The following is a 107,563-nucleotide window of genomic DNA, read 5'->3' as shown; positions in this document are numbered from 1 at the left end:
TAATATCACTTTTCAGGGTAATGAATAGAGATACTAAGTATAGAGTACCTAGCACAGAGCTTTCTAACAAATGGATATTCATTTAACAAGGACTATTACTGAGCTAGACTAGGGTTCCCCACTAAAAATTTCAAGGTCACTGATTTGTACCATGTTCACTTTTATTGCAACGTGGGTAAACAGAAAATTTAAGGCAAACCTTATCACTTTAATATCACAGAAAAAAAGCGTGAGGTGATAATTAACCCAATGTGTACTTGAAGTGATGACTCAAGAGTCACATTCTCCACTGACTGAGCTAGCCAGGCAGCCCCAAACGATTATTATTATTATTTTTAAAGATTTTATTTATTTGTTTGACAAACAGAGATCACAAGTGGGCAGAGGGGCGGGCAGAGAGGAGGAAGCAGGCTCCCCGTGGAGCAGAAAGCCCGACTCGGGGCTCGATCCGAGGACCCCGAGATCATGATCTGCGCCGAAGGCAGAGGCTTTAACCCACTGAGCCACCCAGGCGCCCCTCAGATGATTGTTCTTAACTCTAGTTGCACATCGGAATCAGCTGGGGACATTTTTAAAAGCAGGTTTAACTTAGTCACAATAAAATTTACCTAGAGCACCTACTATGCCCAGCCCCAGACCAATTAAATCAGGACTGAATTTAAGGTACAGGCTTGAGTAGCCTTTAGGGTTTCCCAGGTGTTTCTAATGTGCAGGCTAGAGGACCACAGAGAAGCCCCACTGAAGCATGTGTAGGCAATTCTCCACCTGCCCTCCAAGTTATACCCAGACAAAATTTGTTTTTAGAATAACATTGAGCTTGTTTATAAATATGCTTTTTAAAAAATTTAAGCTGCAATCCAAATATGTCTGTAGCAATTTTGTATTATTTCTCACATATATAATCATATATCAAGGCTGTGCACCTGCAATTTTTCCAACGCAAAGGATCTTAAAAAGTCCATATAGCTACATATACTTTTTTTGCGTCTCCTTCAGAACCTTAATCCCTGTAATTGAATCACCTGTCATCTCGACTAGTTTGGGTAGGATGCCTCCTTTGAAAATGCTGTATCCCTAGCACAGAACAGTGCCTACCACGCAGAAGGCATTCAGATATTTTGCTAGATGAAATTTCTATGGTTGTGGTGACTGAAGCCTGAGATTCTCATCAAGACTATTGCTTGAGAGCTGGAAATTTCTCATTCACGTATCGTATGGGGGATAATTGCTACCTTATAGTTTCAGTTTGCATGTAACAAATATTCAGCTGTTACCCCTTATGCAGTTCTAGTTCTACCAAGAACTTAAAAAGTTCTCCCCGTTCTCCAAAACACAAACTTCAGGGACTTGAAAATTCCTTTAGTATTGCTTACCTCTGCTTTCTCTGAGAGGTGGTCAAGCTATCCTCTTTTCTTTTTCCCTTGCTAATTTCCTGGGATTTCTTCATGTTTTTCTGGCGGGCAAGTTCTCGCTGATTTCCTCCTACAAAGCCAAACAGTCATGCTCTTTCCCCCATCTCAAAAATAATCATGAATTCCGCAAAAACGCTCTTATTTAAATGCATCTGAAGCTGGCTTTTTAACAGACACTCCAGCAGAGGAATTACACTGAACACTGTTCCCGTATCTGACGAGGAGGAAGCACAGAGGTAAACACACAAGGTCTTAATACTATCATACCAATGAACGTGTTCACTGGCTGTGAATACCAGGTCTCTTACAACAGGCATTCCACTCCTCTGTCTATACCGGTTAGTATTCCAGATTAAAGTCTAGCTTTTGAAAACCGTGTACGAAAAGAAGAATAGATACACAGGGAACACAGCTCCACAAGTTGGCCCATCACAACTCGACTGTTAGGCGAACAAATGCGGCTGTTCGAGAACAGTACCTGTAGGAGCCAAACAAAAGAACGACGGAGGAGACTCAGTCGGAGCTTCTAGTCCTCAACAGGCCTTAGGATCTTTTAAGTACCAGACAGAAACCCCTTTCAGACCAGGACCCCTCCCGGGGCCGCGATCCTCACACCTCACCTCTGGAAAGGTGTTTTTTACCGTGTAAACTCACACCTGAACAGCAGGTGCATGCCCGATTTCTCAAGCGGACCCGAAGCTAACCATCCCTCTCCCTCTGCGGACTAAGGACAGGGTCCCCGCGCCGCCGGACCGAAGGGGATACACCAGCCAGTCCCCGCCTCCCGTCCGGCCGAGCCTCGGAGCTAGGCTCTCTCAGCGGACGCTCCCCGCCGCGTTCCCGCACCCGTCCGCACACTCACGGGCCATGCCGACACCGGACCGAGCCTGGGAGAAAGCCGCCACAGAAAGCAACGGCCTCTTAGCACGCTGAGCTGCCGTCCCCACCGGTGGCCCTTGAAGGCTGAGCCCGCGCGGGCCCTCTGCGGGGCAACGCCTCCGCACCTCCCATGGCCCCGCCCACCGAGGCTGGACCGCGGCCGCCCGCAAGCCGGGCGAGCGACTGCGCGTGCGCTGCCGGGAGTAGGCGGGGAACCCCGGCCAAGGGTCCCGGACCGAGAGCGTCTTGAGATTAATCCATTCTCTGGGGGTTTTTCTGCCACGCGAGTATGGTCGAGTCTACAAACCAGGTCCTGAGTCTGTGGATTTTACGCACTGTGTACCCAACACTGGGCCCTGGCCAGCCTCCATTTTTTGGTAACGACAAAAACAATAAATGCTACTATATCTCATTTTCCAACAAAGAACATTAACTTTTATTCATCCCTTGCAGAAGTGGGAAGAGAAGGAAGGGGACAAAACAGATTGAGGGTTAACTCTGCAAAAGTCAGTATGGCTCTTTACATATTTTCTTCCTTTATTCCTGCACCAATGCTGTAAGGCAGGCTTCATTGTTCTCATTATACAGAAGAGGATATTGAGACTGAGACCAGGAGCGACTGACCTAACAGGTAGGGACTTGTAGAAGGGAGATGACAATTTAAGACAGACTCTTAAATCTCATCATTTCCCGTTTAATCCCAGTGCCTTTGTCATGGTCGACAGTACTTTAGGAGTTGTAGGTTAATGGCTTTGTGCTTGGGTTGTGTGATGGGAAGGGAATGGCAGGGAATGCAGTTTTATCACACATTCATAATAACCCAGGATAACCTTGGAACCTGGGTAAAAGCCGTGGTGCGTTTGCCATTGCTAAAAACAGACGTGGAAAGATGCCTGTTGGTCAATGCAATAGTTATATTCTTTATCTGTCCCATTAGTGATTACAAACTGATAAATGTGTGGAGTTCTGTACACCCTAAAATTGCCCTGTTTTTTAAAGAAAAGATTTATTTGAGAGAGAGACAGAGAAGAATAGACAGCACAAGAGGAGGGAGAAGGGGAAGGAGAGAGGCAGCTTCCCCTCTGAGCGGGAAGCCAGTTGCGGTGCTCCATCCCAGCACCCTGAGATCATGACCTGAGCCCAAACCAAGGGTTGGCTGCTTAACCTACTGAGCCACCTAAGTGCTCCCCTAAATCGCCCTGTTTCTAGAAGAATTTTATTTTGGAAAATTTCAAACATATACAAAAGTATAGAAAATACTACAATGCACTCTCAAGTATATATGACCAAGATTCAATAATATTTATTTTAACTCTGAAGAATCACCTATTTTAGAGAAGGTAGGAGAAAATGGTGAAGACTTAGAGCACTGGAATGTCTTGGTTGAAAGCCCAGCTTTACCATGGAGTAGATATGTGAACTTGGGCACGTTACTTCATCGCAGTAAAGCTTCCTTGCCAGTAAAATGGGAAGGCAGATGTTCCTGCTTAATTAACTGAATTAATGTACGTGAAGTACTAAGTGCCCAATACATGGTAGCCCTCAATAAATTAGCTATTATTGTCATTCTTTTAAACTCAGAGGGCCTTGTGTACTTGTCACACTTCTTAAGCCCCACCTCTCTTCAACAGTGCTTATGGGCCAAGAGTCTGAGTCCATTTAAGCAACTTCTTCTGGAGTAAGGAGTAGGGGGAAAAGACTGACTTTCTGGCCAGGCTCATAAAGAAGGAAACGAAGCAGTTTGGGATTGGAAGGTAAGTAGTAGAGTTGTTTCTGTATGTGGTCTTAATTTGCAGTCTAATTGAGCTTTTTCTTTGGGGCTGCAAATATACTTTGTGAGTTGTAGGGTTACGTAATGATGTACACAAGAAATGCTGGGTGTATCTGCCAGAGAAAACGGAATATTTTTGAAATTACTGTGCTACCCTTATGAATTTACTCCACAAACTTCGTTCTGTAACAAATATCTTAGGACTTAATATTTCCTTATTTATTTTTATTTTTTATTTTATTTTTTAAAAAAGATTTTATTTATCCATTCATGAGAGACAGAGAGGCAGAGACAGAGGGAGAAGCAGGCTCCAGGGAGCCAGATATGAGATTCGATTCCAGGATCCTGGAATCATCACCTGAGCTGAAAGCAGTCGCTTAACTGACTGACCCACCCAGGCACCCACTTATTTATTTTTAAATATTTTATTTATTTGAAAGAGAGAAGGGGTGGGTAGAGAGCGAGCTTGCCGAAGGAGGAACAGAGGGAGGGGGACAAGTAAGACTCCAAACTGAGTGCAGAGCCCCCACTGGGGCTCAATTTCAGGTCCTGGGAATCATGACCAGAGCTGAAATCAAGAGTCAGAAGCTTAAACAGCGGCGCCATCCAGGTGTGCTTGACTTTATATTTAATAATAAAATTAAATCTGACTTTGTTCCCTTCTTTATACTAGTGAGAAATTAAATCATTGTCATTATTGATTGCCTTACATACAGAATTGTGGGAATGCCTAGATTCTGAGGTGGAACAGAACATTTGGGGAAAGGCAATGTGCCCTTGTACCAGAATATATTGTGCAAAGCCCTGTGGTCCTGGTAGTGGCTCCAACATTCCTGAAACATCTTTAGTAGGGGTTTCTTTGTTAAGTTCTGGAGCTTCTCTAGGTGTATCTGAAGCCCTGTTCCCTCCCCCGGGGTCCCGGAGGGAGCCCACAGAATCTACAGACCTCCAGTTTCTTTCCAGTTTGAAAGGAATCTCTTCTCTCTTCTGTGCTTTCCATCCTTGTTATCTTACTCTCAAAAACACTTGCCTTTCTTTCTCCTTCTTGATGACATAGCAAGGATTAATTAATAAAGGATTTAATTCCTTTGACATTTTGTTATTAATGTAGCAGGATTTTTTGTTAAATCTTGTCCTTCCAGGGACGCCTGGGTGGCTCAGTTGGTTAAGCAGCTGCCTTTGGCTCAGGTCATGATCCCAGCGTCCTGGGATCGAGTCCCACATCGGGCTCCTTGCTCCGCAGGGAGCCTGCTTCTCCCTCCGACTCTGCCTTCCACTCTATCTGCCTGTGCTCGCTCTCGCTCGCTCTCTGACAAATAAATAAATAAAATCTTAACAAAAAAAATCTTGTCCTTCCATGAAGGATGTCCGACCTCTCTGTTGCAACGAGTCAGAGAATTTATACTGCAAGTTCGAAAACTGGCTCATAGTGTGTAAGGCCAATCTCATCTATGGCCATTTTTCCTGACATTCTAGAAGCCTAACCATCCTACCTAAAATAAGCCAGGCTTCCATTAATCTCTGTCATAGTACACTTTACTTATTTAAACATTTTATTTATTTATTTGTTGGACAGAGAGACAGCACAAGTAGGGGGATTGACAGGCTCCCTGCTGAGCAGGGAGCTGGATGCGGGGCTCTATCCCAGGATCCTGAGATCATGACCCACCAGGAAGGCAGGTGCTTAAGCGACTGAGCCACCCAGGTGTGCCTGTCATAGTACCCTTTAAATTTGTTTCATAGCATTTAATAAATTCTTAAATTATCTTGTTCTTTTGTTGTATTTTTTTCTCCCCAACTCAGAGTGTCTTGTGTATTGCTCTATTTCTATTTTCTGAAGCAGATTAGGAATACTTATGCTAATTTACTCTAACTATATAGTTTTAACTATAATAATTTTTGAACAGATATATTAAAAAGTACACAAAGGCATACAGTGAGTGGTCTTTCTCCCACAACATGGTCCAGAAATCTAGCTCCCCTTCTAGGAAGTAATTTACCAGTTTCTTCATACCTGAATTTGTAATTTCTGTTCTACTCAATTTAGAATTTCTAAGTTCTGGGGATGTGCTGGTGAACAGGCACTACCATACAACACCTTTTTTTTCAAGTTTTTTTTTTTAAAGATTTTATTTATTTATTTGACAGAGAGAGAGATCACAAGTAGGCAGAGAGGCAGGCGGAGAGAAAGGGGGAAAACAGGCTCCTCGCGGAGCAGACAGACCGATGGGGAGCTGGATCCCAGGACCCTGAGAGCATGACCTGAGCTGAAAGCAGAGGCTTTAACCCACTGAGCCACCCAGGTGCCCCTAAAAAAAGTTTTTTTTTAAATTGTTTTTAGTATAATCTCTACCCCCAATGTGGGGCTTGCACGAGAGTCCCCCACTTTTTCTGATTGAGCCAGTCAGGCGCCCCATGATTTTCATAGTCTCCGAAAGGTTTGGGCTGAGAGGCTTGACTACCTCCTTCCCCTCCTTTCAGTAACACCTAAGGATTCCTGATGAGGTGAGAGGGGTTCACCGTGCATCCCAATTTCCGGTTTACAAGAGACTCTATAGTTTGACAGTTACCATGGCTCCGGGAGCTGTGCGTCTTACGTTCTTCCGCGGCGCTGGCTGATGGCGTCATCAGTTCCGGCGCCCTACGAGGGCGGGGAAGCAAGGTACTGGGGGGAAACTTAGCTATTAGTGCAGCAGGGTCATGAAGAAGAGGCGGCGGCGGGAGGAAGGAGGAGGCGGCGGGGGTGAGAAACTGCGGTAGCTCCCGGCTGGACTGGTGGCGTGGCTGTGTGGAAAGGGCGTAGTTCTTAATCCCTTCTCCGGGCAGCGGCCGGGGCTCGGGGCTGAGAGCGGCCTTGGGGCCGCCTCCCCGGGCCCCCTGGCTCCGCCATGTTCCGCAGGGCACGCCTTAGCGTGAAGCCGAATGTCAGGCCTGGTGTAGGCGCCAGGGGTTCCACCGCCCCCAACCCCCAGCGTGGACAAGAGGCGCCCAGGCCCCAGGATCCTGCAGCGGCCTCCTCCCCGAAGCCAGCGGAGTCTACAGATGTGCCCCCGGTGGATTGCGGGGGATCTGAACCCCAAGAAAAGGCTCCCAAGAGCAGGTAAGTGCATGCGGTGGGGAGCATTTTCCTCTGCCCCGCCTCTATGGGGCTGTCACCTGGAAGCTGACCAGATGAATTTACCGTAGGAGTCTTCCGTCGCCTGCATTAAGCCTTAAGAGTTGAGGCCCTATGAACCTACTCCCAACTGCAGTTTGTCGTTCTGTCCACAAGGTGTGGCAAATGTGGATTTTGTTAAGGTTTGTAGATTCCCGGGGTGAGGACCATGTCTTCAAAAGGTGGTGGGAAGAATCCACATGTAACAGTTTTGAAGTGAAAAGTATCCACACGTGGTAATGTTCGTTAGCTCAGATTACTTTACCGTAGTTTTTATTCTTCCGAGTACACGGAGGAGGTTAAGTAGTTTTTAAAATTTTAAAAACATTATTTTTAAAAGACCAATGTTACTTTGGTTCTGCTAATTTGTGTCAGTGGAAAGGAGATGTGGTTATTTGCTTTTCTTTGAGGGCGTGCCCTTTTATAGTGGTCATGTTTTCTGAAGGGAAAAGCATGTGCCAGTGCCACATTTGGATTTAGGATTTTTTTCTTAATTTAACAGTTTGTCAGACTTGGCCAGGCAGAATTTACTTACTCTAAAATGGAGATAATACTACGTGCTTTGGAGAGTTATTGTGGAGTTTAGAAAAAACTGACATAAACAGTCTTGCATAGGACATGGCAGAATAGTTGCCTACAAAAAGTTGTTTGTTTAAAATAAATGCGATGAAAAAAAAATAAATGCGATGGTAGTAATTAAGAAAGTAATTAAAGTTAAGACATGTTGGGCTGCTAATAACCCCTGTTTCTGTAATGTGAATGTGAGGAAAGCAATAAAACCTGACCCTATTAAATGACAATGAGATGGTATAAATTCTCTGTATGCTCTGACAGGAAGGTGGAAATTTTACTCCCTTTCTTTTTGGCCAAACTTTTGGCCTGTACTGGTGCTGGTTATAAGGTGTTATTTTGCCAGCTTAGTGATGATTAGTAGCTTACAAGTTTTTTGTGTGAATACTTTTTCAAAATTTCTCTAAAAAAGGAAATACAAATATTAGTCACTGTTAATGAAGTTTGAAGAGATCCTGTTAATTACATATAAGTGTGTGAGGTTTGATAATTTAATAAATTACTCAGGTTCTGTAGTCTTGAGACATTTGAGGTTGAGGATATTTGGTTTCTTGGAGTTGGCATATGGGGAGTATATATATTTTTTTTTTTTACCTTTTTTTTGGTGGGTCTTTGCAGTTGTAAAAATACGCGATAAAAATATAGGATGCGGGACGCCTGGGTGGCTCAGTTGGTTGAGCAGCTGCCTTCGGCTCAGGTCATGATCCCAGCGTCCTGGGATCGAGTCCCACATTGGGCTCCTTGCTCAGCGGGGAGCCTGCTTCTCCCTCTGCCTCTGCCGGCCCGTTCTGTCTGCCTGTGCTCGCTCTCTCCCTCTCTCTCTCTGATAAATAAATAAAATCTTTAAAAAAAAAAATATAGGATGTATGTTTTGTCCTTGTGGTTTCAGCATAATTGGGTGAAATGTACATGGTGCATGTATCACGTTATAAAGGCTGAGATATGAATTTAAATTGGACAATTTTTGGGTACCTGGCTAACTTACTCAGAAGAGCATGCAACTCTTAATCTTGGGGCTGTAAGTTTGGGCCCTATGTTGAGTGTAGAGATTATTTAACAAAAAAAAAAAAAAAGAAAACTTCAAAAAAATGGAGATTTCTTGGGATGATTATTCTATAGGTTAAGGCGTTTTCCACTTGTATTTATTTATATTTAAGAGTTTATATATTTATTTGTCAGAGAGAGAGAGAGAGAGAGCGCTTGCACAGATAGGGGGAGCAGCAGGCAGAGGGAAAGGCAGGCTCCCCGCTGAGCAAAGAGCCAGATTTGGGGCTCTATCCCAGGACCCTGGAATCATGACCTGAGCCCAAGGCAGATGCTTAACCACTGAGCCATGCAGGCATCCCTGTTTTCCACTTTTATATAAAACTAATCATAACATGAAAGTGTGGACTACTTTTTTTTTCCCTTTTGAAGGTTTTATTTATTTATTTGAGAGAGAGAGTGTGCACAAGCGGGAGGAGAGGAGAAGGGAGGGGGGGAGAGGAGAAGCAGACTCCCCAATGAGCAGCTAGCCCGACATGGGACTTGATCCCAGACCTGGGGATCATGACCTGAGAGGAAGGCAGATTCTTTACCAACTGAGCCACACAGGTGCTGCAAGTGTGGACTACTTTTAATATTTTTTTTTTAAGATTTTATTTATTTATTTATTCCACAGAGAGAGAGACACAGCACATGGAGGGAGAGGGAGAAGCAGACTCCCTGCTGAGAAGGGAACTTCATTTGGGACTGGGATCATGACCTGAGCCCAAGGCAGGCACTTAACCTGCTGAACCACCCAGACGCCTCATCTGCTTTTAATTTTAAATCCTCTTATCTTTTTTTTTTTTTTTTTAAGATTTTATTTATTTATTTGACAGAGATCGCAAGTAGGCAGAGAGGCAGACAGAGAGAGGGTGGGGGGAAGCAGGCTTCCTGCTGAGCAGAGAGCCTAATGTGGGGCTCCATCCCAGGACCCCAAGATCATGATCTGAGCTGAAGGCAGAGGCTTTAACCCACTGAGCCACCCAGCTGTCCCTAACCCTTGTATCTTTTTGACTTAATTTCCTTTCAGGCCATTCCTGAAATACGTATATCCAGTCTGATCTATATACCTACTATGTAATTTGGAGTGACTGAGTACTTTCTTTGAGTAAGGGGTTTGATAGCTGTGTAACTAGTTACCCAACAAAAGATAAATGATTTCTGCTCCATATAATACTTGGCTTGATTAATGAAGCTAAATGAATATTCTCAAGTACTGCAGTAAAGGTATTTTAGAAGTTTGAAGTTTTGTATGTTTGGTTTGGCTGATCTTAGGTTGATAGAGTAAAATTTCAGTAATTTAGGTCAGTTCAGGAGGATGTTAGTATAGATTATAAAGAAAAACATTTGTCAGTTATCTAGTGGTTCAAAATAGGGTAATTAAACTTTAATTTTTAACTTGGCCTTTTGTTTTCCTTGAAAGAGTTAGCGTGAGCATGAAACAATATGTTCTATTGTCCTACGGGATTTGAAGTTTGAAAAAGATCAGTAGTCTTTTTAGAATTAATATATCTATTAAAAACATTTACTAAATAAAATTTTTATTGCTGTTGCTGTCATGATTACTGTATATCTCAAGTCATTGAGTTTTTTAATAATGAGGTTCTATTGTTTTAGATTTTCACCAGGCTAGTTTTTTAAAACTAGAATATAAAAGATCCATGGTACTCTTTTTTTTTTTCTTTTTTAAAAATTTCAACAGTGATGAAAAGACTGACAGTGAGAATTATGTTGAAGAATCCAGTAAATCTTCCTCTACTGTTTCACAGAGAAGAAAGAGAATATCAAGTACTCCTACTCTGGTTAAGCCTGGTGTCACTGTTCCTTCAGAATCTCATCCCTTATCTACAGTTAATCAAGAAGTTGCACAGCCGAACCCTGTTTCAACAAAAGAGAAACAGCCATGTTCAGACAGATATCGATTATATAAAGCCCAGAAACTAAGAGAAATGTTAAAAGAAGAATTGAGGAAAGAGAAGGTAAGGGAGACAAAAAATCACATTTGGACCAGTCCCTGCTAGAATTCTGTTTTTCTGTTAGGCATCATTTGGAGTAAAAATATCTACAGCATTTAATGGAGCATAATCAATTCATATCCCTTTTGTTTTTGTTTTTATTATTAACATATAATGTATTACTTGTTTCAGGGGTACAGGTCTGTAATTCATCAGTCAATATCCCTTTTGTTAACTGATTGATTAATAAGCACAGTGGACTTAATAAACTTTTTCCCTCACTATGTTAATTTTTATATATTCATCTATATCTTTCATTGTTTTTGGTGAAGGCCACAAATAGAAGTTCTGTACATATACATACATAAAAAGTATACCAAGTATATTTATAAAATAAATCTTCAGTCTGGTTTTTCATGATGTCCAAGTGACATGAGTTCTATTTGTTTTAATTAAGACAAATATACTTGAGCAAAATGAATTGGTAATATTTTCTAAGTTGACAATATGGAAATTATAAATGGGAAAAATTTGCACGTATGTGTAGAGTCCGTCTTCTTCCTTTTTTTTTTTTTTTTAAGACTATCTTTTAATCTTAAAGATAGGTCATTTTTTGAAAAGGGCACTGTACCAATAGAGAAGCATATAAATCTGCAGTTAGATACTTAAGATTTGAATCTTAGAGTCATTGCTTACTATGTAACCTTGCAAAATTTAATTAATTTTTCTGTGTCCTCATCTGTAAAATAAGACTGATGATAGTATGTATCTCATTGGAGGTTGTAAAGATTAGATGAGCTTATACGTGTAAAACACATTTAGACTACTTTTCTGCTGATAGTAAGAGCCCAAAACATGTTAGCTCTTATTCTTAAATACAGAATGCCCTTTTAATTTATTTATTTATTTAAAAAATTTTAAAATTTTTTATTAGCACATAATGTATTATTTGCTTCAAGGGTACAGGTTTGTGAATCATTAGGCTTATACGTTTCACAGCACTCATGATAGCACATACCCTCATCAGTGTCCACAACCCAATTACCTTATCCTTCCTCCCCAATCCCCCAGCAACCTTCAGTTTGTTTCCTGAGATTAAGAGTCTCTTATGGTTTGTGTCCTTCCTGGTCCCATCTTGTTTAATTTTTTCCTACCCTCCACGACTCCCCGCCCTGCCTCTCAAATTCCTTACATCAGAGATACCATATGATAGTTATCTTTCTCTGATTGACTTTTTTTTTTTTTAAAGATTTTATTTATTTTTTGACAGAGAGAGAAATCACAAGTAGGCAGAGAGGCAGGCAGAGAGAGAGGGGGAAGCAAGCTCTCTGCTGAGAAGAGAGCCTGATTTAGGGCTTGATCCCAGGACCCTGGGATCATGACCCAAGCCAAAGGCAGAGGCTTTAACCCACTGAGCCACCCAGGCACCCCTCTGATTGACTTTTTTCGCTTAGGATAATACCCTCTAGTTCGATCCACGTCATTACAAATGGCAGGATTTGGGTTCCTTTTTTGATGGCTGCATAGTATTCCATGGTGTGTGTGTGTGTGTGTGTGTGTGTGTGTGTGTGTGTGTGTGTGTTTATGTATGTATGTATGTATGTATGTATATACATACCACATCTTTACCTGTTCATCTGTTGATGGACATGTAGGCTCTTTCCATAGTTTGGCTATTGTGGACATTGCTGCTATAAACATTTGGGTGCACATGCCCCTTCGGATCACTACATTTGTATCTTCAGGTTAAATACCCAGTAGTGCGATTGCTGGGTTGTAGGGTAGCTCTATTTTCAACTTTTTTTTTTTTTTTAAAGATTTTATTTATTTATTTGACACAGAGAGAGAGATTACAAGCAGGCAGAGAGGCAGGCAGAGAGAGAGGGGGAAGCAGGCTCCCTGCTGAGCAGAGAGCCCAATGAGGGGCTTGATCCCAGGACCCCGAGACCATGACCTGAGCCGAAGGCAGAGGCTTAACCCACTGAGCCACCCAGGAGCCCCTATTTTCAATATTTTGAGGAGGCTTCATACTGTGTTCCAGAGTGGCTGCACCAGCTTGCATTCCCACTAACAGGGTAGGAGGATTCATTTTCCTTTCTCTGCATCCTCGCGAACATCTGTCATTTCCTGACTTATTAATTTTAGCCCAGAATGCCCTTTTTAATTAAGAGGAAGGCGCTTAACCTGGTGCTTTTTATTCTATTACATTTGTGAAGTACACATCACTGTTTTACACAGATGGAAATAGGCTCATAGATGTTACTTGCTTTGTGTCAAACACCAGTGGGATTTGAATCTGTTCCCCTAAAATTGAAGTCTTTCCAGATGTTCTATGTTTATTGAATCTGCTTAGGTAGATTTATTCTGGGGAACTAAAAAATTAAACATTTGCTTCAAGAATTTTATGAAATTCACAGAAATCCAATTCACTGTAATGTTAAAAAAAAGGCTGTATGTTTATAAATTCTTAGTAAACTCATATAGTTAGAAGACATTTGTATGATTTATACATTGAGCTTTTGTCCAGTCCTGGAGACTTTTGTTTTTAAGGTTCCTTGATGCACTACAACTTTTTAACATTCACTTGAAGAAATTTTTCCTTAAATTAGGAATAATTGTGGTAGGAATAATATTAAATCACTTGGAATGAATGCAGCAGTGAGCTATACCTTGTAGTATAGTACATGTGAAATTCTTCCGTATTTGTAAAATAAAAGTGGATCTTTGTATGTGTTTGCGTGTAATAGAAGCAATGGAAAAACAAGTATGCCATAAATGAAAGTCAGAAGCCACCAGATCGTTCAAAAATGACTATGAGAGATTTCATATATTACCTGCCAGATAATAATCCAATGACGTAAGTAAACTTTACTTGTTTTCCTTTCTTAGAGTGTATAGTGACTTAAGTATCACTTTTAGAGTAGAGTTTCAGTGTTTTCCAAAAGCATGTTGATAAGATTTATAGCACATACAATGTTCTTTTAGAGAGAATTTTTTAACAAAACTTAGTGGTATTTCAGGTAACTGCTTTCTTGGGATGGTATCCTTTACTTCTGAGATTAAAAAGTAAGTTTCTTTTCCTATATTACTAAGTTGTTGTAAAACCAACTAAACAGCTTTTCTCTAATCGATATTACGGATTCTATTTCTTGTACACTATAACCTGAATCTAAAGGAATGGTCTGATTTTTATGCCCTACCTCCTAATTAAATATAGTGGCATTTGATTAACAAGTTCTCCAAGAACAAAGCTTCTTTAATCAAGTTAGCCTGGAGAAGCAGATGGTTTATAATAAATTTCAGTGTATGTTCTTCATGGTTTAGCCGGTGGATGTAGGAATAGTGCCATGTTTTCAGTATAGCCTTTTTCAGGTTCAGCAGGTCTTTGGCCCAGTGAAGGAAGGGCCAAAGACCTAGGTTTTGCATTATTTGACATCTAAGGGTTGGGAGAAAAGCCACGGCTGAGTTGCTTTAGGCCTTAGAACTAAGAGAGCCTCCTTTTGCTAAGGAATTAGAGAGTAAAAACATTCTCTACTTAGAGTGTAGCAAATTATTTATCCTTTTTTTTTTTTTTTTTTTTTTTTTGGTTAACGTATAATGTATTACTTGCTTCAGGGGTACAGGTCTGTGAATCATCAGATTATTTATACCTGATGACAAAAGTTTTTGACTGAGAAATTGACTCTTGGACCACACACTGTCATTAATAATGATGTTATGGTGTATCATTAAAAAAACAAGTTAAAATAATTTCTTTCTTGGTGATGGATAGAATAGACATGATGTGTGAATTACTTAAAAGAATTTTTTATTTTAAATATTAAATCTTTTTACATATTTAAAAACAAGTGTTATTTATTTGTTAGTTCTTCCCTGGAGCAAGAAAAGAAAACTGAAAAATCTTTGACACCAGTCCAGACAAGAGAGTAAGCATTTATCGTACTGTTTTTTTTTTTTTTTTTTTTTTTTTAAAATAAATTCTTTGGGGGGTAGAGTTTTTAAAAAATGAAATCAAGTAATGCTTTTTGTTATAGTCAAGTCACTGGGATAGGAATGTTTAAGTAGAATAACAAAAATAAAAGTTAATGCTTGATTTAAATCAAAATGAAAGGCCCACACTGTTTGTGTATTATATATGGAAATGGTCAGTGGTATGATTTCAGTTAAAGCTTTCAGAATTAAAAAGGATTTTGTTTTGTTTTAGAATAATGATATAATACAGTTGTACAAAAACCACAGGGAACAAAAGTATACTGAGAAAAATCTTCCAAATCTGTTTTTCTGTCTTCTTGTTCTTCTGTGGAGGCAACAAATGTTACTGTATTTTTAATGTATCTTTCTAGTTCCATTCTGTGTCTCTCCAAATAAGCATGTATATATTTTTCTTTTTCCTTTTCTTTCCTTTCTTTCTTTCTTTCTTTCTTTTTTTTTTTTTTAAAGATTTTTTTTATTTATTTGACAGAGAGACAGAGGTCACAAGTAGGCAGAGAGGCAGGCAGAGAGAGAGGGGAAAGAAGGCTCCTTGTTGAGCAGAGAGCCTGATGGGGGGCTTGATTCCAGGACCCTGAGATCCTGACCTGAGCCGAAGGCAGAGGCTTAACCCAATGAGCCAACCAGGCACCCCTCTTTCTTTTTATAATTTTGATGCCAGTAGAGAGTCTGTTTTTTTGTACAAGCTTCTTGTTGCCTTCTACGCTGCACTGTAATGTTCCCTTACTACTAGGAAATGTCTCCAAGAGTCTTCCTGGGAAGTTAATGTAGTTTTGAAATTCAGGATGGGGGGATTGTGGAAAATTGCCAGAAACATTGGGATTTTCTGGTTGTTATTTCAAAGGTTATTAAGTAATGATTGATGTTTTGCTTAGAATTTATATCGTTTTAAAGCAAAAGTCTTAGACTTTATAATAGGCTATATTTTTATAGATTTATGGGTTATGTTTGCTTATGTAAAACCTTAAGGAGACCATGTAGTTGAATGTAAGGTATATGGTATTCAGAATTATTATTTGGGAAACTGTGTTTAGCTTCTTGGTCTGCCTTTATTGTTGTGAAATCTAAAGCAAAGATTATTTATCTACTACAAACCTCAAATGGGTTTGAAAATACTAATGCATGGGGGCCTGGGTGGCTCAGTTGGTTAAGTATCTGCGTTCAGCTCAGGTCATGATCCTGGTGTCCTGGTTTCAAGCCCCACATTGGGCTCCCTGCTCAGTGGAGAGCTTGCTTCTCCCTCTCCCTCCCTTCCTCTTATGCTCGTTTGCTCGCTTTCTCTCTCAAATAAATTTTAAAAAATCTTAAAAAAAAAAAAAAAGAAAATACTAATCCCCAAGGATTGTTATGAAGAGTTAATAGAATGATCTGCAAACTAATGCTTTATAACTGTAAGGGGGTGTGTGTGTGTTAGTGTATGTGTGTGAATTCCCCAGTTATCTATTTGGTTTATCTGATACTCTGTTGGAACAGAGAAGATGAGAGTTTTTTTCTTTATTTTCAAAAAGTGAGGCTTTTTAATAAATGCTACTGGATAGAATTAGAAAAATCTTATAGCCCTGTCCTTAACATGAATTTTTTCATTTAGGTTATAGGGAAAGTTGGAAATAGAAGGTAGAATTTGAAGTAATTTATTTCACAAGTTCATAGTATTCAGAAAATACTTCTCATGGATATATGAATTATCCTGTCTTTCCGTTTGGTAGGCAAGAAGGTAAGAGTACTCCTGATACTGCAGATAATGAAGAACTAGAAGAAGAGGTGGATGACGGGCCATTGCTGGTTCCTCGAGTAAAAGTGGCAGAAGATGGTTCCATTATTTTGGATGAAGAAAGGTAAGTTTAAAAATCAAAAAAGACTGTGGTTTCAAACCTGAGAACAAATGTGCTTTGTTTAATGAGAGAGAGTGTTTCCGCATCAGTCATTGTCACTTAGACACTGATTTTTTTAATTTTTGTAATGGATGTTGTAAATGGAAAAGTGAGTTAGATTCATTTATAATTTTTAGGAATTTTTATGCTATGTTTTACATGAGAAGATAGTACTCTTGATCTATCATCCATTAGCCTACCATCCATTGTTTACTATCTTTACTGGTAATTGGGATGAGCTACTGAACTAATCATATGCTGGCCTCTACTAATGATAGATTTCAAAAATTGTCTTGAAGTCAAAATTCAGGTTTTTGTATTAACTACTACCATGTTTTATTGTCTGATAAGTAATGAAAATGGAACAAATCATAGGTTTAATATTCTATGATTTCTGTTTTGACAATGTTTAATTCACCTTATAGTTTAATTTTTCAATTATAACATTAAATTTTTCAAATTTGACATTGTAGACTTTGTTGTTTGTCCAAAGTATGTTTTTTTAAAAAGAAAATAAATTCATAGGTAGTAAGTAAATAGGAAAAGGGTGATAGTCTTCCAACAGTTTAGTTAGTTAAAAAGTCTTTTTATAGCATATAAAATTCTATGATAATTAAACATTAATGCAATTCTATTAGTAATTGTTTTTGTGTGTTTTTATTGTGATAATGATTTTACTGGCCATTAAATAGTTAAAAGCATTTAACTGCTTTGTGTATAGGAACATAGAACATTATTATCAAATACTTATATTTCTTGATATTTTCTGATGGGTCTAGTATAAGAAAATGGATATTAAATATAGGAGACATTCAGAGGTTAATAAAACATAATTTTTTGGTGGCTCAAAGATAATGTGTAAATTTTATATTGCTGATAAGGATTTTGGAAAAATGTTAGCATTTATATTTATTCCTGGGCAATCACATTTCAAGTGAAAATTAATAGATTCTTAGAAAATATGCATATCTCATAATTATACTTTTTTGATATGATTCTGCCATGGCTTCAAAAAATAACTATTCAGATATCATTTCTTTTCTTTTTTTTTGCTTTTAGAGCAGATCTATTTAAAAATATGTCTTTTTCAGTTTAACTGTAGAAGTTTTAAGGACAAAAGGTCCCTGTGTGGTTGAGGAAAATGATCCCATATTTGAACGTGGTTCTACAACTACATATTCCAGCTTTAGGAAAAACTATTATTCTAAACCATGGTCAAATAAAGGTAACTAATTTTCATTTTATTTTATTTATTTATTTATTTATTTTTAAAAAAAGAATTTATTTATTTATTTGACAGAGAGATCACAAGTAGGCAGAGAGGCAGGCAGAGAGAGGGGGAAGTGGGGTCTCTACTGAGCAGAGAGCCCAAGGCGGGGCTCCATCCCAGGACCCTGAGATCATGATCTGGGCCGAAAGCAGAGGCTTAACCCACTGAGCCACCCAGGCGCCCCACTAATTTTCATTTTAAATTGTATAGGTTATTTATTTGAAATAAAGTGAATTATTTTCTGTAAGTAAATAAAACACAAACTGTATTATTTTCTCTATAGCTACTTTTATTGGCACCTTCCAGTGGGGCTCCCTCTCCCAATATTATAGAACTGTATTTCTGGCTTTATCTTAGTATTTTAGGAATTAGCATTGTGGTCATCTGGGCCGGAATTTTCCTGTCAAATCCCTGTATAAAAAATAACATTTTTATGGAAAATTATTAGTGTTTTTAATACTCATAATAATGTTATACCTTCGTTGTATAATGAAGTTTGTAAAAATTAGGCTGTTAAAAAAGCACGTAATACCTATTGAATGATATTGCTTATTCTTATAAAAATAATGCAGGTTGTTTTGGGAAAAAAGTAAAAAACAACAGACTGATACAGGGCAACAAGAAAGATTCTATACTTCCCTCCTCTGACTTCCCCAATCCTATTCTGTTGAAGTTACTTCTATTAGTAGTTTCTTCTGTGTTTTTTTTAAGCTACTTTCTTTCCTATACTAATTAGCGCATCTCATTTGCTTCCATTAAAGCGGTAATTTATTGGCTGTGACTGACAGTTTTGGTCACTTGGAGACCAGAATGTTGTCGTCTTTTTTTTTTTTTTTTTTTTTTTTATTCCAGCTGCTTTGGTATGAACATGCAAATTTCTTTTATCATGTTTCTGTATAAAAGTTTAGAGGTATTTGAGATTCATCAAGTTCTTTGCAATAAAATTGAAGATTTCTTAAATAATATTTAAGTACTCTCAAATTTATTTTTAACTCAAAATATATACTTAATCTAAGATTTTTTTCCTCTGACATACTGATATTAATTTTCATTCTTTCTAAATCTTTTATTTTTACAGAAACAGATATGTTTTTTTTAGCCATCAGCATGGTAGGAACTGACTTTTCTATGATCGGACAGCTTTTTCCTCACAGAGCAAGGATAGAAATTAAGGTAAAGTAAACTCATTACATTCACTGATTGGAAAGGTCCAAAAATTACTAATACTATTTTTTTTTAACTTTATTTAAATCTCAGTCCATCCTTGTTCACTACAGTGTTTTGGGTAGAACTTTCCCCTTTATAGCTCAGAAAGTAATGAAATGTTCCTCAATTCTAATATGAGTACATCCTCCTTAGTTTTAGCACATTATCTTATTTAGGTGTTGCCCACTTCGGAAATGGATTTGAGGGAGTACCAATAAAACCAAAGAAATTAAGATAAAAGAAGAACTAAGTAATGAGGAGGGAGAATAAATATACCAGAATATTTGGGTTAGCTTCTGAACACAGTGTGTTTCTGAATTCCTCGGAAGGCATGGAGAGAAACATTTTAAGTTAAATAATTCTCAATCTGAATTAACCATTGTTTTCCTAGGCTACCTTAACTTTCTGGACAGTTGGGGACACTATTAACAACAACAGTGGCGTAAATTAGTGCTTTAATATGCCTGAAAGAATAAGCATTCTCTGTTTTATTGTTCATTTTGTGAGAAACTGAATTACAGGTTTCCTGGGATAGAGTGCATTTGAGTGCACTATGTTGCTGTAATTTTCTCTGTTTTTTTTTTTTTTTTTTAAGATTTTATTTATTTATTTAACAGAGAGAGATCATAAGTAGACAGGCAGGCAGAGGGAGAGAGAGAGAGAGAGAGAGAGAAAGAAGCAGGCTCCCTGCTGAGCAAAGAGCCCAATGCAGGACTCGATCCCAGGACCCTGAGATCATGACCTAAGCCGAAGGCAGAGGCTTAACCCACTGAGCCACCCAGGTGCCCCTGTAATTTTCAATTTCCAATTGAATTTTCAGTTTCCAATTCATTTCCAATTTATAGTGAGATCTTTATTCAACCATGGTTTTTTTCCTTCATTAATTAAAAGAATATTAGGAAATTTTTTTTTTTTTTGAACTAGACTGGGCATGGATCCTTTGCATTTGGACTATGTACAGTGTAATGGTTATTCTGTTTCTGCAAAAGACGAAGAATTGTTCATATTATTTATGTTCCTTTTCTAATGATCTTTGTAAAGAACAAAATGTTAAAGCTAGAAATTGTCTAGGGGAACTTTCTAATCTGACTGATAAATTTGTCACTAGACTATTTCTCTCAAAAATTATTTAGATTTCTCCCCTAAGTTTAGTATAGTCCCTACAGGTCTTTGGGTAAAGTATAGAAAAGTGAAAATAGACTAGTCAGTCATATTGATTTTCAAGTGTTGAACCAGACTTGTATTATCTTTTTGTATGTTGAGTTTTACTTTATTTCCTTGAGGGTTTTTTAATTTTTTAATTTTTATTTTCATTTATTTATTTTTTTAAAAGATTTTATTCATTTATTTGACAGATAGAGATCACAAGTAGGCAGAGAGGCAGGCAGAGAGAGAGGGGAAGCAGGCTCCCCGCTGAGCAGAGAGCCCGATGCGGGGCTCGATCCCAGGACCCTGATATCATGACCTGAGCCAAAGGCAGAGGCTTAACCCACTGAGCCACCCAGGCGCCCCAGGGGTTTTTTAAATTTTTTTTTCATTTTTGTTCACAAGGGATATTCTGCAATTTTTTTTTTTTTTTTTAAAGATTTTATTTATTTATTTGACAGAGAGAAATTACAAGTACACTGAGAGGCAGGCAGAGAGAGAGAGAGAGAAGGAAGCAGGCTCCCTGCTGAGCAGAGAGCCCGATGCGGGACTCTATCCCAGGACCCTGAGATCATGACCTGAGCCGAAGGCAGCGGCTTAACCCACTGAGCCACCCAGGCGTCCCTATTCTGCAATTTTTAAAAATTCTTTGTCCAAAATGTTTTGGTACTAGGATTATGCTGGTCATAGAAAATGAATTGGAAAGTGTTCCCTCTTTGAATGGATTTAAGATTAGTGGTGTTTCCCCTTTAATGGTTGATAGAATTCAACAGTGAAACCATCTGGGCCTGTAATTTTCTTTGCAGGAAGAGTTTCGATTATAAATTCAATTTCTTTAATACCTATAGGTATACTCAGATTTTCAGTTTTGTCTTGTGTCAGTTTTTTTTTTTTTTTTTTTTGTGTCAGTTTTGATGCTAAGCTTTTTAATTTATAGGTGTGACGTTTTCATACTGTTTACTGAAATTTTTAATGTGTGGTGGATAGTGTTCTTTGATCAATAATTGATGTTTTTCTTTTCTCTCTCTTTTTTTTTACCTTTGTCTTGCTAACGGTATTTTGACTTCCAAAATCTTTTTAATGAACCAATTTGTAGCTGTAAGTTTTCAGTTTTTTGTGTATTCTCATTTTTTAACTCTTTAATATTTCCTTTCTTCTGTTTACTCTGCTTTTAATTTTCTCTTTTGCTAGCTTCTTAAGATGAAAATTTAGGGGCACCTGGGTGGCTCATTCATTAAGCGTCTGCCTTCGGCTCTGGTCATGATCCCAGAGTCTTGGGATCCGAGCCTGTGTTCGGCTCCCTGCTCAGTGAGAAGCCTGATTCTCCCTCTCCCTCTCCCCTTACTTGTGTTCCCTCTCTTGCTGTCTCTCTCTCTCTGTCAAATAAATAAAATCTTAAAAAAAAAAAAAAAAGTTAGATTGATTATAAGCTCTTTTTCTTTCCTAATTAGACATTTAAATCTATACATTTTTATCTGAGCACTGCTTTAGTTGCATTTCATAAGTTTTGATAGTTTGTTTCCATTGTTCAGTTAAAAATATGGTCTAGTTTTCTTTGTGATTTCTTACTTTACAGATCAGTTATTTAGAAGTGTGTTGTTTAATTTCCAAATATTTGGGACATTGCTAAATGTCTTACCGTTTTCTAACTTAATTCCATTGTGAATGTCAAATAACATAATCTGTAAAATTTCCATCTTTCTGGAATTTAATGAGGTTTATTTTAAAACCTTTCATACTTAGTATTCCTGGTGCACTCACTTGAAATGTGTGTGTACTCTGTAGTTGTTGCATGTGTTATTTAGTTCTGTCAGTTAACAGAGAATTGACATCTGCAACCATGATTATAGATAGATTGGCCTGTTTCTATGCTTACATCTATTACTTTTTGATATATATGAAGTTCTTTTATTTGGTGTGCTCATTTTTACTATGTTGTTGAACTGATGATACATCATTTGTCTTTCCCTTATTTTATTTAGCACAATGCTTTCAATGTACATTTGTGATGTTGCAAATAGCAGGATTTTTTTCTTGATGGCTGAATAATATTCCTATACACACACGTATGTGCCACATTTTCTTTATTCATTTGTCACTGGATTGTGTTGGCTGTTGTAAATAATGCTGCAGTGAACATGAGGATACTATTATCTTTTTACGATAGTGATTTTATCCTTTCAGGTCAAGATCCAGAAGTAGAATTGCTGTATCATATGATCATTTTATTTTTAGTTTTTTTGAGGAGTACCCACACTGTTTTCTGTAGTGGCTCCAGCGATTTATCCAGTCTGACACTCTGCCTTTTAATTTAATCTAATTATAGATTGCATTTCTGACAGAGATGAGGAAGTATTCATTGAATTCTTATTTGACCTTTGATAAAAATAAGACAAAATGTCTGTTGTACATTTCCAGGTAATAATTGATTTACTGTAATGTGATAATTGATATGATTGGACTTAAGTCTACCATCTCACTATTTCCCACTTAACCCATCTGTTTTTCAGTTCTTATTTGCTGCTTCCTTTTGGGTTATTCAGATAATTTAGTGTAATTTTCTCTCTTGTACCATTTTACTTTTTTTTTTTTTTTTTTTTTTAAGATTTTGTTTATTTATTTGACAGACAGAGATCACAAGTAGGCAGAGAGGCAGGCAGAGAGAGAGGAGGAAACAGGCTCCCCGCAGCGCAGAGAGCCCGATGCGGGGCTCGATCCCAGGACCCTGGGATCATGACCTGAGCTGAAGGCAGAGGCTTTAACCCACTGAGCCACCCAGGTGCCCCCCATTTTACTCTTTATACTTCATACTCCACAAGAATTAAGCTCTTAAGAGTACATTCTATTTATCCTTCATCTTTTGTGCTATTATGCGTTTCATTTTTACATTACCCAATTTTATGTCCAACTTATTTTGGCTTACAGTCTTTTATCTTTAAAGGGAGTTGAGCACAAAAGAGAAACTAGTTCTAATTTGTAGCCATGTTTAATATTTAGCCACCAATTTTGATGCTTTGCATTTCTTTTTGTAGGTCTGAATGTCAGGTCAGTTGTTGAAAATTTCTCTCAGTTTTTATCTGAAGTTCTCTGTTTCAGCTTCACTTCTGCAGGATATTTTTACTGGATATGTAGGTGGTTTGAAAGTTATTGCTTTCAGTGTTCTAAAATTGTCATTCCATTGTCCATTGGCTTCTAGTATTTCAATCAGTCATATTTATGTTATTCTTTCCTCGTATGTAATAAATTGTTTTCTGTGGCTATTTTTGAGATTTTTTTTCTTTAACTCTGGTGTTTAGCAGTATGGTTATGATTTGCCCAGGGATAGTGTCTTTTCAATATTTTTTCCACTTTGTTCTTGCTCTCTGGGACTCCATTTATATGTGTTAGGTTACTAAAGCTCTGTTCGTGTTTTTCTGATTTTTTTAATATTGGTTTCCATTACTGTGTTCACAAGTTGACTAACCTGTCTTCTCCTTTCTTCAGTCTGCATATAAGCCCATTCAGTGAATGCTTCATTTCTCATGTTATAGTTTTCATTTCTGTAATTAATACTTGGTTATTTTTCTTAGTTTCCTTTCTTCTGCTGGGATTTCCCTATCTATTCTTTATTTGCCTTTAAATTATTGAACATATTTATAACAGGTGCTTAAACTTTCTTGTCTACTAATTTCAATGTCTATGTCATGTTGATCTATTTCTGTTGAGTCTCTTTTTATTTCCTTGTGTATCACATTTTTCTATCTTTTGTCATGTCTTACGGAGTTTTTTTTAATTGAGTACTAGACATTGTGGATGGTGTGTTTGATAATGTCTAGATTATGTTTGTTTTTTTCCTTTGAAGAGTGTTGTTTTATTCTAAAGGGTAGCTAATGGTCTCCCAACTCTCCTTGTTCCTTTCAAGGCTTGGTTTTAGGCTTTAATATGGCAAATCTAGATTGGTCCCTATTCTAGGTTTCTCATCTGAATCATAGAAAATAATTTGAATTACTGTTTTCTATGTTCTCCAAGGACTACCATATTAGTACTGTTCTAGATGCACAGGAGAGAAGGTAATTCATTATGTATAGGGGATGTTTTAGGGCATTAGGATTTAATTCTGCTAGAACCCCAATTGAGAAAGGCTGCTGTAAGACTGTGGTCCTTATCTCTAAGGACTGTGGCTCTTCTGGTGTCTGAAGTAAACAGGTGTGAACTTCCCATTTGTGTGGGCTAAGATTCTCTCACCTCATTGTGTTGTCTGGCTGCTACTATCTTTCTTCTGTTCTCCTTCCTAGTAGAGAACAACCCCTTCATGGAGGGGTTGTTCTCTACTAGGCCTTATGATTTGGGCACGTGGAACCCAGATGTAGAATAAGGACCTGTGGGATACTTCTACTGGGCTTGGGAGGCTCCCTCCCCCCCCTTTTTTTTTTTAAAAGGTTTTATTTATTCATTTGACAGACAGAGATCACAAGCAGGCAGAGAGGCAGGCAGAGAGAAAGAGGAAAGCAGGCTCCCTGGGATCATGACCTAAGCTGAAGGCAGAGGCTTTAACCCACTGAGCCACCCAGGCACCCCTTGGAGGCTTCCCTTTTAAATAGCTGTCTTTTCTCTAGAACCCCTGAAGATTCTCTATCTCCTTAGCTCAGTGAAAGTTCTGCTCCCTTTGGCCTTTATTTCCTTTTCATTGCTTAGGAAATGTAGCCCAGTCAGAGAGCCAGGGTGAACACTGGTACATCTTACGTGTTTCCATTCTCTCTGGAAATGTGGGATTGTGGTTTTCTTTGCTCTTACCATTGTTCAGTGTTTGGAAATAGTTGATTCATTTAGTCTGGAATAGTTCTTGCCTATAAATTCAGTGGAATAACAATTTAAACATTTAAAACATTTAAAAAATGTTTTAAATTGTTCTCAATTATATTCCCATTTAGGTAAAATATGGTGTAGTGTTGTTTTAAAATTGAATAATGCCTAAAGCCTATTTGCATTTCTTTTAGGATGTTTAATTTAGTGATGATAGCCTGTTGAGGAGATGTTTAAAAGTATTTTTTTTTTTTAAGATTTTATTTATTTATTTGACAGAGAGAGATCACAAGTAGACAGAGAGGCAGACAGAGAGAGAGAGAGAGAGGGAAGCAGGCTCCCTGCTGAGCAGAGAGCCCGATGCGGGACTCGATCCCAGGACCCTGAGATCATGACCTGAGCCGAAGGAAGCGGCTTAACCCACTGAGCCACCCAGGCGCCCGAGGAGATGTTTAAAGAATAAAATAATCTTCATAGGAGAAAGATGATGGTCTTTGAAAAGTTCTGTGTTACTTGGTAATAAGTTTTCTGAAGAAGATAAAGATTGGAAAAGAAGGGTAACCTATAGATGAAAAGATGTTGAAGTCCTATGAAGTTTTTAAAAAGTGGGCCAGGTTAAACTGAAGAGTTTAAAGATGTGCCCTTGAGTGATAAACAGTAAGGAAAGGCAAGAAAGTGTGTTTTTTTAAAGTCAGGTTAGTGGTTAGGTTTTTTCAGAGGGAAGAAGGGGGCCACGAAGTGCTGCTTCTAATTGTTCTCTGTTTTTGTCCAGTAAAAACTTTGATTTTTATATTTTCAATAAAAACTTTTAGACTGCTGATCTGTAGAAGGGAGAGATTAGTGATTATTTACTCCTCCAGGGTATGTGTGCATTTTTTGACATTCTCAAACACAGACTTTAATGACTTTTGGATGGAATCTTTTTTTTTTTTTTTTAAGATTTTATTTATTTATTTGACAGAGAGAAATCACAAGCAGACAGAGAGGCAGGCAGAGAGAGAGAAAGGGAAGCAGGCTCCCTGCTGAGCAGAGAGCCCGATGTGGGGCTTGATCCCAGGACCATAGGATCATGGGATCATGACTGGAGCGGAAGGCAGAGGCTTTAACCCACTGAACCATGCAGGCGCCCTGGGCAAAGACATTATTTAGGATAGAATCATTTGTTATTATAAGAATTTTATTTTAATGTTTATTTTTAAATGTAATCTTTACTTTTTTTGATACTCTTTTCAGATACTCTTTTCTATTTAAGATTTTATTTATTTATTTGAGAGAGAGAGAGAGAGCACAGGCACAGGGAGCTGCAGAGGGAGTGGGAGAAGCAGGCTCCCCACTGAGCAGGGAGCCTGACATGGGGCTTGATCCCACAACCCTGGGATTGTGACCTGAGCCGAAGGCAGATGCTTAACTGACTGAGCCATCCAGGTGCCCCACTTTTTAATTTTTTTAGAGAGAGACACACACACACACATACACGCACACAAATGTACATGTGAGCAAGGGGGATGGGCAGAGGGAATGTGTGTTAGAGAGACTTTCAAGCAGACTTCATTTATGCCCGGTGCTGAGCCTGAGCAGGGCTTCATCTCATGACCCTGAGATCATGATCTGAGCTGAAATCTAGAGTTGGATTCCTAACTAATGAGCCACTCAGGCACCCCTGTAATCGTCACTTTTTTAATGGGAGAAAATTACTATAGGTTTTTTTTTTCTTTTATTAACAGAACAAATTTAAACGTGAGGAGAAAACAAATGGATGGAGAATAGACAAAGCCTTTCGTAAGTATTAATATCTCTTTTACAACATATCACTTGGAGATCGTAAAAAATGACCAGTCTTTTGTGTTTAGTTCCACTGTGTTTTAGATTTGTTTTGTCTCTTTATTGTCATAGGAAGAACAAGACTGGAGCTTTTTCTCTTGAGGAGTGCAGGTCTGGGAACTGATAACAGATCTGTAGGGAAGGGAGGGGATAAGCGAAAACATCAAGAAGCAAGAAAGCAGAGCTCTGAGTTCCAGAAGTTATAGAGGAACTGAGATAGAGAGATCTCATGCTGGGGAGGGGCAGAGAAGGAGGGAGAGAGAGAATCTAATGCTGATTCCCCCCTGAGCACCTGACGCAGGGCTCGATCCCAGAACCCAGAGATCAAGACCTGAGCCAAAATCAGGAGTTGTATACTCAACTAGCTGAGCCACCCAGGTGCCCCCTGAAGACACCATTTCTAAATGTTTTTTATTTTGAGGAAACTGTATTCAAGAAATTTCTAGAAGAGCTTACACTATAGATGATTCATTCTTGTGGTCATTCAGTAAACAATACTGAATATTTCCTGTGTGCTAGTTAGTATTCTAGGCATTGGGGATATGATGGTGAACAGGGCGGATGAGAAGCTTGTTGTTAGAGCCGTAAGTCTAATTGAGTGGGGGAAAGGATAAAGTCAGTAAGCATCGTTAATTGCAGAAAGTGAGTAATCTCTAAGAAGAAGAAAAGAGCGGGTGAAGAGTGGATGTGTAGATCAAGTTGTCAGGAAAGTTTTGTTCGAAAAGATGGCATGTGAATTTATACCTGATTTGAAACAATGATACATATTTTTTAGCTTTTAAGTAATAACCTCATTGAAATGAACATTTTTTATTTTTAAGTCTGGAGGAAAACATCAAGGGATCTGACCGAAAAACAAATTTGAATGCATTGTTAAAAATAGTGCCTGTAGTAACTCCTGGCTAGCTCAGTCAGTAAGAGCTTGCAACTCTTGATTTCGGGATCATGAATTAGAGCCCCATGTTGGGTGTAGAGATTACTTAAAAAAAAAAAAAAAAAAATTAAAGACAGATAAATAAAGGTTTGATACCAGGCGCTTGGGTGGGTGGGTCAGTCGTTAAGGGTCTGCCTTTTGCGCAGGTCATGATTCCAGGGTTAGGGGATTGAGCCCTGCCATTGGGCTCCCTGCTCGATGGGATGCCTGCTTCTGTCTCCCCTATTCTCCCTGCTTGTGTTCCCTCTCTTGCTGTGTTTCTCTCTGTCAAATAAATTAATCTTTTTTTAAAAAAAGGTTCAGTACTTATTTAAAAAAAATAAAGTAGTACCTGTATTCTTTGTCTGGAAGACAGTTATCAATGTTTCATGATAAATAAATGTATTCAGTATCCATTTGCTGGAGTGCTAATCTCAGAACAAAATCTCAAGTGAGAACTGATAATGTGTTTACTTTATGAGTAGGCACTAAGGCAGGTGACTGGACTCTACACCCAATGTTGTGTTGGGCCCTTATGACTTCCAGGAATGACTCCTGGAATATCTGGATTGTTTTGGTCCTCAGCCTCCTCCATTTTGGAGAGGTAGTCCTGAAACCGTATTACATTTAGTGCATTATAATAAGAAAAGAATCTATAGATCTGCAGTCTTTATGGGGGTGTAGAGGCATTGTTAAAATCATTATAATAGAAAACCGTTAAATTCACTGATTTGGGTGCTTTATAGTGGAAAATTAAAAAAAAAATTAAAACCTCAATTTTTTTCTTTTATAACATTTTCAATTCCTTTGAGAATTTTTTTTTTTTAATTTATTTATTTAGGGCGCCTGGGTGGCTCTGTGGGTTAAGCCACTGCCTTCGGCTCAGGTCATGATCTCAGGGTCCTGGGATCGAGTTCCGCATCGGGCTCTCTGCTCGGCGGGGAGCCTGCTTCCCTCTCTCTCTCTCTGCCTGCCTCTCCATCTACTTGTGATTTCTCTCTGTCAAATTAAAAAAAAAAAAAATCTTAAAAAAAAATTTATTAATTTAAGCATTTTCTAGGTCCAGCTTGGGGCTTTAACTCACAACTCCAAGATTAAGAGTTGCATGTTCTACCAGCTGAGCCAGCCATGGGCCCCATCCCATCATCAGAGAATGATTTTAATGGTGTATTTTTCAGAATCATTTCTGTGGGTGGTCAGAACAGAAAAAGACTGGGTCCACAATAGACAGGGCCTTCAGGAATTCCAGGTTTGGGTTTGGTTTTTTGAGGCTGATTTGTTTTTGTTATGGTATATGCCGCTATTTCTTTCTTGAAGATTTTCTTTATCTACTTGACAGAGAGAGCAAACGAGCACAAGTGGGTGAGCAGCCGAGGGCGAGAGAGAAGCAGGCTTCTTGCTGAGCAGGGAGCCCACTGCGGGGTTCAATCCCAGAACTCTGGGATCATGACCTGAGCTGAAGGCAGATAGTTAACTGACTGCCACCCAGGCACCCCTATATACCTCTTTTTCTGAGGCCATGTTGTAGTCATCTTGCAATTAAACCAATCTTGGGGCTTATGTATATAAAGCACAGTTTCTTCTACATTCACTGTATTGTTGGATGTAGATATTAGGCAAGGATTTGACTCCTGTAATGGATTCATTCCTGTTTGTTCATGGCTTGCTCTTTTTCTTTTTCTCTTTCTTTTTTAAAGTAGGTTTTAAAGTAGGTTTTAAAGATCAAGAGTCCTGTGACTCAGTCTGCTGACTGAGCCTGCAAAGCACCCTGTTCATGGCTTTTTCTGATGTAATGTTGTTGTTGGCTATTTAGTGAGCGTGGTCCTGATCAAAATTCATTTGCTTCCTTTTTTGCTGATACTTGGAAGAGTAAACAGTGAAAGGGTTGTGTTGAAGAGAGGACATATCGTGGTGGGGAGGCTTTTGAGGAATTAGTCATACTAATTCTGAGCAATTCTGCATTCTTTAGTCTTTTCTTAAAGTTGATTGATAATTTACTTACAGTGCAGTTTATAGTTTGAGTTGTGACAAAGAGTATACCTGTATAACCACCACTCAAAATAAGGTATGGAACATTTTCATCACTTTGGAAAGGCCCCTTGTGTCCCTTTCTAGTCCGTTTCCATGGCTGTCTTGATGCAGGACCACCGCGGTTTTCATTTGAATCATCATAGGTTAGTTTAGCTTTGTACTAGAACTTCTTATTCATGGCATCATACAGTATATATTCTTTTATGTCTGCCTTCTTTTAGGCAGCATTTTTGAGATTTTTCCTGTAGTATTATATCAGTACGTAGTTCCTTTTTACTTTTTTTTTTTTTTTAAACTAATGCAGCTTATTCCTTTTTATTGCTCGGTTTTCCTTTGAATACTACAGTGACTAGAGTTGGTTGTGCATTCTCCTGCTAATAGGTCCATTTGCTTTTGACATCATGATACTTGAAAATTCTTTCTCTTTTTAAAATAAAAATTTGAAGTTTCTTTTTCTTTTTTTTTTTTAAACAGAGGAAAAGCGCCCTTTTGACTTCGATTTTTTTGCTCATTTGCTTCAGAAAGTTCTTGCTGAAGAAGAGAAAAGAAAACAAAAATCTGTTAAAAATCAGAGTTTAAAAGAGAAGAAATCCTCTAAGCCAAGGAAAAATGTAAAAGGTAAAAGGAAGTGTGTTCTATTATTTAATAATAATAAACTTGGAATGTTGTCCCTTAAGTCTTTGAACATTCCTTTGTAGTTCAGGTAGTTGAGATCATCAGGGCATCAATTGGGGAGAACTGTTTTTCTCTAATCTTTTAGTTATCTTGCCCAAAGTAGTACTTCCTTGTAAATTTTATAATTGGCATGGCTGGTCTCTTTGACATCTTTATTGCATCTAGGGCATAGTTGTGGCTAATAAAAGAGCATTGGAATTTGGGGGTGTCGTGTTTGGTTACTTATCATGATTTTCCTTTGTATAACCTGGCAGTAAGTTATAATATTTAAAAAGTGGAACTCTTGATACTTTTCCTTGTGACTGGATTGTATTGTTTGAGCACAGTTTATTTCTTAGGGTTAATGTTGACTTGTACTGGGTAGAAACTTGTTTGTATGTAGGTATTTGTATTTTTAGGCAGATACTTTCTTAATCATATGAATTTTGGTTTAGGAGGACAATGTTTAAACATTCCAGTACTTTAAAGAATCATAGAACTATGGCGATCTTTGTATGTTAGGTAGTCCACATCCTAGACCCTTTCTGTTTGTTTTAGTCACTTGGAAACAGCCTTGGAGATCTTATTCCTTTTTCCTTAGGTCTCACAGTTTTAGTAGTGGAAGAGGCAGGACTTGAGCCTAGGGCCATAAGAGTCTGCTTTGGGGGTCTGCAAGACTACTGCTAGGTTTGATTATTGGCTTGGAGAGTCACAAGATCCAGCATATAGTTATATAAACAGTTGAGATTTGTTACAGTAAAAGGATATGGAATAAAATCAGCAGAGGGAAATACATGTGGCTCCAAGTTGAGGGGAATTTAGGTGCAAGCTTATGAGTCCTCTCACCTAGAGTTACCCAGGATATGCTGCTTCATTCCCATAGCAACAAGTCGTGAAGAGATATGTAACAAATTGTCTACCAGCGAAGCTTGTTAGAAACTCAGTATCTGAGGTTTTTATTGGAAGTTGGTCATATAGACACCCTCTGCCTGGCACATATTAGAATTCAGAACTCCCAAAACGAAAATAGTTTTTCAGCATAAACCACATTGTTTGTACAAACATTTTAGGCCACTTTTGTCAGGCTGGTGTGAATTCTCCCTAAGAGCAAGTTTCCAGACACAGCCCAAAGGCCAACCTTTATGCAGGCCTTTGAAGGGATAGCAGTGAGGCCTGCCACATTAACTCTCCTCTGCACAGAGCAATTTTGCATTTCTTTTTCTGGAGCATGTCTGTATCACTTTAAACATCGTATTGGTAACTACAAAATCATTTCATTCTTTCGTCATTTCTTTTAGTAACTATACATGGCCCTTGGAGATTAAAATAGGTATATTAACATGATTATTATGTTATAAGTGAAAGCATGAGTAAATCATTGTATCTTACTTAATGGGAGAACTTTTCAGATATATTATTACAAGTCTCAGAATTTAAAAATTACTGTTTATTATTCTGTTAGAGAATCCAGTTGTCTTCCCAGTTTTAAAATCTTGTTACGACTTTTTTTCTGAACCAACGTAAATGACACTGAATTTTATTATTTTTTAAAGATTAGATATTTTTAGAGAAGATGTCTTGATCGACCATGGTTGTGAAGTTAAGTTTGTTTTTGGTTGATGTCTCCATGGTGATCTCTTGTTTGGTTTTCTAAAAGTGATTTATTGTTTTCATCTTTTGATACAGTTAACTGTGAATATGCCTTCATAAAAAAGGCACTAGAAACTGTTTAAAAATATTTGTTAAAAAGATTGTTCATTGAAAAATAAATGGTGCAGAAAATAAGTTTGTTGAATTATCTTTTGTACCCTGCCCTGAAATCAAATTGTCCAGATTTTCTAGGGACAACTATTAGTAAACTTTTCTGTTCAAGTGTATGTGTGTCTTAGAGGATATGTAATTGTTTTTGCTTAATAAAAATGAGATCATATTGTATATATTTTCTGCAACTTGAGTTTTTTGGGCAACAATTTTTTTTAAATCTTTCATATTACTACTCACAAACCTACCTCATTATTATTTGTTGTGTGGATTTTTTTTAAAGACTTTATTTATTTATTTTACTGAGAGAGAGACAGTGAGAGAGGGAATACGAGCAGGGGGAGTGGGAGAGGGAGAAGCAGGCCTTCTGCTGAGCATGGAGCCCGACGCTGGCTGAATCCCAGGACCCTGGGATCATGACCTGAGCCAAAGGCAGACGCTCAATGACAGCCACCCAGGCAGCCCTTTTGTGTGGATTTTTATAGCATAAGTGTATTACAACTTCTTTAGTCATTCCCAGTTGGATGTGTTATGTTGGCTTCAAACTTTTGCCCAGATATCCTTCAGTATTTATCCTCTCCATCTTTTAAGAATTTTTCTTTAGGTTATTTATATGTTTATGACAATATCTTTTATTTTCAAAGTGAAAAAAGTTGCCAGTGAAGGAGGAAATGATGATCCAGATGTATCTCCAAGCACCAGAATTTCAGACACAGAACCATCTCAAAAGGATGCTCAGATAGTTGAAGAAGAACAGCACTCTCAGACTTTAACAGCACAGGTTTCAGAACAGATTGCATTAGAAACAGACCTAAATCAAAAGAAAAGAAGAAGAAAGAATCAGGATGAAGTTGGTCAACAAGAAGTAAAAAATCTTTCAGAAAATGCCACTGTTCAGTTAGGTCATTCTAAAGGAGAAACATGCGAAAGTAAGTTTCTTATATACATTAATAGTTCCTGTATTACTAGAGAAAACTTGTATTGTAGTATGATGTGTAATTTAAATAATTCTGAGTAGCACCAACTAGTAGCACTTAAGTTTTGTAGTCTGCATTCATGTTACTGTGTTAAATCCTTTTGTTTTCAATTTAAAGGAAAGAAGTTTATTGTTGAGGGGTAAAGAAACGAAAGTGACCTGTGGAGATTTTTCTCGGATGTTTCTGGGGCACTTGGGTAGCTCATTTGGTTAAGCATCTAACTCTTTTTTTTTTTTCTTTTTAATATTTTATTTATTTATTTGACAGAGAGAGATCACAAGTAGGCAGAGAAGCACGCAGAGAGAGAGGAGGAAGCAGGCTCCCTGCTGAGCAGAGAGCCCGATGCGGGGCTTGATTCCACGACCTGGGATCATGACCTGAGCCAAAGGCAGAGGCTTTAACCCACTGAGCCACTCAGGCGCCCCGGTTAACCATCCAACTCTTGATTTCAGCTCAGGTCTTGATCTTTTTTACTTAAAACCAAACAGTGATTAGGAGTCATTACAATGTATATAGTTAACTGTATATTGCTTGTGTCTCTCTTTTTTTTTTTTTTTTTTGAAGATTTTATTTATTTATTTGACAGGCATAGATCACAAGCAGACAGAGAGGCAGGCAGAGAGAGAGGAAGGGAAGCAGGCTCTCCACCGAGCAGAGAGTCCAATGCAGGGCCCTATCCCAGGACCCTGAGATCATGACCCGAGCCAAAGGCAGAGGGTTAACCCACTGAGCCAGCCAGGCCCCCCTATTGCTTGTGTCTCTTAATAAATCACAAGTGTTCATGATCTATGTCTACAGAGCACCTTTGAATCCACAATAAGTTGTTTAATTTTTATACAAGAGCTACTGAAATGTTTCCTTCCTTCCTTCCTACTACTTCCTTCCTTTCTTCCTCCCTCCCTTTTTTCATTTTTTCTTCTTTCTCATTCTTTCTTTCTTTCTTACTTTTTTTTTAGCTCTGTTAGAATGCAGGCATTTTGACACTCAGGATTTGCTAAGGTATGAGGGCTAAGAGATTTGGGCATATTTAGTCTCTTAAGAATTCATATGTGGATTACTTAAAGTAAATAATCAAGTAAATAGAGAAGAAGAAGATAGTAGCAAATCAGAAAAATGTTTCTATAGAATTTAAATTTTATGTAATTCAGTTTTAGCAATATGATTTTAATAAATGAGTCTTGGTTGTAGTGTAGTGTAATTTTAGGCATCACAGTATTATACTCATTTGTGGTTTTCTAGTAAAGATACTACATAAAAAGCAGAATAGCTCAGTAATTAAGAAGTTGGACTTTGGAAATCAAACAGACCTTGGTTTAGATTCCAGCTTTTTTGTTTGCTAATTATGACCTTCGATAGGTCACCTAACATCTTGAACCCAGGTTCTTTTTCTCTTTGATGGGTTTACCACCTTCTAATAGGATTGTTTTCAGTATTAAAGGAGATAATGCATTTGATGGGCTTAAAGTTTCTGTCACTTAGTAAATACTAAGTAAATGATAGCTGTTACTATGTTATTAATTATGATTTTTCTGAAGGAGCAGAATAGATGAGTCTACCTGTAACAAGTTATTTTAACCATTTAAAATTTAAGCAAGATAGGGGCGCCTGGGTGGCTCAGTGGGTTAAAGCCTCTGCCATCGGCTCAGATCATGATCCCGGGGTCCTGGGATTGAGCCCCGCTTCGGGCTCTCTGCTCAGCAGGAAGCCTGCTTCCTTTCCTCTCTTTCTGCCTACTTGTGATCTCTGTCAAATTAAAAAAAAAAAAAATAAGCAAGATAAAAGAATGCTACAAACTACCCAGAAACTTTGGGGTGATCCTCAAAACACAGTTACAACTTAAACAGTTGTAAGTTGATTATCTTTTTAAAAAATTTTTTTAAAAACTTTTTTCTAAAAAAACAAAAAACCCCACTTTTTCCTAATTTTTAAAATTTTTTAGATTTTAAACGTTTTTATTTGTTTTTTTAAATTACCTTTTCATTAATGTTCTAAAATTAAGATCTCTGCCTTACATAGAGGAACTTGAATGTGGAATGCTTTTTTTTTTTTTTTTTTTAAAGATTTTATTTATTTATTTGACAGAGAGAGTTCACAGTAGACAGATAGGCAGGCAGAGAGAGAGAGAGGGAAGCAGGCTCCTTGCTGAGCAGAGATCCCGATGCGGGACTCGATCCCAGGATCCTGAGATCATGACCTGAGCTGAAGGCAGCGGCTTAACCCACTGAGCCACCCAGGTGCCCGAATGTGGAATGCTTTTATGATTGGTAGGAAAAATGCTGTTTTATGTAAATTCCTTTGTGCTTTAAAAAGTTGATGTTTTTAGAATAACGTGCATTTTGTATTCATAGATAAAGGTCAGTCTTTAAGGGAGATAAATGAAGATGAAGTCAATAAGGAACAGAAGCTTTCTCGCATACAGAATATGGATGACATTGTGGATTTATCCTCCAGTGAAAAAGCTGAGAAAAGAACTGACCCTATCCTTTCATCAAGGTATTTTTCTATACCTTTACTGACTTTGTTTACATCTTCTATCAGTTACTGAGAGGGCAGTGAAGTCTCCAGCTGTAATTGTGAACTTGCCTGTTATTCTTTTTAGTCGTATTTGTTTTTCTTCAATTCTTTTGAAGCTCTTGTTAGGTGCATGCGTAACTAGAGTTGTATTTTGGTGAAATCACCCTTTTATCATTTGTGTGTATCATTCTGATATTACTCTTTTTTTTTTTTTTTTTTAAGATTTTATTTATTTATTTGACAGACAAGAGATCACAACTAGGCAGAGAGGCAGGCAGAGAGGTTGGAGAAGCAGGCTCCCCAAGGAGCAGAGAGCCCAATGTGGGGGCTCAATCCAGGATACTGAGATCATAACCTGAGCCGAAGGCAGAGGCCTGACCCACTGAGTCATCCAGGCGCCCCACTGATACTGCTTTTTGTTCTGATGTTTACTTTGCTACAGCTGTCTTGTGGTTGGTGTTTGCATGGGTTTCTTTTTTCCTTTTCTTTCTTTTTTTGTTGGGAGAGAGCAAGCACGAGGGTGGGTTGGGCAGGGTAGGGGCAGAGAAAGAGAGAGAGAGAGAAGCCACAGCAGGCTCTACTCTTAGTGTGGAGCCCATGTAAGGCTCGATCTCATGATCTGACACTTAACCAACTGAGCCACCCAGGCGCCCCTGAGTGGCTTATTTCACTTAGCATAATGTTTTCAGGTTTCATCTGTATTACAGCATTTGACAATATTTCCTTTTTAAAATATATTTCTTTATTCATGCATCTCTCAGTGAACATTTAGGCTATTTTCATCTCTTGGCTATTTTAAATATTGCTGTAACAAACATTGGAATGCAGATATCTCTTTGAGGTTTTGTTTCCATTTCTTAATTTCTTTTAGATAAATACCCAGAACAGGGATTACTGAATGCTATGATTGTTCTGTTAATTTTTTTTACATTTTATTTTATTTTATTTTTTTACCTAAAAAGTAGTTTAACCCCAATGTGGGGCTCAAACTTACAACCAAGATCAAAAGTCACATGCTGTACTGAATGAGCCAGCCAGGCACTTTTTTAACTTTTTGAGGAGCCTCCCCACTGTTCTTCACAGTGGTTGTGCTATTTTACCTTCCCATCAGCAGTGCACAAAGTTACCAGTTTTCCATATTCTCACCAACACTTACTATTTTCTGTTTTCTTTGTGTTTTGAAGGTGGTTATTCAGACATAGGGGAGATGATACTTCATTATGGTTTTGATTTGCATTTCCCCAATTAGTGATTGAGGAGCTTAACATATGTTTATTGGCCATTTGTATGTCTTCTTTGGAGAAATATCTATTCATTCCCCTTTCATATTTTTTTTTTAATTTGGGATCTTTTTTATTTTTATACACATGACAAGATTTTACACCAAGAGTAGTCAGTTAAATAGTACAAATTTACATTCATGAGGAATGTTAAAAAAAATTCAACTAAAAAAACCCACTTCTGTCTGTGACCCACAAACCCAACATTTTACAGTGCAGGGGTGTCCCCTTTCATATTTTTTTTTTTTTTAAAGATTTTATTCATTTACTTGACAGAGAGATCACAAGTAGGCAGAGAGGCAGGCAGAGAGAGAGAGGAGGAAGCAGGCCCCCTGCCGAGCAGAGAGCCCGATGCGGGACTCGATCCCAGGACCCTGAGATCATGACCTGAGCTGAAGGCAGAGGCTTTAACGCACTGAGCCACCCAGGCGCCCGGTGACAGACATTTGTATTGTGACTTCGGAGATATAACTAATCTAATAAACTACACCTAAAAGATACTGTGGCACTTTTTAGGGGAGAAACAACCCTGTAATGACTGCTAAGATTCTAGCTGGTTTTGTAAAAACAGCTGATTCTTAAATTATCAATTACACAAGAGCAAAGTGTCATGAGTGGTAAAGACAATTTGAAATGCATTTCTGGGGTGAAAATGTATTAATAAATCTAAAGCTGGAGTAATTAAAGTAGTGTGTTATTGGCACAAGGACAAATTGTCTCAGCAGAAGTGAATATAAAGCCTAGGGGGAAAAATTTAGGAATCTGATAAATGGGGCAGAGGTAACATTAGAAATTTGTGGGTGAAGATTGAATGAAATATTCACTAGATGTTTAGATATATCTAATATTAGATAGTATTGGATCCTTATTTCACCCTGTATGCTAAATTTCTGATAGATTCAGGGCTACAAGGATGCTGAGTGGGTCAGTTAGTTAGTGTCTGCCAACTGAGCCACTTAGTCAGTGGGTCAGTTGGCAGACACTGGTTAGTGTTAGGCCTGATTATGATCCCAGGGTCCTAGGATCGAGTCTTGAGTCTCGTGTTGGGTTCCTTGCTCAGCATGGAGCCTGCCTTTCCGTTTGCCTGCCACTCCCCCTGCTTGTGTGTGCTCCTGCCCCCCCCCCAATAAATAAATAAATAAATAAATAAAATCATGTGTAAAGCAAATCTTGAAAACTTTTAGAAGAAGGTATTTGGAAATACCTTTGTGATGTCAAGGATTTCTTAAGGTATGAAAAACAAAACTTTAAAAGATAAAATTGACGAATTTGACCACAGTAAACTATTTCTTTTGACAAAAGGTTTCACAAGGAAAGTGAAAGGCAAGCATAGTATTGGGGAGGTTTTATGTAACCAGCAAATAACATATAAAGAGTTCTTATTGATTAGTTGGGAAAAGAAAAACACCCAGTAGGAAGAATGAGGTGAATGTTGTATGTGTTGCTTCTGGGTGCCAGTTAGTACATGGCCATCATTTATATCATTATTAGTTGGAGTATTTCATAATACGGCAGTCTTGCTTTGGCATACAGTGCTAAGTGCAGCTTATGCATATTAGCACTGTGTCCTCGGATTTATAAAACTTTTGGTTAACAGACTACCATGCAAAGCAGGGCCTGCCTGTATAAGATTGAAATGAGAGATTATTCCTTAATATTGCTCTGATTTTGCACATAGATTTGATTTGTCAACCCCATATAATTAAGAATTTTTCATTTTGACTTGAGTGTTTTCCTATGCCTTTTAATTTGTGGCTGTTACTTTCTCTGTAGGTACAGGTTTTTTTTGGTTGGTTGGTTGGTTGTTTCTGAGAGAGAGGGAGTGTGTGCGAGTAGGGAGAGAGGGGCAGAGGAAGGGGAGAAAGATTGATTCTTTTTTTGGTAGAAAACTTTCTTTCTTAAGATTTTATTTAAATTCATGTTAGTTAACATATAGTATATTATTAATTTCAGGGATAGATTTTAGTGATTTGTCACTTGCATATAACACCCAGTGCTCATTATATCAAGCGCCCTCCTTAATGACTATCACCTAGTTATCCCATCCCCCAACCTCCTCCCCTTCAGCAGCCCTCAGGTTGTTCCCTAGAGTTAAGAATCTTAAGCAGCCTCCACTTTCATTGTGGAGCCTGACTTGGGACTTGATCTCACCATCCTGAGGTCATGACCTGAGTCAAAAATCAAGAGTTGAATGCTCAACCGACCGAGCAACCCAGGCACCCCTGAAGATACAGTTTTTAGCAATATGGTACAAGAAGGATCATAGAAAAGCCAAAATATTTATATTGATAATACCAAAATACAAAGTATCATTTTCCCAGTTGTTTTATATATTAAGAAATATTTTAAGTAGTTATTATAATTATTATAAGTAGTTATTATAAAACACATATTACTAAGAATTCTTTTCCTCCTGTATTTTCATTTGCTTAGTGGTCAACAAGATGCCACATCACTAGGAACTGAAGCTTCAGAATCAAGCCCTTCAGGTTTGCCTTTATCAGAAGCTGGAATTAGTGCACTGTGTGAGGTGAATAATGTTGAAAGGAATTATACAGAAGAAAGCAGTGTTGACCTAAAAAATAAATCATTGTAAGTATTTTATATGTTAGGATTTTAAAATTTATTTTCAAAACTGTGATGATTTCTTATTTAAGAAAGGATAATGTTTCTTTCTTTAGGGATTAGAAAGGGGTGGTACACCATTTAATATATAATTGTACTGTGGTCTGATTGTGACATAAGGGCTTATCACTTTATATTTCATTATAGAAAGATGCTCTTTTATAACCATGATAGGAATTTTATGCACAGTGGTGACTTACGCTGAAATTCTAAAATAATTTGGAAGCCTAAACATTTGCTGTGAGATACTTTTACTTGGTTTGAATCATTTTTCAAAGTAGTAGATTTTTGATATTTTTTTTTTTTTTAAAGATTTTTATTTATTTATTTGATAGACAGAGATCACAAGTAGGCAGAGAGGCAGGCAGAGAGAGAGAGAGAGGAGGAAGCAGGCTCCCCGCAGAGCAGAGATCCCGATGCGGGGCCCGATCCCAGGACCCTGGGATCATGACCTGAGCCGAAGGCAGAGGCTTTAACCCACTGAGCCACCCAGGCGCCCCTAGATTTTTGATATTGATGACTTTAAAGAAATTATGTTTCCTAGTGTGTAAATATTGATTAATATTTGCACTAAAAACAGAATAAAAACACTATAAGAATCTGCCTTTGAAAAGAGATAGCTCAGAAATTCAGACTTCCTTGAGTCCCTCCTAAACTCCTCATATAGGCTTACACGCTATTTAGTTTATGAATTCTTATTTATTTTCAGTAAAGCACAGTCACACTGAAAATGAAACTTTTTTTTTTTTTTTTTAAACAAAAGTTTACTCTTTGGAATAGGCAAAATGGTCTTATGGCACAAACACCTAAAAGTATAAAAAGAGTAAAATATCCCTTCTCCTATGTCTGCATTCACTCTAAGTAACTTGTGTAATTTCTTTCTTTCTTTTTTTTTAAAAAAGATTTTATTTATTTATTTGACAGAGAGAGAGATCACAAGTAGGCAGAGAGGCAGGCAGAGAGAGAGGGCTTCCTTCCTTCTGAGCAGAGAGCCCGATGCGGGGCTTGATCCCTGGACTCTGAGACCATGATCTGAGCCAAAGGCAGAGGCTTTAACCCACTGAGCCACCCAGGAGCCCCGTGTGTAATTTATTTCTGATTTTCTTTCTGAGATTTAACAAAAAGTACTTTAAAGCTAATGCAAATACATGTTCTTTATATTTTTTTGCTCTTCTTAAAGCCCTAATGATGATAATGTATGTGTGTACAGACACACACACACACACACACACACACACACACACACACCCTAGACTTACACAGACACCATTTGCAATTTATTCATTTTATATCTTGATACCTTTGCATGAAGATATTCCTTATTATTTTTGAATAGCTGCCTAGTGCATAGTGTTCTGGTGTTTGTGTGCTACTGAAGAGAGCACTTCATAGTGTTCTAGTATATATAGATGGATTAGAGTTTATATAATCAAAGCTCAACTGATGGTTATGTAGGTTATTTTTTCAAACAGTGCTTAAAATCTTAAACCTCTGTCCTTTAACCTGCAAGTAAGTACAGTGGACCCTTAGGAACAACACAGTGGTTAGGGATACTGACCCCTTGGCAGTTGCAAATCCACAAATAACTTTGACTCTTCCAAACTTAACTACTAATGGTCTCCTGTTGACCAGAAGCCTGATGACATAATTGGATGATTAACACATATTTTGTATGTTATATATATTATTTGCTGTAATCTTACAATTAAAGTAAGGTAGAAAAACAAAATCCTAAAAATGACAAAATAACATTTGTAGTAGTGTACTGAGCAGGGAGCCCAATGTGGGGCTTGATCCCAAGGACCCTGGGATCATGCCCTGAGCCAGAGGCCAGCACTCAACTGATTGAGCAACTCAGGAGCCTCTCTGTTCAGTTTTAAAATGAGTTTTTGATGCTATTATTTGTAGGAGCTCTTTTTATTTTAGGGAGATTAGCCTTGTTCTGTGATTTGCAAAACATCCTTTCTTGGTTGGTAGTTTGACTTTTGACTTGGTCATGTAGAAGTTTTTGATTTTTATGTAGTTAAATTTCTGAATTTTCTTTTTTTTTTTTTCTTTTATGGCTCTTGAATTTTTAGGTAAACTTTATAAAGGCTTACCCCAACTTAGTTATAAAAGAATTCATCCTTGTTGACTGTATGGCTTTATTTAACTCTGATATGTTGGAACATACTACAAGTACAGTGCGAGAAATGGAGCTAATCTTATTTTAGTCCCCAGTGTTAGTTTTCCCATCACCATTGCTTTTGATATTGTTTGTAACAATACATTATTTTGTATCTCATTCTTGCTATTTTAAATGCTGCCTTTTTAAATGTACTTCTTTCATGTGTGTTTTTTTTTAAAGATTTTATTTATTTTTTTGACAGACAGAGATCACAAGTAGGCAGAGAGGCAGGCAGAGAGAGAGGGGAGAAAAGCAGGCTCCCTGTGGAGCAGAGAACCTGATGCGGGGCTTGATCCCAGGACCCTGAGATCATGACTTGAGCCGAAGGCAAAGGCTTTAACCCACTGAGCCACCCAGGCGCTGCTCTTTCATGTGTTTTGAAGTCATCTTCTAAGTTTTCTTTTGTGTTTCATTTATCTGTTTATTCATGTTATCAGTACCAGTGTTTTAGTTATTAATGCTGCATAGTTGCTTTTTAGCATCTGGTAAAATAAGTTACCTCCTCACAACTCTTGTTTTTCAGTTTTCTTTGCTACTCTTTGAGTAAACCTACAGGACTTCTTTTCTGCCTCTGAGTGGATTTTTAAAGAATTTTTCCAAATTTCATTTGACTGTGCCTCTGTGTTGGTGCGATTTAAATAATGTTCATTTAAAAAAATAAAAAATAATTTTCATTTCTTAGGGAAACAGATCAGTCAGGAAATGTTAAACTAATGGGAAGAAGACAACTGCAGAGACCTAAACCCAATTTATCAAGGGCAGTTGGGAAGAAATCTGTTCTTTCACAAGGTAAAACAGATGCAGAGAGCAAGAGTCTACATGCAGAAACTTCATTTGAAAAGGTATGGAATAAGACTCTTTTTCTTTTTTTTTTTTTTAAAAGACTTTATTTATTTATTTGCCAGAGACAGAGGGAGAGAGAGCGAGCACAGGCAGACAAAGAAGCAGGCAGAGGCAGAGGGAGAAGCAGGCTCCCTGCTGAGCAAGGAGCCCGATGTGGGACTCTATCCCAGGATCCTGGGATCATGACCCGAGCCGAAGGCAGCTGCTTAACCAACTGAGCCACCCAGGCATCCCTGGAATAAGACTCTTTATAGAAAATAAGATTACAAAAATTTTCCCTAAGTAGTTGGGAATAAATTGTTTAGTTGATAATTACATGATAATGTAACTGATACTAAAACAAAGGTGCGAGAACCTGCACATGAATATGAAATGTATCTTATCTCCTGTTTATGCATTTAGAACCTAGGACATACTTTTTCAAACATACTCATTAGCAGCATATCTCTTTTGTTTAACATATATAAATTTTCAAAATTTAAAAAATATTTTTTAAGATTTTTATTTATCCATTTGAATGAGAGTGAGAGAGGATAAGCAGGGGGAGCGGCAGAGGTAGAGGGAGAAGCATTCTCCCTGCTAGGCAGGGAGTCTGACTCAGGGCTCTATCCTAGGACCCTGGGATCATCTGAGCTAGAAGGCAGACTCTTAACCGACTGAGCCACCCAGTTGCCCCAGGTTATTATAATTTTGTAAAATTCAGGAAAATTGGGAAAGTACAGATTATTTTAAAAATCAAGACAAAAAGTACTTGTGATCTCATTATCCAGCTGCAACCAACATTTTAGCATATATCCTTCCAATTTTTCTATTACAGAATTTAGTAGTATTCAGTTTTATCTCTTTCTTCAGTTCTTAACATTTCATAAATATTTTTCCATATTATTAAATATCCTTTGAAAACATGGTTTTTAGTGACTTCATAATATTCTGTCAATGGGTAAAACTGAATTTAACCATTTACTCATTATAGAATATTTAGTCTGTTCATGGTGTTTGACATTTTATATAATATTCTAGTGAACATTCTTGTAGTTTGTCTAAATATTTACTTAGAATCTTAGAAATGTTATTATAGTATGAACTTTTTTTAGTAGATTTTATTTATTTGAGAGAGAGAGAGAGAGCGAGTGTGCACCAGTAATAGGAGCAAGGGGCAGAGGGAGAGGGTGAAGGAGACTCTTTTCTGAGCAGGGAGCCCAACATGGGCCTTGATCCCAGGACCCTGAGGTCATGACAGCAGTCGAAGGCAGATACTAGCCAACTGAGCCACCCAAGTGCCCTGAGTATGAACATTTTTTAGGCTTTTGATTTCATATGGGCAAAAGGCTTTCCAGAAAGGATATACCAATTTTTGTTCCTGTCAGTAGTAGGTAGAATTATATGTTTTATAGTGTTCACAGCTGCATCGATGATTTATAGAACTATTATTATTAGAAGAACAAAAAATGAAAAGTCATTGTTTTAATTTCCATTTATTACCAAGTTTGGACTTTTTTATGTTAAGTCAATAAAATGTAAAAAATTGAATTTATAGAATGATATGGAAAAGGATAAAGTGAATACATTGGACATTTCTGGAATGGAGAATACAGAGAGAGAGAACTCAGAAGCTGAGACTGTATCTATGTAAGTATTTAGGAAGTAGAATTCAAGAGTGACTGTAATAAGTTCTGTACTGGATAATGTCTGAATTTTACTTCCATTTAGTGTGCTTAAGTCTTCTTTTAACTGTAGGTGTATTGAAACATTTCAGTAGTGCTCTTTATGCTGCTGGAGAAATAAATTATGATATGGATCCATTGGGTATGCAGTTACATTTCTTCCTCAACTTACTAACAGGATTTTACCAAAGTCTTACTAGATTAATTAATGGTTAAGGTACATGTTTCTGGATAGCAGGTGGTTTCAAAGGGAATATTTAACTAGGAATGCAAATTCAGAGTAGGTCTTATTCTAATATGAATTTGAACCATTGGATTCTGGACTGTATATTTATGCTATAATCTTTGTCTAGGGCCCTGGAGGTATACATTACAAACTAGTATTCTTAGTGGAGAATGGTATTAAGTGTATGTCAAATATAGATGTTTTTCAGTTTTGTGATGAAATTATTTTTATAGTTCAGGTTCCAGGATAATGTCTGTCCCAAAACGTTAAGGTTTAGAAACAGGGTGGGTATCTTTGAGGATTTTTTTTTTTTAAGATTTTATTTATTTATTTGACAGAGATCACAAGTAGGCAGAGAGGCAGGCAGAAAGAGAGGGGGAAGCAGGCTCCCTGCTGAGCAGAGAGCCCCGATGTGGGGCTCGATCCTAGGACCCTGGGATTATGACCTGAGTCTAAGGCAGAGGCTTAACCCACCGAGCCACCCAGGTGCCCCTTTGAGGATGTTTTTGAGGACATTTGTAATTATTTTTATATTCCAAATGGTTTACTTATTTGTATCGTGGAGAAGCAATACTGAAAACAAACATGTAACTTCAGAATAACCATAGTTCTATTCTTTTGTAGTTCTGCTTTGAGTGAAAAAATTGGTCTGCAGGAAGATGATCAAACAAAGACTGTCAGACCAGCACGACTAATGAGGAGCCGATTGCAAAGGCCAAAGCCAAATGTAGGTAAAGCTGCTGAAAGAAAAATTCTAGCATCACAGGAAAAAATTGAGGCCAATGTAAAAAAGAATGAAAGTGAATCCTGTGTTGCTAGAGATGTAAGTACTCTGATTCTTTCCAATTTTTTTGTTAAACAAGTACTTCAGCCTTCTTTTACCCCTCTCTTTAAACAGCAAGACTGTACCGTTGTATACATTGTATATTAAATTTAAAGCCAAAATCTTAAGAGCCAGCAACTTTGCTACTTGTAAAGCTGTTTAACTCTGAGCAATCTAGATTTTGAGCATTTGCATAATGGAGCATCTGCTTTGATCTTACTACTTCATGTTTACTTGCCTCCCCCTTCCACGTTATTTAGGTGTTTAAATTATGCCTCCTTTTTGAAAATATAGCTAGATATGTGAATTTTAGCTCTGGCTTAAACACAGTAAAATGTTAAAAGCTTCCTATTAAAATAGAATTCCAAGAGCAAAGATGATGAATTTTAGGTTATTTACATAATAACTAGTCTTTGTGATAAGGGTAAGAGTTCAGATCATAGTTACATATGAATTTCTTTTGTTAAAATTCTCAAGGTCTATACAGTAATGGTACTAAGCAGAAGACAGACTCCTGGGAATAATTCTAAGAGACAAGACTGAAGTGCTATAACTTGCTTTCTGATTAAGAGGAAAAGAATGGGGGATTTGAGATTAGGTAGAAGGTGTAGCTTATGAGATTTTTAAAAGATATTTAAATAACATTTTGAAAAGTGTCCTTTGAGTATCATTTTATAATTGTGAAATGTTTACCATTTTCTTTATACTCAAATTGGACAAACTTTTCAATGCAATTTTTTATAAATGAGTGTTTCATTGTGAAACCTTAAAAATGTCTTTTGTTGTTAAGAGTCCTGAGCAAGTAGAAGATCAGTCATGTAAAAACGACTTTGAAGACATCCCATTACAATCTGAGAAAGAAGATAATTTTTTCCAAATGAATGTTAATGAATGTGTAAGGTAAGCATCATCTTAATGATTATGTAATCTTTGAATTTTATATGAGGTTTTAGAAATGTTTAATCAATTTTTTTTTAAAGCTTTTATTTATTAATTTGACAGAGAGAAATCACAAGTAGATGGAGAGGCAGCCAGAGAGAGAGAGAGAGATAGGGAAGCAGGCTCCCTGCTGAGCAGAGAGCCTGATGCGGGGCTCGATCCCAGGACCCCGAGATCATGACCTGAGCCGAAGGCAGCGGCTTAACCCACTGAGCCACCCAGGCGCCCCTGTTTAATCAATTTTTTAAAACAAAAGCAAATCAGATAGATTTTTTATGATTAAGATTACATGATATTCACTATATAACTAGACTTTTCAGGGCAATTTATGTCATAGCTTTTTTTTTTTTTAAGATTTTGTTATTTATTTGTCAGAGAGAGAGAGAGAACACGAGCAAGCAGAGTGACAGGCAGGGGCAGAGGGAGAAGTAGGCTCCCTACTGAGCAAGGAGCCTGATGTGGAACTTGATTCCAGGACCTTGAGATCATACTGAGTTGAAAGCAGCCGTTTAAGCAACTGAGCCACCCAGGCATCCCATAGCTTTCTTCTTAATTTCTTAGTTACTAGTGATTTGATGAGTTGATTTACTCCTCACAAATTAGACCTGATTAATATGCATATTAGATTAAATGTCTATGTTCAAACATGAAATGCAACTTACTTTCTTCTCATTGTTTCTTTGGGATTAGATTGATCCACATATGACCTTTATTCACATAAATTTTATGAAAAACCCATACATGGAAACCCATACTTCTTTTAGCCACATGCGTTTTTTTTTATTTGTTATGTCCCCTCTGGAGGGTACCAAACAAAATCTATGGAATTACTAGTATACTTTGGAAAATGTTTTTCCTTTGGAAATATTCATTGTGCACAGAAGTAGTGAGAACAGAACAGTGGACTCCTTGGCACTACTATATGTAGTTTGTGTGTGTGTGTGTGTGTTTAAGATTTTATTCATTTATTTCGTCAGAGAGAGATACAGCTACAGAGGGAACACAAGCTGGGGGAGAGGGAGAAACAGGCTTCTCACTGAGCAGAGAGCCTGATGCAGGGCTCGATCCCAGCACCCCGGGATCATGACCTGAGCCAAAGGCAGCCGCTCCACGACTGAGTCACCCAGGGCACCCCACTGTTTATTATTTGTTTTCTTTTGTTTTCCTTTTAAATATTTAATTTATTTATTTGACAGACAGAGATCACAAATAGGCATGGGGGGGGGGGAGCAGGCTTCCTGCTGAGCAGAGAGCCCAATGTGGGGGCTTGATCCCAGGACTTTGGGATCATGACCCAAGGTGAAGGCAGATGCCTAACAACTGAGCCACCCAGGTGCCCTTTTAGTTTCAACAATTACTAGTGTTTTTTCAATCTTCACATTTAAAGTCTAGCCTTTCTTATACTTTTTTGTTCAGGTCATACTTCAATATGGCTATTTGAGAAGCTGTTCAAATCTGGCCATATAAATGCATTGCTTAACTCTTAAGACAATGCATATGCTGGATAAAAGATAGGAGGGGCCAAGAGGTAGTAATAGTAGACATAATTTGGTCTAGCTCCATTGCAGAGGACTGGAGACTCTTAGCCAGTACTTGAGAAGGATTGTGTGGTTGACAATTAGGTACGGTTCAGAGCCAGTTGACTACTACTCTAATTGACCTTATTGATAGATTTCTCTTTATACATGTCTCTATGTGAGTAGACATTTTAAAAATTCATTATTTCAAAACATGGTTTTTTCCCTCTCCTTTAATTTTTAGGTTTTACCCTGAGATGCCTGAGGCTTTCTTAATTTATTTTTTAGTTGATAATTCCTCGTCTTTTAGTAGTATTTTCTCAACCATCCTTTCTTTAGCTGGCAGTGTGGTTTAAAATTTGATTGTATTTTTTTTTTTTTATATACATATATAGTATTCAAGAGGATAAGAAGGTCCCAGTTCTAAAGACTCGATTTCAGAAACCAAAGCCAAATATAGGAAGAGGAGCTAGAAGAAGAGAAATTTTCTCAAAGAAAGAGGTGTCAGAGGAGATTGAATCTGGGCAATTTGCAGCACCTTTGAGAGAAATTACAAGAATGGAAGAAACCTTACCAAGGGAGAGCATATTAGTGGAGGCTAATTCTACTAAGGAAATGGAGTCAGTTTTAGGGAAAACTGAAAGAGACAAGTCTCCCAGAGAGAAGATACCAGAAATGATGACCAGCACTTTGGAAATGGAGACAGATTTGAATGAAACAGGAGGAGAGGTTTCCCCAAGGGACACTGTATCAGAGGTGTCTGATATCACTGAGGAAAGAGTGAAGAATTTGGAAGAAACTGGAAGAGAGGTTTCCCCAAGGGATACTGTATCAGACATGTCTGATGTCACTGAGCAAAGTGTGATAAATTTGGAGGAAACTGCAAGAGAGGTTTCCCCAAGGGATACTGTATCAGACGTGTCTGATGTCACTGAGGAAAGTGTGATAAATTTGGAGGAAACTGGAAGAGAGGTTTCCCCACGGGACACTGTATCAGACGTGTCTGATGTCACTGAGGAAAGTGTGATAAATTTGGAGGAAACTGCAAGAGAGGTTTCCCCAAGGGACACTGTATCAGACGTGTCTGATGTCACTGAGGAAAGTGTGATAAATTTGGAGGAAACTGCAAGAGAGGTTTCCCCAAAGGATACTGTATCAGAGGTGTTTGATGTCACTGAGGAAAGAGTGATAAATTTGGAGGAAACAGGAAGAGAGGTTTCCCCAAGTGATACTGTATCAGAAGTATCTGATGTCACTGAGAAAAGAGTGATAAATTTGGAGGAAACTGGAAGAGAGGTTTCCCCAAGGGATATTGTATCAGAGGTGTCTGATGTCACTGAGGAAACTGGAAGAGAGGTTTCCCCAAGGGATATTGTATCAGAGGTGTCTGATGTCTCTGAGGAAAGAGTGATAAATTTGGAGGAAACTGGAAGAGAGGTTTCCCCAAGGGATACTGTATCAGAGGTGTCTGATATCACTGAAGAAATAGTGACAGATTTGGAAGAAACTGGAAGAAGAAAAATACCCCTACAGGAAAATGCCCCAGAGGTCAGCACTATAGATGAAGTAGAAACACATTTAGAAGAAACTGGAAGTGAGGTTTCTGTAGGGGAAAATGTACCAGAGATTGTTGATGCCATTAAGGAGAGAGAAACACATTTGGAAGAAACTGAAAGAAGAGAAATAGACATAGAAGAAAAGGCCCCAGAGGCTAAGACTCAAGGTGAAATGGAGACAGATTGGAAAGAAATTGAAAAGGGAACTTCCCTGGGGGAAAAGGTACTACTGGGGATCAGTGCCACGGGGGAAAGGGAGATTGATTTGAAAGAAACTGGAGAAGGAGATCTTTCCCTGATGGAAAAGGTATCAGGAAAGACGACTGCTATTGAAGAAACAGAGGCAGAATCAAAAGAAACTGGAGACGTTTCCTCAAAGAAAAGCAGATCAGAAGAAATTAGTGCTCCTGAAGAAATGGCTGCAGATTTGGAAAAAACTGGAAAAATAGACATTTCTTTAAGGAAATACGGAGCAGAGGAGACCAGGACCTCAAGACAAAATGACACAGATTTAATGCAGAGCAGTAGTAGTTGCTGCAACACTGTGTCTTCACTAACTATCAAAGTATGTATTTTTCTGTTCTTTAGCAAACCTATTTTTGAACACTTTTTCAGGGAAAAATTATCAAAATAAAAACGGTGATTATTGCTCTTAAATCCCACAAAATTTAAAATCTCTAAAAGCTTTGAAGTCTTTCCCAGCCCTAAATTCTGTGTTTTAGGACCTTAAAGAAACTATGTATCTTTTAAAAAAGTAACTTAAAAATATATTTAAATGTGGTTAAGTTACTGTTCTTAATGTCAGTTTGAAGTTACTCTTAGCTAAAAGGAGTGTAGGGAATTAGACTGGATTAGTGCTAACTGTAATATGAACATAGAGTAGAATTATTTCTTGTGACCAAATGTCTTTCTTTTTTTATTTCCTGTCCCATTCCACTTTTATTTTTTTATTTTTTAAATTATTTAAGGAGAGCAAGTAGGAGGGGTGGACTAAGCAGACTGCTCTGAGCATGGAGCCCAACATAGGGCTCGATCTTAGAACCCTGAGACCATGACCTGAGCTGAAACCAACAGTCAGATGCTTGAGTGACTGAGCCATCCAGGTGCCCCCCACCTTCCCTCCACTTTTAAATTTTCTTTTTTCTTCCTTTTTTAAAAATATTTTTAAAATTTTACTTTATTTTAGAAAGGGAGAGAGAGCACTTATGGGGTGGGCCTTGGAGAGAGTCAGAGAATCTAAGACAGGCTCCGTCCTCAGCATGAAGCGCTTTGTGGGGCTTGATCCCACACCCCTGAGATCATGACTTGAGTTGAAAATGAGAGTTGGACGCCCAACTGACTGAGCCATCCAGCTGCTTGTTTCCAGTGGGGCTGCTTGGCTGGCTCAGTCGGTGGATCATGTGACCTTTTTTTAAAGCAGGTGACTCTTGATCATGGGGTTATAGGTTTGAGCTGCATGTGAGGTGTAAAGATTACTTAAAAATAAAATCTTCAAAAAACCTCAAAAGTTTACTTGAAGTTCACATGATTGTGACATTTTCCATTTGTGCTGATTTCCTGTGACTATTCCTCTAGAATGTTAGCAGTGAAGTACTATCCGTGGTGCAGACACCTAAAGAAGAAAAAAATTCTGAAAAGGAACTATCAGGTCACTTGAGTTGTTTGGAGACTTCTTTACAGACTTCTGAACCTGATAAAACAAATGACAAGGGGATGCTATCTCCAGATGTTCCAGAGCAGTTTTCAAATACTAATTTAAGGTATAAACATATTGGTCTGTGTGCTTTTAAAGACAAATCATCTTTGTTTTTTATTTAAAAAAAGTATTTATTGGAGGGAGAGAGCAAGAGCAGGGAGAGGGTAAGGAGAGGGAGAAGCAGGCCCTCCACTGAGCAGGGAGCTTGATCCCAGGACCCTGGGATCATGACCCAAGCCAGAGGCAGATGCTTAATTGACTGAGCCACCCATGTGCCCAAGACAAAGCATCTAAGGAGACATTTTCAGATTATCAGTAAGATTTCAAGACGTATCTAGAGCATAGTGTTAAACTGCTTCTAAGCTCTGGAATGCTAGGGAGAGAATTTTGAGGTCATTATGACACTAGATTGAGAGAATTACTAACATTAGAATTGTATGTAACATACACTCCTAAGTCAGTATGGGTGTGAGAGCCGCTATTTTCTCTTTGCAAAGATGATAGGCTTATATTTCAGTTGTACTCCTTGTATTTTTCAGGATCTGCCAAATAGCCCAATTTGTTTACCTGTTAAGAATTAGATTTAAAGGGACATTGGGGAGGGTGTGTGTTAATGGTGAGTGCTGTGAAATGTGTAAGACTGATGATTCACAGACCTGTTCCCCTGGGGCAAAAAAATACATTATGTTAATAAAAATATTTTAAAAAAATTAAAAATAAGAATTAGATTTAATATTTATTGCCAGTTTCTCAAGTTGTCCTAAGACTCTGTTCTCATTGCCCCTTCAGCTCATTCTAAAGTTTGATAATCCTTTTTCCAAAAGCAAATCTCTTCCTCAAGAGCAGAAGCCACTAGAAGTTAAACCAGCACCTTTTATGAGAAGTCGATTCAAGAGACCAAAACCGAACTTAGCAAGAGCAACTTTAAAGAGAGAGACTGCAGAAGCAGAAAAATATGTACATGGGAAGAAATTGGAAACTGATAAAACTGAGACTGTTGTGGTGCAGCAGACCAGTGAACAGGTGAGCACTCTCCCTTCTCAACATGTGAGTGCTATTCAAGGTGGATGTTTTTTGTCTTAGCTATTGCTACTAAAGTAAAACAGCTGGGGTTAACATTTAACAGATATTTTCTCATATAATTTCTATTGCATGTGAAATAGGAAAGGGGGATTAAGAGGTCCAGACTTCCCAGGGCCGCTGGCTGGCTTAGTTGGTAGATATGCAAACTCTTGATCTTGGGGTTGTGAGGTTGAACCTCATGTTGGGTATAAAGATTACTTAAAAATATAAATCTTTTAAGAAGCACAAATTTTCAGTCATGAAATAAGTAACAGATAAGCACGGTATAGGGAATATACTTAATAATATAGTAACATATGTAGTCTTGCCATAATTAATGTGCCTCATTATTCCATGTGGTTTTGTAAGAATCTTGTATCTCTCATGATGGGCAAGTATTTCATGGAAAGGAATTTAAGAATCCTGGGATCTAATAAGTTCATTGCAGGACCATAGCCAAACAATGCAGCTAGTTTCTTCACAGGAAGAATGAGTTTGATAGTCATACTTTATTTTACATTGTTGTTAAGGTGAATTAAAAAGTTAAAAGCTTGAGAAGAGTTAAAGGACGTGTTTTATTTACTTTGTTAACTTGCTTCACAACAAATTAAGATTGTGTATATAATATTAAAAACCTTGAATGGAAATTTTAACACTTATAAGTTGAGTGTTCTAAATATAAAAGTACTTTTTTGGCCATGATGGCAGATGGCAACAGGTACATGAGGAGATGTTCAACATCACTAATCTTCAGGAAAACACAAATCAAAACCACAATGAGTTATCACCTCCTACCAGACAGATTAACTAGTATCAAAAAGACAAGGACTAGCAAGTGTTGGCAACGATATGGAGAAAGAAGAAGCCTCATGCACTGTTGATGGGAATGTAAATTGGTGCAGCCACTGTGGAAAACATTATGGAGGGTCCTCAAAGAATAAAAAGAATTATCATATCCAGTAATTATAGTACTTAGTATTTGCCCGATATGAAAAGACTAATTCCAAAAGATAGATGCACCCTTCTGTTTATCATAGCATTATTTACAATAGAGAAGATAGGAAACCAACCAAAGTACTCACCAAGAGGTGAATGAAGAAGAGTTTTATATACACACGCGCACACACACACACACACACACACACACACACACTGTAATATTACCCAGCCATACAAAAGAATGAGATGTTGCCAAGTACGGTAACACGAATGGGCCTAGAAGTCCCTTTTGCCAAGAGAGATTCTGTGCTAAGAGAAGTAAGTCAGAAAAAGACAAATACCATATATTTCCCTTACATGTGGAATCTGAAAATAAATGAACAGAAACAGACTCAAATACAGAGAACAAACTGGTGGTTGCCAGAGGAGAAGGAGGTGGGAAGGTGGGGGAAATAGGAAAGGGGGATTAAGAGGTCCAGACTTCCCAGGGCCGCTGGCTGGCTTAGTTGGTAGATAGGCAAACTCTTGATCTTGGCGTTGTGAGGTTGAACCTCATGTTGGGTATAAAGATTACTTAAAAATATAAATCTTTTAAGAAGCACAAATTTTCAGTCATGAAATAAGAACAGATAAGCACGGTATAAGGAATATACTTAATAATATAGTAACATATGTAGTAATATAGTAACATATGGTTATATATAGTGACTGTAATTACTGTGGTGAATATTGAGTACTGTATAGAATTGTTGAATCACTGTGTTGTGCATCTAAAACTAATAAAACATTGTCAACTGTACTTTAATAATAATAAAAAATCCCAGTTCATAAAAAAGATAATAAAATGATGTATTTTTTAAAAAGTGCAATTTTGGATTAAAATTCTTTTTGTTTTATTTTTATTTATTTTTAACTATTTATTCGAGAGAGAGAGAGAAAGCATGACAGGGGGAAGGTCAGAGGGAGAAGCAGACTCCCTGCTGAGCGGGGATTTCCCCATGTAGGGCTCCATTCCAGGACTCTGGGATCATGACCTGAGCCGAAGGCAGATGCTTAACCAACTGAGCCACCCAGGTGCCCCAAGTGTTTTAAAATGGCTTAGTTCTGGGGTGCCTGGGTGGCTCAGTTGGTTAAGTGTCCAACTCTTGATTTTGGCTTAGATTTTGATATCAGGGGTGTGAGTTCAAGCCCAGTGTGGAGCCCATTTAAAAAATAAATAAAGAGGGCGCCTGGATGGCTCAGTTGGTTAAACAACTGCCTTCGGCTCACGTCACGATCCTGGAGTCCTGTGATTGAGTGCCCATCGGGTTGCCCGCTCAGCAGGGAGTCTCCTCCTCCTCTGATCCTCTCCCCTCCCATGCTCTCTCTCTCACCCTCATGCTCTCTCAAATAAATAAATTTTAAAAAATCGTTAAAAAAGTAAAACAGTTCTTAAAATGCTTGAAAATTTGTATTTTTTCTTCCTGTTCTTAAATTTTAAAAAGGTGTATCTTTTTTATTGATTATTTTATCTGATTATAGAAATTGCAGATTGAAAAAATACATAATCTAAAAGTGAGAGTCCATTGTGATGTCCCATTTCTTCCTCCCAGGTTAATCAGTCATGTAACTATTTTGAGTATGTCCACCCATTCTTTTCTGTATATATACTTATTTACATAAAAAATAAAATGTGTGGATATTTTCTTTGTTTTCCAAAAATGGTGTTATAACTTGCCTTCTCATATTTTTCACTTAATATTATGAACATATTTTTGGATCAGTATATACAGATTTATCTTCTAAATTGTTCTGGATTGTTCTACTATAAGCAAATTATAATTTATTCAATACCTTACTGATAGGTTTGTCTTGTTCCCAGTGTTTTGATTTTGTTCATTGCTTTTTTGGGGGGCTATTAAATGGGTATAGTAAACATCTTTTATGTACTTTTCCATATACTTACTTGAATATGTTTGTAAGATACATTTCTAGAAGTAAATTTGCTGAGAATTAAAATTTTAGTAGGTACCTTTCTATTGTCCTCTGCAGAGACTCTACTAATTTATTTTGCTCGTAGTGTATGAAAGTTCCTGTTTCAGCCCTCAATGAAATTTTCCTTATCTGCCTTCTAGGGTGTGGCTTCCCTAATGACATCAAGAGAAAAAGACAAATCAGGTCATAGGGAGGAGGAGACTGTAATATTACCGTGTATACACACTGAAAAGGACCTTTCACCTTCAAGTTCTTGTGATCCTGAAGCCATGTCTCAGCCTGTACAGACCCAGGAAAAGGAATTAGTTGTTTCTCTGGGGTAAACAGTGATACTTCTTTGAAAATCTAAAATATATGTATATTTAAAAAAAAAAAGCAAAGGAAAATCTAAAATATGAGAGAATTCTTCAAGTATTTCTTCATTGTTACTAAGATGTGTTAATGTATTTTAAAAGTGAATATCAAGAATACTTGGTTTATTTTTATTTATTTATTATTTTTAAAAAGATTATTTGAGAGACAGAGAGTACTCAGGGAGGAGGGGCAGAAGGAGAGGGAAAGAGAGTCTTAACCAGATGCCATACTGAGCACACAGCCCTCTGTGGGGTTTGATCTTATGACCCTGACATAATGACCTGAGCCAAAACCAATAGTTGGATGCTTAACTGACTGCACCACCCAGGCTCTCCAAGAATACTTGGTTTATTTTTATTCATGTGTCAGACTGTCTAAAATAGAAAATCACACTGAGTTAACATCTTTTGATGCTTACCTGCCTGTATTCACTATTAGCTACTTAGGGTTTTATGCAAACCACTGCATTTAAAAATACATGCATATAAGGATTATATTCATTATCTTCTTAAAAACTGTAGTAGAAAGATGCCTGGATGGCTCAGTTGGTTAAGCATTTGCATTAAGTTAGGGCATGATCCTGGGGTCCTGGGATCAAGTTCCACTTTGAGTTCCTTGCTTAGTGAGTGCCTGCTTTTCCCTCTCCCTCTGCCTGCTACTCTCCCTGCTTCTCCCTGCTTATGCTCTCTCTCTCTCTCTTTGTCAAATAAATAAATAAAATCTTGACCAAAAAAATTGTAGTAGAAGACTTATTTACAGTTTTAACCATTTTTTATATAGATGGTCTAGTGTTATTAATGCACATTCACAAAAATGCACATTCATGTTGTTTTGCAACAGTTATCACATATATCTCCAGAACTTTTTCATTTTTCCAACCTGAAACTTAACCCGTTAACAAGAATACCCCATTCCCCTTCTTCCATTCCCTGGCAACTACCTTTATACTTTCTGGCTCCATGAATTTGAATTTTCTACATTACATAAATTCATTACCTTTTCAGGATTAAAATAATTATTTTTTTTAAATAAAAGAATATATATCATTGAAGTGATTTGATTTTATAGTTAGAGAAGATTCAGATTTTATGTTTTTACAGTAGTTTTCATCTTCTTACAGTCCAGCTCTCTCTCTTTCTCCCTGTACTCTCTTCTAGGGCTCATAGAACAAACACTTTTCAGCAAGAAGTGAAGGAAAGCATTATTCCAACTGCTCGAATAGTAAGGAGCCGACTTCAGAGACCCAGACCAAACATAAAAAAGGCTGGACTGAGGCAAATAGAAAAAGGTGAAGCTGAAGGCATAATTAAGGAAGAAAGAACAGTAGTACAAAAAGATGAAACTAAAAAGTTCTTGACTGTGGTAAGTTATTGTTATGTAATTGAGCCTTCTAATGCATGTTAAAATACGAAATGGCATCTCAGACTAGGTTTAGAATATAGGCATGTGACACTCTCATCAATGAATATATAATATATCTAGTTCTGTTCTAGATTTACCATTCTAGATTTTTTTTAAATGAAAACAAATTTTTCCCCTAATTAATGAACCTATTCATTATGAAAATATTCAATTAATACAAAATATTATAATAATATTGAGGTAACCACTGAAAACCTTCTGACTTATCTTACTGGGTGTATCTCCATGCATGCATGTGTGTATACTTACGTAAATTTAAATAATACAATCTCTGGGGCACCTGGCTGGTTCAGGTGGTAGAAAATGCAGCTCTTGATCTTTGGGTTGTAAATTTAAGCCCCACATCAGGTATAGAGATTACTGAAACATAAGATAATTTTTTAAAATAGTAAAGTCACTGTGTACATTTTTTTTTTAAAAATATTTTATTTATTTATTTGATAGAGATCACAAGCAGGTAGAGAGGCAGGCAGAGAGAGAGGAGGAAGCAGGCTCCCCGCTGAGGAGAGAGCCCAATGTGGGGCTTGATCCCAGGACCTGAGATCATGACCGAGCTGAAGGCAGAAGCTTTAACCCACTGAGCCACCCAGGCACCCTGTACATGTTATTTTTGTGACTTATATTTTATTTAATATATTAAGTGACTTTTCATGTCAAGAAGTATAGAGGTATATCGTTTTTCATTGCTGCATAACATTCTGCTGTTTGACAGTTTAACCAATCTTTTTTTGATATATCTTTTGGTATAATCTGAGTAGTGTAATGTACTTTTCAACAGATCTTATTTCTTTGTCCTTCTTTTTCTCTGTCTACCAAGGGGAAATCTAGATTTAAAGCCATTGTAATCTTGTTTGAAACCTCTCTATCCCCAGAAGAAATCATTGAACTTTTTTGGAAAAATTTTGGGGGTGAGGTGGGGGGGTGGTAGGTGTTTACAACAGATAATTATTTAGTTTTTAAAGTGTCCTGTAAACATAATAATTGCAGTAATTGAAGCTTCTCTCTGAATTAGATAGTTTTATTTTGGACAAAAAGTGAACATTGCATACCTAGTTTGACTCTTCATTTTGAAAAACTCAATACCTAATGATTGAAATATTTTGGGAGGTATTAGAAAAAAAAAAATGCTACCATTCTTTTGTCATTTTAGCCAAGCTCTCCAGTTGGAACTGAAATTGAAGTTGTATCCTCCAAAGTTTCAGAAGGTATAACGTGTGAAAACCAGAGTCACATGGTCCTTGCGGAACCTCTTCATCTTAACAAAATAAATGTTTTAGATGAAAAGATGAGGTGAGTTTGCTTTTAATCAGAAAAACATAAAACTTCTGAAGATAAAGGTTGGAGAACTTGACATCAAGAAAATTTTGTGAAAGGTTAAAGCAATACTTAATTATGAAATGAAAATTTTTAAAATTTTTATTTTTTAAAAACTTTATTTATTTGACAGAGACATAGAGAGAGAAGGAAAACAAGCGGGGGGAGTGGGACAGGGAGAGTCAGGCTTCCCGATGTGTAGGGAGCCTGATGTGAGCCTTGATCCCAGAACCCTGGGATCACGACCTGAGCTGAAGGCAGATGCTTAATGACTGGGCCACCCATGTGTCTGAAATAGAATATTTTATTTTATTTTATTTATTTTTATTTTTTAAAAGATTTTATTTATTTATTTGACAGAGAGATCACAAGTAGGCAGAGAGAGAGAGTGGAGGAAGCAGGCTCTCCGCTGAGCAGAGAGCCCGATGCGGGACTCGATCCCAGGACCCTGAGATCATGACCTGAGCCGAAGGCAGCGGCTTAACCCACTGAGCCACCCAGGCGCCCTGAAATAGAATATTTTAAATATGCTTCTTCAAATACTATGAGAATTGCATGATTGATATTCTCTTCATTTATGATTTTTCCACAAAGTTTGGCGAGCCTCCTCATATTTTATTTTAAAACTAAATTTAATAGTAGATAAGTTCTTAAGTTCCTGGTATATTGGAAATTTATATTCTACTGACTAAATTCATACATAGGAAATGCTATATCCTAGAATATCCCAAACCAAATGTTAAGAATGGTATCTTTTAAATGAGTTAGACCAGAAAGGTGAAGATATTTCAGTACTACCATTTTTATTTATTACTTAAAATCTGCTTTATTATTACTGATACTACTTTTTTTTTTTTTTAAGATTTCATTTATTTATTTGACAGACAGAGATCACAAGTAGGCAGAGAGCAGGCAGAGAGAGAGAGAGGAGGAAGCAGGCTCCCCTCTGAGCAGAGAGCCTGATGCAGGGCTTGATTCCAGGACCCTGAGATTGTGACCAGAGCTGTAGGCAGAGGCTTTAACCCACTGAGCCACCCAGGCGCCCCTCTGATACTACTTTTTAAAAAAAAAAGATTATTTATTTTAGGGTGCAGGTGAGCATATATGTGCATGCGTGTGAGTGAGCAGGGAGCGGGCAGAGGGAGAGAGAGAGAAAATCTCAAGCATTCTCCCCACTGAGCGCCGAACCCCATGCAGGCCTCAGTCTCATGGCCCTGAAATGACCTGAGCCAAAATCAGGAGTTGGACTTTTAACAAACTGAGCCACCCAGGCACCTTAATACTATATTATGATTAGCAATGATCAAAGGATGCTTCATTGCAAGGGTACCACTAGAAGGAAGACCCAAAAGAAGTGAAGGAACAGCAGGTCCAGGGGTTGTCGAAGGGGAGAGGGAACAGCAGCTTCGCAGTACTTAAGGCGAGAGCATGCCTGGCTTGTTTGAGGAACGGTGAAGGGAGCTATGTGAAATGGGGAAAAAGAAGGAGAGTAGTAGATGTAGGAAAGGGTAAAGGCAGACTAGGGAGAATGGCAGATTATATTGTAAGGAATACAAACCATTGTAAGTATTTGATTTTGACTTACTGAGCCTTTAAAGGTTAGTGACCTTCAAGTTCAGCCTTTCCTAATGCTCTCATTTGTCATTAACTAGCTAGACCAAGAGGATTTGAATGGCTTTTTCAAAATAAACACTGGCAAATTAGTTTTTAAGCTTAAGTTTTCAGGATTTGTGACTTTCAGACTAGCAGATTCTTGTAGTTACATAAGCAGACTTTCCTGAAAGAAACTTTACATGTTTCAAGAGATTTTATGCTCAACTTTTGTGTTTTTTAATGAGAGAAATCAAACTTTTAATTTTTTTATGGAAACCCATGCTCCAGCTCACCCCACCCCCTTTTTTTTCCTCTTGAAACCCTTTTTCTATTCATAAAATTTATTCCAGCTATTCACTTTATCATGACTGATGCTTTCTTTAGAGTAAAAATCTTTATAGTTTTAAAATTAGGTTGTTCCTAAGTCCAGTATTGTCTTATTGTCCCTTTTGACTTAAGTAGTGTGTTAGGTTTATATATTTATTTTACTTTTACTTACCTTTGTAGAATCACAGGTGACTGTAAATAACTTACTTTAAATATAATCTGTTTTCCTAAATTCATTGGCCTACATTGGAATGTATTTAGCCAGCATCATAACCTTGTTAGAATTTCCAGTGAACTTCCTTGGTGTTTTGCTGCCAGAAGAGCTTGGCAGAGTTGGAACATTGGGTAATGTAACTGAGTACTTCTTTGCTAGGTAATTTGTTAGAAGTATTACTTAAGATTAGTCTTTAAGGGGCACCTGGGTGGCTCAGTGGGTTAAAGCCTCTGCCTTCAGCTCAGGTCATGGTCTCAGGGTCCTGGGATCGAGCCCCACATTGGGCTCTCTGCTCAGCGGGGAGCCTGCTTCCCTTCCTCTCTCTGCCTGCCTCTCTGCCTACTTGTGATCTCTGTCAAATAAATAAATAAAATCTTAAAAAAAATAATTAGTTCTTTAATATAGATTTTTTCAGAGAACTCCTGATAGATACTTATATGCCTAATTTTCTTTATAATATCCAGGTTTATATTAGTTTAAAGCTTCTCTAATTCAGAATTCAGATCCTTGCCAGTTATTAAAATATTTTCCAGGAGAACTTAAGATAGCTCTTCAGGGGTTGTTTTGGGAACTATACCTACTCTGTTGAATATTAAACCTTGTCTTTTTCTGATTTGGCAGACACAAAATGATTATTTTGAGATCCTGTGACAGTGGCTATTAGTAAACCTTTTTCCATAAACTGATAGGTCTGTGATGGGAGAATGGACTCTGGCTTTCAAGCCTGGTCACAAACCAGAAGGTCCAAGGATGTTGTGACATTATATATTTGTTCATGCGTCGGAGCCCAGTTGATATTTGTTTAAAGTACCATTGTGGGGGCACCAGGGTGGCTCAGTTGGTTAAGCTGATGCCTGTGGCTCAGGTCATGATCCTGGAGTCCCAGGATCAAATCCCACATTGAGCTCCCTGCTAAGTGGAGAGCCTGCTTCTCCCTTTCCCCTGTGCCTTCCGCTCTGCCTATTTGTGCTCTCTCTCTCTCTCTTTTTTTCTGTCAGATAAATAAAATCTTTAAAAAAAAAATACCATTGTGAAATTCATGTTCAACTACTGGCAGGTTTTTTTTTTTTTTTTTTTGTATCTAGTTATCTCTCTGAAAATTACTTAATGTACCTTGACACTACACACCAGAATCTGAGTGAAGTAAAAAAAGATTAATATTACTGAAAACTATTTTCCAGACTATACAGAAAATGGAAATTATAAAAGCTTTGAACACAGTATTGGTTTGTGTTCCAAATTGTTTGATATAACAGCTCTTTGAACACAGTATTGGTTTGTGTTCCAAATTGTTTGATATAACAGCTCTCTTGTCGATATGGGATTCTGATTTTGTTTTTTCATCATAATTTGTACTTCATTCTAGACATGAACCTAAAAGGTCTGTTCCTAGTCCAGCACATTTGGTAAGAAGGCAGTTTCGAAAGGTTAAGCCAAATTTGGGACGAGCACATGGTAAGAAAGATGAGCCAGGCATAGAAAAAGACAGAGCAGATGAGAGTGAGGCAAGGAAGCCAGAAGATAATTTGCTGCAGCCCCGAGATTCTGACACCCACCTCCTTCAAAAAGTAAGTTTGAAAAAAATACTTTTTGTCGGTGGGCTCTGTTTTGTCAAAATCATGAAGGAGATAATTTTTAAAAATATAGTTTTGTCTTTTGTATTATAACTAATTTTATAAAAATTGAGTGACCTTCTAATATTATAAAAAGTTAGAAACCAGTCACTTGTATGTGTGTAAACTTAGAGCTTTAGGCCTAGCCACTGAACCAAATGATCGTAAATATTGTTTCCTTGGTAATATGAGCTATTTCTTCTTAAACTTAAGGAAAAGGCTGAGTTTCTGACATCTTTGGAGGTTTCAGCAAGAAAAGATTGTGTAGATTCCACGGAGGCTACTTTGGCCAAAAGCAGTGCTCATTTAGAAGTTGGACCATCAGGAAGTGCTGGAGGAAAAACCGTAGGGGATAATTCTGTGTCTTCAGTTGCTGAAGAGCCATGTCTCAGTAAACTATCAAGGTAAAGTTTTATTTAACAAATACTTTCAGAATAAGAAATAAAAGTAACTTTTTATGGATGTCTTGCCATAACTTATTGGTAGAGTAAAAACATGGTTTGTTAAGAAAAGTGTAGATTGGTTGATAATTACAGGTCTTCTCCTTTCCCGCTTAGGATTTTTATTTATTAAAGTTTACCTTTTTCTGGTGTTCTTAGGAAGATTTTTCTTTCCTACAGTTAAAATTTCTGACCAAAGTAGCAGTATCTGTTACTTAAATAATTAAAGTGCTAGTTCAGGTGGGGTCACAAATACACCTGAAGGGTGCTCATGTTCTATAGGTTTTAAGAATAGTGGAAAAGGGATGCCTGGGTGGCTCAGTTGGTTGGACGACTGCCTTCGGCTCAGGTCATGATCCTGGAGTCCCGGGATCGAGTCCCGCATCGGACACCCAGATCCATGGGGAGTCTGCTTCTCTCTCTGACCTTCTCCTCATTCATGCTTTCTCTCACTGTCTCTCTCTCAAGTAAATAAATAAAATCTTTAAAAAAAAAAAAAAAGAATAGTGGAAAAGAACTTAAGTTCTAAAAAACAACTGTTCTGGTGAATTTTTTGCCTTTCCTTCTTTATTTTAACCTAGTCTGTTTACCCAGTAGGATACACCAGTATCACTTTTTTAAAAATTTTTAAATTTTTTATTAATATATAATGTATTAATAGCCCCAGGGGTACATGTCTATGGATCATCAGGCTTACACACTTCCCAGCATTCACCATAGCACATACCCTCCCCAAAGTTTATAACCCAGCCACCCTCTCCCCACCCCTTTTCCCCCCAGCAACCCTCAGAGTATCACTTCTTTTTGAGCTCATTTTGTTTTATTGGACCATTTTCCTTTTCTCATTTTCTTCTAATAATTTCCAGTCTTATATCCCCTCTTCACTTAAATAGCAAGGAAAAAATGGCCCAGAGTTAAAAACTTAATATGAAAAATTTGCGGGTAGGTAACTAAGAATGAAAAAGGAACTGGTAGTAATAGTACATTTCCTTCTTCATTTCACAGAGTAAGTTTTTGACTTAATGGATTGTGGTCATTTTCTTTTTTTTTTTTTTTTTTTTTTAAAGATTTTATTTATTTATTTGACAGAGAGAGATCACAAGTAGGCAGAGAGGCAGGCAGAGAGAGAGGAGGAAGCAGGCTCCCTGCTGAGCAGAGAGCCCGATGTGGGACTCGATCCCAGGACCCTGAGATCATGACCTGAGCCAAAGGCAGCGGCTTAACCCACTGAGCCACCCAGGCGCCCCATGATTGTGGTCATTTTCAATTTAAATGCTTGAAGTGGGATATCATTCTGAAATTTTGGTTTCATTAAAATGTCCTCCATGTGCATATAATGACTGTTGTTATTTTGATTAAACATCCAGCTCTCCACAGCTGTTAAAAGAATCAAATTACTCTAAAATTGGTCTGGATCGAAGAACAATTGCCTCTTCTACTTCTGAGTGTGAGGTAGATCATGGTGGAAGGAGAATGCATCGCAGGATGAAACCAAGTGTCACCAGAGGGCGTGGATCAAAACGAGTTCGAAGTAAGACCTCTAGGAAGGAACCTCGTGCTTCCAAGGCCACGCTGGTGACTCTTCGGGCTTCACAGGAAGAAGATGAAGATGATGATGAAGATTTTGAGCCAGATTATGAAGATGAAAGTTACCATCTTGCTCCAGAAGAAGTAAACAAAGCTCCAGTGTTTGTTCCCATTGGTCTTAGGTCTCCCGAACCTGTTCCTGCTCAGATCGAGGAAACAATGGAAGAGGTAGTTTGTTTTTTTAATTCTTAGAACTTTGCCTTGTTTTTTTTCCTTTAGCGTATCATTGTTTCTTCTTAGTGATTATTAAGATTTGAAAAGTTCATTCTCTAAATAGCCGCTACCAAATGTAATTTGTTTGAGGCCTGGGGAATATCTGAAGGAATCAGTTGGAGCCTCCTGTGATTACGTAACCTCTGTGACCCAGGTCCACCATGAGGTAGTTTATTATAATAATAAGTATCGAAATCTAATTTCATTTGTATGTGGAGACTGCTTAATCTATTTTCTGATTAGTTTTTCTTTTTCATTTTGGCAGGTGTTTTCTGGGGCTGGTTGGTAGAGAGTGTAGAAGGGACGTACTTCTTTTTATTTTTTTCTTTTCTTGTTAAAAATTTTGGCAAAATATACATAAAATGTATCCTCTTAGCCATTTTAAGTGTGTAGTTCAGTGGCATTAAGTGCATTCATATTCTGCTACACCATCACCACTATCCATCCACAGAACTTTTTCATCTTGCAGAACTGAAACTATACCCATTAAACAATAATTTCCCATTACCTCCTCCCCTCTTGCTTGTGGCAAACACCATTCTGCTTTCATCTTTATGACATTACTCTAGGTACTTCAGGTAACTGAAATCATACAGTGTGTCCTCATTGTGACTGGCTTATTTCATTGAGTATAAAGTTTTTAGAGTTCATCTATATTGAAGCATGTGTTCTTTTTGTGTTCATCCATCTTGAATTAGAGTGTTCTTTTTTTAAGGTTGATAGTACTTCATCATGTATCTGTACCACATTTGTTTATCTTTTTATCTGTCAGTGGATGGTTGGTTGCCTCCACCTTTTGGCTGTTACTGTAGAGAGTGCTGCTATGAACATGGGTATACAAATATCTCTTCTAAGTCCTGTTCTCAATTCTTTTGGGGATATACCTAGAAGCGGAGTCATAATTATATGGTAAATTGTACACCAGTTTTTACTCTTTTGAAAAACTTTCATACATAGCATAACAGTTGTATCATTTCTCCTTCCTGTCGGTAGTATACAATGCTTCTGATTTCTCTATATTCTCACCAGCCCTTTTATTTATTTATGGCTATTTTTATATTATGGCTATTTTTCAGAATAGCCATCCTAATGAGTAGATGATAGAGGAACATAATATTTCGACTTACTTTGTTATAAGCGCTCCTGTTTTGCCTCTTGGTCTAGTATTCCATCTTTGTTTTTCCTTCAATTTTTAGTAATTTACTTGGCTTAAAGAGCAGCACAACCACATCTCTTTTGTATTAAGCATTTGTGATTGTTTCTGAGTCATTTGCAACAGAATTTAGGAATTAACTGAGGTAGTAGTGATGATGATAACAAAAGAAGTAGGAAACTCAAACCAATTCAAGTAATGTTAAATCCAGAATTAATGGATTATTGAATCTGTAGCTTCACATTTTATGATGAATGGAAGTCCACAACTACCTTTATTTATTCACTGTTAATAATCACATACTAGATATTATAAAGTTCATGAATTAGAATGGTTGAAACTAAATAAAAATGATGCAAAATGAAATTTCTTATAACTGAAAGTTCTAAGATGAAGATAATGAATTTATGTTTTATTTGAAACCAAGAAAATACAAAAGGAAAGTTAGTTTTTTTTTTTTTTTTAAGATTTATTTATTTGACAGAGATCACAAGTAGGCGGAGAGGCAGGCAGAGAGAGAGGGGGAAGCAGGCTCCCAGCTGAGCAGAGAGCCCGATGTGGGGCTCGATCCCAGGACCCTGGGATCATGACCTGAGCCAAAAGCAGAGGCTTTAACCCACTGAGCCACCCAGGCGCCCCCCCGGAAAGTTAATTTTTGTGCAAGGACAGCTGGTTAATATAGCATGAGAATTCATTTAGTTTTATGTTTTGTATTTCACTATTTTCATTGGTTGAAAGGCACATTGTTTTGTTTTTTGTTTTAAAGATTTATCTATCTATCTATTTATTTATTTGGTGAGAGAGGGAGAGAGCTAGAGAGGGAGAGAGAGAAGCAGACTTCCCACTGAGCAGGGAGCCCCAAGGAGGGGTCCTGATCCCAGCGTCCTGGGATTACAACATGAGCTGACGGCAGATGCCACCCAGGTGCCTCTGAAAGGCACGTTTTAAGTGAAAGAAGTCAGTTGCAGAATAATCATATAATCACATAATTATCTATTCGTATGAAATGTCTCAAACAAAAAAATCTGTAGAGACGGAAAATAGATTAGTGGTTTGCCTTAGGGTTTTGGAGATGAGGGGTTAAGAGAGTGATAACTAATGGATATTGGATTCTTTTTTGAAGTGATAAAAATGTTCTAAGAGTGACTGTGGTGATGGTTGTTCATAACTGCATATTACAGAAACATCAAATTATATACTTTTTACGTGGGTGAATTCTTAGTATGTACATCGTATCTCGGTAAAGCTGTTTAAAAAAATAAAGCTTTAAAACTAGACAGTGCCTTCAAGAACCAACTTTCAGATATCTATAGTATTTCCATTTGTCATCCATTCCCAACTCTTGAGAAAATATTTTGTTTATTCAAGTCACATTAGCTTTCTCATTCATCCTGGATAGTAGCAAAGATTTTTCTCTAATATTTGCTTCTGAGAAAACAGATACAGAACGCATAAGTGTTACTATTTTAATTATATCATGAAGGCAGATTTTCATACTTGACTCTTTATTTACTTTCTGTTGAAACATAGTTTTTTATACTTACCTTTCTATAAATAAGGGACTAGAAGCCAGATTGTGTTGTATACAGTCTAGGAGAGAAATCTTAGTCCTTTAGTCCCCAGATTATAGGGATCGATGACCAAAAAGACTATTACGTGAGCAAATGTGAATGAATTCAATTTTTTCACATGGCCATGGCTATCATGGGGTTGTTGGAGAGCATAGTTGCTTTGGTGCAGAGGCGGATGCATGGTAAATCTTTCCAAGTGCTTTCAACTCATCTTTATTACAGCACTGAAGATGGTATATAGTTAAATAATTGCATGTCCTTTTTTCTCAGATTGTGAATTCCTTGAAGGTAGGGACTACACTTGAGTTACTCAGCTTTATACCCTTGTATCTGTACTGTAGCCTTCTAGCTTTTAGGAAGCGCTACATAAATGTTCACAGATTGGTGAGAGAAATTATGGGAACATAGAGACAAAGTGGGGATCATAGACAGGGAAATGCTAGGTACTAAGGAGATTACCTTGGAAATTTTGTTTACTGTTTGTAAGGATCACAGACCCCTCCAAAACCTTAAATGTTTTACTTTGCCAAGTTGCTGTCGAGTTACTATACTTCAGTTTTTAATTGTGTATGAATGTGAGTTGTTCATTCAGTTTAATACTTTATTTTACTTAGTCATTTTGTTATACTGACTAGTATCCCAAAATGAAATAATGAAACTTCTCATTTTGACAGCTTGAAATAACTGTGAATGTACCAGATATAGGCATAGCTGTTGTTGAAAATCCACTGTCAAACACAGATGTGACTACTCAGGAGATGAGACAAGAAGAAAATTTGAAGGCATTATCTGTCGTAAGCACCCATTTTATTATGTTTTGTTTTTAATTTTTTGTTTACTTTCAAAAGAATGGAGGTTTATTTTGAAAGCTTTAAGTTTACGAGCCATTCTTGCTAATTTCTATCATGTAGGGAGCTCTGAGTATGAATAGGAGAAACTGGTGAATAATCCATAGATTTTGTGTTTCAGTTGGAAAGCATTGATTTTGTGTATGTGCCTGAAGAACTCTTAAGAGCCTCATAAATTTACGTTAAGGGTCTGTTGCATAAAATCTATATTATGGGGGCACCTGGGTGGCTCAGAAGGTTAAGCTTCTGCCTTCGGCTCAGGTCATGGTCTCAGAGTCCTGGATCAAGCCCCATGTCGGGTTCTCTGCTTGCTGGGGAGTCTGTTTCTCCCTCTCTCTCTACCTGCCTCTCTGCCTACTTGTGATCTCTCTCTATGTGTCAAATAAATAAAATCTTAAAAAATCTATATTAAATCTATATTTAAATTACTTAAAATATATTTAGTTGCATTTTGTTTGGTACTCTTCCCTATTTGGTTAGTACTTCTCTTGTTTTTGGAGAAGACAGAAAATTCTACTTTTTTAACAACTTTATTTTTAAAATTTTTTTAGTTTTTAAAGATTTTATTTATTTATTTATTTGAGAAAGAGAGGGAGGTAGAGAAAGCACAGAAGGAGAGAGAGACTCCCCCTGAGCAGAGAGCCCAATGCAGGCCTTGATCCCAGGACTCTGGGATTATGACCTCAGTCGAAGGCAGACGCTCAACCGACTGAGCCACCCAGGTGCGGCACCCTTTTTAGCAACTTCATTAAGTTGTTAATGTCATACGCCAAATAAGTCACCCACTGAAGTATAATTCATTGGTTTCTGGTATATTTATAGGTAGGTGTAAATATTGTAATAGTCAATTTTAGAGCATTTTCATCACCTCAGAAAGATACCTTAGGTCTCAAAGCAGTTGTTCCCCATTTACTCTCGACCCTCCCCAGGCTTAGGTAACTAATAATCTACTTTTTGTCTCTATAGATTTTCTTTTTTTTTTTTAATTTTATTTACTTATCGGAGAGAGAGGGAGAGCGAGCGAGCACAGGCAGACAGAATGGCAGGCAGAGGCCCAGGGAGAAGCAGGCTCCCCGCCGAGCAAGGAGCCCGATGCGGGACTTGATCCCAGGACGCTGGGATCATGACCCGAGCCGAAGGCAGCTGCTCAACCAACTGAGCCACCTAGGCGTCCCATCTCTATAGATTTTCTTTTTTTTTTTTTAAGATTTTATTTATTTATTTGACAGAGAGAGCTCACAAGTAGACGGAGAAGCAGGCAGAGAGAGAGAGAGAGAATGAGAGAGAGAGAGGGAAGCAGGCCCCCTGCTGAGCAGAGAGCCCGATGCGGGACTCGATCCCAGGACCCTGAGATCATGACCTGAGCTGAAGGCAGCGGCTTAACCCACTGAGCCACCCAGGCGCCCTCTATAGATTTTCTATTCTGGATGTTTCATACCGATTGACTCCTACAATATGATCTTTTATGCCTGACGTTTTTCACGTAGCATTCAGGTTCATCCATGTTCTAGCATGTATCAGTACTTCATTCCTTTTTGTGGTCATATAACTCTCCCTGTAGACAGTACTGCATTTTGTCTATCTGTTCATGTGTTCATGGACATTTAGGTTGTTTCCATTTTTTGGCTTTTATAAATAATGCTGCTGTAAACATTCACGTGCAAGTTTTTATACTGACATTACGTTTTCTTTCTTTCTTTTTTTTTTTTAAAGATTTTATTTATTTGACAGAGAGAGAGAGATCACAAGTAGGCAGAGAGGCAGGCAGAGAGAGAGGGAGAAGCAGGATCCCCGCCGAGCAGAGAGCCTGATGCGGGGCTCGATCCAGGACCCTGACCTGGAGCCGGAAGCAGAGGCTTAACCCACTGAGCCACCCAGGGGCCTCTGACATTACGTTTTCTTTTCTGTTAGATATCTTCTTAGGAGAACAATTGCTGGCTTATATGGTAACTGTATGTTTAATCATTTGAGGAATTAGCAAAATGTTTTCCAAAGCTGCTGTACCATTTTAACATTCCCACCAGCAGCGTATGAGGGTTCTAATTTTATATCCTTACAAACATTTGTTACTTGATTTTTTGGATCTAGCTATACTTAGTGGATTCGAAATGGCACCTCGTTATGATTTTGATTTGGGTTCCCTAATGACTCATGTCATCAAGCATGTTTTCATGTGGTTATTGGCCATTTTTATATCATCTTTGCAGAAATGTCTATTCAGAACCTTTTCCCATTTTTTTTTTTAAAGATTTTTTTTTATTTATTTGACAGAGATCACAAGTAGGCACAGAGACAGGCAGAGAGAGAGAGGAGGAAGCAGGCTCCCCGATGAGCAGAGAGCCCAATGTGGGGCTCGATCCCAGGACCCTGGGATAACGACCCGAGCCGAAGGCAGAGGTTTTAACCCACTGAGCCACCCAGGCGCCCCCCTTTTCCCATTTTTTAACATTACTGGTTTATTTGTCTTTTTATTATTAAGTTATAAGAATTTTTTATATTGTCTGGATACAAATCTCTTATCACATATATGATTTGCAAATATTTTCTTCTGTAAGTTGTATTTTAATTTTCTTGATGGTTCACTTTAAAGTACAAAAGTTTTTAATTGTGATGAAGTCCAATTTATCTTTTTTCTTTTGTTATTCATGCTTTTTTGTAATATCTAAGATTTCTTTGTGAAAGCCAAGGTCCTCAAGATTTACTCCAATTTTTCTTCTAATAGTTTTATTTATTTCTTATTTTTTGAGAGAGAGAGTGTGCACACAAGCAGGGGTTGGGGGTAGAGGCACAGGGAGAGGGAGAGAATATTTAGCCGGACGTGAAGCCTGACACGGGGGCTCAATCTCATGACCGTGGGATCATGACCTGAGCTGCAATCAAGAGTCAGACACTCAACTGACTGAGCCACTCAGGCGTCCCACTATTTTTTTTTTTTTTAAGATTTTATTTATTTGACAGAGATCACAAGTACGCAGAGACGCAGGCAGAGAAAAGAGGAAGCAGGCTCCCCGCTGAGCAGAAAACCTGATGCAGGGCTCCATCCCAGGACCCTGGGATCATGACCTGAGCTGAAGGCAGAGGCTTTAACCCACTGAGCCACCCAGGCACCCACCCAGGCATCCCACTTCTAATAGTTTTATAGATTTCACTAAAGTTATACATTTAGGTCTTAATTAATCAACTTTGAGTTGATTTTTGTATGTGGGGTGATGTTACAGTCCTTCATTCTTTACATATGACTGTACAGTTGTTGCAGTATTTCTTTGAAAAGACTATTTTTCCCTCATTGAATTACCTTGCATTTTTGTAAAAAATAAATCAGCTATGCATGAGTGAATTTATTTCTGAATTCTTGTCTCTATTCCATTGATTTATATGTCTGTCCTTATACCAGTGATGCTCCATTGACTGCAGTTTCTTTGTGTAAGTTTTGGAATTGGGAAAGTGTGAGTCATACTACTTGATTCTTTGTTTAGAATTGCTTTGGCTTTTGAGGGACTCTTGCATTCCATATGAATTTTAAAAAATTGTCAGTTTCTGGACATTATCTAAGATTCTGATTGGGATTGCATTGAATCTGTATATCACTTGGGGGGAGCTAGTCCCATCTTACTACTGAGTCTCCCAATCCAAGAACATGCGTATTTGCCCATTTACGTAGGTTGTCTTTGATTTTTTTCAGCAGTGTTTCATACTTTGCAGTGCACTTCCTTTGTTAAATTTATTATCAAGTATGTTGTTATTTTTGATGCTGTTGTGAATAGAATTGTTTTCTCAGTCTCACTTTCAGGTTCTTTTTTAAAATTTTTTTTTCTTTTAATATTTTATTTATTTATTTGACAGAGAGAGAGAGAGAGAGATCACAAGTAGGCAGAGAGGCAGGCAGAGAGAGAGAGAGGAGGAAGCAGGCTCCCCGCCGAGCAGAGAGCCTGATGCGGGGCTCTATCCCAGGACCCTGAGATAATGACCTGAGCCGAAGGCAGAGGCTTAACCCACTGAGCCACCCAGGTGCCCCTCACTTTCAGGTTCTTTATTGCAAGTGTCTAGAAATATAATTGGTTTTTGTATATTGGTCTTGCGTACTGCAACTTTGCTGAACTCTTCAGTTTTTTCTTTTTTAATGACTCACTCTTATTCAGAATTAAATAAGCCAAAGTTTAAGAAATGTTCACAAAGTACTTACATAAAAGAAAGTTAATAGGGACAGTCACAAGTTTGCAACAAATAATTATAAAAGTACCCAGGGCAGCATGAATATAAACCATGTCACAGCATAGTGATCTAATTGTGAAATGAATAAGGCATAACTAACATTTGTACCAAGACCAGAATTAAAAAATAAACATACTTTAAAAGCTTAGTTCTACATTAAGCTGCTTCTCTTCCCCAGATCCTTAGTGAATTTATACTCTGTAACCTTAATGAGTTTATACTATGTAATTCTTTAAACAAACATATGTCAAACTATAAATTATATAGATGGATAGTTAGTGTGAAAAGCCTCCTAAAATGTACAAACTAACTGGTACTGAATTATGAGCTCTTTAGTTCTAATAGTTTTTACTTTCCTTTTTTTTTTTTTTAGTGGATTCCGTAGGATTTTCTACATGTGAGATCATGACATGTGACTAGAGATGGTTTTTAGTTCTGCCTTTCTGTATTGATTTCTCAGTGCTGCTATAACAAAATGCCATGAACAAGGTAGCTCAAAATTGCAGGAGGTTATTTTTTTATCGTTCTGGTGGCTGGTCCAAAAATCAAGGTGCCACCTTCTGGAGGCTCTGAGGGAAAACCATTTTGGCCTTTCTCCTACTTTCTAACAGTTGCCACCAGACCTTGTCATTCCTTGGCTCGTGGCAGCACATTTCTAATTTTTGCCTCCAGTGCCACATGGTAATCTCCCTGTATGTGCATCTCTATGACTTTTTTCTTCTAACGACACCTCTCATATTGGATAGGGCCAACCCTAATCCAGTATGACCTCCTCTAACTTTATTACATCTAGAAAGGTCTTATTTCCAAATAAGGTTACATTCATGTTACTGGGGTTAGGACTTCAACATATCTTTCTGGGTGAAAGAATTCAGTTCATAACACTTTTTTTCTTTTTTCTCTGTTTTAAAGATTTTATTCATATACTGACAGAGAGCACAAGCGTGGGGGGAAGGTAGCAGGCAGAGGGAGAGGGAGAAGTAGGCTGCCCGCTGAGCAGGGAGCCCAATGTGGGGCTCGATCCCAGGACCCTGGGATCATGACCTGAGCAGAAGGCAGATGTTTGACCACCTTAGCCACCTACATGCCCCATCTTATAATGCTTTTCACTCAGCATGTCTTTTATTTCTTTTCTTTTCTTTTCTTTTTTTTTTTTTTTTAAAGATTTTATTTATTTATTTGACAGAACACAAGTAGGCAGGAGGCAGACAGAGGGAGAGGGAGAAACAGGTTCTCCCTGAGCAGGGAGCCTGATGAGGGACTTGATCCCAGGACCCTGGAATCATGACCTGAGCCAAAGGGAACTGCTTAACTGACTGAGCCACCCAGGTGCCCCAGCATGTCTTTTATTTCTGCGTACCTAATTGCCCTTGCTAGAACCTCCAGTGGTGAACAAAAATGGCGAGAGTGAGCATTTTTGTCTCATTACTGGTCTGAGAGGAGAGTATTGAGCCTTTCACCATTAAGTTTGATATTAGCTGTGGACTTTTCATGTTTTATTTTTTTTATCAAACTGAAGATGTTCTAGTCTTTTCCTAGTTTGCATAACAGTATTACCATGAAAGGGTGTTGGATGTTGTCATGTGCTTTTTCTACATCTATTGAGATGATCGTGTGATTTTACCTTTTTATTGTATTGACGTCATGTATTACATTGAATTTTGATATTAAATAATAAATTTTTGGGGCACCTGGGTGGCTCAGTGGGTTAAGCCTCTGCCTTCAGCTCAGGTCATGATCTCAGGGTCCTGGGATCGAGGCCCACTTGGGCTCTCTACTCAGCGGGGAGCCTCCTTCCCCTCCCCACCCCGTCTGCCACTCTGCCTACTTGTGATATCTGTCAAATAAATTGTCTTTTAAAAAATTGCATCCAAGTTTTATATGTTGCTGTGTTTGGTTTTCTGGTATTTTATCGATTTTTTGTGTGCAAGTTCATACTAAATAATTCTGTTTTCTATTACGAATCGGACACCAGATTCTTGTGATGTCAGGAGCTGAAGTCCTGTCCTTTCTAGAAAGAAAGCCTTCCAGCTGGGACCTGCAAGGAGAAAAGACCCTGTTTTCTTGGTTGCAGGTTCTGACGTGGGGTCTCTGCTTCACTGAGCTGGGAAGAACGACGGGGAGAGAGCAGTCTTAGTTCAAAAGCACGGGCTCTCTACTTTGTTATTGTATTTTCATCAGTTTTCTCAGAAAGATGTGTCTTTTGCCCTAGGAACATTTTCAGAGGCTTTAAATGTTTGTTTTTAATAAATTTCATCAGTTTCACTGGAGAGAGGGTTAGCAGAGCTCCTTATAATATCATATTGGACATAAATCATGTAACTTTTTAATATGTTAAAATTCATTTAAGTTTTAAGCCACCTAGTGTGAAAAATTGTCAGGTTCTTTAGTTTTTGGTTTCCACTGGTTTAAAACTAGTGACAGATACGACTGAAGCTCAAGGATTATGAAAGTGAAGGAGTAAATTAAGAATGGTAGGTGCACATGGTAAATGCAATATGATTAGAGTTAAAAATTTGCATGTAGGGGCTCCTGGGTGGCTCGGTGGGTTAAGCTTCTGCCTTCAGCTCAGGTCATGATCTCAGGGTCCTGATATCGAGTCCTGCGTTGGGCTCTTTACTCAGTGGGGAGCCTGCTTCCCTCTCTCTTTCTCTGCCTGCGTCTCTGTCTACTTGTGATCTTTCTGTCAAATAAATAAATAAAATCTTTTTAAAAATTTGCATGTAGGGGCACCTGGGTGGCTCAGTGGGTTGAGCCTCTGCCTTCGGCTCAGGTCATGATCTCAGGGTCCTGGGATCGAGTTCCACATCGGGCTCTCTGCTCTGCAGGAAGCCTGCTTCCTCCTCTCTCTCTGCCTGCCTCTCTGCCCACTTGTGATCTCTCTCTGTCAAATAAATAAAATCTTAAAAAAAAAAATTTGCATGTAATACAAGGAAAAGGTAAAATAAGGAGCAAGAGACAAAATAACTTGGCTTTTAAATTACTTCTGTATGAAATGTTAATAAATAATTGTGTAGGGAGAAAACAGTTTGCACTCCTTTGTAATCAGAAACATTGAAGTTCTGTAAAACATCATGGATTTTGAGACATAGAACATATATTTGGGAAAATATGTAAGACATTGTTTATCTTTTCCTCTTTTAGGAAATGAACACAGATGAACATACCCAAGATGAAACAGGTAACTGTTAATAAGGAAACTGATAAAACTACTTGGTTAACACTAACAAAGTGATTTAGTATTGGTGTTAGTTAGCAAGTGAGTAATTTCACTGGAGAGTTGAACAAAATTTTAACTTTTGTATATGTTACCCTTAGGAGAAACTTGGATTCTTGGAATAATTACTTTATGAAGTGAGTTAAGAGTTAAATGTTTAATAAAGAAATATTACTTGCTTCCTCAATTCTGCCCAAATGTATTTTCTTTGAAGGTATTAAGTTATTTAGTAGGAGGGAGGAATTTTCAGTGAGTAAAAGCTAACAGTTAATTATTTCTTGTTTTGTAGTAACCAGTACTGCTGTAAGGAATTAATGGTATGCAGGATATTGAAACTTCTTACTAGAGAGTAAATGCTTGAATTAAAAATATTTTCTAAGTAAACAAACTTCAATTTTCAGCTTCATTTTTCTGTTTTAATGTTGGTGTATTTCACAAGGTACCAGTGATGGAAGCACTGAAGCTGCTATAACGTTACTTGCAATGGGAGATCTAGTGTTGCAGTCAGAAATCGGGGCAGAACAGAATGATGGTAAGAATGAAAGTTAAGTCTTAACTGAGAAAAGCCTTTTAACGTACAGCTTTTAAGAAATTATACCCACAACTGAGTAGTCAGTCAGTACCTGCCTTTTACATTTGAAGTTGGTCTTTTTTTTTTTCCCCAGAAAAAGGTAATACTGTGTACATTGATCCAAACTTAGTTCCTTTAGATGTAGTGGCCACCATTTCAAAATAGTGCACTTGCTTTATTAAGAAAACTTTGTATTCCTGGAATAATCTAGTGAGTCCTTTACTTTTCTCATCATAAACGTTGATTAACTGAACCCATTGATCACTGATCATTTAACACATATTTCCTTAGCAAAGGGACTTCTGCTTTGGATTGTCTTCACAGTTAACTGTGAATCTATAATCACATATAGTATGAAGGGACAATAGCAGTCACTGAAATAATTTAATTGCAACTATTCTGTTCGTTTGGACTGAGCCAAAAGATATGTCAACTCAGATTTTCACAGTATTTTAGGCTGAGCTTATGGAGTACCTTCTATTTTAAGTCTACTAAATGGATAGTTAACTATAGTCCTGTTAATTATTTTGTCTGGAGATTAGTGGCCTGCCATTTGTTTTAGGTGTTAGACTTCTAGCCCCCAAACTATACATTTATCAGGAAATTTTCTGGTCTGTGTTCCTTACACAGTCTCATTTCTCTCTCTCTCTCTCTCTTTTTTTTTTTTTTTGAGTAAACTGTATACCCAGTGTGGGGCTTGAACTCATGACCCCAGGATCAAGAGTCACATATTCTACTGACTTAGCCAGGCAGGTCAGCTCCTTTCTCAACGGCAGAGTATTGCTTTTGTGACAGGACCTGTCACAAATCTCTAGAACATAAAAACAGGTTTTAAAAATTTGTGAATGAAGGTGATCCTATCTTGAAACTCATTCGAGGCTGTGTAGTTAGTCAAGATAACAGATTAATTTTTACTTCCTTTTTTTCCCCTTAAGATTTTATTATTTATTTGTCAGAGAGAGAGAGAGCACAGCAGGGGGAGCACAGATAAAGGGAGAAGCAGGCTCCCTGCTGAGCAAGGAGCCTGAAGTGAGACATGATCCTGGGACTCTGGGATCATGACTTGAGCTGAAGGCAGACCTCCAACTGAGCCACCCAGGCGTCCCTCATTTTTACTTCTAATAGCACAAGAATTCTAGTCTGTAAGAATGATTTGGCCTAGAACAAGTCAAATCTCTGGCATAAAATATGTAATCACTTTTATTATTTTTTTAAGATTGTATTTATTTTTGAGAGAGAGAGAGAGAGAGCATATGTATAGAGGGGAAGGGCAGAGGGAGAAGCAAGGGAGAAGGGAAGAGGGAGAAGATCCCAGGACCCTGAGATCATGACCTGAGCCAGAGGCAGACTTTTAACTGACTAAGCTACCCAAGCGCCCTGATCATGTATTTAAATTCAGAACGAAAAAGAGTAAACTTTAAAAGTAATACAGAATTTTACAGTTGCTTAATGTTGAGGGATTTATTTTCTTTGGATGTCTACTTGTATTGGGTCAATTTTAATTTTCTGTTCTTTTCTGTAATAGGAGTATGTGTACTTCTTGATGTTCATTCAAAGGATAAAAGCTGTGTTCCTTTTAGCCCAGATAATGTAAATCACAAAATTGTTCGTGAATGTCAGGAGCTTTCTTCACCTGTCAATAGTACATCTCCTTCTTCATTAGAAGAAAACAAGATTGTATTGGAAGAGCAAAGTACTAAAGAAGAAATTGGTTTAGTGGAGAAAGTAAAGGAAAACGCTGTATCAACCAGGTTTATTTTGCTTTATTAAACTCTTGAGTTTTACAGTATTCAATTAATAAATATATTTAAACTATCATTTTAGTTAATAGCTTTTGAGTAATACTTGTGTAAGTGTAAAGTAGGCATTGCTGATTTCTCAGCCTTTATTCTTTTAAGTATTTTATTTATTTATTTGAGAGAGAGGGAGTGTGAACGAGAGAGACAGAAGGAGCAAGGGGAGAGGCAGGAGAGAGGGAGAAACAGACTCCTCACTGGGCAGGGAGCCTGATTTGGGGATCGAGCCTGGGACTCCGGGATTGTGACCTCAGCATAGGGCAGACACTTAACCAACTAAGCCACCCAGGTGCCCCAGTTTCTTAGCCTTTAAAGTGAGAGGATAGGTTGGTTTGGTTTTAGTTTCATGGTTTGCTTTTTTTTTCCCTTAAGATTTTATTTGTGAGAGAGAAAGAGAGAGAGAGAGAACATGAGCAGGGGAAAGAGGCAGAGGAAGAGTTATAAGCAGACTCCTTACTGAAAAGGGAGCCTGACACGGGGCTCCATCCTAGGACCCTGGGATTATGACCTGGGCCAAAAGCAGATACTTAACTGGATGAACCACCCAGGCACCTCTGGCTTGCATTTTTTTTTCCCCTAATAAATTTTTTTAAGTAGACCCCACACGCAACATGGGGCTTGAACTCAGGAGATCAAGAGCCACATGCTCTACTCACTGAGCCAGCTGGGCTCCCTTAATGGTGTGCATATTAAAGTAAATGTAATATGTGCATCTTTGAAGCTTTAATGAAATAGTTTTCTGTAAATATGGTCTCTGTTTTTTAAACATGGTCCAGATTCTCTTCCCTTCTCCAGACTTGCAGTAAAATTGCCACTGTATATTTTCGGTATTAAAAAATGAACACTTACAGATATTGTGGCACCTGAGAAGGTAGCACATAACTATCAGAATGTATGAAGGTGAGAGAGATAGTTATTACATGGTTGATGGATTTCTCTCTTCCCATCTTTCTTCTAGGAATACAACTTCTGAAGTGACCAGTAATTTGAGAATAAGAAGTAGATTTCCCAAGCCTAAACCAAATCTTAAGACTTCAGGGACCAGCAGGTTTGGTGTTCATCAGGAAGTTCTCAATTTGTTTGTAAACAAAGGAGAAGTGGTAGAAAGTCAAAGAGGTAAATTTTTTTCCCTTAAAAAGCTACAAAATTATATTTACAAGAGAAATTGCATTAGCATTTCAAATGGAATATTCATTTAAAATTATTTTAATTTAGTATTAAAAAGTTTCAAAAAGTAGAATGAACTGTAAAAAAAAAAACCCAATAAATCCATTAACTAGCTTCAGTCATTATTATAGTTTTTCTGTTTAGTTGACCCAAAACCCAAAATAACATGGGTTTGAACCCCATGGGTCCACAATACATGGATTTAAAAAAAAAAGATTTTATTTATTTATATATAGCAGGGAGGAGAGGGAAGAAGGAGAGAGAGAATCCCAAACAGAGTCCGTGCTGAGCATGGAGCCTGATGTGGGGCTTGATCTTGACCCCGAGAGCATGACCTGAGCTGAAATCAAGAGTTAGACGCTTAGCTGCTTGAGCCACCCAGGTGCCCCTATACATGGATTTTTTTTTTTTTAACTTTTATTTTAAAAGTTTTATTGGGGCACCTGGGTGGCTCAGCGGGTTAAAATCTCTGCCTTCAGCTCAGGTCATGATCTCAGGGTCCTGGGATCGAGCCCCACATCAGGCTTTCTGCTCAGCAGGGAGCCTGCTTCCTCCTCTCTCTCTGCCTGCCTTTCTGCCTACTTGTGATTTCTGTCAAATAAATAAATAAAAATCTTTAAAATATGTTTTATTTGGAAATAATTTCAAACTTAGAGAAAACTTACAAGAATAAGGAATAGTACAAAGAGGGCACTTGGGTCGCTCAGTGGGTTAAAACCTCTGCCTTCTGCTCAGGTCATGATCCCAGGGTCCTGGGATCGAGGCCCGCATCGGGCTCTCTGCTCAGCGGGGAGCCTGCTTCCTCCTCTCTCTCTGCCTGCCTCTCTGCCTACTTGTGATCTCTGTCTGTCAAATAAATAAATAAAAATCTTAAAAAAAAAAAAAAAAGGAACAAAGAACATCCAGATACCTCTTGTATGTAAGCTTATACTTAATTATACATGGAGTTTTTTTGACAGTACAGTACTATCAGTGTATTTTCTTTTTCTTATGATTTTCTTTTTTTAAATTAAATTTTATTTATTTATTTGAGAGAGAGGAGAGCACAGAGGGAGAGTGAGAGGGAGAAACAGACTCCCTGCCGAGCAGGTAGCCCTGTGTGGGGCTTGATCCTAGGACCCTGAGATCATAACCTGAGCCAAAGGCAGATGCTTAACCAACTGAGCCACCCAGGCATCTCTTCCTTAGGATTTTCTTAATAACATTTTATTTGTTTGAGCTTACTTTATTGTAAGAATATAATATCTAATACATAAAACTTAGAAAATATATGTTAATCGACTTAAATCATCGGTAAGGCATCTGGTCAACAGCAGACTATTAGTTGTCAGGTTTTTTGAGATTCAGATATGCAGAATTTCTACCGCATGGGAGCTTTGTGCCCTTAACCCCCATGTTGTACAAGAGTTAACTATATTTACTTAACGTTTTTGTCATATTTTGTGTGTGTGTGTGTGTGTCTGTGTGTGTGTTGTGTGTGTGTATACGTGAATATTCAAGCAAACAGTTTTTAGAAAGCTATACATGCATGTGGCAAAAAATAAGACATTGTCCCCAAGTTATAAAATTTAATAAACTTCTTTGGTTCCCAGTCCCCAATCTCATCTCTAGTGGTAAATTGCCATTAAGTTTTTTTCATGGACTTCCATTATTTTATAGACATAAGCATCTAAATGTGGGACTGTGTGTGTACATAGATAGATACATCAGTATATACATAAACACATGTATTTAAATATTAATATATAAATATTAATATATTTATCAATATATTTAAACAATAGCACACATATTATTTAATATGTAATATATTAAATATAACATATTTAAATATATGTCATTCCTTTCAGAAAGAACAAAATTATGAGAATACTATATTGTATATACTGTTTAGCACATTTATTTATTTACTTATTTTTTAAGATTATTTATTTGAGAGAGAGTGCCTGGTGGAGAGGCAGAGGGAGAGGAATGGGGAGTCCCAAGCAGACCCTGGCTGAGCCTGGAGCCCTACTCAGGGATCAGTTCCATGACCCTGAGATCATGACCTGAGCTGAAACCAAGAGTTGGATGCTTAACCCACTGCATTAAGCGGGTGCCCTTTGTTCAGTACTTTTTTTTTTTTTTTAAGATTTTTAAAATTTATTTGACACAGAGAGAGAGACACACACACACACAGCGAGAGAGGGAACACAAGCAGGGGGAGTGGGAGAGGGAGAAGCAAGCTTTCTGCATGACCCTGGGATCATGACCTGAGCTGAAGGCAGACGCTTAAGGACTGAGCCACCCAGATGCCGCTGTTCAGTACTTTTGAAAATAACAGTTTCACTGAGATAATTCTATATCATACAGTTAAACCATATGAAATGTTTACTGCAGTGGCATTTAGTATATTGCCCAAGTTGTGTAATCTTCTTCATTAATAGCCACTCCGTATATCCTTCAACCCTTCCCAGCCCTAGGCAACCACTAATCTACTTTGTCTCTGTAGCTTTTCCTGTTTTGGATGTTTCATATTGAAGGAATCATATAATATGTGGTCTTTTGTGTCTGGTTTCTTTTACTTAGCATGTTTTCAAGGCTCATTTGTGTTGTAGCATGTATCAGATATTTCTTTTGCTTACCAAATATTCCATCATACTACCTTTTGTTTATTCATTCAGGGCGTTTAGGTGGTTTTCTGTTTGTTAGCTATTGTAAGGAATGCTGCTAAGAACATTCATGTGTAAGTTTTTGTGTGGACATAAGTTTTCATTTGTCTTGGATTTATACTTACAAGTGGCATTGCTGGAACATACGGTAATTCCATGTTTAACCTTTGAGAAACTGCCAAAATGTTTCAAAAGTGGTAGCAACGTTTTGTATTTTCTTTTGTTTTTTTCCTTTTTTTTTTAAAGAAAATTTTTTTTCTTTACACTCATTTTTATTAAACAAATAAGTCTGGTAGTGGAACTTTTGTATTTAATGCATAAACATATATAAGTCCCTTTATTAGAGAAATTATACATATTGGTGAATGTGGTCAGTGGTGACATCTATGGGTTAATTGTTTATTTATTTATTTATTTATTTCAAAAGATTTATTTATTTATTTTTTGTCAGAGTGAGCGCAGGCAGACAGAGTGGCAGGCAGAGGCAGACAGAGAAGCAGGCTCCCGCCAAGCAAGGAGCCCAATGTTGGACTCAATCCCAGGATGTGGGGATCATGACCCGAGCTGAAGGCAGCGGCTCAACCAACTGAGCCACCCAGGCGTCCTTGGGTTAATTGTTTAAATAGAAACAATAATTAGGATAGATTCTGTGCTCTCTTTGTTACATTGTGAAGTATCTTGTGTAGTCATACTCTATTGTTGGAATGACAGCTTTACAAACTTGAAGAAAATTAGGAGATATGGCTAGGAATCTGATTTTTTTTTTAAGGTTTTATTTATTTATTTGACAGACAGAGATCACAAGTAGGCAGAGAGGCAGGCAGAGAGAGAGGAAGGGAAGCAGGCTCCCCGCTGAGCGGAGAGCCCGATGTGGGGCTCAATCCCAGGACCCTGAGACCATGACCTGAGCTGAAGGCAGAGGCTTTAACCCACTGAGCCACCCAGGCGCCCCTCTTCACATATCTTGACTGATGTCTTCATACATGTGTTCAACTGTTAAAGGCTGCCTTTGCTCATCATAGCTGAACAACCATAATTGTGGTGTCTGGTAGTATTTATCATAGGTGATATAAAGGTCATAAGTTCTTGTTTGCAAAATAGCATCTTCACTTCCAGCATCAGTTTTAGTTTTACAAGCTTCTCCTGTTTCTCTTGTGTTTAGGGTAGCCTCATCTGTTTCCAGCAATCCACTTTCTTCATGTTCTTCCAGATCTGCAGGTTCTCCTTCATCATCTTCTTCCTCCTCCTCACATATTGCTGCGCAGTCTTGAAGTTTTATACTGTCCTTGCTTTCCAATGTAATCTCCTTAACTGCTTGTTATTCCTGCAATACCTGTGTTATGATAAGTATCTACCCATCCCCCATCACCATATTCATCTTCAGTGATAGCTTCCAATTCATCTGAATATTCCATCTGTTTGCACTGGTTGTAGCATCGCACATTTTTGGTAACCAACAATTGTTTGCCTGTTGGTAGGTATGCCTTCACTTTCAATTCTTCCCCTGTAGCCCATTGCCATGTTGGATAGTGGTGGACTAAGTGATCTCCATCCGCTACAAACTCTTCTGAGGTGATAACACCTGTTTCCTTAAACTTTGATTCCTTGAAGACTGGGGTCAGGTACTCAGCTACTTCCAGTGCCTTTCCCTTCACTGTGTTAATCACATTCTGCATCCTGGGGCCAGAGAAGTGGCCAGCCCTGCGACAGGTCAGGAAGGGCAGCCAGGGAAGGGACCAGGAGTCAGAAAAAAGCCCTGCTGCCACCAGTGCGCATCGGCACTGGCACCCAAGGGGACGGGACAAGACAGGATGTGATGGGACGGACCGGATGAGGGGCTATTTTTAAGTAATCTCTGTACCCAATGTGGGGCTTGAATTTATAACCGTGAGATCAAGAGTCACATGTTCTACTCAATGAGCCAGCCAGGCGGCCCAATATTGTGTCTTTCATCAACATTTTGTGAGGATTTTGCTTTCTCTTTATCCTCTCAGACACTTGTTATTATATAGTCTACTCAGTTTGAAGTATCTCCTGGTTTTGATTTGAATTTCTTTCATGACCATTGATACTGAATATCTTTTTATGTGCTTATTTTTATATTTTCTTTAGAGACATGTGTTCACATCTGTGCTCATTTTTTTTTTTTTTTAATTTAACACGGGGCTTATGACCCTGAGATCAAGACGTGAGCTGAGATCAAGAGTTGGATGCTTAACCAACTGAGCCACCCAGGTGCTCTAAATTTGTGCTCATTTTTGTATTGGGAAACTTGTTTTATTACTGAGTTCTTTATATTGTAGCACTCTGTTTTTATTTATGTATTCTTATTTTTTAGAAGATTTTATTTATTTATTTGACAGAGATCACAAGTAGGTGGAGAGGCAGGCAGAGAGAGAGGGGAAGGCTCCCTGCTGAGCAGAGAGCCTGATGCGGGGCTCGAGTACAGGATCCTGGGATCATGACTTGAGCCAAAGGCAGAGGCTTTAACCACATTGAGCCATCCAGATGCCCCGAGTTTTTAAAGATTTTATTTATTTATTTGAGAGAGAGAGAATGAACAGGGGGAATGAGCAGAGGCAGAGGGAGAAGCAGACTCCCTGCCAAGCAGGGAGCCTGATATAGGGCTTGATCCCAGGACTCTGAGATCATGACTTGAGCCAAAGGCAGACACATAATGGACTAAACCACCCAGGTCCCCCAGTAGCACTCTGTTTTTTAAAGATTAGTATATTGAAAAAAATCTTTCTATATGATTACCTAGCGTTCTCTTCTTTTTTTTTTTTAATGGCCTCACTAGATTGTGGTGTACATGTTGAATCCTACTCCTACTTCTTTTCTACCTTCCCTCCCTGCCAAGGGCCCATCTGCTTCACATGCTAGTAAGAGCAGGAAAACAGTGTATATAGTAGGCTGTCTAGATTGTCTTAAGCCCTGTAGGTAGAAGATCTGGATAGTTAGCATCATCTTTGCCCTGTTTTGGGGTTCCTGATTTCTGGGATTTCCTTTCAGCCAGCAATGCTTAATGATTCAGTTAGTTAATTCTTTTACTTACTCTGAGTTCAGAAGTACCCAAAAGATACTTCAGTGTGTAGGCTGAAGTTACCTTTTTTATTTTTATTAAAAATTTGTTTTGATTTGAGTGTGGTTGACACACAGTATTTTTTATATATATATATATATATATTTTTTAAAGATTTTATTTATTTATTTATTTATTTATTTATTTATTTATTTATTTATTTTAAAGATTTTATTTATTTATTTGTCAGAGAGAGAGCGAGCAAGAGCGAGCACAGGCAGACAGAGTGGAAGGCAGAGTCAGAGGGAGAAGCAGGCTCCCTGCGGAGCAAGGAGCCCCATGCGGGATCATGACCTGAGCCGAAGGCAGCTGATTAACCAACTGAGCCACCCAGGCGTCCCAAGATTTTATTTATTTATCAGAGAGAGAGAGGGGGAGAGAGCGAGCACAGGCAGACAGAATGGCAGGCAGAGGCAGAGGGAGAAGCAGGCTCCCTGCTGAGCAAGGAGCCCGATGTGGGACTCGATCCCAGGATGCTGGGATCATGACCTGAGCTGAAGGCAGCTGCTTAACCAACTGAGCCACCCAGGCGTCCCCACACAGTATTATATTAGTTTCAGGTGTACAACATAGTGATTCAAGAAGTTTGTTCATTGTGCCGTGCTCACCACAAGTAGAGCTACCATTTCTCACTATATGATGCTATTCTAGTACCATTGACTATTCCTTATGTTGTGCCTTTTATTTCTGTGATTTATTTATTCCATAACTGGAACCTTGTATCTCCCATTTTGTCTGTCTTCCTATTTTGTCTGTCCTCCTATTTTGTCTGTCTTCCTACTCCCTCCGCTATGGAAACCATTAGTTTGTTCTCTGTATTTATAGGTCGATTATTCTCTTCATTTGTATATTTGCTTTCTTATGATTCCATATATGAGGGAAATCATATGGTATTTGTCTCTCTCAGTTTGACTTACCTCACTTACCATAATACCTTCTTGGTCCATCCAGTTCACAAACAGCCCAATTACAACTTTTTTAATGGCTTTTTAATATCCCATTGTGTATACATACCACATTTTCCTTATCCATTCATGTACTGATGGGCACTTAGGTTTCTTCCATATCTTGGCTCTTGTAAATAATGCTGCAGTAAATTTTGGGGTGGTACATATGTCTTTGGAATCTTGGTCTTTTCATTTTCTTTGTGTAAATACTTAGTACTAGAATTTATCATACGTATTTTTTTTTTTTTAAGATTTTATTTATTTATTTGACAGCGAGAGATCACAAGTAGGCAGAGAGGCAGGCAGAGAGAGAGGAAGGCAAGCAGGCTCCCTGCTGAGCAGAGAGCCCGACGTGGGGCTCGATCCCAGGACCCTGAGATCATGACCTGAGCCGAAGGCAGCGACTTAACCCACTGAGCCACCCAGGCGCCCTATCATACGTATTTTTATTTGTGATTTTTGGAAAAACATCCTTACTGTTTTCCACAGTGGCTACACCAATTTACATTCCCACCATTAGTGCACAAGTGTTCCTTTTTCTCTATATCCTCATTAACACTTGTTATTTCTTGGGTTTTTGTTTTTGTTTTTGTATTTAGCCATTCTGGTTGTGATATCTTGTAGCTTGGATTTGCATTTCCCTGTGTTAGTTAGTTAGTTATTAGTTATGTTGAGCATCTTTTCATGTCTGTTACCCATCCGTGTATCTTCTTTGGAAGACCCCTTTTTTTGTTTTTGTTGTTGTTGTTTGTTTGTTTGTTTTTTTAAAGATTTTTTATTTTATTTATTTGTCATAGAGAAGCGAGAGCAAGCACAGGCAGACAGAGTGGCAGGCAGAGGCAGAGGGAGAAGCAGGCTCCCTGCCAAGCAAGGAGCCCGATGTGGGACTCAATCCCAGGACGCTGGGATCATGACCTGAGCCGAAGGCAGCCGCCCAACCAACTGAGCCACCCAGGCGTAGGTTCCATGTCCAGCATGGAGCCCAGTACAGGGCTTGAACTCATGACTCTGAGATCAAGACCTGAGATCAGGATTCATACATTTAACTAACTGAGCCACCCAGGAGCCCCATCTGTGGCAATTTTTTAATTAGATTGTTTTGTTTTTTGATGTTGAGTTGTATAAGTTCTGTATATATTTTGGATATAAACCCCTTATCAGATGTATCATTTGCAAATATTTTCTCTGAATTGGTAGGTTGCCTTTTCATTTTGTGGATGGTTTCCTTCGCTGTCAGTCCCAATAGTTTATTTTTGCTTCTGTTTCCCTTGCTTCTGGAGACATATCTAGAAAAATGTTGCTACAGCTGATGTCAGAGAAATTATTGCCCGTGTTTTTTTTCTAGGATTTTTATGGTTTGGTCTCATGTTTAGCTCTCTAATCCATTTTGAGTTTATATTTTGTTTATGGAGTTAGAAAGTGGTCCAATTTCAGTCTTTGGTAGCTGTCTAGTTTTCCAAGCACCATTTATTGAAGAGACACGTCTTTTACACATTGTATATTCTTCAGAGTTTTTTTGTGGTCCCATACAAATTTTAGTATTATTTGGTGTAGTTTTGTGATAAATGCTGTTGGTATTTTGATAGCGATTTGAAGGTAACTCTTTTATGTAGAAGTCATTTTCTTCTTCTTTGTGACATTGTTTTTAGAATAGCTCCCTCCCTAACAACTTTGCCCAAGGTGGAGCTAGCCAGACCTCATGTGTACCCACTTCTAAAATTCTTTTATATGTGGGTTTGTAATTACACTGCTGTCACCATGGAGTGGACATAAAATTGCTATGGCAGCCACGAGTGAAATATGTATAGTGTAGGATTCGTTAATCATCTGCCTCAAAAATCGCATTGGCCAAGACCACTCTTACTGCTGCATGTAAGTTTGATTTTTGGATTAAGAGAAATTTGGAAGAGCCACTATATAGTGATCAGTCTTTAAAGAGAGAACATATTTCTAACTAATATGGAGGTTTTAGCTGTACTGTTTTGGACTATATCTTAAGTGTATTTTTTGTTTAAGAAACTGAGAAAAATATTTCTGAAGCAACGGAATTACAAGATGAAAACCTTGGATCATTTAGAACAACAGAGAGTAAGGAGCAGAGCAAATTGGCTTGTGAACATGGTATTGAAGAGACTGCTATTTCTCAAGAAGCAAATCTAACTGAAAGGTAAAAAGAAATTCTGGGATTTAGTTTAAATTCTGTTTCAACTATAGTCATTAGCTATAGCTATAACTGTTTGATTGGAAAAGGAGGGTTCTGTTGCATTAAATATATTTTAGAACTTGAACACCATTAAATCTTTGACTCACAGCTCTAAACATTACTCTGTAGTTGTCCACTTGGTTTCAGTACAGAACTTTAATACATACTCTGAAATTCAAATATGTACTAATCTCTTTTTCAGAAATGATGATCAGGAAGAGGAATCTCAAAAGGTTCAGATATCATCAGTTGCTCCAGTTTCCTTTGAGACAAGGCCCCATATACTTGGTTCAGATGTGGTTCTCCCTGAGAGTTCTGTTGAAGAGCCCCAAGGGAAGGACTCTAATGGAGACAATGTGCTTGCTCTTCATATGTCAGAGGTAAAAGAAGATAAAATATAACATGGGGTGGCAGGGTGTTTATTCCCCATTAAAAAAAAATAAGGTATAATTTACATACAATAGACTTCACCTTCTTAAGTGTGTACTTGTACAAGTTGTGACAAACATATATAGTCATGTAAACAACATATGAGCATTTCCGTCATCCCCCAGATTCCCCAGGGCCCTTTTTTACACCCCCCCACCCCTTAGCACCCTGGCTACTTGGTGATCCCTTATCTGTTTTCTTTCCTTAGTTTTGCCTTTGCAAGAATGTATTGTGATAGAATTTTTTATTGAGTGTGTTTTTAGTCTTTTGAGCACAGATAAAACAGCCAATACGTAGCTTTGCTGTGAAAGTTTTGAAAAAGGGTTTTGTACAGAGTATTTACCTCTTGCTTGTGGGCCACTGAATCTGAGAACTACTTTCACGTTGCAGGTATTTTTTTGAGGTGTTATTACTACATGTTTGGTATCGTGTAAGATACTGGAGGGACAGAGTTGTGAGAAATCATTGAGGATAAGAATGGTTAAACTCTGGTAGGTGCTGTGAAAGCAAGTTGCACAAGACACTAAAGGGGTGGTCCTCAACCCAGTCTTCGGAAATAGGGTTTAGACATTTGCTTTCTGTTGCTGTTGTTAAAATTCCTCAGGTTATTCTGATGTGTAGCCAGGACTGAAAAAGCCCTTGATCTAGAAGAACAGATATGAATTAGCCAGTTGAAGGGAGAAGAACGTGTGTTAAGAATAAATATGAAACAGCATTTCATGTTCAGGGATAAGTAGTTATGAGTAGGATATAAATTAAGAAGTAGTTAAAGATGAGTGAGGTAGGCAACCTGGGAGCGGATCATAAAAGGGGTTTTTATGACTTGCAAGGATTTGGAGTATATCCAAATGTATGGGACTTTCCCTAGCCCCCAACTTGTTTTACTTTTTATTTTGAAATAATTTCAAACTCATTGAAGAGTTGTAAAGATCTTAAATAGAATTCTCATATAACTTTTACTTAGATTAATTAATTAATAACATTTTGCTTATTTGCTTTTTCTGTCATGCTCTCCATCTCTGTAGATAGATACTTTCAAGAAACTGAACCATTTGAGAGCAGACAGGAGCCTTCATTCATACATATTTCAGCTTTTATTCGATACCATCAAGGATGTTTTTAATAGAGAAATGATGATACTGTTGTCACAGTCAGTATTACCATATTATCTAATACTGATACTAAAATTATATGTAATACATAGTTTCAACCAGGGCTCTCATACTGCATTTAGTTGTCATTCTCTTTACTCTCTTTTCATCTGGAGTAGGTCCCCTGCACTCTTCCCTCTTTCGTGAGCTTGACATTGCAAGCTAATTCATAATCTGGATTTTTGTGCTTTGTTCCTCATTTTAGATACAGATTGAACAGTGTTTGGCACAATTACTACTTAGGTGTTGTTGTGTTCTTCCTTCTGTATCCCCTCAGCAGGCATGTGCTGTCAGCTTGTTTCATTGTTGGTGATGTGGACTAATTACTTGGGTAGCATGGTGTCTGCTAGATTTCTACATTAAACAGCATCTTCTGTACATTGTGTTAGTATTTTCAGACTCAGCCACCTTCTCCCCAGTAGTTTTAGTATCCATTGGTGATGCTTGCCTGAATCGATGACTGACGTTGGTTACAAAATGAGAGTTTGAAAATTTTAAGCAGTAAAGAATTACAATAAGAATTGCATTTTAGAGAATACAGTGTTGGCAGTTTTCTGGAGAACAGATTGGAAGGAGCTGTGCTGGTGGCGAGGAGACAGGCAGTTTGCTTCCATTCAGATAGGACAAGAGCTGCTGTAATGGGGATAGAGGGAAGGTTGAGGGGTTTGAGTCTCCCTTTCCTGTTACTTTAAAAATAATTTTATAAAATTCATGTATTTAACAATTTAGTCTGAATTCCTTTGTGCATATATATTTATTTAAATAATCAAAAGTTATTTGTATAACTGAAAGTTTCAGAACATTTGAAAAATTGTTTATGGTTAAAAAGTTGAGTTTTGAAGCAGTAACTCTTATATCCAATTGTCTGGAAAACTTTTTAAAACTAGAATTAGGGGTGCCTTGGTGGCTCAGTTGTATGCCTTGGGCTTAGGTCATGATCTCAGGGAACAAGCCCTGGTCATGATCCCTGGGAACAAGCCCTGCATTGGGCTCCCTGCTCAGCGAGAAACCTGTTTCTCTCTCCCACTACCCCTGCTTTTGTTCCCTTTCTCATTGTCTGTCTCTCTCTGTCAAATGAATAAAATCTTAATAAATAAATGAAAATTTGGTTAACTTCATTCTTGTATTTTAACTTTTTAAATATTTTTAGGGTACACTAACTAGTATGCCAGAAGTCCAACAAGAGAATGTAATCAGTTCTCAAGACTTAACAGGTATGATAATCTTCTTCAATAAAGTATCACCAAACCTAATAGTATAGCTTTTATCCCCCTACCCCATTTGACTATGGAAAAACAAAATAGTTTTTTAGTCTATGACAGTCTTAAATTAAAAACAAATGAAAAACTTGAAGTATTTTGTGTGTAAGTTTTGTTATTCCGAATTAAAAATCTTCTCTGTAGTGAACTGTCTTTTTATCCTTTATGAAATTACTTTTTATTTTTGTGGGTATAATTTGCTTTTTATTCATGGGATAAGTTATAATGAGACTTTTTAAGACATGTAATAAATTAATAAATTAATGATTTTCATAGTTCAGCTTTTCATGATTAATTTTCAAACTTTGATAGTGAATCTAGTTGCTAATGTACATCAAGATGGTGAGGATGAACAAGCATTCATTTTAACTCTGGTGGAAATCCCAACCAATGCTGTAGAAGAATTTAGTGATACCAGTGCACAGTTAATGCCAAACCCTTTACTGCCAGCACCCATATTGATCAAATCCGTGAATACAGAAGAAAGGAGTGACATGAGGTAATGAATAAGCTAAACTATTTATTTTTTACTTTTTATTTAAATTCCAGTTAGTTATCATACAGTGCAGTGTTAGTTTCTGGTGTACAATATGGTGATTCAACACTTCCATACATCACCTGGGAACTGAACTCTTTTTGCCAGGAGGAAAGGTGCTTTATGAGTTGAATAGTATTAACTGAGTAAATTGTTCACCAGCATTATTTATAATTGTCTCAAAGCTCTTATTTTATAATTATGTGTTAAGTTAGAGAAGAAATTGTTGATTTTATGCCTGATAAAGCTGCCATTTAAATGTATAATACTTTTGTGTGAAACTTATTTGGTATCCTAAGCATTTTGAAAGCTAAAAAAATTTAGCTGTTCAGATTGTAAAATGTTGTCTATCAAAGGCGTGTGGTTACTTTGTAAGCTTATATATTTTAAATTCTGAAATAAATACACATTCACAGAAATTGCAAGAAGGATAACGTTTCTGTGTGTGTGTGTGTGTATTTTTTTTTCAAGTAGGCTTCCATGCCCAGTGTGGAGCCCATCATGGGGTTGGAACTCACAACTTTGAGATCAAGACCTGAGCTGAGATCCAGAGTCAGACACTTAACCAACTGAGCCACCTAGGCGCCCCATTTCTATATATTTTAATACTGCTTTTTAAATTCCTTACTAGAGAATTGTTGTATTTTAACAGTCACTGGTTAAGATGCTTAGTTCTCTGTAAAGTAGCATTAGATGTTAGCCTTTTATATAAGTAAAAGGCATTTTAGATTAAAATTTTAACTTTATAGATAAGGAAAACACTATTTTTATACCTTGGATTTAATTTAGTATTATGGATTTAAGTTGTGAGTTTTTGAGTATGAATGGATCTCAGAACTAACATTTTTGTGACTATGGCCATTTATATATATATTAGTTACTTGGAAGTTTTTTGGCAGTTTTCACTGGAATATTTCAGCCTTTTACCTCATTAAGTAGCTTCTAATTTTCTAATTTCATATGTATGCATTTTCTATACAGTGTGAGTTTTCCAGTAACTTCAGTTGGTCAGAATACCATCTGTTTATCTGATCCTGGAAAAGATGATTCTGAAAAGCTTCCTCCTGCTAATTTGGATCTTATATCTAGGAAGAGATTTCACTGTATGCTTGATGAAAGTGACCAGGTTCCTCCTCCCAAAAAAAGTTTGCTCACTTCAGGAGATGATTGTCACAATTATACTTCCGAGGTAAGATAGAATCATCAAGCAAGTAAGATGGCCATATTACAACAGATCCATTTCTGTTTCTTTCTTTAGACTCTTTATATAAAGATAGTTCTAATACTTTTCACCATTAATAATCCAGCTAAAACTGGTTTTGAATTCTCATTTTCAGCTCTTCTAGATGAAAATTGATGGACATTAGTCAGGAAGCCCATTCATAGTTCTTTGTAAATGGCTTAAAAAAAATAAGCCAAAATTTGTCCTACAGATCTGGATCCCGGCTGTACCCTTTAACAGTTTTGGGACCCGAGTTAGGATTTTTTATTTCTGTGAATGAGTTTCCCGTTGTGTAAATTAGTAATAGTAGTATCATCATCAGTATTACCATAACGCATAAAGCTATCCATTGTTTTTAGGAAGAGAACCAGAACCTTAAAGGCCCTCTATTTGTCTGGCCCATTTCTGTCTCTGATCTCACTGTGTGCCTCACTCTGTTACCATATTGGCCATCTTTCAGTTTCTAGAAAGCACCATCTTTCTTCACATCCCAGGGCATTTCTTTTCTTTTTTTTTTTTTTTAAAGATTTTATTTATTTATTTGACAGAGAGAGAGATCACAAATAGGCAGAGAGACAGACAGAGAGAGAGATGAGGAGAAGCAGGCTCCCTGCTGAGCAGAGAGCCCTATGCGGGACTCGATCCCAGGTCCCTGGGATCATGACCTGAGCCGAAGGTAGAGGCTTAACCCACTGAGCCACCCAGGCGCCCCAGGGCATTTCTTTTATTACCTTTTTATGAAACATTTTCTTGCCAAACATAGAAACTTCTTTAGCTCAGTCATCACTGTCTTTGGGAAGCCTGAAGATACTATGCGGATTTGATCACCAGCCACTATGTTAAAGGTTTCTTAGCACCCACTTGTTTATGTTTCCAATACTCATGATAATTTATCTCAACTGTGTAGCTACACTGTGGAAGAGTTAATTTATTTATTTTTAGGAAAGTTGATTTAGAATCTCTTTTCTCAAAGGGATAGTTGAAGACCAGTAGTCCTTAGGTGAGGGCAGACAACAGAGGCAGTGGATTCTATTTCTTCTTCTTTTTTTTTTTTTTTTGGCAGTGGATTCTTGTATATCTGATGGGTGGAAGATGGTATCACAGAATTTTTTTTTTATTAACATATAATGTATTATTTGCCCCAGGGGTACAGGTATATGAATCATCAGGCTTACACATTTCACAGCATTCACCATAGCACATACCCTCCCCAGTGTCCATAACCCAACCACCCTGAATGGTTTTAATTTCTCTTATGACAAGTAAGGTTGAATATCTTTCATATACTTAGAAGCCTTTTGTATTCCTTTCTCTGTGAAATGACTTTGTATTCTTTAGCCATTTTTGTGGTTGTGTTGTTGATCTTTTTCCTAGAGATTTGGAGGAACTCTGTGTTGTTTATGTCTTTGAAGGAGTTGCATATATTTTCCCCTACTTTTTGTCTTTTGACTCTACCTTTTGTGTGTGTTCTTTTTTTCTTGCAGACCTCTTTTTGGTTGATTTTTTGGGTATGGGGTAAGATTTTATTTTTAAATAATCTCTACGCCCAATGCAGGGCTTAAATTTACAGCTCCAAGATCAGGAGTCACATGCTCTATACACTGAGCCAGCCAGGTGCCCCAGTTTTTTTTAATATGAAAATTTTTAAGAATTTAAAAACGTAAGGAAGTATAATGTATCCCTGTGTATCAGTCACCCAGTTTCATCAGTTCATTAGCATTCCTTTCAAGCATTGTGGTTTTTAAAAAAAATTTTTACTTATTTATTATAAGATTTTACTTATTTGACAGAGAAAGGAAGAGCATCACGCAAGCAGGGGGAGTTGCAGTTGAGGCATAGTGAGAAACAGGCTCCCCACTGAGCAGGGAGCCCGGTGTGGGGCTCAGTCCTAGGACACTGGGATCATGACCTGAGCCAAAGGCACATATTTAACCGACTGAGCCAGCCAGACCCCTCTTTGATCTTATTTGTGATTTTTATTTTTTAAACTTAAAACATTCTGACAATAAAAAAATGCTTATAAAATGTTGAAGTTATAATTGTAAATTTTAGAATGCACACATACTGCAGTCATAGAGACATGTAGACATTTTTTTATGTAATCCATTTATCAGTCTTTTTATGTATGGCTTCTGGGGATTGTGTTACACATTGAAAGTCTACCTTGAGATTTAGTATAAATTCTTAGAGTTAACATTAATGATTTGTTTAGAATTTATTTTGGTGTTAGAAGAGTGGAACCAATTTCATGTTTTCCAGGTGCCTACTTAGTTGTACCAGCACCATTTGTTGAATAATTCATTTTTTCTCCACTGACTTAAAATTCCACTTACTGGGTATGAAGTCCCATATGTATTTGAGTGTACTCCCTGAATTTTCTTCTACTTTGAGATTCACCTGTTTGTTCTAGAGCAACAGTGTCCCACTGTTTTAAATTACTGTAGTTTTAAATGCTTTGCTATCTTAAATGGAAAGTTTCTCTCTCCCCTGCACATTATTTTATTTTTTTCAAGTTTTTCCTAGCTGGGTATATGTCCTAAAGTTGATGTTAATTTTAGAATTTACTTGTTTAGAGCTTAAAAAAAAAAAAAAAAAGAAACTATTGATACTTAAATTAGGATCATATTAACTTGACCAGTTAACATAGAGAAAGTTGGTGTCAGAATTTTTGTTACGTTGGATTTTTTTTTTTTAATTCAAAAACATAGTATGTCTTTCCACTTGTTTAATTACTCTTTTATGTCTCAGTGGTATTTTTAGTTCTTCATTTAAATTCTGGTCCGTTTCTTATTAGGTCATCCCCTAAGAATTTTATCTTTTTTGTTGTCATTATCATTGACAACAAAACATTAGAGAACTTACTGAATTTCCTTTACCACCTACAGTAATTTTTCACTTGATTCTGTTGGGTTTTCTCATTCTTCTCATACACTTCGTATACACTTAATTTCTTTCTCTTTTCTATATAGGCTAACAAAACTCAAAAAATATCAGAAAACAGTCCTGATAGTAGACATCTTTTTCTTATTCCTGATTTAAATGAGAATATTTCCAGTGTTTATGAATGGGATGCTGGTTTTGAATTGCAGTAATTACAGTTTATGGTGTTAAGAAAATGTCTTTTTTTAAAGTATGAATAATATTGGATACTTTCCCTGTAAACATACAGATGGGGGTATTATTTTTCTTCTCAGTTCAGTTGATTTATACTAAATTTCACATACTCAAACATCTTTGCATTCCTGAGACAAACTCTGCTTGATTATGTTGTGTTAGTCTTTTGATATGTTGCTGAATTATGTTTGTACTATTATATTTGATATTTTTGTACTGGTTATAATCAGAATTTGAATTAATATTAACACTGGTTTATTAAAAGCATTGGAAAACTTCTCTTTTACTGTGCTCTGGAATAGATTTAGTAACAGTAGCAATGTCTTTTTCATAAATGTTGGTAGCATTTCCATAAGACATCTTTTACCCCAGAGGTTTCTGGGAGATACATGCTTACTTCATTTAAAAAAAAAAAAAAAAAAAAAAAGAACGACGTTTTACTTGATAAATTTTTTTTTTCTTAATTTTCTTAAAACAGGTGTGTTCAAAGGAAATGATAAATGCTTCTGAGGAAACAGGTGAGTGAAATAAATTTTAATATGATTACAATTGGCTATTTTTAATGCATCTGTTAAAATTTGGAATTGAAGAAGAGATCTTGCTCACTTTCTCTAAGAATCTTGCTTTGATTCTTATGTTTTTCTCCCCAGCTGAGATCTTGGATTTGGCACTTTCATAGCCATACAAAGCTGCTTTAATCTTGTAATTAATAGAAAACTATGTGGCTACAGGATGTCCTATAAAAGCTGAACAATTATATTTTAGGAATTAGAAAGCTGAGCATAAAAGAGTTTTTATAGTTCCTTTGGTTTACTACCCAGGGATTAGCAGGTAATAACTCTTATTTTGTTAGTTGAAGATAGATTTATGGAGAAAGATTTTCTAGGTCAAAATATGTTGGTAGGACTATTTTGTATCTGAATGAAAAAATTCTAACCATACTTTTTTTTTTTTAAACCAGCTACAAAGTTCTTAATAGTCCAGATGACTTACATATTAATTTATAATTTAGTTTATTCTTATTAGAGTAAGTTAATGGTATGTTGTATATACAGATTTCAATATGTGTTCTCTGTGTTTATCATTTGTCTTCATTTTTTGAAGGGGAGTCTTACAAGGAACAAGGTATCTTCCCTACCTCAGGAGGCACACATACAACTCCAGAACCTCAGAAAGAGCAACTTGAACCAGCTTTTCAGAGTATAGAATCTGGGTCTCTTGATAAAATAACAGATACACATATAGAAAAAAGTACATCTCAGTTACCTCAGGATGAGAGGATTGTGTCTGCTAAGGAGGAGGGAATTTGTGCTGCTTCGAAGTCTGAACAAATGAATAACATTGCATCATCTTCAAAAACCCCATTATCCAGGTACTATGAGATGCTCTTTAACAGAAATTCTCTCCATTTCTCTTTCTCAAAGGGTAAATGTAACCTGTATGCAACAGATATGATATATATGTAAAGACTAAGTTCACTACTATGGATGCTGTTTTATAAACATATCTCTCTGTCAGTAATGTAAAGGGAAGGAGTTTTATCAAAGGAAGTTCGGTAGTCAACATTTTGTAGGACTCTTCAGATATGGAATTTTAGGAATTTGTTACATTCCATATAACAGGAGCTTAACTTTAAATGCTGAAACTAACTTTTTAGGTAGAAAATCTGCATTGGCACCCGATGGTATGATGGTATACCAGCTACTGGTATATAATGATCAAAATAATAAAGATATTTAGTAGATATGCTGATACCACTAATGTGGTATCGCATGTGCCATTTTCGTATTCATGGAAAGAAGTTGGTATTAGGAATCTCTCTTCTTGCATATTCTTGAATATCTTTACATTTGCGTCTCTAGACCTGGCAGAAGACCCCTGGGATTTTTGTCTTTAATATGTTCAAAGAATAGTTTGGAGTCTGATGAACCTACTCAGGTTTATAATAAGAAACGTCTAAAACCTCTTATACCTGTATCAAGAAAGAATCTGAAAAGATCAAATCCACTCAGTGAAAGCCAGAAAAAAATCCAAGAGTCCTCTGATCAGCCTCCATCTCCAAGTGTTGTTGATACTCAATCTGAGAATACTGGCAGTTCAGCAACTCAGGTATGTGATAACTGTTATATTTTATTGTTTGTATAGAATGGGTTAGAGAGGTGCCTGGGTGGCTCAGTGGGTTAAAATCTCTGCTTGGATCATGATTCCAGGGTCCTAGGATTGAGTCCCGCATCAGGCTCTCTGCTCAGCGGGGAGCCTGCTTCCTCCTCTCTCTCTCTCTGCCTGCCTCTCTGCCTACTTGTAATCTCTGTCTGTCAAATAAACAAATAAAATCTTAAAAAAAAAAAAAGAATGGGTTAGAAATCAGACTCAACTAGGAAAAACATGGCAATTGCTATTTTCATTTGGATATTAGAAATTGTTTCAGAGCATCTCTTGTCTGTCTTCTCCCCATCATACCTCACTATAAGAAAGGAAGATAAGGTATTAAACTAAGAAGTTACAACTCCTTTAGTACAGAGGCATTTAAGCCAGCTGTACATGGACCCTTTAATTGTCATTCCTTTAATGCAGAGAACTTTTTGATCTGTGGAAGCAAAACAAAATGTTGCTGGTGTTTTATTTGTTTTGGGGGTAATGTCCTGAAATCCATAAGAATTCAAGGAATAGTAAAATTAGAATTTATTTGCATGTTTCATTTCTCTTCATGCTATTGATGTTCATATGGGAAGTCCTGGGATGGAAACATATATGAATTTACATCGGAAACTTTGGAAGAGTATTGGGATTGGTTACTTAGGATTTCAACACAGAAAAGGCTGGTGACCTATTAGATAGCACGAGTCTCAAAAGGAGTACTTTGGCAAAGACTGTCTTTAAAATTTTTAAAAATACTTCATATTTCCTAGAATTATTTTCTGGAACCAGTATGTTATGAATCTTTATTGTAGCCAAATGACTGTGGAGAATAGTTGTTAAAATTATCAGCAGTGTAACTGTGCCAGTTAAGGTCCTAGTCTTGCCAGCTTTAGATATTAACTCTTGAAAATAAATTTTTTTCTCATTTAATATGACAGTAGAGGGTAGAAATGTAATTTCATCTGTTTAATTAGCATTTCTTTTGTTATTAGTGAAGCATGCTCCCTGCTGAGCAGAGAGAGAAGCAGGCAGAGAGAGAGGAGGAAGCAGGCTCCCCGCTTAGCAGAGAGCCCAGTGTGGGGCTCCATCACAGGACCCTAGGATCATGACCTGAGCCAAAGGCAGAGGCCTCAACCACAGAGCCACCCAGGTGCCCCATGCCCCCATTATTTTTAATGACTAGATCATGTCCCACTGTTTTGATGTACCATAGAGTAATAGTGGTCTCACACTGGTAGTCATTTAGGTTATTCCTAATGGATTTGCTGCTTCAAATAATATGGTAATAGCTAACTTATAAATGAGTGATTTTACACATTTATCTATAGGTTGAATTCCTAGAAATAGAATTGTTGGATCAAAAGGGGGTTATTCTTTTGATAGAGATTGCTTGAGTGTCTTCCATACGGAACGTATTAGTTTCTGTTTATAGCAGCAGTGTAGACTAGACACTAGATGTCATCATTTTTTTTCACTTTTGGAATTCTTTGTAGATTTAATGAGCATATGAGTGAGGTTGAGCACTTCTTCATGTATTTGAATCATTTATGCTTTCTCCGTGAACCCTCTAATCATGTTTGATTTTTTAAAAAAGATTTTATTTATTTATTTATTTAATTGACACAGAGAGAGAGTGAGCACAAGCAGGGGGAGCAGCAGAGGGAGAGGGAGAAGCAGGCTCCCCACTGAGCAGGGAGCCCGATTGAGGGACTCAATCCCAGGACTCAGGGATCATGATGCACTGAAGGCAGACGCTTAACCGACTAAGCCATCCAAGCACTCCATGTTTGGTTTTTAAAAAAAATTGCATCATTAGTATTTTTCATGTTGATTTGTAGAAGCTCTTCCATTAACGAAAACCCTTTGGGATAAAGGTTATATGTGTATATTTGTTAATTTTTAAAAACCTATATGTCATTTGCTTTTTGATTTTGTGTACAGTAGTTTTTGCCATGTGGACATTTAAAAAATTTTTACATAGGTGAATTTATCAATCTTTTCTTTTATGACTTCTGCATTTCGAGTCATTTAAAAAGATAACTCCCTCTCCCCCAGTCCAGGATTATTAAAAAGTGTTTTCCCATGATATTTTAGAGTAGATTGTTTTTTAAGATTTTATTTATTTATTTGAGGGAGCATGAGCAGGAGGTGGCGGGAGTGGGGGGGGAGGCTGCGCAGCAGGGGGCTGACTTGGGGCTCAGTCTCAGGATCCTGAGATCATGGCCTGAGCTAAAGGCAGATGTTTAACAGACTGACCCACCCAAGCGTCCCTAGAATAGATGTTTAAAAAATATTTTCACATTTAAATCATTTGATTTATCTTGAATTTATTTTGGTTTGACTTCTTTTTTTCCTAATATGGTTATATAGTTGTCCAACATCATTTATTAAATAATCCAACTTTTCTCATACTAAATTTGCAGTATGTGTTGGGGATATTTGTAGTCTTTTTTGTTGATATAAAAGTCTGTTCCAATGACAATACGATGTTGTCTTAATTTTTTGTAAGTTCGTAAGTATGCTAACTTTTGATAGAATTGCTTTAATTTGTAGTTGCCTTGGAATACTATTCTATTTTGTGGATCTGTATTCTTATGCAGGTTATCAAAATGTTTCATTATAGATTTGATGTTATGCTTTTCTGTATTAACATTTTTTTCAAGGAAATTACGGTAAAATAATGGATCGTATGTACACTGTAATTAATCTAATCATACCCACTGTTGTGTTTGTTGAGTCCAATTTTATTATTTTAACTAATACTTCAAAGGTTATCTTACTCATAAAATTCTTACTATGTTTAGTATTATTTCCCTAATAAAACAGCACAGAAACGAAACTTTTGGGTCAAAGAGTATGAACATATTTAAAGCATATTTAATATTTATTACTATATTGCTTTTCAAAGAGATGGCAATTTGGATGACCACTACCAATATATAAATGTTATATTGCATACTTATTTTTATTATCTTTTTAGGCTTCTTGTGATCGTCCCTTACCAAAAGAAGAATGTAAAAGTAGCCAAAACCGGGTACCTGAGGAGGAGCCAACCACAGTCTCAGAATATTTCTTCGGTGATATCTTTATCGAAGTAGATGAAACAGAATAAAAGTCTTTTTTTTTTTTTTTTTAATTTTTTTAAGTCTAGGATTTCCAGAGTCAAATATCAACTAAGCAGTATTTAGAAAAAAGCATCACTGGCTTTTTTTCTTTAGATTGATTTTGAATATTTAAGAGCTTGATTTGAAGCTTTTATAATCAGTGGAAAACATAGCTGAGGTTCCTTTCATTCTGATTGATTCAGCATTTTGGAAATACAAAGCAGTTAAGACTGCTTCTGAGACAGAAATAGCTTCTCTTGTTCACGTTTTGACTCTTACTGTGCTGAACACACGTGGACATTTTGGAGTGCTGTGGGTAAACTCTCTGTATAAATCACAGTGCCGACTTATTTGGAGGTAGATTGTATTTAGCATTTAGTGAACTTATTTTGTAAAGGCTTTTTTCTGTTTTTTTTTTTATTTGTTTGTTTGTTTTTGTGTTTTATTTGTTTTGCTGAAGGCCTTTACAGTTGCCTCTGAGAATATGAAAGCATATTGTGAAATCTCCACTTTAGTATGGTAAATCTTAAAAACTTTTCTATTATCAGCTATTTGACTGGAAAATATGTATTTTTCTAATTCATGTTGATGTAACATTAGTCCTAATTGAACAAGTAGTATTTAAACTTATTTATAAAAATGAAACATCAAAAAGTTTATTTATTTTTAAATTTTTTATTTAAAGGAATATTGAGTTTTAATTATTTTCACCACTCAGATTATGGGTAAAGACAACATTGACAAATTTGTGTTTGTCCCTTTTCCCTTTAATTTTTAAAGATATTTATAGTTATATCACTAAAAGTATTTGGATAGTATATATGTTTTGAATACATTTTTTTCTCATAGTTTAGTATATTGAATTTGTACTGTGAAGTTTTTGTTTTTCTTATTTTTTTGGATAATCTCAGGATTTGTATGGGGAAAAAACCCTTAATTTATGAGGGAGATTTGCCTACAAAATTCAGTCCCTTTTACACACACACACACACACACACACACACACACTCACATACATTCCTTTTTTTAAAAACTAATTTCTTGATAGCTTTTTCCCCCCATTAAATTTTGCTTAAGGGGCTCTTAGGCCTTTAAGCACAGAACATAATTGTGATATTAAAACAGAAAATAAGATAATAAGACTTTATTTAGTCAGTGATTATCATCAGTATTAATTTAAGGGTTGTTTTTGATTTTGAAATTTTGCTTTTTATACATGTAATTCCATTATCTACCCAAGCAAATCTTCAGTGGTTCAAATCAAACTTCTCAAAAACAAATTTGTTCTTTTACTTGAAAAGCCTCAGAGCAGGAGTTAGAAACATTTTCTGCAAAATATTCTTGAATTTGCAGGCTGGATGGCCTCGGTGGCAGCTGTTTCAGTGTGAAAACAGCCACAGACAATACTGAAGGGATTGACATGGCTGTAATGGGCTTTTCATTTGACCCCTATATTAGATAGTAATTTTCTTACCTTAAGGTGCTGACATTTTATCTTTGACATATCTCTCATTGAAGTTATTAGTTGTGCATCACAATTAAAACTGTGATGATTGCATTACAAAATGAGCAGTATTTCAACTGGGAATATATTTTAATGTCTAGATAATTGTGTTTGTATATTGAAAAAAATAGTGGCGAATTTTCAACTTCATTAGTAAAATAGGATGTGGTTCAGCAAATATAACAGTAATCCTAAAATTGCTATTAGAGCATTTCTTATTCATTGCTTTATAGTGAAATTTATAATTTAACTTTTGTGTCATCAAGGGGGAATCTATAAATCTGAGTGGAAATTCTCAGTAGGTATGCATTAATTTATTTCATGTGATTAATATGTCACAAAAATCATGGTTGTCAATCACATAGCTATTTTAATGCCCTGTTTTTATAAAATTTTTAAAGTCTCATATTTTGAAACAGTTTCTTTCATTTAATCTTAGTTTGGATGTTAGGTTGTCACAGTTAAACTATTATTCTATCCCTTGTGTAATATTTATTTTTTAACTTTGTTAACATCTGTCTCTTGTTCATCTATAATGAATTCATTTTATGGAAGGTGTAACTTCTTACTATATAAAAAAATAATTTTATCTTTGGGTATTCATTGTGTAAGAGAATCAAGTCAGCCAAGATAAATTGTCCTACTATTATATCCTTCAAACTAATCTGGGAAAATAAGAAACTTAATCATTGTATTTACCTTACAAGGTGGAAAGAATTAGTCACACCCTTTGTTTATATTCTTGTAAAGATGATGTTGTGAAGAATTATTTTGTAAATCTGAAAGGAGGTATGAATAATGGTCTTTATTTTCTTGACTTTTCCTCCTGAATACTTATATTTTAGCAAGTGGTCAACATGATGATTTTAAAAGCCTAACTGTTGGTAAATGATTGAGGCACAGTTAAAAATATGAGTATCTGCTGCTTACCACCATGTTATTCAAATTAGAAGTGACCATATATACTCTCTTGCTTGAAGGAGTTTTTGACAAAAAAGCAATACCTGTCATTTGTAAATTTTCTTGTTCTAAAGAAAGCAGTTATGTTCTATAGATATAAATTATGTAAATAAAAGTTATTTTATACTACTTCTATTGTTTTTTCTTTTCACATGACTTTTTTTTTTAAAGGATGTCTTTTTTTTTTTTTTTTTTAAGATTTTATTTATTTGACAGAGAGAGATCACAAGTAGGCAGAGAGACAGGCAGAGAGAGAGGGGGAAGTAAGCTCCCCGCTGAGCAGAGAGCCCAATATGGGGCTCGATCCCAGGACCCTGAGATCATGACCTGAGCTGAAAGCAGAGGCTCAACCCACTGAGCCACCCAGGCACCCCTCTTTTCACATGACTTAAAGATATTGTTTAACCAAAACTTGTCGGTTTTTCACCTACAGCATATACTTTCTTCCATCCATAAAAATGTAAGTGGAAGAATTAATCTTTTGTCTTATAAGTATGCTGTGAAGGATATTTTTTTGATCTTGTAAGATTAAAGTATAGACTTCTCCCTTCCTCCCATTTAGGACATGTGAAGAGTTGCTTTCTTGTTTATTTATTCCTTATATAATGAATTTTAAGGTATCAGAACTCAGTTTCTTTTACTGTTTTTTCTTCCCACTTTGTTTTCTTTGTAGAGAAACTTTTGTCCTGGCCATAATATAATCCTGGACATATAATCTAAAGCCCAGGATGGAATTTTTATCTTGAATTTACTCATATTATCAAAGAGCTTTATATATGAGCTGCCTATATTTTTTGGTCTGGTTGTGTTTAGAGACATTATGTGAAATCGAATAAAAGCCTAAAGAAATTGATATTTTTACTGTAATGGTGTTAGAGAGTTTTAAATAGTTATATCATCCAATATCCTACCTATGAGAATCCTATTTAGGATAATTTCTCTTTGGCTTTAGTACCAGGAATAATTGGGCTTCTGTTCGACTGGTTTGATTTTGTTGTTGTTGTTTTGTTTTTGTATATGTGCTGTGTGAACCCTTGTATTATTTTCTTTTTCAATGCAAAGCTAAATTTGGGGTCAGTACTTCACAAAAGTTTTGTACTAAACTCATTCTGACCCTTTTTATCCTCATCCCCCCCCACCACCACAGATTTTTTAAACTTTCACTTTTTTAAAACAACAGGCTACCATTTATTATGCTAGACATGGTACTAACCTTTTAGTATGCATTATATCATATTTTAAAAAATTATTACACATGGCTGAAAAAGTCAAGTAGTGCTACATTTCAAACAAGCTGTGTCTTCTGCTATTGTTATTGTTATTTATAGAATTTACAATGTTAGACATTGATAACTGACATTCCGTCATGGTACTTAAGAATTTTAGCTTTCTTTGGGCACCTGGGTGATTCACTCAGTTAAGCATCTGCCTTCAGCTCAGGTCATGATCCCAGAGTCCTGGGACTGAGTCCTCCATTGGGCTTCCTGTTCAGCAAGGAACCTGGTTCTCCCTCTCCCTCTGCCTGCTCCTCCTCTCTGTCAAGTAAATTAAATAAAATCTTTTTTTTTTTAAAGATTTTATTTATTTATTTGACAGACAGAGATTACAAGTAGACAGAGAAGCAGGCAGAGAGAGAGGAAGGGAAGCAGGCCCCCTGCTGAGCAGAGAGCCTGATGTGGGACTCAATCCCAGGACCTTGAGATCATGACCTGAGCCGAAGGCAGCGGCTTAACCCACTGAGCCACCCAGGCGCCCCAATTAAATAAAATCTTAAATAGCTTTCTTAAAACTCCCCTCCTTGCTTCCCTCTTGTTAATCTTCCCTTATGTTAATCATAAGGTTTAGTCCATATTTAGTATTGTTACTGTATTAATTGTAATTATTCAGTGCTGTATCTCTTTATGTACTAAGGTGACATGGTACAAGCTTTTGTTTTTCTTGGAGTTAATAATTGCTGCACTTTTTTCATTTGCTTTGGGTTTTGTTTTTGAACCTGTGACTTAACTTTCCACACTCTCCAGCAAGTGTTTAAAATGCCTCTGCATATAATTTTCCACATGGTCAAACTATAAGGTAAACTGTTTTCTTCTTTTCTTTTTTTTTTTCCTGGAACACTTTCTGGAGCTCATTCTTCCTACTTTAAAGTGGACCAGGGGCTTTACAGATATCTGTGTGCAGTATAGCTGTCGTCATGAGACTTCCCTTGTCTATTACTCTGTGAATTTCCTACCTCTCTTTCTTGGTTTAGATTCTGTTTCTTGAGCCCATGCCATTGCCTTTCTTGATTGTTTTGGCATATCTTCCACTTTTTACTGCAAGAGTACATGGCTGATAGCATTGTTTAAAACTTCATGTGTCTGAAATTTCTTTATTCTACTCTCAGTTGGGCTATGAATAGAATTTCCTGAATAATTTGAAAATAATTTTTACATCATTTTGAAGGCATGCTCCATTGTCTTCCAGTTTTCAGTGTTTAAAAGTTTGGTGCCATTTTGATTCTCTATCCTTTGGATGTGGCTTACCTACTTACAGTTTTTTGACCTGGTATTCTGCACAATAATGAACTTTGGTATAAGCCCGCCCTCCTTTCCTGCCCCTGCATTCATGCTGCTGGACACTTAATGGACCTTTTTAATAGGGAACATCGTCTATTTCCCTTTTGAGAAATGTTTTTGTATTATTGTTTTGATAATTTTGTTTCTTCTAATTTCATTGTTCTCATATCTGCAATTTCTATTAATCATTTTATTTTTTTACCACTTTTATTGGTTCCCTAAGTTACCTTTTCTCTACTGCTTTCCATTTCTTTGTTCCTCCCTCCTTCTCTTTCTTTTCTTCACTTTTGTTGTTTTGTTCTTGTTTTGGGAAGAGGGAGATTGTCTCAATTTTGACTTCGGGAGAAAAACGGAAGCATCTATTTCTTTTTAGAAGCGACTTTTGTTAGTCACAAGATTGGCAGAGGGAAGGCCTAGATAATTTTTTTTTTTTTTTAAAGATTTTATTTATTTATTTGACAGACAGAGATCACAAGTAGGCAGAGAGGCAGGCAGAGAGTGAGAGAGAGGAAGCAGGCTCCCCGCGGAGCAGAGAGCCCGATGTGGGACTCGATCCTAGGACCCTGGGATCATGACCTGAGCTGAAGGCAGAGGCTCTAACCCACTGAGCCACCCAGGCGCCCAAGGCCTAGATAATTTTAATGCTGCTAACAAATTGATAGAATCAAATCACAGAATGTGAGTCATCATGTAAAACCATCATCCTTTGATTTGGTTCATAATTTTGAGTCAACACTGTTTTCTTCAGTTAATGTTTTTAAGGCATCGTATGCATTTAATAAAATAAATAGATCTTATATATTCAGTTTGAGGACTGACAATACATACACCTCTGTAACAACCCCACAAAACGTTTCCATCACCCTAGGAAGTTCCCTTAAGCCCCTTCCCCTCTCTCATCCACAAAGAGTAGTTTAGCCTGTTCCTTAAACTTTGTGGAATCACATACTGTGCTTTTTTCTTTTTTTGTGTGTTTGGTAATTTTTGTTCAACGTGTTTTTGGGATTTATCCCTGTTAGTAGTTGTTTGCTTTTGTTGCTGAATTTTATTCCATTTTATGAGGATACCACATTATGTGAATACATCCTAATTTCCTGTCCATTTTCCTACAGGAGTGTTTGCAAATTTTGGTGTTTTCAATAAAGCTATGTAAATATTCTTGTACAAATACTATGTTTAAATACATAGTAGTGTCACCTCATTTGTTAGATATACTTTTAAGTACTTTTTTAAAAAAGATTTTAAGTAATTTCTACATGCAACATGGGGCTCAAACTTACAACCCCAAGATCAAAAGTTGCATGCTCTCCTGACTGAAACACAAAGGTACCCCAGTACTTGGTTTTCTTTGATACCATTATATATGGTTTTTAAAATGTTCATTTTCTAATTGTTTATTGCTGAAATAGGCAACTGCTTTTGTATTACAATTAAAATTTTAATAACGGCATTTTCTATAACATCCATTCATAGTCTAGTCTTTTTTTTTGTTTGTTTGTTTTAAGACTTTTATTTCTTTGAGAGAGCATGAGCAGGGCAAAGGGTAGACAGATAGGGAGAAGCAGACTCCCCACTGAGCAGGGAGCCCGATGTGGGGCTCGATACCAGCACCCTGGGATCATGACCTGAGCTGAAGGCAGACACTTAATGACTGAGCCACCCAGGCACCCCTTGTTAGTTGTTTTTATCTTCCAATGCAAGCACTTAGATTTCAGCTTCCTTTTTTTTCTTCTAAATTTATTATTTCTATTTTTGCCTACTGTCTATCATATATTTTCTGCTTTGTTTTTTTAGAGAGATGGGGTGCACATGCTAGGGGAGGGGTGCAGAGAGAGAAGGAGGGTAAATCCCAAGCATGTTCCACACCCAGGGCAGAGCATGATGTGGAGCTTAATCTTACCACCCTGAGGTAATAAGGGTGGTAACCTGAGCTAAAATCAAGAGTCTGTCGGTGGCTTAACTAACTGAGCCATCCAGATGCCCCATTTCTCCTACTGGAATTGAAGGTGGGACATGAATTCTTTTTTGTGCTTTTTTGTGGCCTTGGGATCATTTATGACAGAAACAAGTAAAAACGTCTTT

At 37.3% G+C, this 107,563-nt stretch overlaps 3 protein-coding genes across 12 annotated transcripts in view; 1 reads left to right on the top strand and 2 right to left on the bottom strand.

Moving 5' to 3' along the window:
* Positions 1-2,448, bottom strand: part of LOC116586275 (small EDRK-rich factor 1) — a 4,678-nt gene extending 2,230 nt beyond the window's left edge. Inside the window, exons 1-2 of the mRNA XM_032336039.1 lie at positions 2,275-2,448; positions 1,374-1,482 (exon numbers count right to left, since the gene is read on the bottom strand). Coding sequence (XP_032191930.1) covers positions 1,374-1,482; positions 2,275-2,281 — 116 coding nt within the window. The 5' untranslated portion in view covers positions 2,282-2,448. The remainder of the gene's footprint in view (positions 1-1,373; positions 1,483-2,274) is intronic.
* Positions 2,449-6,709: 4,261 nt separating this feature from the next.
* Positions 6,710-103,055, top strand: BDP1 (B double prime 1, subunit of RNA polymerase III transcription initiation factor IIIB). 10 transcript variants are annotated; one of them, XM_032336029.1, is made up of 41 exons: positions 6,711-7,162; positions 10,515-10,791; positions 13,515-13,624; positions 14,634-14,693; positions 16,464-16,592; positions 17,720-17,853; positions 18,977-19,071; positions 26,757-26,811; positions 30,272-30,415; positions 32,857-33,141; positions 35,538-35,682; positions 39,417-39,575; positions 42,458-42,617; positions 44,156-44,247; positions 45,133-45,331; positions 46,122-46,231; positions 48,183-48,561; positions 49,069-49,128; positions 49,189-49,908; positions 50,919-51,103; positions 51,864-52,062; positions 55,155-55,333; positions 56,526-56,730; positions 57,941-58,080; positions 61,605-61,806; positions 62,065-62,255; positions 63,659-64,046; positions 67,490-67,609; positions 75,020-75,056; positions 75,532-75,624; positions 77,189-77,414; positions 78,418-78,575; positions 87,323-87,473; positions 87,712-87,889; positions 90,240-90,303; positions 90,661-90,847; positions 91,865-92,072; positions 95,698-95,737; positions 96,324-96,591; positions 97,082-97,328; positions 100,339-103,055. In XM_032336029.1, the coding sequence occupies exons 1-41, from the start codon at positions 6,951-6,953 to the stop codon at positions 100,468-100,470; spliced, it is 7,323 nt and encodes a 2,440-aa protein (XP_032191920.1). In that variant the 5' UTR covers positions 6,711-6,950; the 3' UTR covers positions 100,471-103,055. The 10 variants fall into 10 exon arrangements, with proteins under 10 accessions (XP_032191917.1, XP_032191920.1, XP_032191918.1 ...); XM_032336027.1 differs by having other exon boundaries at positions 48,183-48,723; XM_032336022.1 differs by having other exon boundaries at positions 48,183-48,759; positions 48,922-49,128.
* On the bottom strand, positions 82,233-83,363 carry LOC116586273 (ubiquitin-like-conjugating enzyme ATG3). Its single transcript, XM_032336034.1, is given in 2 exon segments — positions 82,233-82,593; positions 82,595-83,363. Coding segments are annotated over 2 exon segments (720 nt in total). The 5' UTR covers positions 82,954-83,363.
* Positions 103,056-107,563: the final 4,508 nt, after the last annotated feature.

The sequence above is a fragment of the Mustela erminea genome, chromosome 3, assembly GCF_009829155.1.
Source record: "Mustela erminea isolate mMusErm1 chromosome 3, mMusErm1.Pri, whole genome shotgun sequence".
In the NCBI taxonomy this organism is placed as follows: domain Eukaryota; kingdom Metazoa; phylum Chordata; class Mammalia; order Carnivora; family Mustelidae; genus Mustela; species Mustela erminea.
This window is presented reverse-complemented; position numbering and strand designations above follow the sequence as displayed.

Excerpts from the sequence above, each read along its gene's own strand:
- BDP1 (XM_032336020.1), top strand. The coding sequence starts at position 6,951 with ATGTTCCGCAGGGCACGCCTTAGCGTGAAGCCGAATGTCAGGCCTGGT. Across the intron at positions 30,416-32,856 it reads GCCAAGGAAAAATGTAAAAG|TGAAAAAAGTTGCCAGTGAA; the intron begins GTAAAAGGAAGT and ends TTATTTTCAAAG. Across the intron at positions 90,848-91,864 it reads GAAGAAAGGAGTGACATGAG|TGTGAGTTTTCCAGTAACTT; the intron begins GTAATGAATAAG and ends TTTTCTATACAG.